Source organism: Micromesistius poutassou (assembly GCF_964030765.1).
Source record: "Micromesistius poutassou genome assembly, chromosome: 22".
NCBI classification, from domain to species: domain Eukaryota; kingdom Metazoa; phylum Chordata; class Actinopteri; order Gadiformes; family Gadidae; genus Micromesistius; species Micromesistius poutassou.
The window spans coordinates 7,012,940-7,137,920 of NC_140292.1; the positions used below are offsets into that span (position 1 = coordinate 7,012,940).

A 124,981-nucleotide genomic window follows, 5' to 3' on the forward strand; every position below is an offset into this window, starting at 1 on the left:
GTCATCCCTGAGAACAGGTGACTGACCGATTCCTCCAGCGATGAGTCTCAAGGGATTTCACCACAGAGCTGGTGAAAACTAGCCCAGCCATGCCTGCTGCTGTGCATGGCACAATTGAAATCCTCTATTGGTATTTTTAACTTTCCACCATTGTATCCATCCATCTGGCCACCAATCATTTCATATTATTATTTTTAAGGACATAGAGATTCATATGACAAACAACTATACCCCAGGATCATTATGATGCCACGTAAATCAACATCATGGTGGATAAACAGTGGTCAAAATAGAAATTGGTGCAAAATTTCCAATAATCAAATAAATCACTAATCAATAATTCCACCATCAAATCTGGTGGGCAGTTCAAGTAGATCTGTTTTGCATTATTATATAATATTACTATATCATATTATAATTAACACAAGGAAATGTGTCTACACACTGTCCAAATGACCAGAGAGAAAAAGCTTGAGATTTTAAATATTCATCCATATAAATATGAAAACGATAAATGGTTAACCAATCGTAAAATACAGTAAAAATAGCAACTTTTCACATGCAATACAATAAAGTAGGAATGGAGAAGGCTTGGGTGAGAAAAGTTGCAGGGTTTATGACGAAACAAAGCAACAACAAAAAAACAGTGCCGTCAAGGACCAATGTCTCTGATAGGATGTCTGACCCAGTAAACAGAGTGAGAGGTAGAGGGCAGGATGAAGGTCTTTTATAGGATTACCGGTATACGAAACCCTGGGAGATCTTGCTGAATAGAAGTTACCTTTTTATGGGCATATTCAAATCGCCGTTCCTTTTATGTCTCGAATGCAAGGTTGCCGAAGGCAGGGTAGCCGACTGTTTGAAATGCTTTGGGCTCCCTGAAATCTGCTGGATTTCACGGATGCCATGACAACGCATCAGTGATGCAGATGTAGCCAGCACAGATCATTTTACAGCAAAGACATTTTAAAAGGGAAAGGTAATTCTTCTTGAATCTTGACCGGAACAACCCAGTGGTAGACACTGTGGGTGGGACAATCAACTCTGTGTAGACTGGCCGGTTTAGGAATAGACTTAATAAAAAAACCTTCTGAAAGCTTAATCCACTCGTGTGAATTAGATTCTCATCTGTACAATATCTGTGTAACGAAAACAGGAAATGCAGTGCAACTCCTCCCTTTTCGGAGGAGAGGAGGAAGAGCATAATAATGTCATAATCAAAGATTAGGGATTATTGGACGTAAGTAGCCACAGTGTGGATATCTAACAGCTAAAAATCAAACACTACCAAAGCCCCAGCCCCTATAAGATATACCTCATATGCAAATAGCTGTGTTATAAAAGTCATAAATGAAGTGACACTCGCTTACTTAATGATTTCAAAAAGTTTGCTTGCATGAACAAACCAGCACAGTCAGAGGCCCATGGCAATGGGCCAGATTTCGACAGGTTACGTTTATATATTTAGTAGAGCAATTCAGTTGCATTCAAATTGCCAGTGAAGGTTAAGAAATGATATTGAGCGTCTTGTTGGATTTACTAGAAAAAATCACAGGCTTGCTTCTGCATGGCATTGATAAGGCATTTCACAATGAGACTGTGAGCCCATCCTTTCAATTCAGAAAGAAAAGAGAAACAGTTATGAAACTTTCAAACTTTAACCTGATGGCATGTTTATTTATGATGCCGTTGGTGCGTTTCATAGTGCTGGAGTTTTCTGAATAGAGACAGGAAGTAAATGTATTGTTGGTTGTAGATACGACCAGAACAGTTCAAATGTTTCTCAATTGTGTCGCAGTGGGCCGAGGCCACAGTGTTTAATTCATCATTGCTCTTCTGTCCGGTTACCTCGGTAACTGCACAAAACAGGGTTTGAGTCACTTTCGTTTTTCAACCACTTTCAACTACTAAAAACCCAAGCCCACACAGTTAGGTGGCCTGTGTGATTTGAAAATAAAGCCCCTTATCTCGGCAAGTCTGCCAGGCAGGACAAGACGCCAACTGTATGATAATGAAAAGAAAGTCAATCCTAAGAAAGTCCATCCCGACAAGGTCTAGCGAAGGTTGCCAGAACTGGGGTGCTGTTGTTGCCCTGACTTTCCGATTAAACCAGTCACCAGACATGGGACGCAGGGGGATTTGACTACAGTCAATCTGTTTTCTGGGAGCATCTGATTACGTTGCTTCAAACTCAAATCGGCGAGTTGGTGGTGCTGAATCTAAATATGGAGGGAGATGGAGGGATCTAGGTTTGACCTGTCACTCATGGTAGCTCGCACAGCAAACTCTTGATCAATTCAGACCCCAGATGCGTGTGTCAGGGATGTGCTTAAGACACATTTTTGACTCAAATATCCGGTGTATTTTCATTATCATACACCATCTTTTGGGTCACACATAGGGAACCTTTAAAATATACTGTTGATTTTGAATTTGACTTACTTTCTGGGATCACAATGGAAAGTAGGTATGAACGTCTTATGGATTTTAAAGCTTGTTTCACCTCGCATAAACCAAAGAAAGAAAACACCATCAATTTAAAGTCGAAAGGTCCTACCTCACCAAATGTCCAGGATGAGGCTTTAGAAGTCGATTTATCCACATGTGCAAACTACTGCTTTAAAGGGCCATACATAAATTCAAAGATAGTAATCTAATGTGAACAGAAATACTTCTTCAGACTTATTTTCTACCCAGTGTTGAAAACACTATTTATATGAATCTTGGTTCCCTTAAAATGAGGCCTTGGACGTTAACATAGTTCCTATTTGCTTTTCTTGTGCCTCTCTCCTCTTTCTCTACCTGGCAGCCATGTGAGCCTCAAAACAAAACACAAAATTTGGCGTGGTCCAATTAACATACAATTACCTCCACCTGCCTTCAACTCCTCTCCTTTCACAACACAACACAACAACCTTAAAAGAGAGTAATGAAAACACAACATATCCCTATTTAACACAAGAGCAAAACATAGTCTGATGTTACATAATCATCAATGCCCTTAAAAACAACATATATTCACTAGGCTGGTGCTTGGAATAGACATGGCATTTCCAATGTTAACATACTTGTAGGTTTAATTCCATTTGGATAACCTCATTACATTAACAGTATTTGTATTTTAGGGTTCACAGGACAACTGTAATCAGCATAGAGAGGGAAAAGCTGGTTCAAATGGCATTCAAATAACCGTCTGAAATGTCTTGTCCATTGTGAACCCTTTTATTTCCCCTCATAATGTTTTATCTTCCTTTTATTACAACTTAAATACTTTGTAAATGTCTCCCATTTATTAAAATGGGTTTTCACCCTCCGAAAGGTCTTTGTTCTTTGTTGACATAACTGAAAAGCGTGACATTTATTTTCACGAATTCCAGTCATCACAGATTTTGTTGGTTGCCCATGCCTGTTCATCCAATTATGTTATTTGCGTTCATATTTTAGCGTACTACTAAGTGCTAAGGCCAAGGAGCAAATATCATTATCGTTTTTTTTCATTAATGACGAAATGTAAAGCTGTGATGTGTTACCATTTTCTGCGGTTCAGAAACACTCCGCTACACTTTACGCATTTACAAATTCCCTTTGATACTTTTTCTTTCATTGTCTTGAAAAAATACTTTTAAAATAAATTCCCCTGACCTCATTGTCACACGGCGGCCGGTAGCCGGTAGCTTTGGTAAACCCGTGTTTCTTCAGCTGTGACGGAGGTCTTGCTACCAGCCCGTTCTTCGCGGTCGGGCTGTGGGTGTGATTCCCCAGGGCTTTACCGCCCAGCTGAAACCAAGCCAGTGCGGTCCATCCTTATCGTTGGACAACTCATTACATGCTGTTGCCCTATTTGAATGCATGCAATTGTATTTTTATTATGACACACCAATTTGTTGTATTATTTGGTTGAATTGGTGGCATGCATTCAGTGCCGGTTTTATTAACATTTCCATGTGTCCGTGTGTCCGTGTGTCCTTCCATAATGAATGGGGAGGGAGAAGTGCCGCTGGAGGGGAAAAGAAGTGCCACTTCCACAAAAGCATGAGCATTACCTCTCCAGAAGGAAAAAGTGGAGTGTGTGTGTGTGTGTGTTGGAGCTGTATGAGATCCCCATGAAGAAGGAACAATCCATGGAGGTTAAGATGTTAATTAATTGAATCTATTCACTCATTAGACTACGCAGTATTAAAGCTAACATTATTATCTCATTGAGCCTGACACGGTATGAGAGCTTACACCAGTTCTGACTAGATTCTGCTCACATATAGAGCAGAATCTAGTCAGATGTAGTCTAGTCAGTCAACACAACATCATGATTGTTGAACTGTCTGAGATAAAACAGACCCTATAGGCATGACTTCTTTGCCACCGAATCCTTCCCAATTTTGACTATAGAATTTCCTCTGTCCCACAGACGCTTCATGAACCATCTCCAGAGTGCATGTCTGTTAACTTTGTACCTCTGGATAAACTGTGTGTTGAACCTTTACAACTCTTCTAACCTGAACCCCGATTTCACGATACCAGAGGCAAGCATCGAAACCACGCCTCATCAGCCACCCCGCGGTTCGGTTGACCTGTCAAACAATGAGCCTCCACAAACCACAGTCACTTGTGCCTGCTCTTCAACCCATTTAACCCACCCCACTACCACTTTCTACACAGCAAGACAGCAGTGATCACACAGGTGTTAGCTGAAGAACTGGGAGTCGCTGAATTATACTTTTTTTCACACCACTCTACCGGTAATTTCAGATATACGATGACTCCGAGACAAAGCACTGAAGCCATTAACACAGAGGGTAAAAATGCAATGCAGCAATCAGTCCAATTGGATCATAATTTGATCACAATTGCATGTTTATATCAATGCCAGGCTCAGTTTAAATAACCCTGGACGGCGGCCAGTTGCTACTCACACTCCGTTGTTTTATCCCCTTGTCTTTTATTGAAAAAAAAAACTTTTAATAAACATACATTGGAAGCAAATGGGGCAAGATGTCCCTAATTCAGCAGTTCTTCCAGCGTTTTGTCATTTCATTTACCCATAACAAGATGCAACCACCTCCCAACGTGCCAGGCAGTTTAGTCCTGCACAGCATTCGCACATAAAAAGCCACCTTGCTGCATATATAAGGGATCCCTGGGTCCTGGCGTGCTGTTAACACCCAACAGGCCTGATAACAGCCCAGCCAATGGCTGAAGTGCTGTAATCTAGAATATGTGGGTCCTTGTTGAGTGTGAATGTGCTGGTCCTTGCGATTGTAAAATGAGTTGGCACGGTGCCATCTGATGAGGTGAAGCCTGTGCTGCAAACAGCTACAAGCTCTGGAATACATTAAAATAATCAGTTGTAGTGCTTAAGGTGAGACATGAACGCACCCACACACACAGACACAGACGCAGACACACACATACGCACGTACTTGCTTGCACACACACACACACACACACACACACACACACACACACACACACACGCATGCACACACACACACACACACACACACACACACACACACACACCGAAAACACACACACACACACACACACACACACACACACACCGAAAACACACAAACGTGCATAAACACACACACTCTCACATGCACACATGCAAGCAAGCAAGCAAACACACATACACATACACACACATACTCTCACACACTGACACGTACACACAAACAAACACAAACATGCACACACCAGTTAACAGCTTGAGAGAACAAGTTACAGAGATATTGAGAGGGATTGAGAGAGAGAGAGAGAGAGAGAGAGAGAAAAAGAGAAAGAGAGAAAGAAAAAGAGAAAGAGAGAGCGAGAGAGGAAAGGAAGTGAGGTAGAGAAAGAGAGGTAGAGAAAGTGTTGGAGAAAGAGAGGTAGAGAAAGAGAGGTAGATAGAGAGTGAGAGAGAGAGAGAGAGAGAGAGAGGTAGAGAGAAGAGAGAGAGAGTTGAATTGAGAGTGAAGCGTGAACTAGTGGTACGTGTCAGGAGGTAATGGAGAGATGAACGACGCTGTGCTGCTTCAAGCTATCAGAGGAGGGGGGGAAAAGAAGCATAATAGAAGAGATGAGAATGGACGAGAGAGCAGAAGTGAGTCAAACCAGAAGAGAAGCGAGAGGGAGCGACGAGGGGAGAGGGGAGAGGGGAGACAGGAATAGATGGGAGCACAAAGACAAAAAGCTGAGGGCGTATAAAGTGGCGATCGGCGTGTGACAAACAAACCATAAATCAATAAAGAGCAGCCGGGTTTAACTGAGGCTTTTTTACTGACAATACAAAAAAATAATCTTGTTTCTCTTAATGGAAATCCTATAGCACAGCGCACGTCTCCCTTAGCAGGGAGAGAGCCCTGGCCACAGGGCTCATAGGTGGCCTCATCATCACCGCAGCTTTCAAAAGTCTATCTCTCCGAATAAATTGGGGGTTTGCCAGTTCCCTGTTTGAATCCAAAAATGCTTTGTAATTATTCACCTTTAAAAGTTGGGCCTTTAAATAGACAGCTTGTTGTTTAATTCCGCTCACAATCGACGACAGGAGGACTATCGACTGCGGTGTGTCCTGTCAAAGTCCCCCCAGTCGGCGGCCTTGTGTCTGTTCACGAGACGTAATGAAGGAGAAACCCAATTCCGTTTCTTCATCCGCGGCTTCAACAACAACAACCCATGTTCCCATCTGAAGGTGGGCGGGTTGTTTCGCTAAATGGTTCGCGAAAAGGGGGCCCAACACAAACACACACAAATTAAAAAGACACTTGTTTGTAGAACTCATTTATCAAAGACAAGAGAGTCAACGCATGACCCCCTTGTAAACTAATTGCTTCTGTGTGTTTGAAAATAAATGAATAAATTAGACCTTTTCTTCAGAGCAGAAACGAAAAAGCGTTCGCCAAATGTGCAATGAGTCCCGATAAATGATCCCATCTCCGTTAGGGACGGCCTTCGACCGGTCACTCTGGTTTGTACACTAGCAGAGGGAACCAGGGAACGTCTTTGAAACCTAATAACTGGCATCTGTGTTTGGATGGTGCAGCATGATTGGACGGTCCAGCCAGTCCTCATGCAGAGTGCTGCTGCTGCTGCTGCTGCAGCGCGGGGAGAAACCAGCTGACGGCTGCCAATCAGGATGGGAGCCAGACAAGGTCCCGACCTCGCCTGTTGATTTGGCTAATGGGGAAGGTCTGGAGCGCCCGTGATGTCAGGGGCTGTGCTGATTGGCTGAACCCTGTCGGGGGTGGGGCCGGGGGGGGGGGGGTGTCTGTCACCCTGAGGTCCTCCATCACCTCCAGAGACAGTGAGATGATAAAGCTCACGACTCAGATGTCACAGGTTAAGCGGCTGACATATAGATTCCTGGGTTCGTCCTCAGTCCCTCCAGAGCCATAAATCCCACCGCTGCCAGACATTCCCACGCTGGAGACACTCTTCTAAATCTAGTCTGCTCTGCGTTGTCTCTCTCTCTCTCTCTCTCTCTCTCTCTCTCTCTCTCTCTCTCTCTCTCTCTCACTCTCTCTAATCTAATCCCAGCGTGGTTAGCGCTGAGCGGTTAGCTTGAGTCCCGGGGGGGGGGGGGGCGGGGCGCGACGGGGGGGGCGGGGGGGGGTGGGCGACGGGGGGGGGGGGGGGGGTCCCTCACCTCCCTTCAGAGCAAATCTATTTAGCTCTCTAATATGCCAGGGAAAATTAAATGTGGCCCAGAGGTAAGTGGCAGGACAACGAGTGCCGGACTAAAAGCCTCTGCTTTATTAAAGTGTAGTCTGACCTTCTGTTGATATGGCTCGGGTAAAAGACGTGACTCGCATTGAAGTCAGATGTTCTAATCTTTGTTCTCCAGAGCAGCTGGAAAATAAACATTATTCATGTTCAGTTTATCCACTTATCATCACAATTGATATCCTTTCAGTGAAGGAAATGCAGTAAATGCGAATCAAAGAATCTGCTGTGTAGGATTGGACTTGCTGTTTGATCTGCTTGCTCACATCCCAATCCATCCACTCTCCACAGTGGACCAATGTTGTGCACGGTTTCACTAAACACTTCTGCAGCACGCGGGAGTGCATGCCAATCAGCTCTACACACACAACACGCCCCAGCCTCCAGAGAGACACAACAAGATCCACCACCGCAACACCAGTATCATCATCATCTCCCCCCAGAAGACCTTCAGACCTTCATCATCAAGACCTTCAGCCAGGCTCATTGGAGCTGTGGTCTGACTCAGAGTTCTGGGTCCTCAGAGTTGTGGTCTTGAGACTCTGAGCTCTGCTTCCTCACAGCTCTGGTCCTGGTGATCCATTGGTCTGGTCTGGAGACTCAGAGCTCTGGTTCCTTAGAGTTCTGGTTCCTTAGAGTTTGGGTTCCTCAGAGTTCTGGTCCCGGTGATCCATTGGTCTGGTCTGGAGACTAAGAGCTCTGGTTCCTTGGAGTTCTGGTTCCTTAGAGTTCTGGTTCCTCAGAGTTCTGGTCCTGGGTCCTCATTGGTCTGGTCTGGTCTGGAGACTCAGAGGTGTGGGCTGGAGACTCAGAGTTCTGTTCTGGTTCCTCAGAGCTCTGCTCTGGCTGCCTGCGGCCACACTGTGTTGACACATAAACAATAGCTGCTGTGCAGTGCACGTCTTAGGGGAGGGCAGAGAGGAGCCAGATAACCACGGTCTGTTTGTCTACCAGACACAAGCAGAGTGGGGCAGGGAGGAGTACCAGGGGAGAGAGAGAGAGAGAGAGAGAGAGAGAGAGAGAGAGAGATGGAGGAAGACAGAGGGAGAGGTTGAGAGAGAGAGAGAAAGAGAGAGAGCGAGATTGAGTGAGTTAGTGAGGGAGAGAGAGATTGAGGGAGGGAGAGAGAGAGAGTGATAGAGATAGAGATATGGAGGAGGATGAGGAGGAAGGTTGAGAGAGAGAGAAATAAATTGAGGGGGAGAGACGATAGAGAGAGACAAAGAAGAGTCTGAGAGAAAGGGGGGCAGAAAGACAAAGATAATACAACGGATTATAGGTAGGACAGAGAGAATATTTCAGGGAAAGAGTTGAGAGGTAGAGCAAGCGAGAGAGAGAGAGAGAGAGAGAGAGAGAGTGAGAGAGAGAGAGAGAGAGAGAGAGAGCGAGAGCAAGAAAGAGCGAGCCAGACAATGAGAACACAGACTAGACAGTATCAGCTGCAGGGACCTTGAACTAACACTACAGACAGCCCAAAATCACAAACACAAGCCAATTACACCAGCGGGATTGGCTTCCCCTCTAGCTGTCTCCTGCGTCCTCCTCTCTCTTTCCTTCCTTCACTATAACTCCTTCTTTCTGTCTTTAGTTAGGTTCGCAGAATCGAAAGGAGTGGCAGGGTCAAACAAACCGTTTGTTTTGTTCATGTAGAATACGTAAGACGTTACGTATTCTACATGAAAAGCGATGCAGTAAATACAGGCTCTCTGTCGTCATGTGACTGCATTCAGAGCTCCAGCAGTTCACAGTAGTGATGTGTCTGTTGTGATGTAATGACAAGGTGCGGTCATAGGGGGGGGCTGTGGCCGCCGTCCTTGAAGCGTCTTTGCCCGGGCGTGTTTACGACATGAGTGCAACTAAATCACATTTCTCTAAGTTAGCGGTAAGGAGTGTGTCATCCATCTCCTCACACTCTTTCCCATCCCTCTCTTTTTTTTTTTCTTTCTTTCCTTATTCACCCGTCTCCTTATTTCGTCTGGGTTGAGAATCTTTCTTCTCCGAGAATGACATTTTCATCCCAAAGTCTGCGTTCAACCATTCATCATGGGGTTGGAGCTGGCTGCCACTCCGAACCAGGATGCAATCAGAAACCGCCTTGACTCAGGGGGGGGGAATTGCTACGGGGCTTCATCACTACCCCCAACTTCTCATGGGCATCAGGCAATAGGGCATTATGGGTAAATCATTGCTGGCGAGTCCGATTGTGTGTGTGTGTGTGTGTGTGTGTGTGTGTGTGTGTCAAGAAGCTAATGAGGCTCATGTGGAAAAGACTGGCATGTAGTTGTTCATGGAGGCTAGCATGTGGTTCCTCTAACGGCCAATAAGTGGTTCACGATAGAGACTAGCATGTAGGTTACTCTCAAAAGTAACCTACTCTCAAAATGGACGCATGTAAACCAATGGGTGACATGGATGTACATTTGTTCCATATTTAAACCAAAGCACGCTCTATATACTGTATTATACTATACTATATACTTAATCGTATACTTGCAGACTGTCATGTCTCCCCGACCCATTTATATAAGGTAGCCTGTTAATCGTCCCATATTTATTGCAGCATCTTTACATTCGGCACCATTGCAACAAACGTCACCGTTGTTGTCTTTTTATAATATTATTAAATGTATTAATACTTTTTTATTATTATTGAAATGATTTTATTAGAATAACCCCTTGAGATGGAATAGCCCCCCCTCGTTTTTCAAAGGGGTCCTGAATTATAATTATTTATTTATCTTTGTACATAGCCGGTAAATGTAGTAGGTTTTCCTTTGTTGTCCTTGTTTAAGCTGTGTGTTAATTCTCAGTGAATACGTTGAGAGCAAGGAAAAAAATGTGTTCACTGATATCTGTAAGTCTGTGTTGTGGTGTCTCTGGGATGTGTGCGTGCGTGCATGCGTGCGTGCGTGTGTGTGTGTGGGTGGGGGGCTACTGGTGAGTGACAGTCTTTACCGCCCATCTGGGAGCACCAGGCTAGGAGGCTGTGTTGTGGCGGCCAGAACAACACCCAGGGGAACACACACCCAGCTGACCCCGACCTGCCCCTGCCCCGCCACGCTCTGTTCAGACACTGCTGCACTTTCATGTCTTTCTACATCTGTACCATGTCTGTCTGTCTGTCTGTCTAGCTGCTCCATGTGGCTCTAGTCAACGTCAATCTGTCTTCTTTGTGTATGAAAAGTGCTATATAAATAAAGTTGCCTTGCCTTGCCTTCTGTCTACTTCGTATGACTGTTTCTGTCAGTGGAGCAGACATACGGAGACACAAACGGAAGAACAGTCGCGAAGACAGCCAGATAGACGTGCCTGTTTGTCTGGTTCTTTTACCGTCTGGCTACCCTGATTTAGTTTGACTGTATCTCTCACTGTCTGTGTGTCTCTCACTGACTGTTTCTCTTACTGTTCTACATTCAGTCACACAGAGCCGGACCAGCGATGTGTGGGAGGAGCCATGATGTAATCCTAAGTCTTCTGCTGTGAGAACAGAGAAAGAGCCTCAACTTTTTGACTTTTTTATGGCATGCATGCAAGCCATAATCTGTACAGAATCTGTACAGATAATCTGTACAGATGTTCATAGTTTTTTCCTGTGAAGCCAAAACAATGGATTGTCTAATAACCGATCATCATGACCATGTATTACCATAATTGACACAGCTGTAGCATATACTTGGTTTGGAATACTTAAAAAAACTTAACGACCAAGAAGCCAGTGGACCCTCAGCCAATGGACCCTCAGCCACATGAGATGGCCCAGCCAACCCCGGGCTGCCGCTCTTCTGGGGCTAAAGTGGTCTATGTAAAAGGGCGGGGCCCTGAACCCTACACAGCTGAAGGACACGGGCTTGATGCGGCCAGTAACATGAGGCCAAAACCAGAAATATACCCCCCAACTGGAGACTTCCCCTGCACTGTCTCTGCAACCGGGCATGCAGGTCAAGGATTGGGCTTTTCAGACACACTAACACACATAAGTAGACAGTGGAAGTCATCGTCAGCCACGATTGACTACCATGAGGAAGTAAGTGCATGTGTGTGCGTGCGTGCGTGCGTGCGTGCGTGTGTGTGTGTGTGCGTGTGCCCATGCGTGTGTGTGTGTGTCTTGTGCATGTGCTTGAAAGGAAGAAAAAACACTTTAGAGAGTGTGGCGGCCTGTGAATATGATAACATGTTGTGATCTCCCTGTATTACAGAACGACATGTGGACCCGCTGTGGGACTGCAGACGGAAATGAGCGAGATGCTCCAATCGGGTACAATGCATCTCCTACACGAGGCAGACAACGCCTTGTGTGCGTCGTCCATGACAAACGCACGGCTCAGGAGCAGTTCCGTGGAGCAGCCCTTCAACGAGGGAAGAGGAAAACAACCCTGAATTGGATGGAGGCCAGATTAGATGCTCTGCCTCACCGCGTGTCGTCCGCCTCCTATCTCCACGCATGGAAGCCCGCGCTACGTCGGACGGGGGTCGCGCTCACAAACACAAACACCATCCGTTATAGGATGAGATTAACACAGCGGTGTGTTGCATCACAAATGGAGCCGAGGGTCTAAGCACGCACGCACGCACACACACAGACAGACAGACAGACAGACAGACACCTTAAAAACAATAATTTCTCAATGCTAGGACAGGGCTGCCTGTACGGAACCCTTCAATAAAAATGTCAATATGAGGACAGGTGTGTCGCATCAACCCTAATCAGCAGGTGAAGGTGTAACCGTATCAGCCAATCAGAAGCTGTGCAGGTAACAGTTAAAGGACTAGCTCAGAACATATTTTGAATAAATCGTGGCAAGCAGGCATCCCCAAGGAACGAAGGATACAGACTCCTAGCCAGAAGGAGCCGGGCCAAGTCTTTCTAAAGCCATGCCTGGTTCCATGTATCTGTAATTAGCAAGCTGCTAAATCGGCAGCGGCTCAGCTCCGGGATAAAGTGCTCGCGTCGATGGTGTCAATATTTATTCTATCAATTACAACGCTTCTGTAATCCTCCGGGTGTTTGTCTCTGTGAAGAAGCGTTTCTGCATGCAAGAATACGTGCAGTCTGATTTACCAGACCGAGTAAGACAGACAGTCGCATTGTTTTTCGGTGTCGAACTACAGCAGCATTGAGTCTGAGCAGCGACGTCATCATGTGAAAAAGGTCCGTGCTCCACGGATGACGTAATTACAAAATGAAAGTCCTAGCACTCTTTTGGTTTGTGGTGGAAATGGAAAACTAGAGTTATAGCCAGTATAGTCTGATCACAATGCTGATAAGACAAAAACATTAAATGTTAAAAAATTTCCTAGTTACTTAGAAAAGTCAATTTACTTGAATTTCCAGATAATGTGTTTTAAAGATTGGCATCAAATATTATGTTAAAATAATGAGATTAAAAAATGTGCATTTAAGTCTTTTGCATTTAAGTCTTCCAAGCTCAATTTGTTTTTACATAATGAAGCGCCATTAAAGACTTTGTGGGCTGTCAGACAGCACCAAGACAAATGAAAGCAGCTGACCTCTGGAGGGTATCCGCTGGCCAGATCTAGAGGCTGCGGGAGAGGCTTGGGGAGTGGCTACCAGGGAAGCAATCAGCAGATTAACCACAGCAATAACATTAGCATTGTCTCTACATCCTCACCTCTGTGTAGTCTGAGGGTGTGTGTCTGTGAATATGTATGTGCATGGTCTGTGTGCATTTAAGTGTATGTGCGAGGTGTGTGTGTGTGTGTGTGGGTGGGCACAGCTGCGTGTGTGTGTGTGTGTGCATGTGGATGTGTGTGCATGTGGATGTGCATGTGTGTATATGTCTGTCTGCATTTGCCTGTTTTTGTGTGTGTGTGTGTGTGTGTGTGTGCATGTGCATGTGTGTGTGTGTGTGTGTGTGTGTGTGTGTGTGTGTGTGTGTGTGTGTGTGTGTGTGTGTGTGTGTGTGTGTGTGTGTGTGTGTGCATGCTGTGTGTGCAGGGCTGGGGGCATCTTCCACCATCCAGCTGAAAGTGTTACATGGCTATCGACGGCAGTCACCTTGGCACACAACACCTCTAATTAAGACCTGTGGAAACACGGTGGAGTGGAATCACAACCACCGCTCTCTCTCCCTCTCTCTCTCTCTCTCTCTCTCTTTCTCCTCCCTCGCTCTATTAGGCCATCCACATTGTGTTTGTTTATGCGTGGGGAGAAGCAGGGCCTGATTAGCCACTCCGTCTCCGTCCGCGGTCAAGGTGCCACACCTCTTCACACCGCGGGTCCCTTCACTAGTAGCAGGGGGGTGAGGTGTTAGCATGTCGCTATAACTTTGTAGCCCATATCTAAAGATGGGATCTTTAGATAGATTGTCATTGATTACACACGCTGGCGGAGCGTTCTAGGGAACACAAAGGAAGGAGAACCAGGTCGTTGAGGAAAACAGGAAAAACCAAAGTTTACACGTGAACTGGGGTTCTTCAATGTTTTTTCTAAAAGCGTTGTAATTGCAGTCTGAATGTTTCCAAAAATGTGAATAAATCCTCCGCCTTCTTTAGCGCGTGAGGTTCTCTGTGTTCTCGTAGGGCTGGGCAGTATTTCAGTGACTACCGTTGAAGTTGTTTCCAGAAAGGGAAGCAAGGTCCACCAGCACGGGTTACCCTTTCATCTTGCTAAATGCCTACCTCAAACCAGCAGTTAAAAATACTACTGAGCATCATGTAGCATATTATCCTAGCTATCTTTGTTGTATTGGAGGAATGGGTTAACCTAGCAATTGTAAGCACTTGGCACTTGTTTCTATGAACATCTTTACTGTACCGAGAGTGATATTTGTTGTTTCGCTTTCTTCTGAAAAATGCTCTTGTTGTAAATCTCTTTGGATAAAAGCGTCTGCTAAAAAGCCCTAAATGTACATTTGAATGTATATGCGTGAGATTCTATGTATTCTCATAGGGCTGGGCAGTATTTCTGCGACTATCGCTGAAGTTGTTTCCAGAAAGGGAAGCAAGGTCAACCTGCGTGCATTCCACCCTTTCTTGCCGTCTGCTGAATGTCAACCTCAAACCCTGTGGTTACTTTAACCATTGGTAACCATGGGTATTAAGTGCAAAGTCCATATTGAACCCTCCCTCTCCACATCTGGCATTCGCTTGAAAAAACATGCAGGGCGACATTTTGCAGAGAGACCTTCAAGTCAAATCGGGACAGACGTAACCTGCACACTCCACACACTTGGATCCTGCCTGTGTGCTGAGGATTGCTGCTCTTATGTCCCAGATGCCTCGGACACCAGGTTTCCGAGTTGCAAGTGGGGAAATCTCCCAGCTTTCTTGCGGCATTTCACAGAGGCACGCCCCCTTTTTGTCTTCATCTCTCGGAATTCTGAGAGTATACCGAGTTCAGTGAGGCGACTCGACAACAAAAATGGCGGCACCCATAAAGATAATTATTTTCTTTGTATTTGTACCACGTTGGTCATTTTAAATGCTCTTACACACTTGATTACATTGCTACTTTATTCCGGTCACCAATTTATGCATTGCATGGTCTTGCTGTGCGTGCAATACAATGTAAAGTTGTGTTTTTTTTTTTGTTTTTTTTACCAGGATAGCGCCCACCAATTTGCGCCGCTATTTAACAGTGGAACAGGTAGGAATCAAATGGGTTTCCCGTACATAGGGTAACCAGACGTCCTCTTTTGCCCGGACATGCCCTCTTTTTGAGACACTTTAAAAAAAATGTGTGGCGGAATTTCAAAATCATCCAGGATTTTATTAAAGCCTCATACATGTTCACATTGAATTTGCGTTGCGTTTCTCTGGGTCGTTCACAAACTAGTTAGGCTACGCCCTCCCCTACTCAGTTCTGTTCGCTTTGCATTGGTGGAAGTGAGTAGGGGGAGTGGTTAAGTAGAGCCTTCAGATTGGACGGTTTGACTTACTTAGTTACCGTCATGTTTTGTATTTATTTTTTTATCATTATTGTTTTATAGGGACAAACATTAACAAATTTCTCCTACAGGGGATTGAAAGTTGTATCTATTGAACAGAAAAAAACACTTGGTCATACTTTACACACTTTAACACAGCATTGGCCTACTGAATGCCACAGATATATTTTAAGCATTGGACTGAATGCCACATAAATATACAATTATGTTTTTGCACGTTTGCAACGTTTAAAAGTTCAGGGAAAAGTATATGCCTCTACTGAACTAGAACTAGAACTCAGTTCAAAACTTGAGAGCCCTGCTAACGTAGCTAACAATAACAATGACTAGCCAATGACACGACACGATCACAAAGACAAACGGGAACGCTGAAAGTGTTACAAGAGACCGGAAATAACGTCACGAGTGCAACTCGAAAGGCTTGGTGTGCGAGGCATCTGGAACACGCCGTTAGTGTGAGAGCCGTGTCTGGTCCTCCAGACTGGCTTCCTGCGCCCAAGGGCGTTCGCAGTGCCCTTCTCCGTTGACACATTGCTCTTATTTTCACTGCCAACCCGTCACGGCTGTTTTCTCTCTCAACAGAAAGGGGATCCCCGACGGCGGGCCTTCTCCTGCCCGCGCGGCTCCGGCGTGATGTTGTTGCAGAAAGCCTGTATCTGCGTCTCCTCAGGTCCCCGAGCGCACGCTCTGCTATGACAACTCAAACCCATTCCATGTGTGCTCATGGCCCGAGGCAACTGTGTGTCTTTGTGTGTGTGTGCGTGTGCGTGTGCGTGCGCGCGTGTAGCTTTTGCGGCTGCGGGTATACACTGGATGATCATTGTGGTTAATGGACAGGACTGCGTTTTAACACTCAGCCAATCATTCTGTCGCTGGGCTTTCTCCCCGCTCTCTGAGGATAGGCAATAGGTTGATGGGATGTAAAGATGGCGGCTGCTGCTGCTGTTCTGATCAGCGTCAACATCTGAATATTATTTTTGAAAAAGGTTGCCATTTCATAAATAATTGTCTTTAATTTGTAATCATTCATGCTACCCCTGTCACAATAAAAACGTTGTATGTCAATTAAAGGCCATGATAACTTGATAACCCATAAAAGTTGGGTTCTGAAACTATGACTGCAATTTAACTGTAGTTTTGAGCAACATGTGCTCGAAAGCCACAACCCAGTCGAGTGATGAAGTTGAATTCAGGCCAACCTGCCTTCATAACCATTGTAGCTGTTGGCTCAGCAAAACTCATCTCGCGGATTTGCATTATTATTGCTGTAGAGCCCCCTATAGAAAGTGTGTGGGTAAATTACAAAGTCTTTATAGAGGAAATGATCCAACCTGAACAGCAGGTGCGATTAGGAGCCCCCGCAGTAGTCTAATGTAAAAAGTCCTGCAGATCACAGTCTATTTAAAAAACCATGTATTTAAGTTAACTTGGGTTGCGGCCTGTTAAGAGGTCTAGATTTGACTTATAATTTCAAACACTGCGTCAAACACGTTCATACGGCGATATTTTCAAATACTGATTCAATATTGTGCCGGTCCCAAGTGCCGCAAAGGATCCGGGGAAGCGCCCTCCTTGGTCCTTTGCGGCAGAGACACCGGGTGGGGTTCAACGGTTTGGGTGTACCTAGGTGGCGGTGTAGTTGTGTGGTTGGGAGATCCGCCACCACGACCGAGACGTTCAGTTAGGTCATTGATACGTGTTGTGTGTTCTTTGTGTAATGTGCGTGCGTCAATTAAAGGCAACTCGCACAGTCGTGCGGTGTGAGGGATTCGAGAGTTGTATAACTGCTTAACCTGGGCTCCCATTTTGTCCTTCCCGTGCTGCTCGCCACAACATTATTGCGTATCACAACAACCACTCTAGCTCCTCGCTGGAACTCCCTGGCCATTGTCTCTGGTTACGCAAACCTTTTCTCTCTCTCTTTCTTATTTTTAGCACGTTTCACCGTCTGCTGTTAGAGGCACTGTCAAAATTCCTTTCAACACTGGCCCGTAAGTGCTTTGAATGTATATACCATAATATACTAGGAATGGAACACACGGTAAGGCTATAAATAAGTTGGGCTTGACTTGGCGTGACTCTCTGCGTTTTAAACTGAAGCACTTAAAAAGGAATAAAAGCGCAGACAGGCGGCACAGGAAGCAGCCGGCTGCACTTTGTGGAAGTTCACTTAAACAAATCTGACACCGCATTTGAATGTTGAACAGAAAGGGTGTTGAAAGTTAAGGACCGTGGAGTCGCTCACCAGCTTCCGCAAAAGACTCAAGACTCACCTAAAAGGCTTGGTGCCAAAATATAGATTGGGGCGCGATAACTTCCGGTTTGTGCAAAACGTTCAGCTTGCCCGCCCTGATGGATGAACGATTCTGAAACTTGGTATACAGACTCTGCATAGCCTCCCCCTCCCACCCCTCCTACTTATTGTATGTTGTACGTCCTGGCACTTAATGTACGCACGTATTGTATGTTGTATTTAGTTATATATTGAGTTATGAGTTATTCACTTTCTTATGACAAATTAACTTTTTGTAAGTTGCTTTGGATAAAAGCGTCTGCTAAATGCCCTAAATGTAAATGCAAAGTTGAAAGACTGGGCAGCTGAGAAAGCTGAAAAAAGCTGTGAAATACATGCAGGAAGTTGGGCTAGAATAAACGTGTTTTTGCTATAATTTTTTCAAGTTTAATGAAACATTTATTTGCAATGGCCAATAATGTGGTGTGAAAAATAAATCACTTCACTTGGTCAGAGCCGTTCTGTTCATGTTATCTCCCACTGGGTGAAACTCAACTTGGTACTGTACATCGACTCTGGGTCCAGACCACAGCTAAAGCCTTAGCAAGGCCACATTGATTGGTCTACCTTCAGCAGAAATAACTAAAGCCATATGCGTCCTTTATGGCTTGTTAGCCTGTCCCTCACATTGCCTTGGAGCATTAACTTCTGATTTAGTGAAATTTTTTACCTTCCATTTAAGGTCAAAATACTTAAAAGGATTAGGTAGTGTTGCTACATTTTATATACATTTGTCTAAGTTGAGTGTGATCTGATCTTTGTGTTTTATCTGCTTTTTTTTTTCTTTTTTTTAAATCTCCATTGGTATGAGTGTTACTCACATTGAAAAACAAAATTTTGTAAAGTTTGTGAGAAATTATCTTGGACTCTCATTCTTTAAGTGGTGAAAGGGTAAATGAAGACAAACGATACTGCATCAGCTTGGCGATGAATGCCAGCCTTTAAAACATGATTAGCGTCTGGAAGCGGTGCATTAGCATGACATGTTTGACTGTTACGCTATACGGGGAGAACAGGTGCAAGAAGCTAGCCTAGTGTAGCAGCTGCAATATAGAGTGTGTGGCAAAAACAGAGAGAAGGACGAACTGATGGCAACTGTGGGTAAATGTCCGCTGGAAAGTAGCTGTAATCAAGATAATGGAGAACAAGTGTTGCTATTAGCGATGGCTCAGGTATTCCATAAAATAAGGCCTGATTGAATGTTAAATGCAGTTAATGGTGGCCACAGCAATCTAAAAGGACAAAATACAGCAAGTTCTAAGTAAAAGACCCTGAATCCGGATCAATTGCAAATCTGCATAAATAACTGATAAGACAAAGTGATTTTGGCGGTAGACAGTAAACACAGGCACGGCAAACACAACAACTCACACCCCCCCCACACCCTTCGGAGTCAAACTCACTGTCAGCCTGAGTTGAAGCAATGCACTTAACCTTTTCACAAGTTTCTCTCCATTCTGCACCTGGCTGTATGCTTCCCATTTAACAAAACAAAACAAAAGCTCAAGGAGGAAGAGCTGTAGCCAAGTCTCTAAATCCCACAGCGGTTCTTATTTTAACATAATGTTTCACTTTATATATATATATATATATATGTATGTATTATTTTTTCTGACACAGTAAAAGCAACTTTCTCCAAAGACAAAAGGCCTATTAAATCCAACCTACTCCTCACATTCCCTCTGAAACCATCCAACAATTACCTCAACAAGCACCCAGGCTTTTTCCCCGGGCGGTGAAGGCTTAGTGTTCTCCAGAAATGTACGGACCCACTGAAAACGCAGCCATCAGCAGCAAGTGTGCTCTGTGGACAATTATGGTGGAGTATGATTGGTCCGGGGAACTGCCACAGCTAAGAACAAACACACGATGCTCAGGACTTCTGAAGCATTACTTTTTCCATATAATTGGGATTAGCAGTATAAATCGATGCCAATTCATGTTATTTCACGTTGTCTTTTTAAAGCCTGTGATAACATATACAGAAAATACATAGAAACCAGCAGGAGAAAAGTCCAGTGTTATGTCGCTTCCTGTTGGGTACTTGTCGTCATCTCTGACCTCAGAGGATTCGAAGGATAACACTTTGGAGGTTAGATAACCCTCCACTTAACCATACCAGTAACATGTGAGGTATTGGGATTATTGCTGCTGTAGCATTTGAGAACAGAACAGGGCAAGCTTTTGAAACTAAACAAAGAGAAAATCCCATCCTTCGCCAAGTTTGTAAAAGTTTCTCTGCCATTGAAAAATGTTGCATTTCACACACCTGCGATTGACAGGCAAGATGGATTCCCTGAGCCAATCAGGGAAGAGCTGCATAGATTGCTCAGAAATGAGCAGGGAGCTCATTCAAAAATCTCATTCATCTCATACATACACTGTATAGGCAAGCGCAGGCAACACAAACAAATATTCTCAGTGTACTTCCGTAGCTGATGAATGGCTTTGGGATTTCTAACCAATTCCACTCAAATGATACCCCTTAAATCTTACCTAGAGCGTGTTTAAAGTAGCAACACATAGAGGTATTCCTCAGAAAGACGCGAGGAGCAGCACTTTATGCTGTGGGCGCCGACGACTCTCAACAGGAACGCGATGTGAAGAAGAATTGCATTAGTAAAGACGACTCCAACGCATAAGCACAGCAAAAAAGCACCTTCGTGTTGTGTGCCATGAGCCAGAAATCACCCACGGCATCATTTATGCAACAATAAACTATGCAAGGTAAAACGGTTTTGCAGATTTCTATTTTTCTAAACGCTTTGTTGCGGCAGGATTATTATTGCAGTACTCGGTAACATTATGCAAACTGCATTATTTTATTGAGTCCCCCTTACCATCCATTTTTAACAATTCCCAGGTGATCTCAGACATTTAGCCTGTGAAAAATGAAGACGACCATCACTGTGCTGCCATATCGCAGACAACACACCTCAGAGACGCACATAAACGAGACACAATAACCACATACGGCTTCCTGGGAGGATTGTGTGTGTGTGTCTCCTAACTTACGTTTCTGTCACACACACACACACACACAGCAGCAAACTCACACTGCAGAATGCCAGGAGTCTGGCTTATTTGTCACATAATCTGGCTTCTGTATTATGGAGGCTTTCAGCCTTATAACTGACTCCTGGGCAGACGACTCATTTACATACGGCCTGGGACTTTACTGTCACACCCCGTCTCCACAGGCTGCCTTACGGTGAGACCTCATCTTTATAGTTGATGGGCTATATTACCCTGGGCCAAATCCCCTCTCCCTTGCATTCACACTGGCCAACCATGCAAACCAGTCACATAGATTTTCATCATAAAGAGTGGGCATTGATTACCAGGCAGAGGGGTGTGCATGTGGGGGCCAGGGGGCCCAGGGATAACCCCCCAGCCCCTTGCCCAAAAAATAAGTGTGATTAGTGATTAAAAGTTTACGTTGTGTGGTATACACAATATCCCCACCACTCTGCAAAGGCCGGGTGTGTTATGGTTCTATCCCTTATATAGTCTGGAGGCGCTACGGCCATCATACAGATGTTATCAAACGATGATGCCATCTTTCTCAATTGGAAGAGTTTGTTTCCAGTGCTGGCCCTGCAATGCCAATGTTTGATATTTGAGCTGGAGTACTTAGCGTATTAATACAGTCTTCTCTTTCATCGGCTCATTAACAAACCATTTAATTCCAGTCTCTGTGTCAATGTCCAGCTCAAAATAATATCGGTTGTCCTGAATATTATAGATAATTCATGTTCTGACCACAGTTAAACAGCACGTAAAACACTTGGTGGTAAATTCAAGTTCAAACTTTATTGACAATTTGCAGTACAAAGGAGCTCCACCGTTCATTCTGGAAACTGAAAGTAGAAGGCCACGCATTGGAGCAGAGGAATAATATAAAGACCTAACTAAACTGTTCAGGAGGAGGGGGGGAGAGGGAGGAAAAAAAACAACTGCAGCAGCAGAGAGGAGAATGAAGGTGGAGGAAGAGGAATTAACAAAAACCCTTCACAGAAGGATGAGATGCAGGCCTCTGGCAGCCATGAGGCTCTGTTGTGAAGTCATAACTCCATCTGAATAGGGACTGATGATCCTTGAAACACTTTGAAGAATACCGCCATAAATCATGTCTGGTTTGACAACTCCCGGCCCTGGACAGGAGTGTTTGAATGAAAAGATCCATCTTTAGTTACTTTCTTAACGACACACACAACCCAGTGTCCCAACAATTATTTGGTGTGGCTCCAAAAAAAATGCTTTTGGGACGAAAACAAAAAAAAGGCTAGGGAGAGAAATTGATATGGTTTGCCGGTGACAGTCGGTTGCATCATGCTGATTGGCTGCGGGGACTGTTACCCCAGATGTCATCATGATGAAGGGGTTCCTATTGGAGGCTGGTCGGTCAAACCCCTCCCTCTTCAGGAAGTGGGCTGGAAGGTTTTCGAGGCAGCAAGCATCGCCCGCACTTTGGCCATCAGATCCTGAAAGACAAAAAATTAAATAAATAAGAATCATTTTAATATTTTTTTACCATGAATGTAAAAAGAAAGTAATATAAGGAAAACAATTCAATCCATATATTCACTATTTGGAGACTAAATTGGCAAAAAGATCAAGACTTAAAGGTGAATACCATTGAAACGAGACTAGTTTTACCTTCTCCCATATATTCTGGCTTAGTGGCTGACTTTTTAAACAGCCCATTCACGGCCCATTCTTATGATGACAGTAAGTGAAAGCCCTACAGTGGACGGCCGTACCACACCGCAGCGCCCCGTCTATCCCTCTAGAGACCGCCCTTTAACGAGCCCCACGCAGCACGTGTAAAGAGGAGGCAGTAAAGCAGGGCTGGAACGAGGGCCGTAAACACCACGGATCGTCTTGACAGAAAGCTCGTTACATGGAAACACTGATTCAAAATGACGGGCGAGATGTAAATATCGTTCACTGCCGGCCATGTCTCATCCCACGTCCCAGCTGTGTCTCCCTGTAGCCACCCACTTCCCCCCCCCCCCCCGCCGTTAAAGCTAGGCTAGGCAATTTGGAGAAACAGCCGGAGTAAGCTTGATTTTGAAGGTATTCAACCCAAAGTAATACCATTCCTCCCCAGGCCTCGTTCCAGAGACACTCAGGGCAGAGTGTATGCAGGTAGATAGGTAGGCAGGCCAGCCAATCACTTCATTCAGGCCAAATTAAATATTGGATGGACTTATTTTTTCCTTTTTTTCTTATGAATTTTTTATTCCTTCTTTTTGTCGGAGCATTTTGTTTATCGATTGCTTTCAGGATGAAAAGAGTCAAATTAAATAAACTGCCTACCCTAGCTTTAACATAGTAATACTACTGTTAAGATAGACTGGGATTTGATATGACCCGGTGAGTGGTGTTCAGAACCATGACCGACTGGAGAAGATTGTCGTCAGCAAATTACCTTGGTTATAACTTTTTACATTATTATGCATCAGCTTCCCCACACATAGTTTTAACCCAATCGGCCTCCGGCTCTCTTATCAATGTCCCACTGAAGTAGTTCATTATTTACTTTTTAACCTCACTGATCAGGACTACAAATGTTTGTTGCTACTGCAATTAGGATCGGATGCTGCATGCTGTGGACTGTTCTCGGCCTAGCTTGTAGGTCGCTTTAGATAAAAGACACCGCTAAATGATTAAATGTACTGTAAATGTAGTTTTCCGTGGGCAACACATCATGAGGCACCCTATTTGTACGTAAGGGACCTTTGTCCTTCATTTGGCAAAGTCTACAATGCTCCGTGAAACATCCATCGCTTGTTAGCCAGCGACCTCCCACGACCCCAAACACATGTCAGACGACCCCGAGGGGGGCCCCCGAACGGCAGGTTGGGTAACACAGGCCCGAGCTGTTATAATAACCGCCCGGGCCCCTCTCTAGAGACATGGCTCTCTGGTAAGAGATGACGCACAGGAACAATTTGGGCAGCCGCACACGAGGACAAGCCGCGCTGACGACCGGGACGCCGGATTGGTTTTCTGCACCAAACTAAAAAAGGGGAGGGTTGGGTTGTGTGAACAACACACACAAACGGAGAGCCCGCCGCAATGATGCAACTTCAAACTGGCTAGACGCTGACCCCGCCGGTGCTGGTGAAGGTTGGGCTGGGACCAGGTTGGGAGAGGCCGTATATTGGTTTCCATTGATGGTTTTCTTAAAGAACGTCGGGCATACTGTGGGTGGACGGCTCGTACAGCGTCATCGATCCACGCTAGATGCCCAAGTGAATCATTGGTCGAATCAAACTTTATTAGCACAGCGCATTTCAGTTTTGTGCTGCAATGCCCTTCCCAAATAAAGTTACTACTGAAAAGAGAGGGCACAATGGTGTACGGCAAGGTTGAATACCAATTAGAATAAGAGGTTTTTCTTTAAATGATGGCATAGAAACTATGTAGAGCACATGAAAGGGACTGAATGGTGAGGGAAAAAACACCACTAGTGATGATAACAAATACTTTAAGGAAACAAAAAAAAGAAACCATGACAAGCTGAAAGGAGAGCCCACGAGATGATGAATGACCAGGACAGAGACACAGAGAGACAGACAGAGAGAGAGAGACAGACAAACGGACAGAGAGCAACAGAGACAGATACAGAGAGAAAGAGACGGATACAGAGAGAGACACAGAGACTGGGAGAGAGACAGAGAGATAGAGACTAACATAAGGGGATAGACAGAGAGAGAGAGTGACAGACATAAAGCTATAAAATTCCTCTCAGATAAAGAAAACACGAAACATAATACAAGCGCGTCTGTGCGTGTGTGTGTGTGTGGTGTGCATGCGTGCGTGGAGTGTGTGTGGTGTGCATGCGTGCGTGGAGTGTGTTTGTGGTGTGCATGCATGCGTGCGTGGGGTGTTTGTGTGCATTTTGGATGCTTGCATAGTGTGAGTTTTGTGCCTGTGTTTTGTGCGTGTGTGTGTGTGTGTGTGCGTGAGTGTGTATGCGTGCACAGGGCAACGGTGAATGAAAAGAAATGGAAGGAAAGTTCTGGGTCTGGACTCTGGAAATGTAATTAGAGGGCAGACAGGGAAAAGAGAGAGGACCAAGGCTGGAATTAGTGGAGAAGTGCTCGCATATGAATACAAATTAGGATGAGTGTGTGTGTGTGTGTGTGTGTGTGTGTATGTGGTACATCAATGCAAGCTTGGATAAGGGAACAAAAGACAGACAAGTTTGAAGAAACACACACAGTGACTGTGGCACACTGTGGTTTATGAGCAACACCACACACAGAAACGGACACACACCATTATTAATATTTACAGAGAGCGGAAGTGAAAAAATGAAATAGAACGAAATAGAAAGAGACAGTACAGAGAGAGAGAGCGAGCGAGCGAGCGAGCGAGCGAGCGAGAGAGAGAGAGAGAGAGAGAGAGAGAGAGAGAGAGAGAGAGAGAGAGAGAGAGAGAGAGAGAGACAATAAGGGAAGAGCCAGAGCCTGAGACAGAAGGTAAGAGACAGAGGGACAGAACAGCCAGGGAGAGGCAGGCAGATTATGTAACTGGCTCTCTCTATGCAGCTTCTACCTGCTCTGCTGGCTGCTATAAAGCTAGGCCGGCCCGTGTCTGTGCACGGCTGGATTAAGAGCTCTTAGGCTGGGGAGAATCAGAATTCGCTAAGCTTCTGCTTGCAGCCTTGGAACCTCTCAGTGTTCAACAGAAACACATCCTTTCTCAACCCTACCGGATCCACGCACTAGACGGAGGGTGCCATCCGCAATGCTGCAGACTTCAGGGATCTGGCCCATAGGTCAGACACTCTAAATAGAGAAGAACTTTTACTTTTTCAGACACATTCCTTCGAACTAGAACAAAAATGCAGTTCAGCAGATAAGCACAGAGCGGTGATTTTTTGCTGTTTGCTGTTTTTGATTTTTCCTCGAAACTCGATCACAGTGACACACAGAGAGAGTGTGAGAATTTGAATCATTATTTATAATAATAATACTTTCAAGTGCATAACAGAAACAAAGAAAGCCACTGGTGTGAAGGGCCTGACAAACACACACAAGCATATAAATAAATAAAGAACCACCCAATTTAAGGCTTTCAGATGTGCTCTATTAGATCCGTCGGAATTCCTTGACCTGTGTGAAATCCAGCATGCTAATTAGCATCGGCGCTGTCAGAGCACCTCTACGTGCGACGCACAAAGTTGGGCTGACGATGCCCTCCGACAGACAGAGCAACCTCGCTCTGTGTTGCCCGAACCGTTTCACGCGCTTGGCAACTGGGAAACAAACTTAAAAAAAAAAAAAAAAAAAAAGTACTAAAACAAAAAACCGAGAAGGGGAAGAACGCCACGTTCATTAAACTCATAATTAGCACGAGACAAACGCCAAAGAGTGGGCCGTATGCGCGGCCCTCTGCCTCGCACTCAAGGCAGCTGGAGCGAGGCGGAGCAATATGGAGCCAGCGGCCGGCTTTATGAGCCGGGACAACCCCCGACGACCTGAACAAACACCTATTAACGCTCATCTAACCAACACAGAGACGCCCCCAACACGCGGCGCCGCTACGAGCTAAGCGAGGCGGCGACCTGCTTATGTGGGGCTTGATGTGGGCGCGATTGGACGCCTCCGCTGTGAACGTCAACCCGTCCCGCCTCTCGGTTTCGATGAGGAATACACAACGTGAAACCCAACGTAACACAACGTGAACACCCCCCCCCCCCCCCCATAGGATCAGCGTGATGACGTTCTTGGAAAAGCTCTGGATGGGGATTTGCACGTTCTCCTTGTGTAAGAAAATGGTTTGAGGAATACTGGCCGTAAGCACAGACATAGTACGACTCCTCTAGCTCAAGTTGTTTGACATTTCCACTTCTGAATTGTAATGTCAAGCTGTTTTTGGATTCAAATGGAAAAGATGTGTGTGTGTGTGTGCATACACAGACATTATGGATGGGGTTACTCGAACAAACCTAAACTAATCACCAAACAGCAAATGTGTGTATGTCTATGTATAGTATATATGCGTGTGTATATGTACATACAGTATGTATATGTGTGTGTACATGTGTATCTGTGTATGTTAATGTGTGTGTACATAGATACATGTGTGTGTGTATATGTGTGCGTATATATGTGTACAAATGTGTATACGTGTACATATGTGTATGTGTGAATATATGTGTATTTGTGCATATCCATGCATGTGTGTGGGCGCGAGTGCTTGCATGTGCATATGTCCATATATATGTGAACCACTAATCCCCCTGCTCTTCCCCAGGAGAGCCCACAGTCCCCTCCACACACCCTAGCAGCCCCAGTGGCCGGAGCTCCAGCCTGGAACGCCACAAAAGTGAGGCTGAAAGAGCCTTTGGTCGTTCAATCAGGCCCTGCAACACCTGCCCGTCATCACAGACAAACAGCTCCCTCTATTCCGGTGCCTGTGGCTCCCCATTCAGCCCTCAAAACCAGAACATTAGAGTGGTAGATAGGAATAGTCGAAGCCCCACTATCACATTCTTCACGTCGGAAACAAAGCAGAAGGACAGGGAGTGTGCTTTGAGTTTCCAGTGCCTTGCTTATAGGTTAATAGTCTTTCCCTAACATGGCCGTGAGCACAGAGCGATACAGACTATGTGCTAAGTCCTCCAACCATTGGGGTGTTGCCATGGAGTGTTCATCAACATAAATAGTAGTTTTCCGTCATTTCGTTGAATGTCTCTGTCTCGTTGTGATCCATTATTCTGAATGCTGTGGTGTCAAAGCTATCGCTGTTTTAAGTGTTGCAATGGAACACAAAGACGCCAGCCGCTGTAAGGAGATGCTAATGAATGCATAAACACGGTGCTAAGCAATCAGTGTATACCGGTATTAACACCCGTGCAAACGCCGTTTGCCTGAGTGTTGAACTGGAGCCCCGGAATCAGCACAAAGGCAGCATGTCCTCGAGCTGTTAAGCATCAACAATGACCTCGCCTCCTCTTATCAGGAGGGGATGAAAGGGCTGGACATGATAAAGACTGAACCGATCTATCCAGGATGCAGATAAAGAGTGTGACAAACGCACACATTAGGAACAGGATACAGATCAAGTAAGACGGAAGGAGGTATGCATGAAGTGAGGGCGATTAACAGACGATCGGTTGTCATTCTACGGCTCCCGCCTACTGCATATGAAAAAGCATAATAAAGCAATTGCTGAGATGCAACATTTATTTTATTTTAACATGAGAAGCCACAGAATACGCTCTATTGATGCTTTTAGAATTTGTATGGAAAAAAAAAAAACAGTTTATAAATTAATTGTGCCGTTTTGGTCAGATGAATCGGAGATGGAGATCTTTGGGCATTTGGAATTCAAAGGGGTTGAGTGAGGCCGGCTCCACCCCAACACTACCAAAGCCCGGGCAAACAAACAAACCCCTGCGGTGAAGTACTGTGGGGGCGGTGGGAACATTGGCTCCGAACTGAGGGGAGAACGGATGGAACACAACACTGGGGATGGGAGGAGAGGGGGGTGGGGGAGAGACGTGCTTCGGATTGCAAAAAAAGTTTGGGAGAGGGATCCCCAAGCAAAACAAAAGTGGTTCCACCACAGAAATGTTGCTGTGTTCTTGTGCGTTTGTGTTTGATCTGTACGTGCTGTCGCGTATGGGCCTGTGTCTATGCGTATGCATGCATAATTGATTGTATTTTTATTGAACCTATATTAAACCATTGAGATTTAACATCTCAATAACAAGAGAGGCCAAGGAAGCAGCAGAATACCATCAAATACGGTACTCAAATACGGTGTGTGTGCGTGCGTGCGCACGCGGGGGAATATAGCATGTAAGCATTAGAGTGGTGCAGTGTCATCAGGCATAGCAGCCGTGCTGGGTAGCTGCGGCTGTTGGGCCGGAGTGGCACGGTCCGCCGGCAAGCAGACAAGATGTTGAGGAGATGGAAAATCGAGTGCAGATACCTGAGTGATTTTGGCCTGAACGGAGGACACTATGGACGAAGACACGGCACTCTCTTTCTCCTGAGACGCACCCCTGGGGGAGGGAGGACGAGAGACACAGGGAATAAGTTATGTTAGCTTTGTGCAGTATTCATGGTTTGCTGCTGAGCGATGCAAAAACCGATCCAGTTGGGGAGAGAGGGGGCTTGCATCAGATAGGAGGCAGGCAGAGGGAGAGACAGAGAGACGGAGACAGAAATATTTTTAAACAATAGCATCTAACAGATATAACAACAGACTCATCAGCTGCCCAAATATATCTAAATATATTTTGTGTTTAAATATAACTTTATGCTAGCCTGGCTGTTGTGAAATATATTATATTGTCTTATAAGACAAAGGGAAAGACATAAACGACCCACATTTTGAAACGCAATGTGATTGACTGTGATTGTGGTTGACTGGTGCGTACCTTGATTGCCCCAGGCTGGAGGCGGGGCTAGCCGAGGGCGAGCGAGCTGTGGGTGGTGAGAACGAGGGGGAGAAGGCGGAGCTTGCGCTCTGGGGCACAGCTCCTGAGGACCGAAGAGAGGAGCTTCTCTTCTCGGGAGGGGACCTAGGACAAGACATCATCACCGTTTACATAAACTTCACAAAACACGTTTATATGTACATTGTAACAACGTTAATGGCCTTAACATTCATATAGACAGAGTTGATGCACCAGATTATCTTGGTCCTAGATAATCAGTATGGGTTTCATGCAAGCTCACATCAAGTGTAGATCCCCTTGGAGAAGATCCTTTTATGGCTACAACTTAGAATTCACCTATTTGAATAATTTTACTTTTTTCCCTGTCGACTAAATCCAAGCCAGCAGAGCTGAAAGTGAATAATGTGCTTGTTTTGTCTGATCAGCGGCCAGGAGAAACACCTCTCATGATCAGCAAATGATCGGTGGTTTTACAATGTCAAACGCCACGCATTACTACACCGTTAGATGCAATGAATATTGAATCAGAGCTTTGTTCTGATCCAAGGTCAACACACTGTAGCCGGTAATCGGCGCAGCCACATAGTTGGCGTGACAACATCATCGCTGCGGTGACATCAGCACTGTGACATCGCTGGCATGGTGGTCAACCTCGGCACAGTGACATCCCCGGCGCGTTGCCGGTACGATGACATCACCAGTGTGCTGACATCACCGATGCAGTCACAACACTGGCCACCACGCCCACTCATATCGTGGGCGTGGTGCGGTCCCAGGCGTGGTACCTGGATCTGGCCTGTCCCCTGCGGTGGTGGTGGTGGTGGTGGCGCTCCCGCTCCCTCTCCTCGTGTCTCCTGTCGGCCGACGGGGCCCTCCGGTCCCTTCTGCCCGGCGACCGGGACCTGCGCCCACGCACAAACGTCAATTAAAAAAACCCGTTAACACCCCAACCGCCCAATTATTAATTTACCACCCATGCTCGTTGAGTGAACGTGCGCTACAAAAAGGGGACACAACGTTTTGGGAATTCCTTTTCTGCAGGTATTTGATGGAGGTGAAGTGGATTTTAGGCCTGATATGCAAAATTGCAATCTAGCACAGAACCGATACAGTGTACGGGAACTAAAATATAGATGCCATTACCACAACAAAATTAAACTTCATCATAAAGCCTATTTTCCCCTCATACATTATGCACAATAAACTTCATCAAACTTATATAAGGGTTCTTGTAATACCACAAACGGGTACTTTGTGTAATAAATCACTCTGAACAACAGTGACATGAGAGCTAGGCGAACCCTAATGGAGTTTGAAAGTGAAACCAGGTCATCAGGACTCCACCAGAACCGAGGTATCACACGGAACATTGGCATGGAAATTAATTTAGTCCAAATGAGTATTTCGTCAATGTCTCATGTTTCTAACCCTGAATATTAAATCTTCGGGTTCCATGTCTGGCATGAAGTGATTTCCCGGGCCCCGCATGGGCCTTCTCGACCCAGGATGCCTACAGGTACACTGCACACATGGGGGATCCATCCAAACACCTATTGGCAGCAGGTCAAACCCTGTGACCACTGGAATACCCCCCTCCCCACTACAGTAGAGTAGGAGCTACCAGAGAGACCTCCGCTCCACCTCAGCTCTTCTCTCTCCCTCCTCCCATCTGACTGATGGCGCGAGGGCGGTATAGTTTTCCATTGGCTGCGCACACCTTGCTGAAGAGTGTCCTGTGCGTTTTGAACACCTCAATCACCAACGCCCCCTCTACTACGAAACCCCTGCCTGTTTTTTGAAGCCTTTACCATTCGCCGCCCCCCCCCCCAGATCAAATTGTTTTAAATAAGAGTTCATGACCTTTTCCTTGTTGTCATACGAACATCCAAAGTGGAAATTTAACATATATCCGGCCGCAGCGCCTGCAGAGATCCGTTTGATCGCTGATAAAGCAGTCACACTCGCCGTGCCCCAGTGGTTTCAGTTGTTTACGATGGAGATCATCCCGCCGATTTTAAGCGAGGCCACGGCTGCATTTGCATTTCAAATGGAGACATTAAACAAGAGAACGACGCAGCCCCAGCACGCTTCCTACCCACTTAATCCCTTTCTGATTGGCCTCCCTGTGTGCGTTAAGAAGAAAATAAAAGCTCAATGTAAAAATGTTCTCATGGAAATGGATGGCCTTGGGACATGATGGCAGGCGTATGCACAGAGGGAAGCTAATGAGGTTTATTAAAAAGGACCTTTGCGTGCCATTTATAGTGGTTCAATATTCACAGAGATTTATCTACATTAGAACAGCCACCAAAAAATGAACAGAATGAATCAAGAGTGTAAGGATGGCACTGCCACAAGCATATTTGGGCTGTGTTCGAACCCTGGTTCAGTTTGACTGTGCAAATAATCCAAACGTTTTAATCTTTCTCATACTTTTAGTAACTATGCCATACAACGTTTTAACCCATAGTTGATACACACATCATACGTTTAAGTATCTGAAGTCGCACTACAAAGTAGAAACAGGACTTTAAACCAAACATCACGTTAACAGAAGGACACAGAACTGACGTAGACGTCACTAGGTGTTCTGGGCCAAGGAGCAGATACAGAATGTGCCGAATTAAGTCCACAAACACAACACTGTCTTCAATCTCATTTGACATGAACTGCAGGAGAAGGGATTTGTGCACACAATAGACTGGTGCCGGCCGAGTAAAAGGTAAAAATGTTTGCAGCGTTTTTTTTCCTTTGTACACCCCACAGAATTAATGCAATTCTTATTTGGTCAAAGCAAACGGACAGAGCTTGTGAAAGTGGCAGAAATGCCAAATAAGGTTCACCGTTTACAATGTAATGGAATTTACCATCGACCACACGATATGATGAGTGTCACACAAGAAGAGTGAAAATAAATGAGTTTTTACAACGGATCAGATCCAGATACCATCCTGGTGGCCAATAGGCCAAGTTATTCATTTCCAATTACAATTATTATTATGTGAGATTATTGTGTGATAGAGGAGATGAAAACGCTATATTGATTTGTAGCTTTATAAGACATGAGGTCTGCTATGTTTGGTTCAGGATGAAGGGGTTGAGGGTTTGTATTTCCAGACCAATTGTGTTCTAGTCTGGAATTTTTATTTTCAATTTCCAAGCAGCATTATCAACGGACACACACCACAATGCCTCTGGACACAGCTGGATGGACCAATAACTAATCAGAACAACGCAATGTGTCACGTAGGGCCGGGCTCATATTAAATCGATAGCGGAATCAACAAACCGTTCCACATAAGCAGCCATCTCGAGATGGCTGAGCTAATTAAACATCAGCTGGCATATTTGTCTGATTGCCAGTTGCTTATTATCAACACACCGGTTTGGCATATTTAAGTGTGTGTGTGTGAATAGAATGTAAACATTGCAATAGCTGCTTACTCTGGGTGGGAGTCGGCTGTTTTTGGAAAACAAAGCCTCCTGAAGCTCCCTTTATAATCTCAGGACTCTCCAGATTATTGATATTGAACGTGATTGGGAGGGACATGAAGGGATGGTAGAGAGAGGGTATAGAGAGACCGAGTAGGAGTAGAGAGAGCGAGAGTGAGAGAGCGAGAGAGAGAGAGAGAGAGAGATTTGCAAGGGGATACATAAGTACTGATCTTTGCTGCTAATGAGCAGCAACAACCACTCCTTGGATATTCCATTCGTTGTCTGGCAGAAGCAAAAACAAAATAGATTGAAAGAAAAAGGAGAACACATACACACACATGTAATCTCCACTAGACATATCATCAGACAGTTATGACACTATAGATGTAACAAACCAATTAAATAGCTCTAAATGAGGAACCTGGAGCCATTAGGTTTTCAAAAGGTGCTCCATAATCTGTCCTATTAAATCGAAGGCTTTGGTTCCCAGACAATAAGAAATACAATAATGATCGTCAAACTGACATCCTCAAGCAGCCCGAGCTACAGTGGAGGCCAGAGGGCCCAAGCGATATGCACTGACACACACACACAATAACAAATTTGCTTTGCTCTGGAGGTGTAGACAAATTATAATTAACGCCCTCCCCCCCAAGCATTTTAAATGTATTAAAATAAGCTACATATAACCCCTTCAAAAAGAGCAAATAGTTATAAATGTTTCTGCTGTGATAAACTCCAAACCATTTACAGGGCATGTAAAATGCCCTGTAAATGACTTGATGAACTCAACTGATTGCGGATTAATTTCCGAAACACTCGGGCAGATTAAATAAGAAATTCAAAGTGGTTCAGAGTCTGCATTTGTATGGAACCATTTAAATTACTAATGCATTTTTGCCATAATCAAGATCATCAGTTGCCAGACAATTATCGGTGAGAATGTCGAGTTGAATTGCCTACGACTGACGAGTTAGAACTGAGGTGTTTGTGTGGTGGGCCTACCTGGACCTCCTGGTTCTCCTGTAGGCGCTGGGGAGGGCGTGTCTGGTCTTTGACCTTGACCTGGACCTCTTCTTGTGCTTCTTCTTCTTCTTGTCCTTGTCCCGCCCTTTGCTGCGTTCCGGCTCCGCCCCCCTGGAGGTGGCGTGGGAGCGGGAGTGGGAGTGAGAGTGGGCGGCGGCGGCGGTGGTGGTGGTGGTACCCTCCCTGGATCTGTGGGCCCCCTGGTGCTCCACGGGGGCCCTTTGGTCCTGGAGGTACGCAGGAGCCGCCGAGGAGGAGGAGGAGGTGTGGGCGGGCAGGGGGCACGTGGCGACCGAGACCTGCGGTTTGACCTGGGGAGGACAGGGGGAACCAATCAGGAACGAGCGTGGGCAAGAGAAGCGTGCCGCATCCCGAGACAAGGGTGGGTGAGAGCCACCTTGAGGACTTTGGACGGTGTGATTTGACGCCTGACAAAAGCAAGGAAAAACAAATGAGAAAAACAACACCTAATCGACTGATGTAACCAATCAGAGCTCATCTTTCTCACAACAAGGACAGCGCCTCTAATTCCCAGCTGCAGGGACGTCTGCAGGAAGTCAATAACCGGGCGGGGCAGCCTCAACACATGCTGCAGGGCTCCTCTCTCTGCCGTGTTAGGCTGCCTGGGCTGTGAGGTTGTTTTGAAGGAGGCTCTGGACAAACACCTCTAAGAAATGTCTGAGTTTGCTGAGCTAGCTCAGACAAATACACAACAAGATGATCAAAGCTACACTGTATCCTTCCCGAAGCTGGACAAGAGAGAGACAGTTCCAGCTGCCTCTCAATGGCACAGAGTCGGCGCTAAGCCCAAACAACATTGAATGAACATGAATCATCAAGTTCACTCAACGCCAAATGCTAAACTTCCCAAAGCTAAAGTCAGCCGGATTAGCTGAAGTTTACCATGCCGCTGAAGAACCGGTTCCTGCCACTCCAAGAGTCCACAAACGCTGCTGCCACCCATGCACCCCAAAGCCCCGAGATGAGTCCAGACGGATGGTGTGGACAGAGACCGACCATGACCCTGTCGCCAGAGAGTCGAGCTGTGCATGCGTCTGCGACCGCCACTTCAAGCCAACAAGGGCCCATCTCACAGAAAGCAGATGAACCAGACACTCTGATTGTAGGAGACTCAACCATAAAGGATATAACCAGTAAGAAGATCAAAACATGCTACTTCCCAGATGTGACGGTTAGTGATGTCAACCAGAAACTAACCACAATTATATTGGAAAACCCCAAAATCTCACAGGTTATTGTGCATGCAGGACTTAATGATATTTGAAGAAAACAGTCAGAACTTCTGAAGAGGGATTTCACTGAACTATTGGACACACTGGACAAATTACACATTAGGTCATTCATCAGTGGACCCATACCAGCAGTTGACAGGGGAATAAACAGATTCAGTCGTCTACTTGCAGTGAATACATGGCTTTCAAGAGTCTGCAATGAAAGAGGAAGGGGCTTTATTGACAATTTCAACTTGTTCTGGGGGCGCAAATATCTTTTCAGAGCAGATGGCCGACACCCAAACAGGTTAGGCTCAAAACTGTTAAGGGACAATCTTCTCTTCTCACTCTCCCACAAATCTACCCTGTCATGCCACGAGAAGAAGCGAGACTACAGCCTCCCCCACACATCTACTGTCCCACTATCTGACACACAGATAGCAGACAGACCACAGACCTTGAACAGAGACAACAGCCCGCCCGACACCATGCCTTCCCCCATTGCTGATGCTGGCTTGGCGAGAAACGGCCACCCCCCTCCTCTGCACTCCCCCATCGACGATGACCTCCAGCACTCCCCCATTGACGATGACCACCAGCCTCATCTCTCCCATAGCCACAACAACAACTCCAGTTCCACTGTCTCCTCCCTTTATGATTTTCCAGATTAATTTAAGAAACTGAGAAATGTTGGCATCAAACGTGCATCTGTGTCAATGATACCATCCCCACGTCATGACCACAGTCTGATAACACCCAAGCGGAGGGCGCCCCAGCCCCCCCCGTACTGATAGTAGTCCTGATTATTACTGAGACAAAAAAGGGTTCAGCCGTAGACACAGCACAAAGGAAGTTTCGCATAATCTGCTGAACCCAAGGTTGCCTACATCAAAACATGGCAACTTTTGCATTCCTGCTGTAACCACTAAGGGAGTAAACAAAGGGAAACTTAGACGCACTGCTAGTACGAAAATCGGTAGGCACGTACAACGTGCCAATACCTACAGAAAAGCCTCTTGGAGACATGCCCCAAAACACACCGGAAGTCGGCTATTATCTTTTTTAATTTGCACTTTCGGCGGTAGTGCAAATATAAGTAGTGCTTATATCTCCACCTTAAAAATACCAACTTTTCATCGGATTGCTCCGGACTTGCCATTTCTACTGTTCCATCGAATCTGTTTGGTGTTTGTGTGTGCGTGTGCGTGTGTATCAGCGCACGCGTATCCTGGCTTGTGTGTAAAAACACTGGCTCCGATTGGCTACCATGAAACACGACTCTGCCTTGGCCAGTCATAATCGCTAACCCACCCAGTCTCCGTCCTCACTAGCAGTTTGTGTGTGCAGCCAGGGGTGCGTTCGGATTACGCAGTTTATTCAATCAATTCATGGTAACGCACCGCATTTAACTGTCAGTAACAGCGTTGTAACGACGGGAAAATTAATTAGTTAGATTACCCGTTACTGAAAAAATAACAGCGTTACCTAACGCCGTTATTTTAAACGGCGTTATTCCAAACACTGCTCGGATGAAGTGCTGGGAAGGATTTAAGCACACGGTTTCCACCGCAATAATAATTTTATTTGAAATGAAAACGGTAATTGTTATTGACAACATTTTTATCGCGGTTTACCGCTACACCGGTAACCGTTACATCCCTAATCTCAACACTAGCCTGGGAACGCCTCAGGATCCCCCCGTCAGAGCTGGTCAATGTGGCCCGGGAAAGGGAAGTCTGGGGCTCCCTGCTTGAGCTGCTGCCCCCGCGACCCTGGATAAGCAGATCAGGATGAGGGTGGGGCTTTCAGGCACAGTCTTAAATTGGTTTAGGTCCTACTTACAAAATAGGAACTACTTTGTTTCCATTGGTGACTTTGTTTCAGAATAAACAAACGTGACATGTGGAGTCCCACAAGGTTCGATCTTAGGACCCTCTCTATTCAACATCTACATGCTCCCACTAGGGCAAATCATGCAAAATAACAATATTGACCATCACTGCTATGCTGATGACACGCAAATCTATGTATCGCTATCACCAAATAACTATCAGCCCATAGATCTGTTGTGTCAGTGCATTGAGAAAGTCAAAGACTGGATGTGCCAAAATTTCCTTCAACTAAATGAGGACAAAACCAAGATAATTGTATTTGGTGCTAAAACCGAAAGGCTTAAAGTTACACAACACCTTCACTCTTTGTCCCTGAAAACCTCAATCAAAGCCAGAAATCTAGGGTTTATCATGGATTCAGATTTACATTTCGACAGTCACATTAAATCAGTTACAAAATCTGCATATTATCACCTTATCAACTTAGCAAGACTTAGAGGGCTCATGTCTACCGAAGACTTACAAAAACTTGTACATGCCTTTATCACTAGCAAGCTTGATTACTGCAATGGTCTCCTTACAGGTCTCCCAAAAAAACCTATAAGGCAACTACAGCTTGTTCAGAATGCTGCTGCTAGAGTTCTAACAAAGACCAAAAAATTTGAACATATTACACCAATACTTAAATCGCTACATTGGCTCCCTGTATGTCAGAGAATTGATTTTAAAATCATGTTGCTAACCTATAAATCCCTACATGGTTTAGGGCTTCCACTACATAAGCCTTCTTGGCCACTAAGAGCCTCTGAGACCAATCTGTTAATTATCCCCAGAGTCAACACGAAACATGGGGATGCAGGATTTAGTTACTATGCAACAAATAGCTGGAATAAACTCCCTGAGGATTTAAGACTTGCCCCAACTCTGACAGCTTTTAAACAGGACTGAAGACTTTTATGTTTGCTTTAGCTTTCTGCTAAATCTTAAATCTACAATGCTTCTATCTATTTTTTATTTTATTACTAACTTTGCCTTTATTTTCTCACTTTCTAAAATGCATTTTTTTTTTACTTTGCCTTTCTAAAATGTTTTTTTTTTAACTTTGCCTTTATTTTCTATCTATTTTACTTTTTACTTATCTATTATTTTCTTTTATTGTATGACAATGTTTATATGTGAAGCACTTTGAGTCTGCCTTGTGTATGAAAAGTGCTATATAAATAAAGTTGCCTTGCCTAAGTCCTTGGCATTTTATAGGCCCACAACTCTTGTTGCTCGCATTAGGTCATCTCACACTAAAAAGAAAAAAGAAAAAGTGAAACTCTTATTTTTTCAAAGCTGGAATGGCACTACTACTAGATAGTGTATAGGAAGAGGTATATATCTAGGCCTGTCGCGATAAGCAATAAATCAATTAATCACACGATAAATTAAAATGAGATGATAATTTTGCCGTCCATGATATATAAGCTTTTTTTCTTTTTTTCTCATGTCTCTCTCCATCAAAGAGACTGGATGACAAGAGTTTTCACTCCGGAGCATCAGTCTCGACAGACCCCTCTTGCTTCCTTGGCATAATGAGGAGTTAACCCTCGAGTCACGTCAGTCACTTGTCAGCCGCATAGTCTCTGTGTTGGGAGGCGGAGCCCTGGCGTTGCACAGAGTCAGAGCCCGTCTATACGCCCATCTTCCTTGTGTCTTCGTAGACATCCTCCTGCCAGAGTGCAGCATGAGAGCCCCGTGAAGAGTAGCAAGCCAGAGAAAACGCTAGTTGAGATTTGGAGGAATGAAAAACAAAGACGGAATTGGTTTCAAAGCCCAACACGACAGCTGCCGTGTGGGAGCACTTCGGGTCCAAACCGAATGACCGTGGTGAACCACTTAACCTGTGCGAGCCGGTATATTGCATTTGTAAAACGGCAACTAAATGTGCCAATACAATAAACATGCATTTGCACCTAAAGCATAATCATCCGATGCAGTGCTCCCAGCTGCGAAAAAAACAACAGATTATGGGACGTCTCCGTCTTCCCAACAGTCCACAATCACTGGGGCGTTTAGTCGACAAAGTACAAACAGGACAGTGCAAATGGTACGCAGTCACAGACAGTTGTAGTTCGCTTCATGTAGTTTTTATTAAAATTTTATTAATTGTTTTTGGTTGTGTTTGTGCATTTTTTGTTAAAATAGACAATTTATCGCCCAGCAAAATGTGTTATTGTGACAGGCCTATATATATCTATATAGATTTTTTTTTCTTTATTTTCATATCAAACTAAGTGAAGTTTCTTCTTACCAAAAGACAGTCCTAGAGACACAGCGCAGGGTTTTGGGGCCACGGTTCCGGAGATGAGCCCCGGAACACGTCTGGTAATCACCCCAGTGTGCCTCCTTTAAAACGGCCCTCTGTCCAGCAGCTGAGCACACACTTAATCTCTCTGGTGTGGAGGATCCTGGCCGAGCGTGGCTACCCCTCCTTGCTGCCCAGCCCCTGGAGCCCGGACTGTCCTTAATACAGAGCTCAACCCTAGAGGGCCAGGTACACGGCTTTGTGTGGCTCCGAAGGAAACCATGTTCCGTTATACCGTGAAATGACTAAAGTGGAAAATAAGTTGGGTGAGGAAGAACAAATTTTAATGATTACGGCGTGGACGAATAAAAGGTTCTATCCGTAATCACGTTGTTTTTCTCGGGAAATCTCCACGATTTTGTACCTTGCATGAAATCTCTGCGGATGACAGAAATGCCATTATGTACAATTGGTCACAGTTAAGGCTTCCATGATTTGTTGTGATTTATTTCCGCAATCTGAATTCTGATTTCCACTGTTAAAAAAACAGTTGTCTGTGAAGAACTTCTTCAATCATCGTCAGCCAGTAAACAAATGACTTATTTTGGCCTTGCAGAGGCCGGGAGACGCTCATCAACAGGGCATCACGCCGTCAGTGTTGTGTCAGGGCTCTCACTTTTACTTTGGAGCGCACTTGATCACAGCAAGGCTTCCATGTCATTGTAGTCACACTTTCATTTAGCCAGGTTGTGTCTGGTTGAGATGAGGCGCCTTATTTTTACAAGATGTGACACTGGGGAGGGCTTTAATGCAGGTTAATGTAGTTCAGCACAGTGAGCCTGGAATTTTTTTTTTTACATTAACATATCCACGGTACAAACGTAGGTGTGTGTGCGTGACCGTAAAAGTGGTTCCACTCAGCAGAAAGTTACTGAAGGAAACTAACCCTAATAAAAAGCTATTTTTCGAAGCACGACTGCGGCTCACTTTTCACCCATTTCCTTCCCCTCCCCAGTTTCCCACATCTAACTCTCTTTCTGTTGACCTGGGTTGAGACGAACGAGATGAAAGAGCAAGAGAGCGAGAACAAGAGAGAGAGAGGACGATGGTGATAAAAGAGTAGTCAGATCAAGAAAGGCTAGAAGCAACTTAGATCAGCCTTTAGAGCACATTTTCAGATGGCAAGAATAAGTGAAACCTGTTCTCCTACTACTCCTACTACTTAAAAACGGAACAACTTGTGTTGAGATGACGTGTATCATCAATCACATTGAGGCTATGGGTCAATCACCAGATTTCGGCAGATTTTTGCACTTAATTGTTTTGTAGTAGTAGTTAAGTACAGTATAGTTTAGTAGCTAACACTTACTAATCCACACACACACACACGGATGCTGCTTCTAACTGTTTGCTCTGTAGAGTAGGGGCACAGAGCCCCAGATATAGACCCTCTCTTTGGAAAAATGTGCAAAAAACAGACTTCTGTAAAATAAGGATTTCCAAAGACCCAGATGTGGTCAAGCTTTGAATTGTATGTGGAAAAAGACATGAAATAACACATTTCTACATCACTTTCCTACTCCGGCTGTCTCCACTATTTTTTGAAAAGCCGCTTCTTTTACGGACTGAAAATAGGCCCCTCAACGCTGTCGTCTAGACCCTGGTGCCCACACAGCCATCTCAATCCCTCAGCGAACAAAAGCTTTAAGTGAACACCTATAGCACACAGCCCTCCATGAATACCGGCTGCATAGAAGCAGGTATTTTGCAGAACTCGCTTTTGTGATCCACAAAAGGGAAAACCACTCCAACACGAATGTGTATGTGCTGTAGCTCCGGGGGTGGAGACCCCAGTTAAAACCAGTCGCTCCTGCTCCATGCGGTTATTGAAGTCTCTGCAAGAGCTGCAGTTCTGCCGGAGCTCCAACAGCCTGCGACCTGCCCTCCAACGGAGCCTTCATTGTTTTAATCATTTAATGAGAAGGGAACTCAGGGAACGTGTGGAGTTCAATGGTATAATGGATTCCTGCTGACAGTCGTCAGGGAATTTCAACACAAAAGTTCAACACTTTTGAAGAAAGTTAAACAGACCACTTGAGAGAATTGCTCATACCACACATCTGTCCAAACTGAACCCAGGGAAACATAGATCCAAGATCATCATCATATATTCAACACAGTCTCCTCCTACGAAGTGTACATTGATACAGTGAGCATATGGCAAGACAGAGGGAGGGCGTGAGTTGACGGGGAAGGGAGGTTGAAAATAGGGCTGACATTTGAGAATATGGTTAGCCGACACAGAGATGTTAGAACCAGTACATCTCTGGCCACGGAGGGCTGTCGAAAGAGGAGGAGTACTAAGGAAGAGTGGTGGAGTGGCTGGAGTCCTCAACCCCCAGCAGAAAGGTACGTGGGTTCGATCCCCAGTACCTGCAGCCTGTAGGAACCCTTGTGCAAGACGCCTAAACCCTCCACCTGTTTTTTGATTATTAGTGTCTCTATTCAGAACTGCAGGTACCTTTGGGAAAAAAAGTGTTTCCCGAATAACTAAATACGAATAACCTAAGAAAATTTTAAGAATAACGAGGATAGCGCCTAAATTAATCAGGAGAGAGAATTGGAGGGGTGGGAAGGGGGTGAAGGTTGAACGGGACCTTGCTACTTGCTGGCGCTCTTCTAAGAATGACAAACATCTGCTCCTCAGAGCCATTAGGAAGACAGAGAAAGGTGGCTAGTTAATCATTAAACCAACCTGTGTGCCAAGGAGACAGGAGGGCGAAGCAGTGATACAGAAATGGTTGAGTGCGAGATGTGGAATAATTGACCAAGGAGAACAAAAAAAAGAAAAAAAGAAAAAGGCAGCACTTGTCCAAGCGTATAAAGATTGTCTTGACTTGTGTGACAGTGTTCTGTTAAAGGGGTCACCTTCCCCGGGGATGGACATTACCATGTCTCTCCCGGACACGGTGACGATGTTCTGCCTATACCTTTGCACTCGACAATTCCTAATAGTGCTTGACGCATGAGCGCAAAGATAAGGGAAAAAAGGGAGTTTCTTAACATTTCTCCGGTATCAGATAAGATGGTAATGCGGGCCCCTTTGTTCTCCGACGTAGTGGCTTAGTGGAAGCTGACCCTGTTGAGTTCAGAGCTACATTTAAAAGTCTGTAATAAATACTGGTACTTCAAGAGGCATAAACAGACACGGTTTATGGAAATCAAGTATTTGTTGATTTCCTCTTCCACAAATCACACAAGCCTGAGAGCCACACCGCCTGCAATGTTCTGATAATAAGTTGGGACCAAGTTTGGTTCATTAATGGATAATAAAGTATTGGTGTCAACACCTCAATTCTGATTAATAAACAGAGGTTTGAATAAATAGGTTTGCCCTGAAGTGACCTGATCTTTAACGTAATATATATTTGAACAGGTTTTCAAACTCTTTTGAATTGACTGAATCTTTTAACGAAGCAAGACAGCAATGCAGCACTTTTTTTATTTTCAGTTTCTTTGCATTTTTATGCTTTATTACCGTTATAGAGTAAGATAGAGAGGTGGGTTTGGGAGATAGAGGGGAGGACATGCAACAAATGACCACGGGCAGGATTTGAATGCGGGATGCTGCGTTCAGGACTGAGCCTATATGGTACACACTCTACCTGGTGAGCCACCGGGGAGCCCCACATCTGCTTTTTTTTTTACCCACGGCCTGAATGTAGACAGAGAACAACAACATGGTTTCCCCAGGAGGAAAGGGGTAGACTCCCCGAAAGAGAATACAAATAAAAAGTCATAAGCTTTGTGTGTTGGGGGATGTACGACCTTGTGCAACATTATTTTTATTGTTAAATGTGCGCACCTTCAACAAACGTTAGAAAATGGTAAAACACACACACACACACAATGGCTGCGTATAAGTGCTTACGAAATACTAAAAAGGTCTGCGTGTTAACCTCAAAGGTTAGAGGTGTGAGCTCAGCCTGATGCTGGGCGGATAACTGAGGCTGGGGGAAAAGTTAGTGTATTATGAATGAGAGCGTGTGTGTGAATACCATCCATCCCCTCCTATGTTAACAGACTTTAAGACTTATGGCTTTGGGTTCTGCACTGATTGTGGTCAGGGGGGGGGGGGGGGGGGGGGTCAGTCTCCCTCTCTCCGAGGATGAAATCCTGCTCTCGCTGCATATGGTCGCCTAATGGCCCCTATGACCTCTCTGCTGCTTCTAATGGGGGCATTAAGGAAATTAATAGGAGGAGAGAGACAGAGGGGGAGGGATGACACGAGAGAGAGAGAGAGAGAGAGAGAGAGAGAGAGAGAGAGAGAGAGAGAGTTGGAGATCGTGAAAGACAGAGAAAAGAGTGCACAAGAGAGAGAGAGAGTTGGAGATCGTGAAAGACAGAGAAAAGAGTGCACAAGAGAGAGAGAGCGAAAAGATGGACAGATAAGAAAGAAGTAGGGCAACAAATCAGGGCGGCATGAAGCCGCCTTTGGAAACAAAATAAGAAAGAGAGCAGAAGCACACGACCACCCAGATACCAGATCCCTAAACGGCCCGCTGGAGGCAAACCACAGAAGAAGTCCACTTCTCTTAGATGGAAAGGGAAATAAAGCGTCAGTGCTTGAAAAGAAACGAAAAGTGCTCTTATGACTTAAGTAAAATATACAGGCTGTCGGAAGCGTTAACTATTTTATTGGAGCTAAACTCTCTGTGAGCTCCCAGAACAAGAGGAATCAGACTGGTTCCCTTTTCAGCTGGATGATTCCATCTCATCAGTGATAGGTCCCTCTGGGGGAGGGGGAGTCAAGTCTAACATAAGCCCCTGACATTTCATCCAGAGTTCAAAAAGCAATATACATATATTGGTATTCCACATTTCTGCTTGTGTAAAGTAGACAGCAATTAAGACATAAAAAGGAAAATATCAAGGTAATAATAATTTGTCTCTCTATGAACTATGAATTAAGGATCTCTCCTCTCTTTCTCTCACTGTCTCACCTCAAATGATGATCCAATTAATGAAATGATGAAAGAATAATCTCCTCAATCGACGGATCGAATGGGAACCAGTAGCTTTGTATAAGCGCTGGTAAACAGTGTGCTTTCCTCGCGCTGCATGCGCAAAGACCTGCGAGCCGCCGCTGCATGGGAGTAATTAGGAGGGGAGGCTGAGACTTCCCTCAATACGCATGGAGTACATCCTTAAGATGGATTAGTTGGATAACTCATTATAGAGTCTAGTCAGGGGGTGCTGCTCAGGGCAGAGGCGATTGGTAGATACAAAGACACGATTTATGGCCCAATTCACCGGTTCTAATGAGTGTCCGGCAGACTTCAGCAAAACACGTGGCCAAAATAAGGCTTTGTCTGCATGCGTGTAAAATTAGCTTAATGTGCTAGCATGGGACACACACACACACACACATTGTTTAGTAGCTAACTTAATAACACACACACCTTTAAATGGGGTTTGATTAAATAAAGTCCAACACTATAACACTAGCGACGTCATTTGTCCTCTTGTCCTTTGAAACAAATGCTGCCGACCAACAGGATACAGAACCATAAACCTCTGGGTTGGCCAGGGGAGAGGGCCAGAGAGCAACAGTCACGCTAAGCCCGAGGAGTGATCTATCCGACGGCTAAATGCTGATGCCGCGTGCGCAGGCCCGACCCCAACCTTGCGCTGCTCGTCACTCTGGGACAGAGTAAGGGATTTGGGAGGACTGATGATGTTGATTTTCTACTTCACCACAGCCCCGCAGCGCTAGGGGAGGACAGGGGGGAACGGGAATCAGGTCAGGCAAACTAGGATCCCAGCACTGGTCTCCCCTCTCATTTCTGTTCATTTCAGCCAGAGTTGTGTAACGTCTTAATGAAGCGCCCTATGAAATAATCAAAAGAAAACTATATTACTATATATACTATATTATTTTAAGCAGCACAGTTGTGGGGAGATGAGAGCACAGCGGCACTATGATCGCGGGGGAAAAGGCTGTGACCTGAACTTTCCACTGATGAATGGGAGGATTCTCTCCCTATCACTCCCTCTACGGCTGTCCTTTCCAAACCATTGCTCATTTCAGTCACTCGGCCTTTGTGTCCTCGTCGCCCGAAGGAACTTCTAACAACGGTAATCACCGGGGATACAATTCTGTATGACTCACCATCTATTGGCCATCTCTCTTCCACTTTGTCGTTCGCTGTGTTTGTCTATCGCCGTCTCATATTTTGCATCCTGCCAAAACCTATGAGATATTGTCCCTAAACAAGGCCTTGGCTGGTTGACTAGACGAGAGAGCGTGATTAACAAGTGTGTCGACAGCATGTGGATTTGGCAGCACTTCGCGTTAGTTTGAGGTTTGTGTGGCTCTTTCACTGTTTCTTGAGCTTTCATTTCAAAGTCAGGGGTGAGAAATGAATTGAGGCTTTGCTCAGCACCGGGTCCATCAATTTAGCGGTCGGAATGAAAAAGGTTCAACGAGTGCGTTTCCATTCATGTCAAACAATGATCACCAAGGATAAATCCCTGCATGGTAATGACTTGAAATCTTTCAATGCACAACAATTGGATTTCCTTCTGGATGGGACTCTCTGGCTCCGGGGCTCCATTAGTGTGTTTGGGCTTTGGCTCCACATTCCGCAGCGCTCGTTTCTTTCATGTTTGCTCGGGACAGAGTTGAATGATTTACAGGTGCCGCAATGGGGTTACCCCAGGGCAGATCTCAAAGAGCCACTGAAAAACGGGTGTATAACACATGTATGTATGGCAGACCTGGCGGCATACTTCACATTCACCCCCCAGGCGTTTACATTTCGAAGAGGGCACAATCGTTCAACCTACAAAGCATCTCTTTTCTACCACAAAGATAAAAATCAAGTCTTGTCTTATTCAACGTGGCCATGTTCACTTTGAAAATGACAGAGCGAGCGCCGAGCAGTTGCAGTTCCTCAAAAGGAAAGTGAGTCAGATGCAGCGCGAGCTGGAGCAGCAGCAGCTGCGGCGGCAGGCGGCCTGGGGCCCTGGGGGCTTACGTTTCTGGTATACATCATCCTTAACCCACATCGGATGATTCAAAGAGAAAAGATGTTGGGCACGCGACCTAGAATGAGGCAGAACACGCAGGCTTACGTTGCGTAAGTGTGAAGCCGCCTGCTGTCGTCGGAACTCATTGCAATCTGCGATAACGCAGACGCTCTGTGCGATATGCACAGAGCGTCCGCGATATGCTGTGCGATATGCACTTAGCGTTCACACGTCTCTCGCTCTCACCCTCGTGGTCCGCCATCTGCATATTTCGCCGTCTCCTCCCCCCATTACTCAGCTGCCCCATCTGCTTTGGAGCATGTATACATTTATGGATATGGAGATTGCAGAGGTGATACCGGCTTATGTTCAAAGTGCAGCATCTTTTTCATCCCCGTTTTTGATTTTATCCGCCGCTTGGTTGGATGATGGTGTACAACGTATACCGCTAGATTTAATGACGACATCACCAGTGAAAAGTGCCATGCTTCTTTCAGGGCGTGCGGCTAGAACAAGTTTGAAAACAAAAAAAATTAAAACTACATACTACTTGGCGATGTTGAAAGCTAAGACTGCGTGGTGTTGTGTCAACTGTTAACCACATGGCACTCAGCCGTGTGGTTGACCAAAATCCCTGCAGGGAGACCTCCTGATGAGAGGCAAACAGGCCACCCATCACTCCCGTTGTATTAAGTCAAGACAACACGCTCTAACAAAGTTGCAGCCTTCCACTGATCAATGGCGCGCACCGAAGCGTTGACAAGGGGGAGAGGTGGCGCTCAGCCCGCGCTGCTTATTCCGCATATTATGTTTATGTCTGACAGTTTACACTAGCTTACACATCGTTCTCCTCACAAAGAAAACGATGAGGTCCGGGGGAATACGGCAAGGGTTTAGACAAGCGGAGCAAATTCCGCTGTTCTCGCCAACATGACATCAGCGCACACATCAGCAGTCTTACCCTAGTTAAAACCTCTCCCAAGATCGAGCTTGAGAGTGGTCTCAAACGTCCAAGGCAAAAAACAACAACGAAGCACACAAGAGTTTACGCTAGCATTTGACGACTTGAGAAATGCTTTCTCAGGCATGGCTAGACACAGCCTTTACAAATCAACCCTAATCAAAAGCTTTTCTTATTCCTTTCAGCTGTTTGACACCTTGCTTACAGGTCGACTTGTTCTGACACAGCTATTCAGCTTGGTTGACCAGCTAGGGCAGAATTTCACTCTCTTTTTCCTTCTCACACAGACTTCAGTTTGCGTTCCAGTCTAGAACACCATCCAAAACAAACTACTTCAATACATGTTACATTCAGGTTTAATTGTACACCGTCTTTCTCCACATGATAATCTCAAAGAGCATTCAAAGTGACTACGTAGAGACACAGAGTGTGTTTGGCTTTCTCCCTCTTTGTGGAGATGGAACGCATGTCTGGCAGCCACCCTGATTCAGTTAGGTGCACCGACAAACATCCCATAAATCATTACAAACACACTGCACCCAGAATACAAGCCTGGTCAAAGCACGTGTCTCGCGGTGGAGGGCAATTAAAGGAACGCACAAACAAAACATGAATTAACCATGCAGTGAGACACGGCTTTTAAAACATGCAATATCATTATTCCTAATCAAGTCATCCTAAGAGGTATCCACAGTGACTTAGAATAAGGCGAGTTCACCACTAAAGGGGTGTTATGGGACATTGGAGGGGAAAAGAGGTACTGACAGGTAGGCTAGGGATTAGAGCACAGGTGAAAGTCTAAATCCAATAACACTTTTAATGATGATAGGTATTGGCCCCAAACATCCAATATCAGTCGGGTTGTGATGAAGTTAAGTAACCAGTGTGATGAAAATGTTATTTTCCTTTGAGAATTATGTTTTTTCTTTATCGTTCTCCCTGCTCTATTAAAAAAGGTCCCCATTAAGGAGTTGTTTTTTCCAGGCAAAAATGTCACTGGCTTGTTCATGTGCAAGCTCATTTTCATTGATTTAGGGAAGACATGGGAACAATTACTAACACACAGTCAACCACCTCGGCCATACACAACCCAGCCCAGTGAAGATAGAAGTGGGGGATTGGGTTAACCACTGGGAATAGTTGTGGTACACGACGGAGACCACACTCCGAGGACCACTGGTTCACAGTCAACAAAACAAAAGTGTTTGTAACAGTTGCGTCTGGCAACAACTTTTCCACAGTCTACCACAACAACCTTTCCACAGTCACCCAGTCTAGTACCAACGAGCGAGAGGTTCTGGAGAGAATATATAAATATATATATATAAAGGAAAGAAATGAGAGCAGGATCTCCAAGGATAAACATCTGACAGCTCTGTGAATCGTGTGAGATTGAGCTGTGAAAGATCTCTCTGGAAGCCTGGCAGGTAGCCGAGCCCTGCATTTTAAAATCATTTAACGTTTCAGCGGAGCAAAGAGAACCGAGACAGAAGGGGAAACAGGGCCGTTATGAAGAGCAGGAGCCATAGAGGTGCCAGGGACCTGGATCACTCAGGGGTTGGGGTGGGAGTTGGATTGCAGTTATCTGAAACAATGGCTTTCGTTGCCATTGTGTTTTTGGGATGGTTTTGAGAGATCTACGTGCTAGCACAACAGAGTCTGGCAAGACTAGTGTTCATCAGGAGACTTTATCTCTCCAACATTTTGCCTTAAAGTGTGGGAGGTATATAAGCACAGGAGTGGAACAACACAACGAGGAAACGGTGGAAAAAAATATAAAAACACCCGACTGCAACTTCAATCTATAAAATAAGTTTAGAGGCAAGATAACGGTGAATTCTGTTGGGAATTCAAGTTAGATCACTGAGAATATGAGAAAAGATCTCTGGCACTTCAACATTCCTACACCTGCAAACCATGCACAGCCTGTTTTCAAGAATTTAAAGAATCTGACCGGTTAGAATGTGCTATTGGATTATGAAGATATGAGTTCCCATATAATGGAACATATTCACACTTAGTTGCTGAAGACAGGCCCGCATCCACATCAACTTCATGGAGTCAATTCTAGTAAAGTACCAAGGGGACATTAGGTCTTATCAAGATAAGACATAAACCTAGATGACTACAATGATCCTAACGAAAACCAAAGGATGACTGCACATATACAACAAAAGTTTGTGGAGTGTGGCGTCTAAAACACTTGTTTCTATCGCAAGAACAGTGGCAAAAAACTACAGCTAAACATTTATGGACATTACTTTCCAATCTCATCCAACACATTTTTCCTCAAGGGAAAAAGGTGACAGATCACAGACAATATTTTATTGCAGTAAATGCATGACACTGGCTCCATTCCATTCGATTTTATGACGAGACGGCTCCATTCCAAGACGCCATTCCGAACTCGCCCTTGTTGTGAGGTCACGAATGGGAAAACGGCAACTGATGAGTCCCATGAGGCCGGCCGTACGGAGAGAGATGGTGAAGCATTAGGCAGTCTGGGTCCTGGGTAAGAGAGACATTTGAATGCTGACAGGGCCATTGCTGCCACCTGCCAAAGTCTGAGGCTTATTAATACCAATGTTGATATCTCTAAACACAGCCCTTCTCATTCAAGGTGTGGAGACAGACCTGTCATGGAAATTGGAAGTTGTTTCTTTTGCAAACAACTAGGGTTATTTTTTTCAGACTAAAGTATGAACTAATCTTTCTTAGTGTTTGTGAACTGGTAGAACCGAAAAAGCGCAATTTATAAAAGTTTATGACTCCGCAGCTTTGCTTTGCCCTTAACAGCGAGTGAACCCGCTGTTTCAGCTGGAATTCTAACACTGTTTAGAAAATGCATGTCACGACCCGCGGCAACTTTGTGACTTTTCTTAGTAACATTGTTATGTTTGGGCGTTATAATGAGCGAGGTTGTATATGAAATGCGCCACACATTGTGGGGTTATACTAGGAAGCCCTCAATCGGACGCAGACATGAAAAAATGGCTCCCCACACACACACACACACACCATAGTGTTATTCTGTAATTGTCCGGGAAAACCTATCTTCCTCTCACGCATTTGTTTAGAGAAAAACTGAAAAATCGAAAATCGTCCATTAGGTTGAAAACCCCTATTTTATTTTTAGGCCAAATCGCCCAACCCTACAAAGTACTTTCAGTCCCAAACAAAGTGTGATTTATTTTTTGGAAAACAGGCATCATATAAAAAAAAAGAGAAAAGGGGCCTGCTTTTAATTCCCATGTGCCCCTATGTTTGCCTCCTCCTCCAACTCTGTCTTTAATGTGCGGACCAAGCTGCATAATGAATACTATACAATCAATATAATTTATTATCATCGTTATCAAAGTTACCTTGTACTAAATATCCCAGTCATCATTTTTTGCCGTTCATTTTACGGTGGAGGAGCTCATATGGGTGCTGTCAGCAGAAACAACCCGGGAGAGGTCAGATGAGGTGTTTAAACACGGTGGACCCCAAAGGGAAATATTTCCCAAGGCTCCGCTTTTTTCTCCTAGAGTTTACTACTTGGAATAACTACAGTAGCCAGTAATGAAAAGGCTCAATAGACCCGTTGGACCCAGAGGAAGGAAGCGGGGTGTTTAATCTCAGCCGCCGCGCTGACAGAGGCGGTTTAAAAACGTTCAGCCATCTCGACTTAGAATAATATTGTATTCCATTAAGTACAATATACTGTATATTATATATTCATATTAGCTATTTACCTCACAGAGAGACTTGGTCGTATAGACTGAAGGAAGCCATCTCGACTTAGAATAATATTGTACTCCGTTAAGTATGTTTTTTTTTTGCCTTTGTTTTCTTTTACTATTTTATTTGTATTATTTCATTTTATTGTATGACAATGTTTCTATGTGAAGCACTTGTGTATGAAAAGTGCTATTGAAATAAAGTTGCCTAGCCTTGCCTCCAAAGCTTGTCTCAACTGTGAGACAAGCATGATATCATTGACACTGTTTTGAGGTAGATAATTTGCTATTTATTGTATACAGTATATATATTATTATCTATTTATCCCACAGAGAGCCTTGGTCGTATAGACTGAAGGAAGAGTTTATACTCGGGCTTGGCCGATAAGGTTTATATGCGCTTGGCCTACCTGCAAATGACAACCAAGTTGTTTTTAATTGTGCACTTAAAGCAACTGTTTACGCACAAGAGAAATGTTTAGCCTCTCAATCAATCAGATACCTTTGCATTCCATTATCTACAACGTAATTATATTCTCAATTCATGCACTTAATGACCTAAGCAAGGATAATATACAGCAAGCCAGTCATCTTATCGTACATAACCCTATGCTCCTGTCTTGGTGGTGCTGAAGAAGTACACCACCATGGCCTTTCCAGCCTGTTCATTAAAAGGGTAACTCATAAAAATACATGAGCAGATTGACCGGGGCGCCTTCAGGCCGGCGGAGCTGCTGTGGGTAGTGATGTGCAGGAAGTACAACGAGCCCATGGTATTCAGTCAAGGACAAGCCACGCAGGGGCTGAGGTTAATGGGGTTTCTGCTGCATTCGCTGCTGTTTAGCACCTGAAGGCTTTCTGGGCTGATTCCATACAAAACAGGTTATTATTTCGCCAAAAAGACGGGGGAAAAAAAGAACCGACTGAGGATGTGTCAGGGCCGTCCGTTCGCGGCGAGATAGAGACGTCGGAGAGGATTGATGCTACCGAGTAGGGGTGTACGGTATAAACGGTATAGAAAGTACACAGGTGTGAATTTGCACTACGGTATGGATTTTGACCATACCGTGAGACCGGTGTGACCGGACGGTGTTGTGTGTAAAATGTTACAAAGTAAGTAATGTAAATACAGTAATGTAACTTCTTTTTCATGTGAAAAGTAAAGTTACGCGAAACTACTGAAAATATGGTGGAAACGTAGTTCCTTTTTCAATTCGGCGCAACGTTACTTTTCCCAGGGACCGATTTGACAGCGATACTGCCTTCTCAGGCAGTATGCTATTACGCAGGCACGCAGCCTGCGCAATAGTACCTTCACAAGCTCTCATTCCACACCGTACGAGACAGACGCTGGTAGCGTGAAGCTGTCTCTGCATCTCAGACATCGCTTCTGCAGGCATTTTCCAAAGCCAGTCCTTACGACAAAAAAAGCCAGCGGTGGAATGAGATAGCAAACGCTGTCACTGTTTACCTGTGTAAGGACATGGTTCCCTTTCAAAATGTTGATAGAAATGGCTTTAAAGAGATGGTCCAAGCACTCAATCCCAGGTACGCGTTACCTGCCTGCACACACTTCAGCCAAATTGAGATGCCAAAACAATACGGCAAGGTCCACGACCAAGTGGAGAAAGAAATCCATACTATCCATACTGGAAGTAACTTTTGCAGTTTTGCTCAATATCTATATATGTTCTTAAAATACTTCTGTACTATGTGAAATATTTCAGAGTAATACAAAAATACAGTAATAGCTGCCTAACCAGTATTTTACCCCTTCAGAAGCATTTATATCGAAATGGGATGCACCGATTTATCAGACGAACATCGGTATCGGCCGACATTCGCGTTGTTGACTGCCGTCGGCCTATCGGGAAATAAGATGACATTCACAGATGGCAGTGGCCGATGTTTATCTGTTGTGTCATATAAATTTTGCGCTGGCTAAATGTTGTGTTGGTTATTTGCGGTCTGACTTGCAGTTTCGGAGAAGATGCAACAGGTGGTAGGCTACTAATAATACCACCCATAACAGCCGCTGGCTGGACACGCCTCTGGAGTGATGACGTAAGCGGGCGGGTGCCGCGCGCACGTGTGGTTTGTTTACAAATTAAAGTGAAAGAAAATGTCGGTCGTGTGGGAGTATTTCACTGTCTCGGAGAACGATCAGCGATATGCAGTTTGTAAGACATGTTCCAGTGACATTTCACTCAAAACCCTTTTCGCTTTGAAACCCCACATCCCCCACAGCGGAGAAAGGTTGGTCATCTAATGCGATGAACTCCATCACCTTGTTAGTGATCCCATTAGCTTTGGCGCTGTCCGTGTTTTCCCTTTCTCAAATGCTGTGGTTATCGACTGAGTCTTGCTGGTGGTGGTTTGTGCTTTCTTGGTGTGCATTTCTCAGTTTTTTATCGGCTTTCAGGTAATCGTTGTACACTTCTCCATGTCTGCTTTTCAAATGGATGATGAGATTTGATCAGTGTTTGTAATAACGCTGTTATTTTTTCAGTAACAACGCTGTTACTGTTACTGACCGTTAAATGTTGTGCGTTACTATGAATTGATTGAATAAACTGCGTAATCCGAACGCACCCCTGGCTGCACAGACAAACTGCTAGTGAGGAGACCGGCTGGTTTAACAACGAGATAAGCGATTATGATTGGCTAAGGCAGTCATGTTTCATGGTAGCCAATCGGAGCCACACAAGCCAGGATACACGTGCCGCACACACAAACACCAAACAGATTCGATGAAGCAGTAGAAATGGCGAGTCTGGAGCAATCCGATGAAAAGTTGTCATTTTCAATTCATTGAGGTCAAAGGCAAGAATGTACATGTAAAGCTGGAATAAATAACAACAACAACAAAAAAAAACAATTTCACAATCGGTGCATCCCTATATAATACGGTTACCATCTATGCCTCAAATCATACCGTGATATAAATTTTAGTCCATACCGTACAGCCCTTCGACCGAGTCAAGGCCACAGGCGTCATTAAGGAAAGGGTTTGGAGCATTAAGTGGCTTCTTTTTGTTTAGGCAAATGGGATCTAGACGAGCACTTTTCCCTCCGAAAATGCGAGAAACACATGAATGCCGACTGATTAGGCCAGACGTCGTTCCTGCCGCTTCAGCTGCGAGGCTCTTGGAGAGTGTTCTGAAAGGACGGCAGACAACGTGGTAAACAATGTGGTAAACCTTGTGTAAACCTTTTGGTTATGATTCGAGTAGACGTGAAAACCCTTGAGGGAGTCTTGTTTCTCCCCCTTGACTGTCTCACATATCAAGTAGTCCGATGGAGAGGACCGGTTGCCCAGCGAGATCATCCTTTTGATGCTGAATACAAAAAAAGTTTGCACATGCCCCACACGTCACACCGAAAGCACCGCGATCTGAAAAACTAGGTGCCCAACCAAATGAACACAAAACGGAACAGGTTAAACCCTGGGGTTCAATGATTACTATTCAGCCATTTGGAAGACAGAAGATTCAGATAAATATCATTAAGGAGCAGGCATCTCAAGGTTGGCTACAGGTAGGTGTTGGAGGTTGCGTCACACCCAGTGCCTTTGGGCAGGAGGTCACCAGTGTCCTCTCGGGTCTAGACTAACCCGGGATCGGCTAAACCGAGCGTGGTCTGATCCACCCACCTGACGGGGCGTCACTGGGTCCAGCTCCGCCCTCTTTGCCTCTGGCTCCCCTGGCGCCCGCAGTGTCTGGAGGAACAGGGCGGCCTTCCTCTTCCTCTCTGCCTGCAGCTGCTTCTCCTTGGACTCCTTGCTAGCCTGGGCTAGCTTCTCCCGTGCCGCCGCCGCTAATCGGTCCTCCAGCTTCAGCTTGGCTGGAGGGGGGGGGGGGGGGGGAGGGAAAATCACACAGAGGATGAGTGCCTCCACACTGGAAGGAGTCTGCATCAACACGCTCCACTCGGCACGGCAAACCTACACATTGGTTGCTAGGCGACCACAGTATACAGTATAGATATGGGTTACAGTAAAGTTTATTGAGTGTATTTCAAGCTAGCGATTTTTGCAATGTATCTGGCCAATATTCATTGAGCTCTGAGAATGAACTAATCCTACATATTCATAAGTATATCTTCTCCATTTTGGGTGTTATTTGGAATGCTTTGCACCCGTGAAGTCTGAGCACCATCAGAAAACCCTTTCACTAACCCTTTCCTGTGATGTGTTCAGAGCCCACATGGTGTCCTATGTGGACTGGTGATATGGTGATAGGGGACAGCGCTGTATGGTGGATGGGTCTTAGGACCCACGCACCATCAACTCACTCGTATAACTCAGTGATTCCCAGGCAGGAGTAGGATTCCAAGGCGCCATTTTTTTAAATACATTTTGTTAAAAAGTCGCAGATAAATAAAGTTGAGCCCAGAAACAAAGTACATCTCAGCTTGTTCTGTTTTTAACACTTCTGCAATATGAATACTGACTCTAAATGACATTAACTTCATGTAAGTTCATTTCTTAGTTTGTGTCCACAGAGGCGTAACGTGAGCTGTACAGATGGGGCCTTGGAGGCACAGGAGATAAAAAAGTCTGGGAAACTAGACATGATACCAAACTCTATCACAATGTGAACAATGTTTTAACCTGGCCAAGGTACAAACACTAACACACATTCTGGCTTGCCTTGTAAGGCCTTTCCTGTGTTGGTGGGTTTGACAGTGTCCGAGTGATGCTGGTCAGGACTGAGTTTGTTTATAGTGAAGTGGATGGAAGTTCCTGTTCTAATTCAAGGTCTAAATACTAGTACTGTGCAGCTGATGGACGGGAGGGGGTTTGTGAGGGAGCCAGTGAGGCCCAGCTGGGAGTCAGGGCTAACTTCATGTAGCTCTCAAAGAGACAGAGACAGCAGGACGGACGGACAGAGGATTGTACCGAGATTGAAACATGACCTAGTGGGAGAAGTGGGAAGTGAGAAGGTTGAGGCAGACGGACAGGGAGAAAGAGAGACAACTTCTGTGAGATGGTTCAGGTAGACGGAAGGGAAGATCTAAGCGATTGTTTAAAAAAAAAAAAGTGGAAAAGATAAAGATAGGAGGTGTGGAGGGGTTTGTAAGGGGTACATGGGAAATACAGCAGGTCGTCCACGTTAGAAGGATGAAAGGAGTTAAAAAAAAGATTAGAGGCTATGCTGGACAAGGGGTGGAAGGGAATAGACTGAGGAGAGAGCGATGGAGAGATAGAGCGGTGAGAAGAGGAGATATGTTGGGAGGAAAAAATATATATATAAAGAGGTGGAAGAGTTTTTCTGTTCCCATGATAAAGCAAGTCATTTGGCCACTGCCAACGCCAATAGAAAAGATGAAATGTCCGCAAATTGGAATTTGATACTTCATTTTAAATACACTAAAATGTCACGCATGGACAATTGTGATTTGATGAAACACCCAAAAAAAAACGTGACCATCAGCAAAGGGCAGCGTATAATTGGAAACCTCTGTTCCGGAATTTGAGCATTTCTGCACACCTCTATGAAAAACATAAGTGAAATTAACCTTGCGGTTCCAGGCGAGGATCACTAGTCCTGTCTTCCGCAGGCTGCTCTCCACCTGACATTGATTGTTGAGAACCATTATAATTTCTCAATAATTCAATAACACAAATCATTTCAGATTTGTAATCTAAAAAGTGCAGAACGAATAGGCAGCTGCGACACTCTCTCGCCTTTTCACTCAGAAATGAGGATGCTACTGCAGTCACAGAAAACCCCCCCCCCCAGAAACCAAAAAAAAATAGTTAATTGGATAATACTCGCTTACTCACTCGTTTGACGCTTCGAATGCGCTCCTCCCTCACCTCAGAGGGTTTGCCGCTGGTTACACTCTGATGGACAGCGATGGATCGCAACACTGGATTGAATGTGGTTTTTGTGTCGGTGAACATCTATGTTTAAAGTTATGCAACCACAGACCCTGTGTGTGTGTGCGCACTTCGGCCCCCCTGGAGTCAACATAAGCGGTTTCTGTGTGTGCCACTGCGATTCTAAAGACAGGTCCATCACATCAGAATAAATCTGTTGTATCAGAAAGCACTGGTGGGTTTGTTACCTTTGACAACACGCAGTGCAAACCAAAGCATTTGCATTTATTTAAACAGCCGTGGGAGCATTTTGATGGTTCATTTATACACAGAGGTACACACAGGCCACAGACATGAATTCAAATCAAAGTCATTAGGGATATTCTAGTGTTGCTGCCGGTGGTTTGCCAAGACTGAAACAAGAATCAAACCAGGCATGGACTGCAAATGTACAAGACAAGATATGCTTGCTCACGCATGCTCATGCGTCATGATTATTTCCGACAATCTCTGCTGAGGAAAGCCATCCAAGATGGATGGCTCAATGTGGATGCTTGCGATAGGAGAGGTAAATTCTCCTCACGTGTAAGCGTTGGCCTGTCATATCGACTGCCTAGAGCACACACCTGAGACACGGAAGATCTCCCTTATAACTGATCACAGCAATCCCTTTCAATCACATTAGGACAACTTCTGGCTAATCAGGGAGCTCTATCAACTGCTGCTGGACAACCCAGTCGCTTATACTGGTGGAGGAAACCAAGAGAGAGCAAGAATGAGAGAATAAGAGAAAGAGAGACAGAAAAAAGAGCGAAAGAGATGCAAGTGAGGGAAAGAACGGGTAAAAGAAAGTATGGGAGGAGTAAGAGTATGTGTGGGAGTGAGCGACAGCATATAGAGAAGCAGAGCAAGAGCGGTAAAGAGAGAGAGTGTGGGAGAGAGCGATAGCAAGAGAAAGAAGGCGAGATGGGGAGCAAAAGCGAGACAGCAGAGGAGAGAGAGAGAGCGAGAGAGAGAGTGAGTGATGGCAAGAGAGAGAGAGAGGAGAGTGTGGGAGTGAGCGATAGAAAGAAGGAGCAGAATTAAGCAAAGAGAGAGAGTGGGAGTTAGCGACTGCAAGAGAAAGAGAGCGAGAGAGAGCGAGAGAGAGAGAGAGAGAGACGGATTAGCCTCTGGGGAGTCAAACAATGTGTGTGATCCTCACCCTTCCACCCACGCCACGGTCCATCATGACATATTAGTGCGCAGCTGTCAGCGATCGACCGGCCGACACGATGACACCCGCCTGCGCCCTGCCTGCTGAGTGACAGCCGCTCTGCTGCCGAATGCCAACGTCAAGCCAATTAGCAACGCTATTCATTAGCCGCCGCAGTGCTTTCTTGTCCAGTTGTCCATCAGCGGTGAGCGATTCGATAGCGCTGAACTGCTGGCTTTCAACGGGCCTTGTTAACTCGCGGCCACATTGCTACACACTAGCTGCTTAAGGTGGAATTCAAGGAGGAAATCCGCATTCGGTTCCGGCCCATCCTGCGAGGTGTTCACTCAGGGAACGAGGCAAATGGGCCCTGACCCGGACATGCCAAAGCACCGCCACACCCCTTACTTTGAGCTACTTCTACTATTGTTTTTCACAGGAGTCGGGACTGCAACGCAAGCAAGCAGGGGCTGGGTCTGTGTTAATAACGCATGCACAGCCTGTCATAGGGTAATATAAAACAAAGATACAGAGAGGGAGGAGAAGGGGAAAAAAATACATTAAATACAGTGAGGTGACATGCCGGGGTGTACGTTTCACTCGCGGCAGCTTGCTCTTAAAGCAGGGCGCTGGATTTATGAAAGACCGCTACCGAGGCCACCTCTCGTGTTCCTTCCCCACTCGTTGGCAAAACCAAGGTGCTTCGGACTAATTATATTCAGAGATATAGGAGTCTCTTTTTCCTGCACTACATCAGGCGCTGCTGAGAGAGCGTCCCGCACCATATACCCTCCTACCTACATGCTGTGCTTTTTCATGGGAAAAAGTTTAACCGCTCCAAACGTCTTGATCATTGCCAAGGCGAGCCACGTTTATTTATATCGCACCCTGCAGAGGACATTTATAGCGCATTACCTAGGCAGGGATAACATGAAAAAAAAAAACGGATAAGGATAAAAGACAATTAAATCACATTCTATGACATAAGCCCTTTAATGAAAACCCTTCTTTTGTCTTAATTTGGTTACACTTTACCCAGATTAGTACCGTGTACTAAGCAATGAAAGAACATTACAGTTAAGGGTTAAGGTTAGGAATAGGAGAAAACCTGAACTCCAAAGGGTTAGGATTAGGCTGTTCCATAATGTCATTACATTATTAAGAACGTTATGTTACAGGTTGTTACATTGCCTGATACATGTGTATTTACACAGTAACATTGCTATTTTCGCGCTGCCATCCTATGTTCAGCAATCTCACAACCCACACCTTCCCTCTCTCCACCAACTCAGAGAGACGGTGGGAAGCTCAGCTGAAAGTACAACAGTCCAAAGTGGAGTTTAAAGTCGCTGCGATCTGCCTTTTTTCGTGAGCTGCGCGGGCTGTTCCCCTGTTTCCGCCTCTCACGGCTCACCCACGACGACCGCAGCACAGGTTCTAACGCTCCAAACACAGCCCAACACAATATGTTAACGACAGGTTTCCCAACAGGTTCATGCCTCTGTTCCTTCCCCCGCACTCAAGTCTGTCCATCACCCTGCAGATGTTGGAGGAGGGGGGCGGGCGTCTGATGGACAGCTGTATCGGAGGTCTTGATTCAGTCAGAGGGACGTCTTTGTGCGCTAAGTGCCCATCAGGAGGACGGCTACGTGGACTCCAATAATTTAATATGAAGGCGGTGGTGTATGTGTGTGTGTAGGGAGATAATTACAGCACGCCGCCGTGAAATGAGGCCAGGATGTGACGAGCCCTGCGATAGATGCTGATTCGAGGGACGGCATGTGATTTAGACACACACACACACACACACACACACACACACACACACACACACACAAGGCAGCAGCAGCAGAGGGTGGGCATTAACCCGCTGTCAATCGCAAATGGGGCCAAGAGTGCGATGGCCAGAGGAGACGGATGAAATGGTGCTTGTTTCAGCCACACAGAAAGACAGAGGAACATGAGAGGGACTGGATATGATCAGGAGACATACAGAGAGAGAGAACTCAATGTATAATATGATTAAGATTAAGATATGATTAATTTGATATAGTATGATCGATTGAGAAGTATGGAAGACATGAAGACTTGCATCGGTATGACGGCTACGGCAAACACAGAGACACATGCATAACCACACACGTGGCACACCCATTATTACAAAAAAGAAAAAGATTGAGGCCCAGAGGAATAGACAGGGTTATTCATTCAGTATGAAAAATTGATTTAAACTTTGTACTTGTCAAATGTACCATAGAAATGCTTTTTATGGAAGAGTTGGAAAATCACGGCCTGCCAAATAGAGTGATGACTTTCCTCTAGTGCTTTCCCCATTTATTATTGTCTTTGGTCCCTGTTGTCTGTGTCCGCAAAAAACAAGAAAGCAGGGAAAAACCAGCAGAGCCTGTGTTCTTCTCTTTCATTTCCTTCCCTCCGCGCTAACTGGCACATAACCCTAACCCTAATAACCCTAACCCTGAGAAACTCTTGGTGGACTCAAGCGGTGATTGAGTGTTCGTTTATATGTATTTAAATTGTTTAAGTTAAGAGGCGGGCAGGGAGCGACGAGAGAGCGATAGAGAAAGAAAAAGAGAAATAGAGCGAGAAAGAGAAAGAAAGAGACAAAGAGCGCGAGCGACGCCTCGCCCACACACCATCCCCATCCCTTCCCCACTAACTAATTTATAATGGGCCGAAAACCCATAGGGAGCCATCTCGATTGCGGCTCAACTTGTTTACCGTTGAGCAGGGCTGTGGTTGATGAGCTCCCTTACCTTGCTTAGCCTCCAGCTCCTCCGGGGTCAGCGCAGGCCTCTTCTCCTCCAGCGAGGCCCCCGGCCCCGCGGCCTCCTTGTCAGCCGTGTCAGGCCGGGCCATCAGCACCGCCGCACACTGCTCCTCCAGCAGCTACACACACAAACACACAGGGGGGCAGACCGGGTGTCACTCCATGCAGATCCATGATTCCGCCATCGTCGTCGCGCCCTGTCTTTGACTGCCTACTGTCAGTACTATGGTTTGATGTTCACATGAGGCTGATGGATGTTTGAAAGGGTTTCTGGCTCCCGTTTTTGTGTTCGTTTTATAGCTGTGCCAGTAGGGAATTAATAATAGGGCTATAAAAAGGAAGAGACGTGTGATGTGGAATACACATTGTGTTCATAAGTGATGGCGAAAGGCAGATTTTTTAAATTATATAGTCACACTTTGTGACTCTCATAAAAATATAAATACACATACATAATAAATGAATAATACTAATACTAGTATTAATGAATAACACTACTTAAAATTAATTTTTTCCATCAATCTCTCTCTTTAATTGGAGGGGTCTCTATGTATGTACTGTATGCCTGTCCTTAGAGTTTCCTTGACAACCGTTCACCCGATCAACCTCCCGCTTGGCGGGTGTACTGATGGGGTCCCAGGAAGTGCCGGTGGTTCGGATGAACGGTTCTCGAGAACACTGTTAGCAGCGACACTGGAGGCCAGCGCCACTGCACCGGTCTCCACAAGGCACCACCGGATGCGAGCGTGGAAGGACGGCCAGACCTTGTCCTCGTCCGAGTCATCGTCCAGTCGGACCCGGTTCTTCTCCAGGGGCAGCATGTCGTTGTCTTTGGCCCTGATGGCGAAACAGATTGGGGCGAACGCGGCTACCATGACAACGCGAAGACAGAGACGAGGTGGGGGGTGGGAGAGAGACAAAGACAAACGTTTTAATTTGTGACGGTGCACACTATCAGATGAAACCAGATAATCTGACACTTGACTGACGACTTGTAATTCTGTTCTTAGAAATAAACGACGCCGAAAACAGCAAACTGTAGAGCGTCAATTCACACATCCCCTTCAGTGGAACTCAAAACTCACTAAGTTTGATCACTTAAAGTCTTACCTTTAGTCACAATGGCCTCCTTTGCCTCATTGTCCTCTGCGGTCTCAGCCGACTCGCTCTGGAAGGAGAGAAACACAAAAGGTGGGACAATATTAGCACGGATGCCAGTCATACTCTGTAGACACCGTGAATGAAAATCGCACCAGGCGTTTGCTGTCACACGCACACACATAGCTCAACCTACAGCACGTCCGTGTTAAGCGCCAAAGGCAGCCCCAGGGGCTCAGGGGCCGTTTGAGGACACTCGTCTGGGCCCTGGGCCGGGCTGAATCGCCACCTAGACGTGATCATGACGCATGACGTGAGCGGCATCGGCCCATCTGAAACAGCTGTGAGTACACACAGGCAGATCCTCTCTCTCTCTGTCTCTCTCAGTAAAGTAAAGCTTTCTCAGCCTCGCCTCTGCTTTCGGTTTCAATCTTCTCCTTCTTTCACCAGCAGACATTAATGGAAGGTGGAGACACTAATGGAAGGTGGAGACACAGAGCAGAGATGGCAGAGGCAGGCTAATGTCTCTTCTAAAAGGGCTGATGGGGCAACAACAAATCATGTCCTTCCCGACGTAGACACAAGAGTTCAATGGGGGAAATTGCAAGGGTAGCATGGCATGAACTCAACTTGGCTCCTCGGCTGAGGTGTAAGGGAACACAAATATCAGTGGGTGACGGTTCCATTAAACAAGCAGAGATGGGTGTCTTTGATATCCGACAATGTGAAGAGACCGACTGTACCTCCTGATCCTGTGTGAGCCTTTGGCAGGAGTGAGATATCAAAGCGAGGGAGTGCCGTGAGAAGTTACCATCATCTTTGAGACACCGATTGCAGTAGGTCTAGGAGGTAAAGGTCTATTCTCAATAGTAATTAAGTTGACACACATAATGACCTGACAATTGGTAAGGGCATGTCCAGGGTGTGATTTGGGATGAAAACCGAGGGGGTGTTTAAATAGGCTGTTTTGTGTAGGCCTATACGCCACGTTAAGAAAACAGTCTGCTTTGACGACGGATTTCCTTCATCTTTTTGCGGCATGTCACCCCTCTTTGAGCCACATCTCACATCTCTGCCAATCTCCGAGCACGGAAGGAGGAAACCCCCTGAAATGAACAGTCAGCTATTAAGTGTGGAGGTCGTTTCTGTTGGTCTTGAAGATTCAGGTTCACGGCGCCGACCCTCTTTCACATGTAGCTGTTGACACCGGGATTGTGTTGACGGTGGTGAGCACTTTGCGCTCACCCGCGCAGACCTCGGCGTCCTCCATGCAACACCTACCTCAGCACTGGCACTGAGAGCTGTGGCGTCTCCGGCGCGTCCTTTACCAAAGCCATCTCCACCAAAAGAAAAGTCACTGTCATTTTACTACAGACGCCCCGACACTTGGCCATCTCCACGGAAGATCTGGATTTATCTCCCATCGACGCTCCAAAGAGTTTGACCAAGGCTGGATAGCTTTTCCAGAGAGCCGTCAGATGTGAGCGGGAGGCCAGCCAGCACACGTCAAAAATCTTCTTATCCTTCCAGAGGCATCCTGTCTCAAGTCCTCTCTGCAAAATGCCGATGCATTTGACGTGGGACTGACACTTTCCATGTCTGCTCGTTTTTTTTTGCAGACTTTGCTTTTATACTATGAATAAATGCAGAGTGGATGTGAAGCCTCTCTTGTCTTACGGGCCTTAATATCAGATGTCAGAGCAAGCTGTACACTGAACTGTCCAGTCTGGGGTGACGGCGAGCCACTCTCGACCCTCTCTCCGTTTAGCAAAGCGTCCCGGCTCAATGCAAGCCTCGAACATAGCCGCAGAAGGCTGGACGTTAGCTTGTGAGTCTGGGTTGCTCGGTCCTTGAGTCAACCTGGGACTGCGAGTTCCCCTGAGGCTGGGAGTTGCTCTCCATCCTCCCTGTGGTATCAGTCTCAGTTGCAAGTCTGCGGTTCTAGGATGTTTTTGTGACGGTCCTGCAAAATAAGATGACATGCTTATGCTTGATTATTAAAATGTTACACAATATTTGTGCTTATTCACATTATGAGATGTTGTGCATGGATCAAGGCTAATGGAACCAGGCTCATTATCTAAAATAGCCATAAGGTCATCTATTGTCTCTCGAACGCGTGCGCTGACAGTGGCTGGTCAATTTCGGATTTTAACGTTCCATCGCACTATAGACTGTTCACGTTCCAGTTCTTTACCTAGTTCAAAATACTTTTGTTTAAAGTATTTGATATGGTCTATCGGGGAAGTAGCATTGATCACTTTTCAGGGGGGATAAATGTTGTCCTCACCGGGGATATATAGACCAGAAAGGGTGAAATCCGGCAATTTGCACCCTGTGTAAATCCGTACCATCCCTATCCAAACGTAAGCCACGCAGAGCACTTCTGAGGGCATTTCTTGGATGTAGCTGTTCAGAAATATGGGGAAAACTCTATAATCCAACCATGTCTCTCCTGGTCATCACCAACACAAAATAAGTATTAACTCCTTCCCACACTGTGCAAGTATCACTACCTTACTGGAACTGCCCTAACAGGATTGAGCTCACGAATGAATGGGGAAGAGGTCATTGTGCACGTGTTGGGTAACTGAGCCCCAAATATCATGAGGAGAAAACAAGTCAGAGGTCATAACAAGTGTCAGCCAATGAAGTAAAAGTATAAAGAAAGTTAGCCAGCCAGGAGAAGAAGGATGGTGGGGGTAGGGCTTGGTAGTGGGCTGATATAACTTTTTGAATAGGTTATGGTTCGGCTAGCCAGGTCAGTGCTTGTTTGCAGAAGAAAAGGTCACCGAGGCATTAGCCCACGCTAGAGGTATCCATCTCCCTGATGAGCTACTATGATGGGACTAGCACTTTGGCTTTAGCATCATCACGCATCAATGCAGAAACCTGATGGACCACAAGAACGCTCAAATCCCGACTTAGACATCAATAATCAATCATCGGAACAGCAGAGAGAAGTAGCACAGAGCAGTGAACAGAGATGTAGTTTAAGCAAGGCTCGGGTTTCAGACACCGTTGTACTTGAATAGTACTAATTGCTATCCTAAATCACAGCTTTGAGAAGTCTCTCGGATGTCTCATTTGTAAATAATTGCCTGGCAGAGAAAACAATTATCTGTGTGCTCTGTGGATAATTGTTTCACCAAATTTGGATTCAACTGCATAAACGAGGAGCCTACCGCACTTTGATATTACAAAGGTGATGATGCATTTCGCTTGGTTTTTTTCTACCCCCCTCCCTGGCCATTAACATCTGTTCAGAGGGCAGCACTTGCTACCAGTGAAACTCTTTTCTGAAAGTGTTTTGCACAGGGGCATGTGTGTTTTATAACTATTTAGTGTGTGTCGAGTCTGACTAAGACCAATTAGTCAGCGATCTGTGCTGCTTGTGACATTATTCTTCTTGAAGATGTAAATATCACACACATTGTGTGACTGTCAGGAGACACTTAACAACGTAGGGTGGTTTGTGTTATGTGAGACGGCAACACTAAATGCAGAAGGATGTACAATTATTTGTCATAATAATGGTTGATTTAACACAGGAAAAAAAAAAGCTGTGTAAAACCAATTGATCAATGTTTGTTAATTACAACGTTAATGGGGAACTTCTTATCAAATGTATTTTATTATATTTCTATCTATGGATATATACATCTATATATATATATCTTCTTCGGGTACCTTGAAATGTCTCTCTATATTCAGGGCTTTTATAGATAAGTGACGGTATTAGACTGTCCGTACAAACATGCGTATTTTCCCCCCATTTCCCTGAAAGACATAAGTGATAAAATGACTATTATACTGACTGTATAAACATACATTTTATTCCCATTTGCCTACAAGGTCTCACTCAATGCAGCAGCTGAAGGTGTCCTACGTGGCACCTATCAGCAAAATTCAACGCCATCATCCACATTTTTAGCACAAACTGCTAAAAATCATCCCCCTCTATATCGCTTGGTTGCCGGGGGAACTGCACAGCCAGCGCTACGTTAAAAGCAGCTATCATCAGCTGCGGAGAGGCTGGTGTTGCACCAGTCTCAAACACACGGCTCACTCCGCTGTGAAGAATCCGCTGGCGTCTGCGGAGGCCTGATAATAACCGTTGTAATATAAAGCCCCTATATATATATATCGGCACCTTTGGAGCAAGTTCTCTTCATACCTGTCCCACAATACATTCCACCGCCGAAGCCTTCAAAGCCGCGAGAGGCAAATAAATAAAGATTTTTAAAACCTCTGACAATACGCACTTTGTTAGCAGAATACTGAAAATCGGATGGAGTGGAGTTTCCATTGAAAGAGTTGCGACACTGAGAGCTCAGCTGAAGTGTTGTGGTGTGTGTGTGTGTGGTGAAGTCTACACTCGTGGCGGAGAGCAGAGGACGTGTCAGTTATCGTTCTGTTATGAAATATCAAAAGTATGGTGAATGATTTTCGAACTGGTTATAGTTAGATACTTAAGTATACACTGAATTTCAACTAGAATGACCCAGATATATTATATTAACATTTCAAATATAATCAATATGAATAATATATCAATACTATATGATAATAATAGTGATACAATCTTCTTGACCGAAATGCAATAAATATCACTCAGCAAGATGCAATGTTTGTTTTCCCCGCCTACAATAGCGACAAATACAAAAAATGGATAGATAAATACACTACAGTAAAAAAACTTTAATCAAAACCAAAAAAGGGGCTGTGCAGGAACTGACATATATGCACGGGCACGTCGCTGGGGGGATGCAGGATAGTAAACCCAGGTCCACACCGATGCCCTGACCTGCCGCCATGGCCCCCGGGCTGAGCACAGTGTTTACCTCCCTGAGGCGTCCTTGAAAATGGGTTAGATAAACTGTATGAAAGGAAAACACTTAGCACTGAAGCAGGCTAGCCTCAGGGAGGGGTTACCTGGGGGGGTTAAGCTACAAGTTTTCCAGTCAAGGACAAGTTCCAGTAATACGATGGGAATAGTAGTACCCACAAAACCCACCCCTTGTAGGTGATTGGTTTGAATACTATTTATTTTGGTTTTGAGTGGTTGGTAGTACCATTTTTTTTGTGTACGATCTCGGAGCATAGGCTACCTACAGAGATGTGTTTTTTTGACGGTCTGCTTATGGGGCGGGCAGCTAGCGGATCGTGAGGAAAGATCTGATGAATGGGATCATTAATCTCTCGGCCTAGAATCGCTGATACAACCTTTACCGTTGGCAGAGACCTTGTATTTCTCATGTTTGTGTATACGGTTTGCCTCCTGATAAAACCCTGCGGCTCCGTGAGGTCAACATTGTAAAGCATTGCAGTCAGTAAACAAACAAAAGGGGTTGCTTTTGTGGTGTGGCTATACATAAACAAACAGAGGGGAAAGTCACACAATTTTGCCGATTTCTAATGGTAGCCTTCATGGCCGCGGCGTTCAAAAGCTTTCTGAAGGAGGAATGAGTGAACCATCATTGTTGGGACAGCCTCGCTGCACAAAAGATCGAAAGTGAAACACAAAAAGCTTGCAAACAGAGGCAGTATTAACGCATGCGCGCTCTGTGTGCATGTGCGTGTGAGACACACGTCGAACGAGGAGGGATGGCTTATGTCATGCAGGAAATAAGAGTTTCAGAGCCGGGCTCGGATGGATGGTGGAGAGACGTGGAGAGAGAGGACGCTGCAGGCCGGCTGCTGATACGTGGAACAAAGGCCGGGGCTGCCGGAGCGAGCCACTAAATTAGGGGATGGTTTGGCATTTGTCCGCTGATTAAAATCCACATGACATATGATAAGAGTTGAACGGCCGTCAGGTTCTCTCAGGGATGATCAAGACTTTTTCATAGTCGAGCATGGGTAGAATTGTTGAATATAAATTGCGTATTTGGCTTGTGACTTAATCTTGGATTGTCACGGCTACCTCTGTGGACATGCATACATACATACATACATACAGGAGTTGTTTGTGCCCATTTCAGAGCAATTTACCAAAGCACAAGTCACCCTATTTGACAAAAAAAGCCGACACAGAGCGGAGGCGTGCAGGAGCAAAACAACATACATTCCTCTATTGTGCAGAAAAGATAAGGCTCTGTGTAAGTGGATCAAGTAAATGGATGCAGCCGGGGATCAAGTGAAGTGCAGTAATGCTGCGGGATTTCAGACAGAATACACACACACACACAATAAACTACAAAAGAAGGGACTAAAATCCAACTTCGAAAGAAATAATAACCCCTATAAACCAGACTTGCCCATAAAACAATATTTGTGAGCGCACTGAAGCATTTGTTTCCTTTTGCATGTTCTTTGTGATGCGTCGCCAGATAACACCAGAGAGTCCATGAAGCTTATTAGCATCACATCACACCGCTAAACAGCTTGGGTGGCCCAATGCCACAGCGTGATTCAAGAGTTGGGAATGCTCTGAAGGCAATGGACCGAAGGCCGCTCAGCCGAATCAAAGTTAGTGTTTTGGCAGATTCATAACACACAGTTTCATATTCTCTGAAGGGACCACTGTGCCTTGCCATGCAGAGACTCATGCCCTTCCACTCCTGCGAGGAGGAACATCTATATTAATGCACATGGACCCTAAGCTGGTGAGCTGATCGCCCTCCCCTGTGCCCATGAGCAAGGGGTTAGGTTTCTGCGGTAAAGCAGAGCCATGTTTCTCTCGGCTGCTCTTGTATATTTAACATTGTGCATGGCCTGGACGACACCATGAACCGGGGGTTAAGGTGTTGTGAGTCACTTGCATACTTTATGACACTTGAATATATTTAAAGGTCCCATGACATGCCACCAGGTGTGAGTGTGATTAGCTGTTACAAGCCGTTTTGAAAATCTGTCTCTTATGACATCCCAAGTGGGCGTGTCCACCTAGATGAGTGACGGATAGATCAGTCACACTCACACCTGGTGGCATGTCATGGGACCTTTAATAATGCAAATCCTTTTTCTATTATTTGCAAAGATTAATATGGGAATGTAATGAGAAAAGGCCCTTTTTATGTAAGTGTCTAAAGGTTATGTCACCCTGCAGTACACGTAATGGGGAATATATGCAGAGCAAATGAAACTGTTCCATAATTCAGATCATGCTCATGCTCTCTCACACACACACACAAGATTGAATGCCTTGTTCCCTCATTCACCCATCTTTTATCCTGTCCATAGCAGCAACCCGGTATCACAACCCCCTAATTATTCAAAATTTGTTCTACCGAAACAAACTCCCACAAGAAAAAGACAATTTTACATATGCATTTGTATAAATGTATAATTTATGTGCGAGTGTGCAAGCGAAACCTTGTAAAGACGATGACAACGTTGACGACGACACCGCTCAACCGTTTAACATGGCCGACTGAATCTTGCTTTGAAGGCATGGCTGCATGTTAACTTAACTCTGTGTACAGCTGGCTTCAATTTTTGATATGAAATGCCTGAGGACGATAAAAACAAAACGGATTCAACTATAAACCCTAATTTCCCATGTTAGATGACAGTGCGTGGCAAAGGTGTGATGAAGGGAAAGTGCTTTAGCTCATTCATTCGAGATCAGAGAAACTCCACGAGCGCTCCATGTTGCGGCGCAGGCTTTGGTTAGCTAATGGGTTGATGGGCCAAGTAAACACGTCATACGACCGCTACTGATGTCTGGATATTGATCATCTATCTTTAATCAAATGGAGGGATTCATAAAAAATGCATTAAAAAAAAAAAGAACCATTGGTCTGAGATTGTTTCTAGTATACTGTTTTCAGCATTTCCACACATAGTAGAATTATACATGTGGTAGTGGTGGGGAAAATATATTGGATATTCAACCGAAGTTCAATATCAGTATTGCATCGATCTGATGCTGGGAACTACAAATGTGGTCACCGGTAAGACTGGGTGTGTAGAGCCTTCGATTGGTCAATAATTCTCACAATCAGCTACAACTACAAATTTCCCTGACCTAAACAATAGCCTCACTTAAATAAAATGTAACCGGGTACCTCTCACATTTCAAAATGTTCCCAATCAACATAACACTCAAAGCTGTATAGACGTGTACCCGGATAGCTCTACAATATTATAAAGCAAGGAGCATATCACCCAGGTAGGCCTGGGTGATATGGCTGAAGGACATATCACGATATAACTTGATCATATTGATAACTATTGATAATTTTAATGACCTAAAAAGACTAGGAATTACCATGCTGGAAATACTTCTGTTTAACATTTAATATGACCTTCCACTGGTCTTCATTGATAAATACTCCAATGTTGATACAACAATGAAAAAAACTCAAATATTGTAAATAAGTATGGAACCATGTTTGTGTAACAAACCCAGCTGCTAGATTTGGTGGTCCAGTCTCTTATCGTTATATATTAAACATGTTTTATATTGATATTGATCAAAAGTCTATCACAATACGATAATTTATTGCCCAGGCCTAAAAGCAGGTACTCCTTTGAGGCCATTGGAGCTGTAGTGTGAATATAATGCAGCTAGAAGGTTAAACTGACACTTTGTTATGTGTACTCGATGAGGTTAAGACAAAAATAATAGTAAATAAAATAATAGTTTTGGGGTATTTATTGCATCCCTCATACTCACCATTCGTTATCTCCGGATTGATTCTATTAAGGCAAGGCAAGGCAACTTTATTTATATAGCACTTTTCATACACAAGGCAGACTCAAAGTGCTTCACATATAAACATTGTCATACAATAAAAGAAAATAATAAAGTAAAAAGTAAAATAGATAGAAAATAAAAGCAAAGTTAAAAAAAAAACATTTTCGAAAGGCAAATTTAAAAAATATATATGCATTTTAGACAGTGAGAAAATAAAGGCAAAGTTAGTAATAAAATAAAAAATAGATAGAAGCATTGTAGATTTAAGATTTAGCAGAAAGCTAAAGCAAACATAAAAGTCTTCAGTCTTGTTTAAAAGCTGTCAGAGTTGGGGCAAGTCTTAAATCCTCAGGGAGTTTATTCCAGCTATTTGTTGCATAGTAACTAAATCCTGCTTCCCCATGTTTCCTGTTGACTCTGGGGATAATTAACAGATTGGTCTCAAAGGATCTTAGTGGCCTAGAATGCTTATGTAGTGGAAGCATATCAGTTAAATATTTTGGCCCTAAACCATGTAGGGATTTATAGGTTACGGTTATTTATAGGTTTATAGGTTAAGGAACTTGTCCAGCCGTCTTCTTCGTGAGGAAATGCCAAACACAAGCCTTCCTCCCATCACGACCCTGTTTGGATCCAGAGTTTGTACGGAGAGGAAGGGCTGTACACAGACGGGTCAGTTGTCAATGTATTGGTGTGAGTGAGTGAGTGAGTGAGTGAGTGAGTGAGTCAGAGAGCGAGCGAGGGAGAGAAAGAGGGAGATAGAGAGAGAATTGTTGTGTTTTGCGCAGCTCTGCGATGAAATACAATGTTACCCAGTACACAAAATGGTGAAAGATGTGTGGCTTTCAATGCCGTGTCACAACTGCCACAAATAAACCAATGTATGGGAAATACTGGTGTTTCTCAAAATCTCTCTTGGGGCGAGAAAAGTTGGTGAGGAAATAGAAAAAAGGCCCTGAAAAAAAAAACACCAAGATGGGAGCAAACCACTGTGCTGGGGCTGTCATTAACATTGTATACATGCAAAGTCTTGACTGCAGCGTATAACACACAAACACACACGAATGTGTGTGCGAGACCATTGCGAAGACACTCTGTGCCTAGTTGTATAAGATCAAATAAGATCGAAAGTCACTAAAAACAAGGGTTTGGTTTGTAATACCCACGCTGTGCAGCAGCCAGCCAAGTCTGTTTGACATTATAAATCTCTTCCGTTATGCAGTGTGCAGAGGAGAGGGACCAGTGAATGTGCTTTAATATGGACTCAGACGTTCCCGACCCTGAAAGGAAGTCCACTCACAAATTCTGTAATAGAATCAATTTTAAACTCTTGGCAGGTTCTGATGACGGCGCCCGTTTGCTCCCTGTTCTCCGGTTCGCCTAATTAGCTGGTGGCAGAGGGAACGCTCCCTCAGCACCCAGCTGGGAACCAGAGCTATCGCGCCGCGGTGCCAGAGCGCGTTAGCCCCCCTTGGTCGTCGTCTCAAGTCCCACTCGGAGGCTCTTCATTAACCGTACCGGCGTGACTCTGGGTGCCGGCTCAGAGCGGTGTTATCTACAGTATATCTAATCGCCCATCACCGAAACAAGACAAACGGGTGGCAGGATTCTTGGCGTCCATCAGGATGAATAAATAATGACATAAATAAATGAATGACTAAAGGCAATTAAGCCGGCGTGGAGGCGAGAGTCAGGGCAGTGTCAGCGTTCTCCAAACGGGCCACCGCACTGACAAGCTAACACGCTTTTATTTTTGTAAGCTGACAAACTGCGCTTGGAAAGCAAACGAGAAACTGAAATATTCCTGTGTTCAGAGTTTTTCCATGGCTGGCTGCCTGGCCCGGTGACACTCTTTGACACGATACACGATGCACAAAATGTGCTTTTTTTGCTCAGCAAACTCTTGGGTACAAGTCATCCAAGGCATTACAACCACCACGCCATGTTGGATCCTTGGCAGTGGCGGTTCTAGGGGGGGGCCCAGGGGGGGCCAGTGCCCCCGTAACTCTGAGTCCGGCCCCCCCTGTGGCCCCCCCAAACGAGCCAACCCCACCCCCGTCAACAATTGCGTCCGCAATAGCGCTCGTCCACGATCCAACCCCCCCCCCCCCCCCCCCCCGTCAAGAAAGGATGAAAAGTGTCCCTTTACCCAAACATAATCCTAAACAACAACAACGCTGATGTCAGCTTACAATTGCTGCAATGGGTCGGTTTTGTAATTACAGCCAGTATATGCACATTTGATTTACCAGTGATCAAATCAGATCAATATCCAAACAGCGAAATGAGCCGTGCACATAAAGCATATGATAACTCGCTAATGAGCGAGTGTTTGATTTGTGACCTTCTTGCAGAACGGCATCAGGAAATCCACAACGCCGGATTTAACTTTTTCATAACCTCAGAACAAACAAACAACAAAACAACCACACACACACACACACACACACACACACAGACACAGACACAGACACACACACACACACACACACACACACACACACACACACAGTGGGCTGCGGTCACGTCCTTAAGAAGCGGACCAGGGAGGGGGGGGGGAGAGAGAACCCCGAGCATTTTGAAAGGAAGAGATGAGCCTGAGACGTCCCTTTCATTCCGTTCGGCTTATGAGATCTATCACAACGTGTGCAGAGATGAACGGCGAGACGGGGCCCGCCGCACAGCAGGCCTCCATTCTGCCAGGACCCGCGCCCGTGCGCCTGATAGGGGCTTTCTTTTTTTTTCTTTTCAAAAAGGCACTTCAGTATGGGATATTATCACGAGCGGAGCTGATGAGGAGCCGCTTTAATCTGCACATCTCTCAGTGAGACAGAGTGGGGAAGTACATACAGCAAGGACACTTTTAACTGGTCAACAGAGGGGAGTGCTGTGGCTGTGGCTGTGGCTGTGTCTGTGGCTGTGTCTGTGGCTGTGTCTGTGGCTGTGTCTGTGGCTGTGTCTGTGTCTGTGGCTGTGTCTGTGGCTGTGTCTGTGGCTGTGTCTGTGGCTGTGTCTGTGGCTGTCCTCGCGAGGCCTCAACGAAATTTCTGAAGTTACATTTTGCAAGAACACGTACAATTTAAAGTCACAATACACAGCTTTGTCTCTTACGATTACTTCGGAAAAGGACTGCAGCAATACCAGTGCAACATTATTCAGCAGCGGAAAATAACTTCAAGGTTCTAGAAAACAGTTATGGTGTTGACATTGGTTGGAAAGCCCTCACAATCCATTCGTACTTAGCAACTTGCTCACTTATTTTCTATGAAATATCAACTTGTCTTCAAGTTTAAAACCAAACAACGAACAGTCCAGCTCCCCAGCCTATCAAACACCACTGTTTGAGTACAGAGGGTATAGAGTGGGTGCATCAGCGACATTGCTTACTGTAAGGCACTTTGGACCAAAGCGTCAAATAAACACAATGTCGGAGAGGAAGGCGCCTCCACTGGGCCTGTTCCCTATTCACCCAGGACTAGTTCAGCCCAGGGACCTTGTACCAGTCTGGAACTCCTCCTAAACAGCTTCGGTAAAAGTGATTAGCCTGACTTTCTAACCGCGTGTCCATAACGACGTTTCCACCAGGCGACGATGAAACCAGCCTGTTCCTCCTCTATACCGGGGGTGTTAACTCGCCATTCCCATCCTCGCCCCAAAAGCGCAAGGGTTTCATCAGTTTATAGACTAATTAAGTTAGACTTGTTTTAATTAAGGCAAGGCAACTTTATTTATAATTAAGTTTTATCATTTGGCTGTGCGTTGCCTGAACCAAACTTCCTGACCCGGCAGGCATCAACAGTCTAAACGGAATTCTAAACGACCGTCATCTCAGAACAGAGGATACACACGCTTTCCTACCAACCGTTCCAACCGGTGAATAACCCCTGAAAAACCTCGACCAGCCAACCTGCTCCTAGTGCAACAAAGGGATGCGTTCACAATGAATAAGCAAGGACAACCATTCGCTTACACACAGAGCCCGTCTGACAAAATCAATACCAGCCCATAAGCTTTACGTCCTCATTTTCCCATAGCGTACAAGGGAAGTCAAGCAATGAATCTTAACAAGGTATCTCATATTCCCCACCACAGAAGGCTCCCCAGCGCTATCGTCCTGATGACTTTTCATCTGCGAATGGGTTTGAGTAATGAATTAAAGATGCTTGAAAGGGATGATGTGAAACAACCCCAGCACTGTGCAGTAATTGGGTAAGCATTGCATCACCTGAAATAAACAAGAGACTGATTGTGCACACCACTAAACACCCCAAGTTACCATAAATATGGAAGTGAAAGGTGGTGGGATTTGCACTCAACAAGTAGGCAGCCTTGAAAATGCACGTAGGGTTGAGATGATAAGAACTGCAATCCCCTACAACCACTGCAGGCAGGCTTTAACTAATAGGTCGAAGGACAGAGAGAGAGTACAGGCGACTCTCACTGCAGTGGGCTGCTGACTGTGAGCAACACCATAATCTCAGTTTTATCATGTCAACATAGAGTTGGATTGATGGCATTGTAGCATGAAATACATCTTGGTGCATGGCGCTGTAATATTTGGTACTTATTCCACTCAGACTGAAAGCAGTCAAGTGTGCTCCATCTTTGCCAGCACAGCAGCTATTTGCTCCAGGGGGGATTTAGTGTTTGAATGGATTAACTAATGAGATCACTCAGTGGGTATTGACAGATAGGACAGGTAAGGTTCTGCAGCCAAGCTCGATGAGAAATCACAGCCAGAAAAATCTCCATGGTGCAGAAATCCCCAGCGTGGACGCAAATACAAGCAGGTGGGCATTGGTGGAGAGAGCCGATTTCTTTTACCGTTTTCACCCCATTCACTTCACTTGGACTCATATTTGATTTAGGTGCAAGGCTCATGGAAGCATATTGTGTGCATTCAGCCCAGAGACAGCGGGTTACGCCGTAGTACACTCCTAACTCACTCCCTTCCGGAACTTCAACCTTAGTTAGAAGTAGGGAAAGAAAATAAATCGACTCCCACTAATTTGACTTGTTTCTTATAGAGCCTGAATTAAAGTAGACTCCGATCTATCGTCAATTCAACTACCTGCGGAAAGTTAGCACAAGGCAAATCCCTTCCTTTCAATTAAAGTGACCAAACACTGTATGACAGAATGTGATGTAATTTGATATGATTTTGTTGTCATTTTGTTTGTTTGTTGTCATAGCAACAAGACAAGAGAGGGGCAAGAATAAAAGAGAAGAAGCATTTCACTTGGCCAATTACCAGGCTGCAGTCCGAACAAGAGGCTTCACGTGGTGGATGCGGGCAAATTTCCATGGTGGGTTGTTCAAATTACAAAGGAATGTTTCATCATGCCTTTAGCGAGCTGCTCTCAATACATGCTTTGAATGCGTGCTGCTCAAAGACCATAAAGCAATCTACATCCTTTTGATGAATCGTCACACACACACACACACACACACACACACACACACACACACACACACACACACACACACACACACACACACACACACACACACACACACACACACACACACACACTTCCCTAATTGAAATAAACACACATTGGGTGGGTGGGCGGGTGGATTACCCAAGCCACTCAAAATAAATTCCTGTAGTGTGCCGTAAGCTCCATGTGGAGACGGTGCGAGTGTGGGAGTGCGAGGGGGCTTTGAGGTCACGGTAATTGAAACCTTCATATTATATGTGGCTGAGGGGGACTTCTCCCGGGACACTGACCCGCGGGTGAGACCCAGGACGGAAATAACCGATTCGTGGGATATTTCACAATCCCGGGCTCAGTCAATGTCACGATCTTATGGCTTTGGAGCTACCGAAAATAGAAAAAACAACGAAGAGAGAGAGACTTGGCCTGGGTCACGCCGGCTCTATCACAATCACAGCATGAATCACTGGAAGTTTCAGAGGGAAAGACTTCCCGATGCTACAGAGTCTCTCAGAAGCGATGGGGAGATGGCGCTGATCGGGAGGGGAAATGACTCCCATTACCGCCGGCCCTGTAGCACTTCCTCCCCCTTATTAATCACCCTGACCTACATGTCACCGAGGCGGTCGAGACGGTGACCTCACCGTACGCTTGTGTACACACCACACCTACCCGGTGGCTCTCGGCACAATCAGAACGTGTGACCACGCAGGATTGTTGCTTTGTTTGTGACAAGAAAATAATAAAATATGCCTGCCTTAATGAACCATTCATTAATTAATTAACACGATGATCGGTCCACAGCAGCAGGGAACCGCACATTACCACGGGCGATACGGATTATGTGAACAGAGGTGACACTCAGCCGGAGCGGCCGTCCGGAAATCATTTCCTCTCTCGAAAAAGTGTGGAAATTTGGCATGAGTGTTTATAATCGATGATCAAGTCTGCTGTGGGTAAACAAAACCGTAGCCACACAAGCTGTTGAGAGGGCGAATGGCAGCGACTAAGGAAGATGGCACGACACGCTAAGGCACACAGTCGTGTGCAGGCACATGAGCAACACATGCACACACACACACGCACACACAGCTGCATTACCTCCGCCAAGCTTATCCCTTCTTTCTGCATGAAGTAGTTCTTCTTGAATTCGTAATATGTGTTGAACTGGTTCCAGGTCTGCAGGAAATCAAATCTGAAAAGGAAGGACGGGGGAGGGGGAGGCAGGAAGCAGACTGATTAAAGCTCCATTTGAAAAAGAATAAAAGACGGTTCTAGATCACACAGAAAGTGAAAACCAAGGGGGAACGAGGAGGACCGGGAGGACCGGGAGGACCAGGGAGCCCTGGGGTCCTGACCCCAGGGCTCCCTGGTCTATTCCCGGTGCGGGGCGACTCACCGGGGGTCGTTCTTGGCACGCACGCTGGTCTCGAACTTGACACCGTTCCTCGCCACATACTCTGCCAGCTTGTCTATGACGGGCTGGATGTCCGGCGGCGGGGGGATGATGACCGCCGGGGCGGAGGTGGGCCCAGTTGATGCCCGGGGCACCGGAGCGGGCCGTGAACTATCGAAGACACACAATTTTTTTTTGTTTTTTCAGAACAAAATTTAACAAAGATTCTGATTCAACTCAACTAAAGTGCATTATATTACTTCTTCGGCAAATCAAGAGCAAACTGTGAACCAGAATCCAATGACATGGCCTGAGCCCGCCAGAGCAGCCTGGAGCCCGCTGCTGTTCAGAGCGGTTCAAAGCCGGGCGGGGATGCATTCTCAGGCGCTCAGAACGGATATGAGTCAGAGCAAAAAAGATGCATTTAATGCAGACCCTCACAATAACGCAGTGAATCTCCTCCGTGTCTCGATACTAACGATACACACAGATGAAGGACTTTTAATCATAAAGGGTCGCTTAACGTATCACCGCACCCGAGTATCACCGCATCGAATGGGGGGGGGGGGGGGGGTTCAGAAAAGTGCGTGGGATTTTTACGACGTAAAACAAGGACATTTACATACTAATGACCTTCCGGAATTATGTAGCTGGCGGGTTAAGAAGAATAGGAGGGAGATGACTCCCGGTGCGTCCACTCTCTTCACGGGTGTAGGGTGCCATTCATTGGATTGTTCCGTCGTTTGAATAGCCGAACAGGCGTGACGGACACATTGGGCATGGGCGGGATGTTGGAGGGAATACAATTATGGGAGTTTTAAATGGCATCCACCTACCTACAGTCTGTTGGATTTGGGGGGGGGGGGGGAAGCATGAAGGCGTCATGCCAACATCTATGCGTGTGCTTCTATTGGTGTGCTTCGCTCACAAAGACACACAGCAGAAAATAACAGTTATAGTTGGGTTTCTAAAGCTGCAATTTACTTGAGTCTGCTTCTTGTGGAAGGCGTGGAACTGGAGCACTCCAATCATAAAGGATAATGCGCATTCAATAAGGTGAGGTTGCAATTTCCTGCATTTAAAGTTTGCGTCAGGGTCGTTTGAAAGGATCACCTTTTTTCTTATTTTTTACCCCATTCATCTTCAAAGTGCAAAGCACTTAAAAATAAATCCCTTCAATAATCAATTTAACGCTGCCTTAGTTTGATTCAAGTCTATCATAATCCATTGTCAGTTTCCAGCAGTAATCTTGTCCATTCAATAGAAAAACATCTTGTCCATTTTTTAGAATGGACACATTGTGAAGACACTCCTGCGATATGCTGTTCACATTACTACTTGTGGGATCACTTTGCAGTAGTTGAGTTTGTTGTGTTTGGGCGGAGTAGTGATTCCTTTTACAAAGAAGGGAATTTCTCCTCCACAAGAAAGAAAAACAGATGAATATTACAGATGAATAGTTAAACACTGATGCACCAAACCCCATCTTTACCGATGGCAATATATATTCATGAAATCATTCAACGGCATGCTGCTTCATGTCATTTATGAATGCACACTTGGGGGATCAATGGGAACGCACAATTGTTGTGCACCAACGTATACCAAAAGAGGCGTGAACGGACGCCATCACATCATCTATATTCATGAATCTATTTAAATCCCAGCTGCTCTTATAGCCGGCCAAATTGGATAGTGTTCCCTACTCATTCCCAAAAGATGAATTGAGAGCGGCCACACATTATTTCAAGGTTAAAGGCTTCCATTTCTGCCCCCAACCGCCAATATATTGCGATGCATTTGCGAAAGACCAGCAAATAGGTAGAACTGTACCCCCGGTTCCCCAAAAGGTTAATAGGAAAATTGCTCTATTTACAACACTTTTTCCTGCCCACGACGACTATTTCCTTTCGTCAAGTTGACAGCAACTCAACACCCCTTATTTGTTTTTTTCTCGTTGACAGGCCTAATAAGCACTGCCACGGAATCCAAAGAACCTACATCAAAATGACAAGTTGCATATTGCAGACAGCATAAAATGTTACAGGTCTCCAGTGTACCGCCGCAAACACAGATCCAATATTGTTTTTGCTAAACTAGCCCGGCTGTAAGGTAGTACAGTACTTAAATTTAGGTTAAAGGTGATGCGAGAGAGAGAGAGAGACAGAGACAGAGACAGAGAGAGAGAGAGATGAGCTGGAAGAAGAGCAACAGTTTGAACCTCTCTGCTTCAACTCCCTATGTTTCCTGCAATTAAAAGGCGTAGAACTCAAAAGCTCAAATAAGAACCAGCATCCTGGGTCGTCACCCACCTGACTTCCGGGACGAGGGCGGGCGGGGGGACGAGGGCGGGCGGGGGGGCGACGGCGACCGGCGCGGGACCCAGGGCGGGACCCGGGACGGGGTTTGCGACGAGGGCGGGCGGTGCGGACACCGTATGGGCCGGGGGGCCGGGGTCGGGGGCCGGTGGAAGCGCGGTCCCCGGTGGCAGCAGGTCCTCGGCGCCGGTGGGCGGAGCCATGGCACCCGGGGGCGTGTTGGCGTAGTAGGTGCTGGCGTCGATACCGGGCGGAGGGGGCGGGGCCAGGCAGTAGGTTCCGTCGGGCAGCATGTAGTAACCGTAGTACATGGTGGCTGCGGAGGGGAAACAACGACAGGGACTCAGTAGGAGGAGTTAAAGCTGCATTCGATTTACGTTTTGGGATGTAGCGCAACTTTAAGAAAATAGCAGGAGAGATTCTCTTGGAGACCCGAGCAGCGAGTCATGATTATTTGGATGGTCGATCAATTCTGGTGATTATTGCAAGTGACAGGTGTTGCTAAAGCGCAACACCTGCACGCTAATGTGCTCCGTCAACAATTTAGTTCCCTCCCCCACCCCCTCCTCTCTCTCACACACACACACACACACACCAATTAGCATTTACTACCATATCAACTCAAGAAATCAAGGGAATATTTCCAAAATAAAAGAGTTATTTATACACAGCTGGATTATGGAGTCAAAAGAGAACTTTGACTCCATAATCCAGCTGTGTATAATAGCTGTCATCATTGTCATCCCCTCAGTTGACAAGATGGAAGGAGAGAAGGTGTCCAAAAGTGACTCGAGTGTTTCCATGTGGGGAAACCTCTCCCACAAGGTTCCAGTCAGTGGTGACAGTTTTAGCCCAAAAACATTTACATAACTCAGCCCCTCAGACTTTAGCGTGACACACACACACACACACACACACACACACACACACACACACACACACACACACACACACACACACACACACACACACACACACACACACACACACACACACACACACACACACACACACACAGGTTTGACACACAAACACGCACAGAGACACATCTTGATGCACACCCACAGACACACACATACTGATGCACACACACACCACCTAGATGTGTGACGGATAGATGAGCAACGTTTGCTACAGACCACTGGTTAGGCTGGTAGACTGATCTATCCAGCACACATCTAGGGGGACACGCCCACTTGTGATGTCATAACAGACAGATTTTCAAAACATCTTGTAACGGCTACACACCACACCTGGTGGCATGCCATGGGACCTTTAATGCAGCGGTGGAAGGGACTTGGAGTGTTGTTGTGGGCCGACACAGTGGAGCGGTAAGCACTCCACCACTGTCAGCTCATCTTTGAAGAGCACAGCTTTCATGAGACGCAGATCAGCTCAGAGCCAACGCAGTGACTTTGGATTGCCTTCATTGTGCATGGATCTATTGGTTATTTTTTCAAATTGGTCGTTCAATAATTGAATCTGTAAATTGTCAAATTATGGCAAATGCCCATCACAAGCAGAGCGTGTCGGTTTCTGTCGATGAATAATTGATTCACAAATCAACACGATCGTTTTTGCGGTATTTCTCCCGTAGAATGAATTAGCAGCGTTCTTAAAATAATATATATTACAAACGCAAATTGATCAACACAGAAGAAGCTAGTTGCTTGCTTTGTTAGCAAATGTCTGGGATTCAATTCACAAATTAATTTTGAAGGCATGCAAATAGAAGGGCAGAAATAACCTGGTCCAGAAACAAAAAGCATTTGGACTCCTTGTAATGGCGACAGGCGGTCATATTAATGAACAAATCTTGTTCTGATTATTACACCATGCTTTTTATCATGATCTAATTGGTGTCTTTTAAGATTATTATATAATTATGATGGACGACGTTTATAATCATTCCTAGTGCCACTCAGATTAGACTTACTACTATTATTATTATTATTACGTCTGCTATATTAAAATATCATCAGTCCAGAAGCTCCAACCACACAACAGATTGGTTGGAAAAATAGGGCTTAACTTTATAAGCCCTTATTAAATTTCCCACATCATTAAAACCTGAGGTTCTGACGGAATGTATGACAACTCTTTGTAGCCGTTCAAAATAACAAAGAGACTTCTGATAACAAGTGATTACAAGTCACAGTCACCTTTATCACTTCACAAGGGGAAATATACAAGTAGCTTTGATCTATTTATTATTGATGCAAAGATGTTGCTTTGTTCTGCGACAAGGCAGAAAGGATAAAACATATCATGTTCATGTTCTCATACGCATGTCACAGTACCATTTGTATCTGAGGAATTCAAAAGCTTTGATAATGAATCCTATTAACATGACATAAAGAAGTTTGAAGTTTGTGCGACATCACAAACCCTGTTTCCTTCCAAATTCCCCCACACATCAGTGAGAGCCACCTAATTGATACTGAATTACTCTACACTAGAAGGCTGAAGGGACGCTTTGCCGTCAAGTAACTTTTATCTGCTCAGCATCGATTCATTTCTGCCAACGACACTTAGAACGTTTTTTTCTTAGTTAAATGCCAAGCCATTATGCACTTCATTATTCTTAGCAAAATAGAAAACGACTTTCCATATGCAGCATGAAAATAACACTGTCTCGTTTTGTTAGCATGCTACTCTGCCAAAGGACCTGAGGGCAGACACTACGAGACGTGGGACATTACAAGCGTTGGTTCATTCATCGAATGCACGTGATTGGAGGAGGAATCCTCTCCTCTATCACGTGGAGAGTTCAGCCCCTCCTTCTACTTGGGCTTTCCTTGCGCCGGCTCTGGTTCAAGGTCGCGTTGTAGGGCAGGACGCCTGCTGGGAGGAGCCAGAACATTGTAGCCGACCGCACCGCTGACCACAAAAACAGCACAAGTGGGGAGCGACGCCGCCTATCCACGAACCCATCGCGGCGCAGATGGGCCCCCCCGCAGAGAGACTGATGGCCAAGGACCTTATTAAACGGTGCTGTCGACCAGGGACACAGATTACTCCATTATCTCGCACAGCTTGTCGAGAGGTTGAGAGAGAAAGTCTCTGCCAGCTTCCCTTGTCCGAGGCTCTGCTACGTGTCTCATGTAGGCAGGCACACGTACGCGCAAAAAAAAAAAGACAAATGGAAAAAGAAAGAAAGAGGAAAAGAAAGCGAGAGGAAGAGAAGGAAGAGGGAAAGAGTGAAGGAGCAAAGGATAAAAAAGTAACTGTCAAATGTCGGAGATGAAACCTGGGCCGGTTGGAGGTGTGACGAATGGATGATTAGAGATCGTAACAAGACAACGCTATGACACATGCCTCTTCACTCCGCGTTCTTGTCACCCGGGCAGTGGGGTTAACAACATTGGCCACTTAATCCCGCTCTGTTGTTGACACAAGCCCTGGTTACCTAGCAAAGTGCTGTTAGCAGATAGTAGCGCTTGCAGTAGCTCCCCGCGTTGTTTGTTTTATACCTTTTATACTGAGGATTTTACCGGGCTCGCATTCTTTCTCCTGAGAATAGTGTTATCTTTGTTTAGTCATGGACAAATGCTAAACAGCTCGGTTGGGGACCACACTACACACTCGAGGCAAACACAGATTGACAGTGATGGGACTTCCCTGGTACCTCGGACCCCCATTGTAGTAGATGACAGAAAATGTGCTGGGCCTTGCGTTTTGCCACTGAAACAGGCCAGGTGATGCAGAAACACGACAAGACACTGCAGTACAAATCTGTATTGGGGACGTTCCAATCATTTACTTTTTTATTTTCAATTTCCTGACTTCTATAAAACAGCTGTCTGCGATTTGATAGTAGTATAGTCTTATGATCCAAACTTTAGGCCATTTCACAGACAAGTCTTGTCCCATTGCCGGGAAAAGAAAAGGTTTTATTTGTCAGTTGTAAACAAATAAAACTGTCACATCCAATCCAAGGGGAACAGTGGAAAAAGCAAAAGAGAAAAGGAATCGGTCCCAAAACTACGAGAAGATTAATCCTGCCCTTTCAGAGCCAATATGGATGTCTCCCAAGGTATTGACTTCAACAGCTGCTCTATAAACTAGCGCTCAGAGAAAGGAGCGGAAAGGTGAGGAGAGGAGAGGCAAGAAGAGAGAATAGGAGGAGAGGCGAGGTGAGGAGAGGCGAAGCCAGAGGAGAGGCGAGAAGAGGGGAGAGGAGAGGAAAGGAGAGGAGAGGTGTGGAAAGGAGAGGAGAGGTGTGGAAAGGAGAGGAGAGGCTAGGGGAGGAGAGAAGAGGCGAGAAGAAAGGACAGGAGATATGAGGAGAGGAGAGGCGAGAAGAGAGGAGAAGAGATGTGAGGAGAGGAGAGAAGAGGTGAGAAGAGAGGAGAGGTGGGGAAAGGAGAGGAGAGAGGGGAGGTGAGAACAGAGGAGATGAGAGGGGAGGCGAAGAGAGGAGAGAGGAGAGGCTAGGTGAGGAAAGGAGAGGAAAGGTGAAGAAAGGAGAGGAGAGGCGAAGAGAGGCGGGGCGAGGAGATCTAACTCACGGTCAGCGGCGTACTGTGCCGGTGGGGGCGTGCTTGCCGGTGGCGGCTCCAGGACTTCGCTAGGTTTGGCGATGGCGTAGCCACCGTTGCTCTCCAGCTTGGCTCTGCGTACGAGCGCCGCCAGCGGGTGATCGGGGTCCATGACCTGTAGAGGCTGAGAAACCGGCAAGGCGACTCAATGACGAACAGTCGCCGTTCCTGAAGCCATGACAACGGCGCTAGCCATGACAACGCCCCCCCCACGGCCCTCAGGATGGAGGAAACACTAGATTGTATAATGTATATTATAAAACAATTGAAGGTCAAGGTTGACCCAAAAAGATGTTAACCGAAAATGACACGGAATAATATTACTATTCAAAAGAAAATAATAAAAATTTAAATAAATACATATCAAGGAGACGGAACAGAAACACAACTCAAAGTCGAACTGCGATGGAGAGATATGTGCGCCGCTGACTCCGAGAGGGGACAGCCTCGGTGCGTGGCCGATAATTGTTATGGAGCGCGTGTTAGCGAACCGAGCCGATTCGATTTCTCTGCGAGGACTACAGAATCCCCCCACCCCCCCTACACACCACACCCTCAGCCTGCTGGCGGAGAGAGCCCAGCTCCCCCGTTAAGACAGGTGGACTTGAGTAATAGAGTGTGGACACGATAATGGAATGGCCCAATATTACTCCAGGAAAAAGATACAGCCGCGTCCGTCTCAGTACAATGCACACTCTTCAAAAAGTTGGCCGTTTTAATGACGTTTTTTTTTCCGAACTTTAAAAAAATAATAATAATCCAAAAAAAAATTGTATGGCCAGTTGTTGCCTCGTCAGCAGGCCCGCGGAAAGAGAAAATAAATAAACACTGTGTGGGTATGTGTGATATGTGTGTGTGTGTATGAGATGTGTTTTGTGTCTGTGTGTCTGTGTCTGTGTATGTGAGATGTACATCTGTGTGTGAGATGTACGCCTGTGTGTGTGTCTGTGTGGGTGTCTGTGCTCGTGTGTGTGTGTGTGTGTGCGCTGTACCTTCATGATCTCGGCCAGGCGGGCGTTCTTCTTTGGGGCGAACAGGCTGGGGTGCAGGTAGCTGCCGTCGCCGTCTGCGTCCGAGTCGTCCGACGAGTCTGCAGGGAAGAGGCGGACGTTCAGCCTTCACCATTGACGTTGTAGATTAAACATGTTTGTGTATCGTGGACGCAATCATTTCCATTCGTATAAAAGGCTTTTTTTATACGATCTGTTGAGCGGATGGTTTTTAATGGTGCTGATAAACAACACAAAACCAGCCAAACAATTATCATACCTCACACAACATATTATAGCATTCCTTCGTCTTCAACAGGTTGCATGGTCGTTAATTCAATGAAACTAATTGTAAACCTTTGAACAAAAGGCGTATAAAAAAAAAACACGCATATGTGGATGTAAATTCCCTTCATTTAATTGGTTACATTTTTCAGATTCCACTATCAGGATTATTGTACACTCTTTTCCTTCTCTAAAACTCTCAAAGATCAAACGTGACATCCAGTTCAACTAGGTGCTTGGTTGGAGCCAACTTTCGCAGGAATGATATCATTTGAAATGTTTCCCTCCGCAATTGATTGATAATTAATATTCCCGGTATAACGCGGCCTCGGGGGAACCACATGGCCAGTCACATGACCGCGTTCATAGCAATGTTGAAGTGTATCTCTGAAAGCTAGCGGTACCCCACTAACCCTGGTCCGGCTCGGGCTTGTCGGCGGTGGCAGTGTAGCGGCCCTCCTTCATGGCCCGCAAGATGTGCCTGTAGTACGGGTTGAGGTAGTGGTCGAAGCGCAGGAAGTCGAACTGGGAGTTGCCCGACTGCTTGGCCTTCAGCACGATCTCGAACTGGGCGCCCTGCTGGGACACGAAGTTGGCCGTCCGCTCGATGATGGCGTGGGTCTTGCTGGTCGCTGGCTGCAGAGCGAAAATGACAAAAAAACAACGACGACGACGACATCAACAACAACAACAAAAGGGTTTGGGATTTTGTGGTGTATGTTTCTGGAAGGTTTTGTCAAAAGTCACTTATGAAGCCACAAAAGTCAAAGTGGCGGAAACATGACCTGATTAGAAAGTCGAACTATGATAGAAAAATGAGCGGTTCGGTCTCAGAGAGGGAATAGAAATAATTCAGGCAAATAATTCAAATAATTACTGAAATCTTGTTGATTTTGTAGTGGATACTTCTGGAGGTTTCATCAAAGCTGCTTCAATAGCAGAAACCGTATATTAGAGGTACTTCAAAAAGGCAGAATCCAAGCGTTTCACATCAGGAATCAGAGTTGTATTCTGAAGCTCACTACAGCCACACCTTCTCCCAAGTCCTCACTACAAGATGCTGATTGGCTCGGTGGAAAATCACTCAGAGTCGAGTTTCACTCAAGCATCCGACAACTGTCCTGAATCACAAAAAACGTTTTTAAAAAAATGGGCTGGGAATCAGGGTTCGGAACCAGGCACAACGTAAAGCCACAAACAACAACCGCCTCGAAATCAAGCCTTGGATCACTCTTTTAGTGAGCGGGGTAAACAGACCAGCTCACATCCAGTCATGAATGATGATTTTGAACTGCATTACTTAGCTTATTATGCTACCATTCTGTGTTTGCACATTTTGGAGCCCATTTTGCTTCCAAGGGTCCCTGGGAGGAGGAATCTCTCCTGTGTGTTCCTTCTCAAGGTTTCATCTTTAGGATTCAGGAGTTTTTTATTTCCCTCAAGGGGTTTAGGATTATGTTAAGGGAATGTGAAGCCCTTCGAGACAGGAGAAGGGATCAAGGGCTCTAGTCATGTTTGAATATAGTTTGAAAAAGAAGACGAGATAGGCTGCTGATACAGACAGCAGTGGACTATCGTCATGAAATCTATCATCTATCAAACCTTTCATAAAATGAGGAAAAGCTAAAAGTTATTGGGTGACTGATACTACTTCTACCATGAAAATCGGCCAACACACCATCTTTCCAATAATACAGAACAGGGATCAAAGCTTTTGAGGAAATGCTACAGAATGTTTGATAAGAACCCTCCATGACATTAATGCGGACTATAAAAACATTCTCATTAAGGGTAGAAAAACTAGCACGAGAGACGTTAATGTTTAAACACATCGCATTCATGTCTGGCCTTCAATGGTGTCTGAAGCCCGTTGGTTCCCCACAGTAACTCATGGGACATCAGGGTTTCCCGCAGAAAATGTGTTATGGTGCCTTCTATTTGTCTCGTAATCGCGACTTGCAGCTCGGGTGTGACGTCACATCCGTCTCGTAAAACGAGTGACCCCGGGTTTTTCGTTCTATTTGGCACACAACAAGACGAGTCGGAGCTCTGCTTTCTGCTCAAGAATCGGCATTGTTGTCATAGCAACATGGAGCGTCTCTAGCCAATTTCAGCTGCACAAGCTACAAAATAGGCGGTATTTAACACATAATAAGACTGTAACGACATGCCTATAGGTAACAGTATACAGTGCTATGTGTACGACTTCTTCATTTGGTTACAACAAAAACACAAGTGCTTAAAATAGTAGAAAACCACAATGTTTTTACATGTGATGCTCGGAGTAGCCATCTTTGTTACTGAACTCGGGGTCCTCTGAGTTCAGACGAGTTGACGAGTCGTTTTTCCGACCTCGGGGGCGTGCTATTTGCAACTTCCGGTTCGTAACTCGGAAATCCGACTTGCAGATCGAGTCAGGTGGACAAATAGAAGGCACCATTAGTTAAGGTGGTGGTGGTGGTGGTGGGGGGGGGGGGGTGGTGGGGTGGGGTGCACTGCACTCTTTCACAGGTGGACCATTTATGCTTATTTTCATGCAGGCTGTTAGACTGTTGCCCAGCAGCCTGATCTATACAGAGAGGGCCCTATCTTGCGCCCGGCGCAATTGACTCTCTACACCGACGCATGTGTCGTTGCTAGTTTACACCCGGCGCAAAGCTGATTTCCCCCCGCAGCAACCAGGCGCCACTACACTTGGTGCCAGGCGTGTCGGCGAAAAGCAGGGGCGTGTTCCGGCGCAAATGATACTTGGTGCTATTTTAGTGATCTAAAAAATGCGTCAATGCAATTGCGCCACTGACCGAAAAATACCTGGTCTATAGCGGATAGCGCAGTTGTTGTTGCTATTTTGACGTGCCATGGCAGGTCGGAACTACAACATAGCCTACGCTTACACACACATAGGCTATACACAGCACAAACATGCAAACTATTAACCTGATTTAAATATTATGATGTCAAAGATTGTTCATACGTGTGAAACTGCATAGAAATAGCGTGTGGATTGTGGAAACATTTTTTTCAATAGGGCTGCATGAATGAACATGAATGAAGTATAGTAGGCTATGGCATGCGTTAAAACAATAATAATAATAATAATAATAATAATAATAATAACAATAACAATAATACATTCGAGCAAAGTATATTCCAGGCTTCCAAAACAAAATCAAATTTTAGGGTAAATGGTTGGTTAAATTATTTGGGAAAGAACAGCTGATACAGCGTTAAGTTGTACTTTTAAATCAATGCATCTGCAAACACCGTACAGCAAACACATATGTTCTTGACACAGACATCGTGTACAAGCCCATTACTTTTAGGATTGATGAGTATTTGATCGTGAGAAAACACAGTTTTACCGCGAGTGTTTAAAAGAATGAATGAATGCGGGTGATGCTTGGTCCGCGTGTGTGTGCGCACCCATCTGTTTAAACACATGCAAACTAAACACGTAACGCATACAGTCCATGGCGATGTATATTAACAGGGGGTATGCATATTATGAACACAAGTCGATAACGTATACAATACTGGTAACAAACGATGTTTGTTAATGTATTGCCGCATATCATTAAATAGACCCACAGTTACGGCCATCGAGGGCCGCGTCCGCATATCATATATGTTTTAAGTTGTCTTTGCCGCAATTTACATGACAAATCAGTGTTTCTGAAGTTGAAGAAGAAAACGCTATTCCATGTGAGAATTATGCCTATTATTTGGCCATAAACTGAACCATTTGAAGTTTGAAATTCATGTGGTCATGCATCTGTCTCAGCGGAGATTGCAAACGCGCTGTCAAAATATCAACTCGCCAAGTCAAATGCGCTGGGTCTTAAAAGGGGATGGCAGGTTTATTGCACGTTACGCCCAAAACACACCAACAGGTTTCCGCCCAACCCTTTTTAGATTTGCGTCGGGCACAAAGCTCATTTATCTCGCCGTCATAATAGCAACAGCGCTGTAGAACCGCGCACAAAGTACTTTGACTTTGCACCTTGACGTCTGCGTTTTAGACCATCTAACTAGGGCCCAGAGAGAGTGAATGAAGTTTAGATTATTATATACTTTGTATAATATTCACAAAAAAAAAAGTTAAGGCGGCAGGCCTGTGTTGCTTAGGCAGCCGCTTAAGCTGTAAAGTGCTGCGGGAAACCCTGAACATGCAGTACATGATCAGAGACCATGTAGCGATGAAAAAGGCCCAGGTTTCATCTCACGCATAAGCGAGTGGTGGTGGACGGGGGCCGACATGGCCGTGTAGCTGTTGAACACAAGGATCCCTGGGAGGGGGGGGGGGGGGGGGGGGCGCTGTGTGTGATGAGTGTGATGCAAGCCCAACACTGCATCAACCAACAGACCCAAGCAGGGGCGACTGGCCTAAATAATAACCGGTAGATTAAAAGAAAGAATATCTCAAATATAAAAACCTGCGAAGCGTGAACTAAATCATACAACACAAGATTGCACAAACAAACCCGTCACCTTTGTACTTAGCTTGTATTAGTGAGTCTGTGTGTGTCTTTTTGTGGTCCTCGAGTAAAAGAAATGTAAGCATTTTTAAACACAAAACTGTGTAGGCTGCACTGCTTGATCTGCTACCAGAAGCGATAGGGCAGACCTTTCTCCAACACCTTTATATCATTAAACGGTTCGGGTTGGTGTGATCAGTTTGACCACCGTCAAACTTTTCCATAGGAACTGGGGAAAGGGATTCTAATTGGCTGTAACTGCTACAGCCCACACCTGTTATCCAGTGTCTGTGATTAACCTAGGCTGCCTGTGAGACAGATGACAATCAGCTCCAGTCACAAGCCACAGTGACGTGGGAGGGCTTTGAATCCCCAAGACAATGTAGATATACACGTTTAAAAACACTGCACTTCAAAGCATATGCTTAGATCCATGAATGGTGCATCTCTGTAGTGGTTAAGTGATTGATAAAAAAATAAAGTGAGCAGTGTGTTTGCGTCCAAACGGTTAGAGATGAGGCTTGGGAATCCGGAAAAGCCTATAACCAGAGTAAGTACCCACAATCTCAAATGCTCTTAGCTTTAACAACCCCGCATCATATGTAATGGCGTATGAGTCACACATGCAACAAGAAAGAAAGGGGATCAAACACTGGTCCCTGCAGACTCGCTGGCAGACATTGCGCAGCATAATAAACCTCATCCCCACACTGCACTCCATTTCAAGTCCTCCGTTTATTAAATACAATGAGCATTACTGTGTTTACATCACAGTCTCAAAGACCTTCACAATTCATTCATTTCAACTGGCCTCATTGCATCTATAAAATGTCATCCATAATGTAAAAGGCCCCCTCATAAGTCTCAAGTCTAAAGTAGGCTCTTAACTTTGCTTTTATTGTCAGGCAGCCAAAGCATCACTTTGCTGCTAATCCCCCATTTCCTTTATAAATCAGCCCTTTTGGTTTCTGTAGCTCTTAACCACAGTTTAAGTCTCAAAGGGCTAGGGCGTATGGCCTCGCAGGCCACACCCCCTAGCCGGGAACACTCTTAACAGACAATAACTCCCGTCATCATCAAGGTAGATGCCTGGAGAAGGGGTACGCTGATTGGTCGTTTAGATCAACTGAAAATGTATCCACTCTGCCACGACGCAGAGCCATAAGACCTACGTGAATACGGTGGTCACTCACCAGCTCCACGTCGGGGGGGATGGTGAGACCGGCCGGCGCTACGAAGGGCTCCTCGTCTTCATCCTGCTCTGCTTCTTCTGACGGACACCCATACGAAAACCAGGAGGGGGAGGTGGAGGAGAGAGGAGCATGAGAGAGACGTCTGGCTTGTTCTCTTGACTCGATGATTCAGAGAGTAAAATAATTTTTTTACTTCTTTTTTTTTTTACTTTATTGTATATATACCGTTTTGTCTTAACATTGCACTATTTAGAATTATTTCTTGGAGAAATGACTTAATTCTATTGTACCTCATTTTATAATTTGGAATTTTCTCCTTATTGCACATATTTTGGAATTGACAATAAAGCTGACTGATGAGCATGCGTGTGTCAGTCTGTGTGCCAGTATGTGCTTCTGTATGCGTGCGGTGTGTGTGCATGCGTGTATCCTCACCAGCCTCTCTGTTGGCCTCCTCCTCCTCGGTGGGCTGAGAGGGGTCGTAGTAGTCAGCGGTGTATTTGAATCCCACGGCGGTGTAGGTGCCTTCATCAGCCAGGGCCTCGCTCAGACGCTTGTACTCTTCCTCTGCAACATCAAGAAGAAGAAAAATCAAGCCTATATTTTCCAGGCCTATTGCATATTCGCGAACCGCAGGTAGGAGATACATTTCATCCAAATATCCCAGTAGTACCCCATTGATAAAAAAAAAAAAAAAACATTTTTAAGGGCACGAGACATCTCTCAGTCTGAGAACGCTTTAGTCGAGTTCACCAAGTTAATTATTAACTTTTAAGATACATCAAAGCTCCACCAGAACCGCGTCCAGCTTGGACCGAGTGGATGAGATAGCCGCGCGTCAATCCTACGTGATGGTCTAGTTTTGATCTTTGCGTTCTTAAGGAAGAGTGTAGACAGGAAAAAAGATCAGTTGATAAAAACTTGGAGGCAGTGGCCTCCGCAAGCTAAGCAGGGGAAGAAACGCGCTATGATTTACTACTTTCTATTTTTTTTGCTCCGGGGATTAAAATATTGGTTTGGGAAATCGGTTATCCGAACCTTGAAAGTAGGCTTTGGGAGCCGGCCCTAGATCTGGGCTCTTAACCCCTCGGCAGCAGCACAAGGAGCGGAGGGCAGCCGCAGTGCGGAGCCTGCCACAGACTGCAGATTTACTGCGGGTGCCTAGGGCCGTGAAAGGTCTTTTGGCGTGGGAGGAAATTGCAAACCAATGTGAACACAGGGAGAACATCCAAACTCCTCACAGAATGGTCCCAGCGGGGTTTGAACGCATGACCTTATGGCGTGAGCCAACTGTGCAGCCAACACACTTCATGTGGTGCACAGGATAAGCAAGCCAGTTCAATGCATCACTTTGGGCTCTGGTAACACATGCTACGGCTGTTAATAATACTCAATAATCAAAACATTTATCAATAGACCAGCAGATTAATGAGTCAAAAATAACCATTATTAGCAGCCTTGAATTTAGCATTCGATAATAATAATAATTGATTGCATTACATAGCGCTTCTCAAGGTACCCAAACCCCTTTACAGTGTGTGTGTGTGTGTGTGTGTGTGTGTGTGTGTGTGTGTGTGTGTGTGTGTGTGTGTGTGTGTGTGTGTGTGTGTGTGTGTGTGTGTGTGTGTGTGTGTGTGTGTGTGGCGGGGACGGGTCGGGACAGCCACACATTGGGTGTCAGAGTGGAGAGGTGCGGAGAATGTAACCGGGGATGATCTGGGGAGCCATGTTGGTACAAGAGCCGGGTTGGAATTTGGCCAGGGCAGCGGGGTTAGCACCCCTGCTGTTGCGATGAGTGCCATGGGTCGTCGGTCACCACAGAGAGTCAGGTCCTCGGTTTACCGTCTTATTCGATAAGACGCAGCACGACGATAAACACTATGGTCAAACGCGTTATTAAACAAAAGAAGACGTTCTTCTGTCGCGGATGGTGTGCCAGTGACCGCTGCAATGATTGCCTCATCTGACAGAGCTCCATAGGCTCCTAGCGCGGCGCCAGCTTGAGTGTTTTTGTCCGGCTTCCGCTCTGCTGCCCGTACCTGCTCTGCCAGTAATGCTTCGATCCTTCACTTGTGCTTTTCATAGGCAATTTTATGGAGTAATCCCCACTCTAAACGTACCAGAAAATTGGGGGTCTGAATTCGCTGTACGTCGAATTATGATGTATTGCAGTTTAGCTGTATGTTGGTTTAGTAAAGATGCATTCTATGTATTGCCAAAAAGAGTTAAACTCTATGTGGAATTTCTGCTGATGTACGATTGACTATTGAATTGGCCAGAAGACTGAAAAGAAATTACTAAAGTGACCTGTCCCCAACACCTCTTTCCCATTGACATTCAACACTAACTTTTATAATGATTAAAGACACAAGGGTGCAAATCCCCAAGCACGCCATCAATATTATTAATATTTCTGTGATGGCTCTTCTGTGGACAGATGGGTAATAGCCTGAGTGAGGGGCCAGGCCTCCCAATTCAAGGGCAAACAAGCCTATGGACTGTGTGTGTGTGTGTGTGTGTGTGTGTGTGTGTGTGTGTGTGTGTGTGTGTGTGTGTGTGTGTGTGTGTGTGTGTGTGTGTGTGTGTGTGTGTGTGTGTGTGTGTGAGTGTGTGTACAAGTTTACACTACTTGTAAAAGCAGTCCCTGAATATCGCACAAATCAACAGCAATCTCATTCCATCCTGTGCGTTTTGGCCTCAGATGGCATATTTCACTTAAAACATTGGCTTCCTACTACAATGAATGCAATTTAGGCCTGTGGTTTAGGAGTGCATGTTCTCATTATAATGAACGGAGGCAAGAGGAGTCATTTCCAACTAAATCGAGTTTCTTATGCCTGGACAAAACCTTTTAAAGAATTGTATTTATAAAAAAACAGCCTGGAATAATGTATTTTTTGACAGTTTGAACTTTATCGGTTTATTTTCCTATAGACATTTTACACAAAGGCAATTTCTAGCAATCAATAAAATAAACCAGTCTGGCTTGAGCAACTCTCTGCCAGGGATCCTTGCTTGTGTTTAAGTATTGACATTTAAATATGGAGTGGCATCGGTAGACCAAAAAACTCTGTTAGGCTGCTTTATATTCATATGTTTTGTAAAATCCTCCACAGACAAGGCCTGGCCCCTCAATCATTAAATAAGACACAACTGATTGGTAAATGTAGTGTTATTAACAGACAAACCCAGACACTATGAGAGTATCAGCCAAAACAACAAAACAACAAAACAACAGCTTGATGAATAACAATGTCAATCAACACATTCAGGAGCCTAGAGGGCATCCATCATTCAAGCACTTAAATGAAAGGTTTGCAAAATGATTCTTTTAAGAAGGTGTCGAGCAGACCTTTGTATTTTTAGAATGCAATATTTGCTCGGAGACACAGCCTGGCCTTCGCTAACTCATCTGCATACCATGGATAAGACTTGAGATCTTTGAGTTTCACTGGTTATATAATGAACAGCCTTTCAGAAATCCTATGAAAATAAACAATAAACCTATGTGTTTACACGTGTTGACCTAAAATATATAGTATGCTTATTTTCCCAGAAGCCTTGAGGCTGTGTTACACTATATGAAAAACATAACCTGGATAATGCCTTAGAAATGGCCCTCTGAATAGAAAGAGGAATTCAGTGGGGCAGCTTAGGCTAATTCAAGTTTCAGATTTCCGTCAGCAGAGGGAAGATCATCTACGCCAATCCCTTTGTGATCGTGAACGGCCTGTTGCAGAACCACCAGCTGGGCTTTTTTTGAAAGTGACTTTGTACTTTCACAACTAACGTTAGCATTGTGCATTGCACCCCAACAACAGCAAGGTGCACGATGCCAATAAGTCATCAAAGACAAGTGGTGAGGGTGGACTTTTAAGATGGAGGTTGCCACCATACTCTTCGTTTCAGTTTTTTACACCTTCTTTCACACATAACAGTGGCGAGCTGTGCGGCATCCAGGTTTGTTTGTTTACTTTGTGATGGTATCAAACCATCATGGGAGAATACACCCTTGAGAGCACAACACTGCTGTCTGTTGTCAGGCTGCAGATTTGTATTCCCAGAAGGACGCGTTTTTTATGTGTGACAGCCGAGAGAATATCAGCACACGTCAGTCGTTAAATGTGCAGTGCTTAATCATTTCCGATTGAAAAATTTGTGTCACTGAAAAAAAAATCAACTTCAGGCAGAAAAATTGTGAGGAGAATGACAATATGTCCCGATAAGCGCCACACACAGGTGACCATTATCATATTGTGATTAACTATATGCAGTCCCACTCCTTCAAATACAGCCGATTACACAACGCGAGAATGGACAGTGGAACCAGGCAGTCCGGGCCAGACAACCAAGACATTAGGGCTGTAGTCAACCCAAGGACATCTTGCTAGACTGAAATTCGACCAACTCCACGACCAATCGATAGGTTGATAAAAAATCATCACATTAACTTCATTTGCCACAGTGCACTCTATTCAACCTGGTAGCATAAATATCACACAAGTGCTGTTTGGAGGAAGTCAGTGGGTTTCAGATCCACTCATGGTCCGAGTCCGACTTGAAGCAGAGCTTCAATAATTCATGGAGCACTGCGCCGGGCAGCGTCACGTACAAGAAAGACAAGACGTCTGAAGATTAGATTTAGGCTCTGTTCTGTGTCGGATATAATGGGTCCCAATGGAAGACACTGGGATGTGGGCCAAGGGGCCATGTCTGATACGTTCATACTCAAAGCCTTTCAGGCATTAAACAGGAAAGTTGTATCGCAAACAACATGAAAAAATTATAACAAGCCAACACACCTTTTGTCTTCTTTTTCTTAACCACAAGCTTATTTGACATGGTTTATATTTGTTTGTAGTCTTGTGTTGTGCACAGTAAGTAGAAGGGCAGTCATCCTGAAATTGGGCGTGAAACCCGGGGTGTTTTGATCTCCTGTCTTAGAAGTCAATAGTATCTAGTCTTTATTAAACAATAGGATTATTATAACAGAGAACCGGAACCGAGACTATCATTTGTATTCATAATTAATGTTGTGTCTAACACAATATAGCCCATCATCAAAAATAAAATACACCGGTCTGCATATGTCCCTCCTGCCCCCGAACATAATGGATTAAGAAGCTTATATTTCCTTATAAAAGTAACACCAGCGGCTGTCCGACCAATGAGAATGTGGTTGAACAAGTGCATATCGACCAACCAACCGACAAGAACCTGACAGCCCTACAAGACGTGCAGAGGGCTGGTCTCTGGGGATGGAGCAGCCCTATGGATGGCCGGGGCCCGAGGGACGGAGCGGCGGCTCACCTTGTCTGGCCTCCTCCTCTAGCAGGTCCGTGTGCATGGCCAGGTAGCGCTCCTCGTCGCACAGCGTCTCGATGCGGGCCTCCTCCTCCGACAGCTGGTAGGACGTGTTCCACGACCCGCTGTCATACTCTGAGAGGTCATGCACGTGACCACGTCCATCGTATCTGTTGGACCAACGGGAAGGTTAGACAGGCGGAGGAAAACGTGGGATTTAAAACACTCCCACACACACACACACACGCACGCTAGGGCGCACAACCACACTCCCACACACATGCGCACGCACACAACAAACTACTTGGCAGTCAGAGACAATAAGGGGAGGAGTGGGGAGGGAAGGAAAGGGTAGGAGGGATTTAAAACCAAGAGTTGTTCTGATACATAAAGATTAACAAGAATGATTGAAAGAGGAATATAAGTGCTGCTACCCCATCCTGTTATGGGGTGTGCTTGTGTGAGGCACTGACGTATTGGAAACTTTCTAAACAGCTTAAGCCTACTTTGAACAATCATTAGCAAGTTATCTAGCAAAGTTTGATTTTTTTTTTGCAATTCCTACAAACCAGAAAACCGGAACCAAAAAGAAAACAAAAAGAAAAAAGAGAAAACAGCTCTCCTCTTACCTTACAGGGTTCAATCCCCCCTGTAAAGCTCATCATCACTTGTAAATCTGCAAAGAAAGTTACATTCACACAAACCCGGGCACATAAATACCTATCCGTAAGAACCCAAACGGAGGACATTTCCCTGCGTTCGTTCCTCTACGCCACCGCTCAGTTGAAGTTTCTTCGTGGAGACAAAGAAATGGGGGGGTGCTGCTGTTGGGCATTGGGGGTCTGGCGGGACCCCTTTGCCTCCCTTGCTGGGGGAAGAACTGGGTTATGTGATAAAGACATACATACATAGGCTGCACAAATAAAAACAGGAGCACGGTGAACGCAGACCAAAGAGGGTTTGATCGTATACATATGGAAAAGGCTGATCGGTCAGTAAGTCACAATCATTCAGCGTTCAAATGAATGCCCAACTTTGCAGTTCTCTTAAAAAGCATGCAGATTAGTGTGCATTGAAATCTCACAAGATATTGCTTTTGTGAATCCGAAGCAATATTCTGTTAAGAGACAAGAAAGCATTTGGGAATGACAGACTGAGCTTTTACACAAGAGTTTATGTTTTCCTTTTAACTCGGGCTACAAGAGATTTAGGTCAGGTTGAGCAGAATTTGCTCTGGTTTGGTGGGCATTGCCATGGCAACATATCATGACAGCTTTGTACTGTTGGACTTACAACAATAAGTCAATTGGAAAGAATTACTTCATCATATTTTTTATTGTTATTCCATATCCATATTCATCATATTGATTGCCTGGGTCTTAGCTTTCCAGAGAAAATTCTTTCCTGCATGCCAAGACGCAGTCCACTTCAAGGTTGACATGGTTTGCCTTGAGGGTTATAAATGCTAAGCAACTTGAGTGCTGTCTCTGGTCTGAATTTCCCATGAATACAAATACATATATCGTGATAGGCAGCAGGATTGCAATAATTGGCAGAGATTCGCATCTTGGCATTAAAGAAACTACAATTCATTTGTAGTTCATAGATCCAAAGACACATTAGTAGTCAGGAAGAAACATTGGCTTCTGGCTTCTGCTTCTGCAAAACCGACTCCAGACAGTCCCTTCAATAGGCAATGGGACAGATGTGGTTAATAACGATTCCTTTTAAGTTTGTTCAACCGACCTATCAATAGTGATCTTCTTGTCCCCCATCCATGGAATGAGGTGTTTGCCATGTTCGTGGAAGAGAGCCCTTTCGTCGTCTCGGAAGACCTTGCAGGCATAGCCGAACACCAAGAGGTCGGCGTACTTATCGCTGTCACTCACATCCTTCACCGCTTTGTTGTTGTGCTTCTTCTTTCCCTTTCCTCGAGCATACATCCCCGTTAGTGAAATTAAACTCACAAACAAGACACCGCAGTAACCTGGATTTGTTTTGTACAGAAATTATCTATTATCTATACTCCAAAAAAGACAATAATCCATTGGGTTGTTGGCTTCTTTCATAAAACAAAACGCTGGATGCTAGGAGTAGCCATCTTGGAATTTAAGTAAACGCGTCGTCGTTGTGAAATGGCAGTTTCGTCATGTTTACGACTTTCTAATCGTAATTTAAAAACAAAGTTAAGATTCATAAAATGTTATTATACAAAGCTTAGTCATATTACATAATAATAAATAGCTTTTTAATACAGTAACGAAAAAATAACAACTTGCTTTCTTTAAACAAATACGTCGAATGTGCTGCTTCTGACAATAAGGCACACAGCTTTGTAGCGTATTTATAGTCTCCGTTAAGCAATGCATTATTAATTAAATAATTAATGGACTAGTTGATTGACGGGTGACTCTTACAAATAATATTGACCGTCAAATTAATACCTCGGAAGCTTGAATGCAAATATCAATGCAAAATATGCAAAATATGCAAAATAATGCAGTTGGTTGCAATTCGAGCATATTGTCAAGGGTAATTGCTCTACAATTTTATTAAATTATACATTTTTAGCACTACTTTATACAAATGTTCATGTCTATGTTCTTACACCCACAACACATCCATACTGCAGCAGGATGACATTCCAGGGTTTGTGTGAAGGCACCACGACATGTTTGCCGGCCCTGGCTCTGGGCCAGATACCTTTTTAGATTTTGTTAACTGGTATATTAATGACTCTGTATACATGTACAGAGAAGAGGGGAAGAGATCAAGAAGATGTTGGAGCAGTTTTGACTCAAAATTTGGCAAAAGGCAATTAAAGAAACATAGCCGAATATGTTGCCTAATGACCAGAAACAATGAACGATATATGATTAATGAGATACAAAGATGACATTCCTGTTTTCAACTGTGACTACAGATGGTCTTGAAGATGATGGTAGGAAACTCTGAAACATGCCTGGGGAGTCGTATAATTCAGTTTTACCTTGGCAAAACCCACACGCCCACTGACACAGACAAACTACCGTGTGATGATTACACATAAGCCTACGGACATAAACATCGCTGAGGCGTGTAGGAACAATCCTAGGTTATGGCGCATGAGATGGGCAGAGACCATCAAGAAGATACATTAAGTTTTGATTTTGCAACTGTTAACTCTGGACTACATCATAAGTAAATAATCTGCCAGGGCAATATCCATAAAGGCCTTATTGTACATCTACCTTCCTGCGTATTGCCAAATCTACTTTTGTGATTCACTTACAATTTAAAGTGTATCTGTCTCTCAAAATAGTACCAAGGACCAGACAAATTATTTTCTTCACTTTTTGTCCATAAACTTCCCTTCCCTCCTGTAAAGAAATTGTGTTGATTGAATTCCGACAGCTTGTTTTCCAACATGTTTACATCGAATGACACTGAATTGCAGAAACTTGGCAAAAGAGGTCATGTGTGAGTAACACATTAATGTGGTCGTACATCCAAATAGTGTCGCATGTCACTGCTTGAATAGATATTGATTCATTCCCAACTATCTTGGGTTGTGGGGGTTGTAAAAAAGAAAAACATCACTGGCCCCGTCTCTTCAACGGTTTGCTCATTAGTCAGCCATCTGTCTGTTTGCCGATGGTTTTAATTTTAACAGTGAGAGTGATTGACGTCACACTTTACACATACTTGATGGGCTGCCATATAGAGAGAGCCCCGGCCACAATATCTGGCACAGCCACTGAAAACATGTGCCACTAATGTGACAGAAACACAGCCAGTCAGCCTATCTGTCCCAAGAAACATACCCGTTTGGTTCAACGTTCAAGGACATGGCCAGGTCTGCTGGTTTCCTGTGTTTGTATCAAGAAATGAGGCATGGAGGAAAACACAATTCACAAGCATGGCACAGCTCACCAAAGAACCTTCTAGGGACTGCTCATCATCCGGAGTGCCGTCCTCACAGGTGGCCATTCTTCACAGCAGCTGGCTCTCTTTAGCCATTCTACTAGTGTCCTGAACCTGCTGCCGAGGACCTAGCATTTCCCATTGGGATCAACAAAGCATTATCTGGGCGCTAAATAATCATAGAGGAAAAAGTGCACGAGTCAGCTTATGAGGCGTTCCCTGAGGAGTCGGGTCTTCAGGATGGGAAGGGATCGTATTTACATGTAATCAGGCCCAGATTCTCATTTTCTTAGTCCAAGTCAAATCTCATTATGACTGCCTGTAACCGATACTGCCTGTGAAATTGAATGAGAAACATGGCTATGTTGTCAATGAAGCCATGGGCAGGTCTCCAAAATGAAGGCCCAAACTAACAAGGTGGTTTCAGAGCCGTAGGGCAGATCATAACATGCATTATTAACGTGGTGTTGGTAGGCTTTGTTAAAGGTGTTGCAAAATGCAAAATGCAAAATGCAAAATCCATGCTCGAAACATACTCTAATCAGCCATTAGAGATGTGAACAATAACTTGTATTAATAAAAGGTTAAAAAAATATGTTTTTAAGTAATATAAGCAGACATCTGACCTTTTCTGTCATGGACAAAATGTTAATTTACCTTTTTTTGTCTTCATTTTAAAGTTGTTGGATTGAATGACCTGTTAAATTGAAGAACAGACGATATGGACTTTAGATAAGGGAGAGAGAGAGAGAGAGAGAGAGAGAGAGAGAGACTTATAGGTGCAAGGGCGCGAACCCAATTGCAGAAAATCAGGCAGACATCCTGAATCTACTGGGAGCAGGACACAACAGGCTGCGATGGACCACCCTTCAGGGTGTGGGTGGGCAACTCTGGGACAGGAGCATGGCACGGTAGCGCAGGAACATGGCTAGGTAGCTTGTGAACACGACCCGTGTTTAACACAGGTCAAACACATTTCACAAACGAGCACACAGGGAATATAAGCAGTGCCTGCGTTGGTGCCAGACAGAAGCTTTGAGTTTGTCCCCCGTTTTATAGTAAGTATACTCAATTTGAAGACGAGCAACTACTGGCTCCATTAACACCCGGGCAACACATTGAATCTGTCAGCCAATGGACAGAATTCCAGTTCCAGAAATTGATTGTGGGCGACTGTTAACGACTCCATGTTGATAAGGTTGCTTCCCCCTTAAAGCACATATTATGTTCTACAGGTTTGTTGGAAGATGGGCAGTGTGCATGTGAATGTGTGACAATCTGTGCATGTACTGTAGGAACTGTGTGTGTGTACTGTAGCTACTCTGTGTGTGTGTGTGTGTGTGTGTGTGTGTGTGTGTGTGTGTGTGTGTGTGTGTGTGTGTGTGTGTGTGTTTGTGTGACAGTGCATGTACTCTAGGTACCGTGTGTGCACGTGTGTGACAGTGTGTGTATATACTGTAGGTACTGTGTGTGTACAGGTGTATGTGTGACAGTCTGTGCATGTATGCAATACATATATCATTTCCCAGCAGATGCTGTGAGTGTCCATGACACATTTCCTTCAGTCAACAGTAAACTCAATCTCTCATGTTATAGAAATCGGACAGCATAAGGTGTTCTATGAACAGGTGTGAAAAAGGGCAATCTACAACGTAAATAGGATCAAATTGTGTGATGTATCTGTTCACCAGCCCCATGAATCCTCTTCACTATAGTATGCTGTTCCTCTTTCGATATCCAGCTGGTGTAAACCCCTCAGACTTCGATTACTAAGATTTATGTCACTGCCACAAGGCAGAGTGGGCCCTTCCAAGACATCTCATTCTCCATTAGTAAAGGTTTCTTCCAAAGAAACTCGGACAAAAGTCTTTTAGAACTTATTTTACTGTTTTTTAAGACAAAAGCTTATTCTCGTCCAATAGCCTACGTCAAGTCGATGAATTCTTTGCATCTTGGGAGACAGATGTTACCCTTTAAATTGTCATTAAAGTGATCCTTTACTTTGACTAATTGTATGAATATTGCTTTGCAGGGTTGCCTGACTAATGATTGGGAGTCTAATTAATTACTTTGGCCAGTTTAAATTGCACCCAGCATCAACACTTGGTGTAATCACCGGCTACATTGTTGACAGTGTTAATTATGCTGTTCTTTCTGATCTCCTAGTTATATGCCCCTTTATTATCACTTATCAAAGTGAAAGCACTTGCGATTCTGCCAAATTGTTCCTGCTTCAAATGTTTATTGGGAATAAAAGGCCGAAATAATTATTTTAGTGGATGCCTTTAATATCAGGGAAACTTGAGTGGACATGTAATTTATAGTTACTTTTTCCATCGCACATATCCCTGAACAAAACATTGCCAGACAAACATGTACTGCTTCCTTCACAAAAAAGACCACGGCTTTGTTCATTTGGGATGAAAGCAATAGGTTAGGCTAGGTCACTATTCCATGTCTGATTGACTTGGTGTTGCAGCATCACCTCCAATTGAGTGATCGGCGCACTAATAAGAAACCAAGAAGGCTTTTTCAATCTTCTAGGAGGTTCTGCATGGCCATGAGCCCCTCCTCCACCAGCTTCTCCAGCGCTCCCACAGGGCGTACACCGGTGATCTCGCCCAGCCTGGCTGACTGCTGGTGTTCTCAGAGGGTGGCCTTGCTTGACCACACCTACCTTCTGCAGGCTGGACCCCATGCTGGCAGGGGAAAGAGTCTGGCTCTGCAGGGCAGCACTGAACAGGAACATTACAACGGTAGAATGGAACACTGGTATATGTTTCTTTATAAGGCAATTTTGCACGAACTACCTCCTTATTTGTGTTCTCTACTGGCTCCTAGAACTAACAGTACTCGTATCACTCTGTCTAGCAGTTTTATTATGTATAACGTTCCTCTGACGCGCACTACGTTCGGTGAAAGTGCTTTTAAATCTTTTGCACCCTCATCTTGGTGTAAGCTACAGGATCACCTTAAACTGGAATACCAAATCACCATGAACAATTACAAAAGCAGGATTAAGGACTATTTAACCACAAACTGTACATGTCCGGTTACTGAGCAATGACTTACTGACAAATGGAATTGTCAGTAAGTCAGGACTGGAGAAGTAGAACACAGACAAGGAATGCAGAACACTACGATGGAAGGGAGTGAGTCCATTTATGTCTGCTGGAGAAAGAGTAAATGTTTGTGGTAGCCCATCTGACCAGCACGCCTCAGCAGCAGTCAGGCGGGGACCAGTAAGCCCAGTCCAGGGGTGCAGAGGAACCGCTGTGTGGCCCGAAGTGGAAAGGCCAGGATCCTGGATGGAATACCCATCCACACCCATCCTGCACTGGCAAGTACAGTGCAGGAGCTTTTAGCTGGTGTTGGCATGACAAGAATACTAAGTCCACAATACTCTTGGGCTTTTAAATAAGGCATGTTGGTGGAGGTAGAAGAAGCCGCAATCTATGCCACAGCATGGATGAATGCTGTCCTATTGGACCACTGAGGCAGCAAGAGAGAGAGAGAGAGAGAGAAAGAGAGAGAGAGAGAGAGAGAGAGAGAGAGAATAATAAGGTGCCTGGAGACATTATGGGCAATGTAAATGTACATTTCACATGCCAATAAAGCCTTTTGAATATTGAGAGAGAGAGGAGCTATCTCCCCAGAAAATCAATTTTGGGATTTCCTTGCATGTAACATAATTTGCAATACGACCTCAAAACGAAACAGAACTGTTCACATTCATATAGGATCCACCCAATCTCCCCCGGGCCTGCAGAGGGTCTGTAACAAGGCTATTGTGTTGAGATTTCAGACTGCATCAAAGGCCTTTAAAAATAAGGGGGACTTAAGTCTTTCCATACCTCGCTAGAACCAGCAAAAATAACCATTCCATAAGGCATTCCATATCTATATATAATGAATCCTTAAAGTAATGTTGGTAGTAATGTTGGCCTTTAAGGAGGAAGTTGGTAGATGTGATGCTCTGAGTCTTTTTCTATGATCTGTGTGAATGGCTCTCTAAGCGGATTAAGCCGTCACATTAGACTGATTATTCTCTAAGACTCTGAACCCTACAGGTTCCAGCACTGAGATCCCTCTCTCTTTTGTTTGGCAGCATGGGTGAAAGAATCCTTGGAAGACTCACGTAATTTGCCTTTGGCTTTGATATTTTGCAGTTTGAGTTTGAGTTCAGCTAAACATCAAACGATCACACACCCACAAGCCAAATTTTGGAAAGTAAAATGTCCGATCCAATGTTTGCGACGGTAGAAGGCGATGGAAGGCTGTGTGGGGAGGAGCCCAGCATGGCTGGCCCATTGACACCAAGGATGTGCCCGGGGGTTGTGGGAAAATTAAATCAAAGCGAATCAAAGTTAGATCAAAGTTAAATCACAAGGCCGCAGCCAAAGGGGTTTGTGCTGTCCATGTGAAACTCAATTAAGGGTTTCCCTGCATCACACAACCTTGTAGCAACATTCAATTACCTCAGAAATCGAATACAAATACATAATGAATACAGGTGGCGGAAAATGTTGGTGTGATTAGCAAACAACTTGCAGTCAGATCAATAGTGTTTTATTCTTTAAATAAATAAAGGGATTCAACATTGCAAGTCGATTCTTCCATGGTACATTTAAAATACTTTACGAACTGTAAGCACCGTGTTGTGTTGTGTGTGAAACGGACTGAAATGATGCCTCTTATCCTTAAAAAATGGTTACAACCATTAAACTACGACTAAAACGTGTAACTACCATTCAACTAAAAATTTAATGTGTAATAACCATTAAACTAAATACATCTCCATTGGATCTATATTTTATCTTTAGCTAACAGAATGCTGTGAAGTGAACAACTGATCATAGACAGTGGCGGTCTTAACATAGAGGCATAGGTAGGCGGCCGCTTGGGGCCCCCATAGTAGGGGGGCCAGTGGTGGTCTTAACATAGAGGCATAGGTAGGCGGTTGACAAACAGAGACAAAGCAAGATGAGTCTAAACGCAAAAACAAAATAAAGGGTTAGGAAATAAAGTTACCCAAGCGGCTCAAATAAAAGAAAAAAGAAAAAAGACGCCGATAAGTATTTGGCAACGCTGCCAAAGATGACACACTTTTTTACAGCTACTGTTGGGTGATACAGACAGGAACAACAACGTCCAAAGCGTTGAACATGCCGCTACAGCAGCAGCAGCTAGCTGTGAAGTGGTGCTAGGTGAAGACCTGTGAGAATACGTCAATAAGTAGGACTCTGTGTCAGAAGTGTGTGATGTGGAGAACAATCTATCTTTTCTCTCTCTCTTTTTTTTTTTTTTTTAAATATATATATAGTTTTCTTTGAAATGTTCAATCTCAAGTGCAATGCCAATTGCACTTGAGACAGGTGTTATCTGAAACCTTATTCTCTGTCGAGTTCCATTGTGACTATTAGTTTGTGTAGTGCTACACTTTGTGTGTTCTCTGCTTTCCATCTTCATTTTGGAGTAAAGAAGTGTATGCAGTGTTTAAAGGGGAAGATTTTTTTTCTTTTCTCCAACCTTTACTTCTGTGTAGATTAGCTTTACCTTCCTATCCACCATTCAGTCTGTACATTTTTTTTCTCTGTTCTAATTTAAAGACGGGATGAGGTGGGTCCCATACATATCTTCGCCTTGGGCCCCCAATTTGCTAAATCCGCCACTGATCATAGATCATAGATATTGAAAGGGTAAGGACTACATCTTGGAGTTAAATCATTTGAAGCTTTGCAGACAATCAATGCCCATTACCCATTTTCAATGAAATTGTGAAATACACCGGCTGGAGGAAAGTAATTCCAGGATAAGTTAAATATCTTCCATTTTTCGTGTTCGAACTGTGACTGCAGAAGTGGGTTGCAGCTGTACCGAAGTCTGTTTCTTTTCTTTTTTTTAATCAGACTGAGACAGAGAGAAACCCCCAGACAAGTGTCATAAATCCATCCCCAGACTCCACCTCGCACCTATTTCACCAGCCAAAAACATATTCACTGAGATGCAGAAACACTCTGGGACATCAATGCAGGCAATTAAGTTTCAAAGTGTCACAAATTGTGAAGTCCCCAAAAAACGCACCGCTTGCTGTGTCTTCAATGCAGAGAACGACTGTATGTTGAAGGTACTGAGCACCCGGCCATCCTTATGGGCAGTCAAAAGCACATGCCAACCGAGTACAAAGAGTAGTTCTGCTGGTATTTCTGTCGTAGGTGATAAACTCCCACGTCCTCTCCCAGGTGGGAGGACTGTTGCAACACAATGAAATATCCCATTTTTAAAGGGCAGCTCATTATTTAGCCATAAACCCAATATGGGATAAATAAGCTGTGAATTGCTTTGTATTGCTATGGCAGATGTGAAGACACACAAGTCTCCCCTCCTACGCCATCACAGCCTCCCACCGTTTCCATTAGGATCTAATTGAACCTCAACACTGTATTTCCGGAGGTTTCAATGCCTGTCAATAGAGCTGTGGATGGATGGCTTTTATTCCATGTAGAAGTTTAGCCAAGCTTAAGTTTAGTTTAGCTGACATACATTTGAACAAAGTAAAAGTTAGATAGGCAAAAGTTAGATAGTGGTGCATTGAGCATAAACAACTCCAAGTGGGCCTTAACCCCATGGTAACATGATTTATGGCGTACGCCACCCACACTAGCTGTTCAATTGTTTGTAGAGAGCTAGCAAGCCACATACGGTGTCTCTAGAGAGAGGGGGTCTAGAGAAGACTTAATTCACCACTTTGGTTCACTGCCTGTGAAATGTGAGAAAAAGCGTGTGTTTTGGGGATTTGAAAGAATAACTATCGCTGGATATAGGCAGTGTCAGAAAATGGATCATATTAGTTGTAATGAAGGAGCTGTTTTCTGTTTTATCGATAAGAAACCAACAGCGGTGTTAAATGCACGCTTTTCGCCCAGGCGTTTGACAAGGGCACTTTGTATAGGTTACGGTCAGTAACTGGAAATTGCCCAGTTCCACCTCAGCTTTGAAGAACTTGAAAATGCACGATAAGAACATTGAAAGGAATGTATTAATTTTACAAAAGAACACACACACACAGCCACAAACACACCCCCCCAACCACCCACCCGCACGCACGCACACACACACACACACACACACATTCATTTATTTCACTGTTGATCTTTAAACCTAGCCGCCTAACATCCGACCAATCAAATGCAAACAGCCCATTAACTAAATCAATACCCACTCAAACACAAAAACAGAGGAAACCTGAACAGATAAACACAAACGCATACTACATAATACACATATTTAACTTTGGTTTGAAATGTTCTACCTAACCTACATACCTCATTATTTGAACCCTTTGGAACCAGCTTCAATGACCGAAGGTTCCCCATACAAACTCTTTTTGAATTCATTGTAATGATTCATTTCCCCCTCAAATTATAGCTTTGCAGTCCAACTCTGAGGCCATAGTGGTAACCCTCATGTGCCAAATTAAAGGTTTTATCCTGGGCTCATTTTAAGTCCCAGCATGGACATCGTAACCACAAACTTCTAAAGGGTGAAAATCTAAATTCTATTCAAAGGAGTTGACCACAACACCTGTTTAATTTTCTCCTTGGTTCGACCAATAAACACTTAATTTGTACATGGCATAACAAAATATATATTTACATATTGGCTTATTATACCCAAGGGTGGAACATAAAATGCTAGCTCACTTTATAGCGTAATGAGTACATTGTTTATGGGAAATAAAGATAAATCTCCCACAATGTATAGTACTAACCATTATATATGCAGAAATTACATGACCTCGGTTAACACCTGATTTATCATGGGGATAGGGTTATATAGAGAGAAGTTATGTCACATACTGGATGGAGGATTTGTTTGCAGACTATGATAAATCGCCGTTCCTCCATCTCCAACATTCACGTAGTCACGGAAAGACCGCCCTCATTTCCTAAGGAATAGAATGCGTCTACATCAACATAATGCACATTATACCTTCATCAAACTTAGCTTTGCAAACATACATACTTTCTGTGTCTGAATTCATGTTATATTTTTTATAATATAATACATTTGAATTCACATTTGCTGGCTATGATGAAACAAGAGGTAGGCGACATTCAGCAAACGTTTAACTCAAACCTTCATCTCTAAATGTCCTGTGCCTTATCCACCTACACATTCTCTTGATTCTGTGTTGTTTTTGTTGGTTTATTGTCGCCAAATGAATGCATGCTATTGCAATTTCTTTTTGCAAATAAATCCGTGGCCCATTACAGCTAAAAGCCCAGAAACAGAGGACAGATTGCCTGCTTCAGAATAATGCATGGTGTTGGTTCCATGTGGTCCCATACTGTGTATTACTATAGATTAGATAGATATATTACTATATATGTGTTTACTACAACGGCTCTTCTCCTCCTCCCTAACACGAGATTGGAAGCCGGCACTCTGGGTAATTCATTAGAGAAAACCCTACGCACCTTTTTTTCTATTTTCTCTGGTGGCTAACACAATCTGTGGGTTATTTTATATTACAACACATGTTTGCTGTTGTTTGGCTGTTATTTGTTGGTGTTCCTGGATACATATTTCCATGCACCTTTCTGGTCTCAATCAGTGCAGAATGGGTGATGCCAGGAGTGCACACACACACACACACACGCACGCACGCACACACACACACACACACACACACACACACACACACACACACACACACACACACACACACACACACACACACACACACACACACACACACACACACACACACACACACACACACACACCCCCCATGCAGGACATATCGGCCATGTCATTATTCACTCAGTGCAAACCATAAGACAAGGAGCATGTACAACAAGGGGTAAAGAGTTGAAATGCTTATAAACAGTGCATCAGTATTAATCCCCCCTGAATGAGGTGGAGCGCTGCCTGCACCTGCCTCCATCCCTCAAAGTGACAGGGACAGGAGGAGACTGCATGCACAGGTGATGAGGATGCCGATGAACCAACACACAGGGCCTAATAGATGAAGGGAGCGGAGGATGTAGAGAGAGAACGCCCCTGGATATTACTGTGTTCAATCTTATTTAGCCTGATAATCATCCGGAATTTGTATTAAATTTCACCTCATAATTCTGTCTGAGCCGTTTTTCGAGGCCTGGGTGAGGTATATTCCGCCTTAACCAATCAGGAAGCGGTAAATGATTCACGCGGCTCTGTGTTGTTGATTATTTGAGCCAATATTTATGGACATTAATAGCTGAATAGACTTTTTTAATACTTCAAAGGCAACTTTTCGCAGAGGGACTCTCACACAGATTCTGTCAGCATATATCTTTTTTAATTCCCGCCTACAAGGCGCCGATTGACTCACACCAAGCCCAGTGCCACTCGGCTTGGCTGGAGATGAAACTCACATGACATTTGATTTCGCCTTGAGTTAGACTTTATTACACCATCTTTATGAAGTTAGGTGAGGAGGTGAGGAGGTAAGCAGGAGAGGAGGTGAGCAGTTGAGGAGGTGAGTAGAAAAAAACATGTACCACTCCTATACAGAGAGAAAGCGAGAGGAGGGGGGGAGAGAGAGGGAGAGAAAGAAAGAGCGAGACATAATATCTAAGAGAAGTGCAGATGAGTTCATAAGCTGTATACACTGGGGGATGCACATAATGGAGAAAGGTGATTATGAAGTGATCAACAGGTTGTATCAGAAATTCAACCCTAATGCTAGAGAAATAAAATGTATGTATTAAAGTATAAACCTGTTACGGTATTCCTTTATTTCCGGTCCCTCACGGTCCCTTGACTGGGACTGTTCAGTGGATTTAAACTAATCAAAGTGAATCCTCAATGCCAAACCATAACCCGCGCAGGCTGACGCTAAGCTCTGTGATATGGATTTAATCAGTTTAATACAGAAACTCAAATATACTTTGTTCTGTGGTTAGCTATAACGGGGTGGTGTGTCTAAGTCTTGCACATTATATATATCATCGGCTCATAATATGTTTACAGGAATACCATCGCTAAACTATTATTCCTTCAGACAATGAAAACAATGAAAATTTAATGAACGAAATTGAATCCAAATGCTACAGCTTAAAAAAATAAGGCTAGGGAGACCATTATGTAAGTTACGTAAAAAGCATAGTCATAAAGCTAATTGGATGCTGGCAGAGGCTATCCATTTTAAAAGATATTCCAGACTAATTAAAGTGTATTCTCTAGCTCAAAACATTATATGATAATAATATAATATAATATAAGTTTATTATATTAACAAATGGATAGAGACTTCAGGAGAGGAGAGAAATTGATTATTATGTTTGCCCCCAGGTGACTCAAGTTACTAGAAGACCAATTTAGCTAAATATCTGTCATCCATTTAGTGAATTGTCCCAGTCAATAATAATGACAGCTGGTATAGCACCAAGAATTGCAGTCAACAACCTAAGGGAAACAGCAGTAGAGGTTCACATTCAATTACAATTATTTAGCTGATGCTTTTGTCCAAAGCATCTTACAATAACTTGAATGAAGATCTTACCCAAAAACCACAAGAATGATTAGATTGCATAAAATTCATCAAATAAGCAAACTGCTTTAACACAAGGTCTGAACACAACTATTACAGGTATGGTCTCAAATAGGGTAAGGCTGCTTTAAGTCACGTCCACTGTGGAAGTCACACCATAAGGAAGGGAGCTTCACATTTATGTGAAGCTACAGTTCTTTGAACAGACCAGAACACACAAGAATGAAAGATGGCACTCAAATCCATAAGGATAAAACAAATAACCCCTAGTTGTTTTAGGCTGGTCATCCTTGCCTATTTTAAGGCTCAGGCATTGAGGCTAACAAACTCCTCTATTATGTATATGGACGTGCATGGGCAGTACAACCACCATCCATGTATATGTTTCAATGTATATAGGCTTGTAGAAGAATTCCCTCTAAACAGCTAAAATGGGAACATTGTGGCCTTATATGAGCACTCTCCACCACGCTATTAGAAAGTGTATGCTAATTAGCCTCAGCTGGCGAGCTCCCCTCGTCTCAGTGGTATTGTGGTTGTTGTAGTCTTCAAGCTACCCCTTATACTACCGAACAAATGAAAAAAGAGCTCGGGTAACAGCAGTTATTCGGTCCAGTACCCTAATGGGGCAAAGCAGAAGAAATTGGCTGCCGAGGAGGGATTTAAGAGACGGGACAGGCCTTAAATAGAATCCATGTACACAAAGCAGAGTCTGTGTTGTGTATGTGCTGACGATACCACATTGATTTATTTGGCATAGATGTGCATTTATGTTGATATAAAAGGAGCAGATCAGTCTAAATCTCCTACACAATGTTCCCTTGAAAGTATGGCAACATGATGGCTTTCTGGCACTGTCATCACTTGCATGTGTTCCGCGCCAAAACGGTCCGTAAATAAATGTCTTTCATTATCGTCCATGATATGTTTGAGCTATTTGTGATGTCAAACATAGTGCCTCTGAAAAAAACTAAAATGCAGGTGCAAACCATTTTGCGATGTCGGTGAAACATAAAATTTTGGATTAGCGTTTACTGGTCTGATGCCTTCAAAACTGTTTGGAACAAGACTTTTAATCCCACTATTATTTAGCAAAGCATGGACATGTTCTTGGTCATGCAGTATGGATACATGGTTAGGTGTATTGGAGTGCAGAAAACCACAGGGGACGGAAAACATACATGCTACATTGAATTACATTCTTTATAATTGGCTTTTAGGAAGTACAGCAAAATGTTCCTGAAGTAAGCTGAGCCTTTCGTAATTATAAGTGGATGCATGATTTTTTTATAATTTATTATTACTTATAGAATAATTGTTTATCAAGGATTTTGCAAATTAGTGTTTAATAGTATGTATTTGTGTCTGTTTCAGTAAAATGTTCATGGTCATTTTGTTTTTTCAGCAACATATTTCTGTATTTGTATGTGCACGCATTTTCTTAAGGAATAGGTCATGCAAATTGGGCATTTGGGAAGTATGAATCACTTCGCATCGCTTACTTTTTATCTCACAACATGAATGTGCCAACTCATTTTAGAAGTTATCCTCCTCTGAAGACCTTTTGGAAGGGCCTCGGGGGGGAAAAGATAACAAAATAGAGGAAAATATTTAACAACTATTTACAGCCAACATGGTTTAACTGGGAGCAGAACACACAAAGAGAAACAACGACAGAAGGAACATTTTGTGCCATACAATTGGTTTGCAAACGACCTTGCACAGGTAAAGGTCAATTCTGTTTATGGGACTAATCAAAGGATGTAACCGGCTGATGGTACTCTTTGTTGGCTGATTAAGGAGCCGGTCACACATTACATTGTTATGTTGCTCTAATAACAATACATGTATATTTATATATGTGTGGTTTGATAACAATAATAATAAACCTTGTTTATTAAAGGTCCCATGGCATGCTATTTTATGGATGCTTTAATATAGGTGTTAGTGGGCCCCTAATACAGTACTTGAAGACATTCAAGAAATTCAGCCTTGGTGCAGAGTTACAGCCACTACGAGCCAGTCCCACAATGAGCTCTCCACAAATGTGCCGTTTTTAGAGGCGGGTCAAGGTGGAGGGTGGGGGTGTGGCCCTGAGCAGCTTGCGGCCACGGTACCATGCGCTAGTGTTTACAGTGGAACACTGAACACTCCGGGTGCTCCGACGGGAGTCCTGGAGCTCTATATCTAAATAATATATTATATTTAGATAGCTATATAATATCATATATTATCATGGTCAAAAGCTGTTTGCGCCTCTGGATGATATTATGAATCTCAAACGACTGCGTCGGGTTCTTAGACACCTCTGGTTCTTCCACTTCCATGTCAATATTAAGTACAGACTGAACCGTGAAATGGAGGAGAAAGGGATTGTTGCCCACGATTTTTGCCCAGGGTAGTCTCCTGCCGGAGCCCCGCTGCCCGCCGGAGCCCCGCTACCGCTGCAGCGAGGCTCCGGCGGGAGACTACCCCGGGCAGCGGGCAGCGTTCAGCGGGCAGCGTTCAGCGGGCAGCGGTGCTCCGGCGGACGTAGTAATCCCCACTACGAATCTCGTTGTGGAAATACCAGAGACCTCAGAGAACCTGACGCAGTCTAGTCTTTTCATCAAATGGGAGCTTTATGCAAGCTTGCGTTATTGTGTTGCGTGTTATGCGCCATAACACCAACAGCAGAACGGTTATCCACAATACAAAGAACACAGGAGAGTTATTGACGGCGGGCGGCGGCTGGCGGATTTGTTGCCGGGGGGGGGCGCGCGATTACGGGCTGGCAGAGTTGTTGACGGTGGGGGGCGGGGGGGACGACGAGCTGGCTGTAGAAAATGTGCGTATCATTTTTTTTTCTCGTGTGCTCGTGCCGCCCCCCCTGTAATGCCGCCCCGGGCGGCTGCCCGCTTCGCCCGTGCCTAAAACCGCCACTGCATATGGCGTTTTACACGCCATATGCACACCATCCTGCTCGTTTCACACCTAACACAATTTTTAGCTACTGGGGGACCATAGGCAAGCTAGGGGAACTCATATTAATGTTAGAAAACCTCATAAAGTGAAAATTTCATGCCATGGGACCTTTGCCATGGGACCCTGATAGAGTCGTTTGGAAGGCGAAGCAATGACAACGTGCATTCTTGTGCTGACCTCCCCTTCCTGCAAGATTCTCTGCATTAATCTTGTGTCACCCGACACAACAGCAGGGGTGCATGCTGGGAGGTCGCAAGGTGGGTAAAGTGTGTGTGTGTGTAGGTGTGTGTGTGTGTTCACTGAGGGATAAGTAACTAATCCATTTTAAAGTGGTATTAGAGCCCACATGAGTACACAGGTCACATTTCCTCTGTGAACCGCGGAGAACTGTTTTTTAATGGTTCCTGCACATTTTGCACAATAAATAACCTCAGGATACATAAAGTAATATCTTATCTCATCCTATCGTTTGGATGCAATTCAAAAGCAAAAAGACCAAGCCGTTTGCTCCGAGCCAAGGAACAAATACAAACATATAGAGGTGAGGTACACATCTGAGCAAAGCACATCTTTAAACGTGCTTTGTAATAAAGCAAGGCAGCTGCCTCCACAAAAGAGTAGGAAAAGTATTTCCTTGAATTCAACCTGTAGTACCCTAATATGCGAAAGAGAACAGAACAGTGGACGGACAATATACTGTAATTGGGCTCAATGACAAAAGGGGGTTGTTTTAGCCCGAATGCTTGTTTCATTTAACAGGGTAATTTACATCATCAGCATCAATAAAAGACACACATATTGCGCCTGGTGGCTGGGGTTCTGCAGGCTAAACAGCGAGATGGGAGGAACTGGGCTGGAATTGGCAGGAAAATTAAGGGGCCAGGCCAGGTCAGTGCTGCTGAGTCAGCAGCAACTGGCAGCGATGGAGGAGAGGAGAGGAGACGGATCGCAGCAGAAAAAAAAGAAATATATCACCTTGGGGTGCATTTTCAGTCCAAACCATTCCAGACTTCCTCCAGAATTAAAGAGTAAAACGGGTTCTTTACTGATAGATGTGTTGTATGCAGGTTGAATTAAGGATTTGTCATGAGGGTTACTGGTATATCATCGAGCATTCCTGTGATGCTCAGCAAGCCTAAGATAAAATACAGGCTAATATAAAATAAAGAGATTTCTTTTTTTACCTGACGTTCAACTTGGGTAATAGTTTGCTGCTATAAATGTGTATACCAAAGACTCAGTTCAGAAAGTAATTGACATTGACTTGATATTCATTAAACACAAACAGGAATGACCTTTACGATGTCTACCAAGTCTCTTAGTATTTATAATACTGTAATAAGTATATAAGGACCTCATGACTTGGAAAGTGGCTAACCTTAAGTAAATTAGACTCAGATCTCATATATATTAATATCTCAATCTGGAAAACACAAGACAATATTTAAGTTGAGATATTGGAAAGGGAATCATTTGTAAAAAAAAAAATATATATATATATATAAAAAGTATATATATATAGCTATATATACTGTAATATATTATTTGTCCACCGCTAATCTGCACTTGCACAAGTTCCAGTCGCTTGTTGTGAGCCTCAATAGTTACATTTCTACATTGTGTTCCAAACTGATAAACCCTATCCATCCATTTCAACAAGATTATTTTTCTCCATTTGGGAGGGAACCAACAACTGACAGAGAACAGTTCCCCTATGCTGTGACTGAACGAGCTCGAAGGAAGGGGAGGGCACAGCAGGATGGCAGGAACTGGGAGAAGGTCTGAACGCGTGTTTTACCAGTGAGCAGGACCCCCTCTGAGTCCAGGGCTTGGGAACAGTGCCAAGCCGGAGGGATTCAGTGAGCCGCACGCTTTTAACCAGAGTGCACTGTTTACTGCCAACACACAGTGAATAAAAATAACTTGTGTTAACTACTGTTTGAATGTTTGTTCTAACCGGAAATTAAACCGAATTACTGCCAGGATCAGATGTTGTGTTGGAAACAGATGTATTATAATCTTGTATATTTTTTGAATGTTTTGACAACTACATTTGTGCAGGATTTTTTTCCATATTTGGCATGTTGGCTTGTGCTTTCATCTTAGCTGTTTTTTCCAACAGATGTTGGAGGATTCTGTTAACTGTTAGCTGTTGTGTGCTCATCTTAGTGGCAGGTGGTTCGGGGTAAAAGCATGGCAAAACAAAATATGTGAATCCACATGAATTTACTCACAAACTTATCTCAAAAAGTCCTGAAAAATCTATAGCAGTTCCTTAACAATGCATGGTTGAATGAAGCAAACCTCCACCCTTGTTTCAAGGGAATAGTTGAGCCCTTGGCCAGGGAAAGCGATGGATCTTTCCAAGTGTAAACAACAGCTAGCTTTGACTTGCACATTATTTATTAGCGTCAAGGATTTATGGGGAGTAAACAGAACATATCATTTAGGTACACCTCTCTTCTTTCTCTCAGACTGTTCGCCCTGATTCTGTCACACTGGTCTGCATTTAGACCAGTGTGTTGACCAATTTAGATTCTGTCCATACGCTTTTTCAGCACTTTTGTCTGTTAGTCCTCCATGGAAATCCGATGGGTTGTGAAAGTTACAACCTGCAACATTGGGGTCAGCGAGAGGCCATTAGCACGTAAGTTGTCATTTATTTTCTGTTATTTTTTTCTTTAGTATTTAGGGCCTCCAAAGGCCCTGCCCATTCCGTCTGTCTGTGTAAACGCAGCATTAAAGGTGCTTTAGAAGGTATGGTTAAAGAGTTGTAAAGAGAGCAAGAGAGAAACCCCAAAAAGTCCCCTCCCTCTCTGCTCCCGCCCTCCCCACGAGAGGTGTGGCATTTCACGCACCTGTGATTGACATGCAAGGTGGATTCCACAAACCAATCACCGGAGAGATGCCCTGATTGAATAGAAATGAGCTGGGAGCGGTCTAAAATATAAATTGGCTCATACAGATGCAGGCGCAGTCGACTAGAAAGAGACATCCTCCCAGCGCATATCAATCTCTAACAGCTGATGGACAGCTATGGCATGTACAACTAATTATGCTCAAATAATTAAATCCTTAAATCCTCCCTACAGCACCTTTAACATTCCGTCCTACTGTAACAGAACTGTGTTTTCTCCCACCCTCCCACCTCCTGTTCCACAAAATACAGCCTGGTGTGTTCAGCATTGTACATCAGGCTGAACTTGTTGTTCTCTCTCCTATCAGTTAAAGAAAGCTTCGCCTGGGCAGCGTTTTCCCCCTCTCTTTTTATGGTCTGTTGTCAGTGCGGGAGAGAGGCTCGGTGGTTAGGACAGAGATGAACAACAACGCAGTGTATTCTAATGGACTTTAATAGAGCGTTTTACAGAGCCCATTTGTTTTATGGAAGCCTGGCATTCATTTCTATGGGGAAATAAAGGGGACTGGGGGAGGGACTATAAAGGAAATAAATAGGAAACTGGTCCATGGAAAAGATAAATAAAGGGAGGAAAGGAGGGCGAGGTTGCCAAAGCGGAAACAAAACAAGCAATTAAAAGGAGGATATGACCAGCCCTGATAGCTAAACCAGGCCTAATTAAATTATATATATAAACATATATATAAATATATAGCTCAGAAGGCTTGCGTCTTTATATATATATTTGCAACAATTGTATTGGGTATTGGGGTTAGGCAAAACAGCAGGCAGGTTTGGATGTCAACTCAGTGTCCATGTGAAGTACTCATATCCCCCACCGCCAGAATCAAGGGCCTGCTTGTTTGGAATGGAAACCGGCCGAGGCCAGCCAATCCCGTTAATATAGCTTCATAAATGTGTGCTAAAATAACCAGGTGCGTAACTACTTAATAGTACGTAACTTGTGAATGAAATTCTTGGTTGTTTGGTCTGGAAACGTAAGTATATGTAGTTTGCCTTGAAACCTATCGTTTTTAGAGGGACCTAGCAATCAGAGAATTGGGTCGTTTTTTGCAACATCAGAGTGGGCGAAAACATGGAATAAATCAGGATTCTGAGATTAAAGATCTGAGTCCAAATATATTTCTGTAATGGGTTCTCTGGCAGACTCCCTAATTTGCATTTAGGGAGTTTGGATCCCAGTGATGCTGGTGGTTCACAGAGTCCCTGAAAACATCTGGATATACACCAGTAGGTCAGCTCTCTGCCACCCCCGCCCCGCCTCCCCCCCCACACACACTCACATTCACTAACCCTAAGCACCCCCACCCCTCCACTCCCTCCTCTCATCCATAAACACTGGGGCAGTAAAAAACATCTTAATAAATAAATAAAGACAAGCTATTGTTACTAACATAATGAACAGACTGAAGCCGCAGTCTCCGGACTCAAAAGACAAGTGCAATCAAGCCCAGAGAGCTGCAGCTACTCAGAGAAGATTAACATGGAGCTGATTGAGGAGGCTTTAAGTGGCTCGTTATCTCTCTGCATACCTTCAACAACAGCCTTTTGTCCTTGGCTTTCAGATAATTGTGGAAATTAATCAGGTATATACAATTTTGTATGCTTTATTAATCCCAGATGGGACATTAAATCCCCATAGCAGCAATTATGAAAAATACATTGTATATATTATAAAGATATATATATATATATATATATATATATATATATATATATATATATGCAAGATATATAGTAACATATGATACATTTCATCATCTCCTGGTAGCTTTCTAAAGACTTACAGGGAATCAGCGATGACAGACTCAGTCTCCATAAGCCCTCAAGCGAGGCACTGTAACAGTCAATGTCAATCTCCATTTGCAGAGGCTTACATAAAACATACATGAGTCAGGTTCTACAGAACTTGGCTGCTGAGCTGAGTGCAGAACGAAGTCAGCAGAACGAAGCAAGTAGAGACATAAAGAATATGGAGGTGAGGGTGGGGGATCTGTCTGTAGGGGAGAGATAGAGGGGGCGTGGCTTTGTCTGTAGAGGAGAGATACGAGGGGCCATGGCTCTGTCTGTAGAGGGGAGAGATAGAAGGGGGCGTGGCTCCTGGAAGCTATTTAGAGGACAGGTGTGTTAGTCGCAACAGGTGTTTACTAATCTACCTATCCATTTACTACTAATCATCTGACTTCTCTATGGCCCCGCCCACATATATACTTTTGGATTTTGTGTCCATGAATGCAGGCTTATACAAGAACACGTCTAGATGAACCTAAACAAAAATCTAGTATCTTTACACAGAACAACACACCCAATATGGGCCGTAAATATGCATGGACACACTTTATTCTCAACCCACATACACCAATGTTTGCAAACTGTGTTGTGTGTGGGTGGGTGTGTGTGTGTACGCATGTTTGTGTGTGTGTGCATGCGGTGCATCTGTGTGTGTGGATTGGTGTGTGTGGGAGGGCTGGCCGTGTGTATAAGAGAGGGCGCTTGATAGATTAATTATGTCCTTTCCATCCAGCAGACAGCTGAGAAGCAGTGCAGTACGTAAGAGGAGGCTCGCTGTCAGCTTTTAATGCACACCGTCTGCCCCTCTACACACATCTTCCTGTGGGATCTATCCCCCACCGAGGAGAGAGCGAGAGAGAGAGAGAGAGAGAGAGAGAGAGAGAGAGAGATGGAAAGAAATAGCGAGAGCAGGAGTGGGAGAAAGAGAGAGAGATGGAGAGAGAGAGAGAGAGAGAGAGAGAGAGAAAGAGAGAGAGAGAGATGGAGAGAGATAACGGGAGCGGGAGTGGGAGAAAGAGAGAGATGGAGATAGATAGCGAGAGAGAGAGCAAGAGAGAGAGCAAGAGAGAGAGAGAGAGAGAGAGAGAGAGAGAGAGAGAGAGAGAGAGAGAGAGAGAGAGAGAGAGAGAGAGAGAGAGAACAAAGGAGATGGGGAGAGAGAGAGAGAGATACCTCACAGTGTGGTAGAGATATATAATGATCGGTAGCAGGAGGTAAGGTTCCAGGACCGGACAAAGGCCCCTGTGAGTGACAGGCAGAGATACCTGGATGACCTCATCATGGCTGTGGAGTGAAGAGAGATAAAGCTTCCTGAAGCCGACAATGACAACAAAGAACTGCCCGGCTCTACGTCTAGTTGAAGCACACAGTCATGTGCTGCCGAAACCAGACAGCCAGAACAAGGCTGATGTTCATTATATGGTATGTTGTTGTAGTCTGACGTGTGTGTGTGTCTGTGGGTGTGGATGTATGAGTGTGTGTGTGTGTGAGTGTGTGTGTTAGAGAGAGAGAGAGAGAGAGAGAGAGAGAGAGAGAGAGAGAGAGAGAGAGAGAGAGTGTGTGTGTGTGAGAGAGTTAGAGAAAGAGTATGTGTTTGTGAGTGTGTGTGTGTGTGTGTTAGAGAGAGAGTGTGTGTGTGTGTGTCTGTGTGTGAGTATGTGTGTGTGAGTTAGAGAAAGAGTATGTATTTGTGTGCGTGTGTGTTAGAGAGAGTGTGTGTGTGTGTGTGTGTGTGTGTGTGGTAGTCTCTCTGCTAGGATTATATTCTTTGTCATGGTGGTTTTGATGATCTGGGGCCTCATATATTCCCATAAAAAAAAAATATATATATAGACTTGCGTGGATTTCTGACTAAAACTTTGCGGACATTTGAGCGCACATGCACGAGCCCGTCTCTCCACCCAGTCTCCTCCCTCATTTAATATGCACATTTGTATAAATAGGCCTGCAGTAGTGCGCTCGTTAGGAGAAAGGAGAAAATGGAGAAAGGAAGAAAAAATAACTTTAGTGAATGCGAGGTGGAGGTGATGATTTCGGAGGTAGAGGCCAGAAATAAGATCTTGTTTGGCTCTCTTTCCTCCGGAATCAGCACAAAAAGCAAAAAACTGGCGTGGGAAAACGTTGCCAAGTCAGTCAATGAGGTTGGGGCGGAAAGCCGAACTGTGGCTGACATTAAAAAAAAGTGGTCGGACATCAAGGTGGACGTAAAAAGAAAGGTGTCTGCCCACCGGAGAAGCGTGGGTCAGAGCGCAGCGGGGCCAGAGTCAGGGACTCGCCCTATTTGAGCAAAGGGTGGCAGCTGTGATTTGGGATTGGCTCCTTTTTGGCCAAAAAAATCATAATAGTCGCGGAACACCCCTTCATTTCGAATGCGACCATCTTCTAACAAGGCCAACACTGCCATTGTCAACCTATCGATTATTGCCACATTTTGCTCATGCTTTTATATTCTCATTTATTTGGATGCATGCTGACAATAGGTTGTTCCCATACACCCAAGGTGTCAATAATATGTAGGCCTACATAATTCGAAATCGACCGACTGGTTCATTGATAGATTGATTTTAAGTAACAATGGCTTGTTCTTACTCCACGCAACATCAAATAATAATATTGCAGTCAAGAATCTGACGACAAATGCGTGAAGAGAGATCAATTAGCCCAGATGTCATGCATGGTCCTGAAATATGTAACGTTTAATAAACAAGTCATCACTGAAAATAATATTGCTGGGGCTTCCTTTTAATTTCCTTTTAACTCCAATAGTGAGAATATATTTTTATGGGTCTGTTTACGTTTAGCCTAATATCAACAACAGTGTCACATTATGCGTCTCGACAACAATAACGCATGATTGAAGTGCATTTAAGATCACACATCCCGACGTTCAAATCTTTGAACTAGCCGAATATTGCAATATTACTTCATCACTCGTGATCGCGTAGGCCTAATGTTGTTGCGCTGCATTGCCTCTATGTTCCGCCAACTGACAAAATGCAGCAGAAATGTGCATAAGCCAGCCATTTAGTTTGCGTGGAGAACCGCACTTTCTCACGTCAAGGCAGTCTTTGTACATCCAAATGTCTGCTTGAGAAGTGGCTTACGCAGCTTCTTTGTGCGTAAGCAAGCTTTGTACATGAGGCCCCTGGTGTGTGAGTGTGTGTGTGTGTGTGTGTGTGTGTGTGTGTGTGAGAGAGAGAGAAGGAACGAAGGGGAACATTTGTGTGTGAGAATGTTTGTATGGTATGTGTTGACGGTCTGACGTCTGTGTGTGTGTGTGAGTATGGGAAAAGAGTGTGATATTTTGTGTGTTTTTGTGTGTTTGAGTGTCTGTGTGTTTGTCTGTGCAAGAGTGTAAGAGTGTGTGTGTGTCTGGGAGTCTCTCTGCTAGAATTAAATCCTTGGCAAGGCTGTTTTGATGATGTGCTCTGTGTGTGTGTGTGTGTGTGTGTGTGTGTGTGTGTGTGTGTGTGTGTGTGTGTCTCTATGCTTGTCTTTTCCTTTTCAATTCAGAATTGAAAAGGCCATCCCACCCTGAAAAAAACCTCAGGAGGAAAAAAACGTATTGATAACAGACACACACAGTGACATTCTAGTGGACAGCTGCTGAGGCGAACCGCAACACAAGGGCCAGGACTTTTTAATAAAGGGCTGCCCTTACCCACTATAACTCACTACAGGAGGGGGGGACAGGGTACAGTCGTGTTGGGCCCAAGCTGATCTCTCTCCCGCAATGTGAATTTAACCTCTGATCACTGCTGCTGCACCTGGATGTTTCGATAAGAAGGTACAATCTCAAATGGGTCTTGTTTTTGTTCGCCGTCTGTCTTTCTTCTCGTACTTTGTCCCTTTTTTGTAACTTTCTGGCTCAATTGCTTTCGTTCCTTTTGTTAAGTTAAAAGTGACAACTTGACAAATGTGATACACTTTAATACCAAAGCATACTTTCTTGTGTTATCGTGCGGACTGATACTTGCGGTCCAAATCCATGGGGGAACAGAACTGGTCAATATTTAAGAATAAAGAGAATGGAAATAACTGTTTTGATACATATATATATATATATATAGATAGATAGATAGATAGATAGATAGATAGATAGATAGATAGATAGATAGATATAAGATATAAATACATCAGTATCAACCCACCAGAGATTTGTCCTTTCTCTTGTCTCTATCATCTTTTGGCTGGCTTTACACGACAACGCTCCCTGGTGAAACCGACAAAATATTTATCAGATGTGCCTTTCGTTTAGACGGCGACAGCATTTTCGTGGCTTAAGAATGCAAAAAAAAAAACACACCCTCCAGAGTGGAAATCTTAAAAACGCTCCACCGTTGCGTATCAGTCTAAAGGGTTAACAACACAAAAGTGTGCTCTGAGCTGCTCACGCTGGCTCTCGTCCCGTACGCGTTTACGTCACATCCATGTGCAGTACAGGCAAACCACAACAAACATGTCGGATTTCACACACTTTTGTGTCACCGTATGCACGCAGATTTCCACCCAAAAGTGGGAACGTAACGCCACTTTTGCGGTTTGTGTTCAGATCGTTGTCGTGTAAAGCCAGCCTTAGATATCAATTCTGAAGAGAGAGAGCGCCATTCACACATCTGACCATGACGAGTTACAAACAATGCATGACCAAGCCCATAGACTTCATATGAATGAAATGTGACAGAATAGACAAACGGAATGAAGGCATCACTGTTACCCCTGGACCGTTGTCTCCTGTCGACGTGGAACCACTGACAATGTAGTACAATATCCTGTGTCTTGTGGACATGTTCCTTATCACACACACACACACACACACACACACACAGACTCATACACACACACACACACACACACACACACACACACACACTCATAAACAGACAGACACACACACACACATATATACAGATTCACACACACTCTCTCTCTCTCTCTCTCTCTCTCTCTCTCTCTCTCTCTCTCTCTCTCTCTCTCTCTCTCTCTCTCTCTCTCTAACACACACACTCACACACACACACACACACACACACACACACACACACACACACACACACACACACACACACACACACACACACACACACACACACACACACAGAAGCGCGCACACAGTTCCCTCATCAGTCCACACACAATTTTATTCCAACAATGCTAGTGTTTACCAACTGTAGTGTACATTCTTAGGAAGGAAAACAGGGCCATATGTAGAAGGATGAGAGAGAGAGTGGAGAGAGAGAATGAGAGTGGGAGAGCGAGAGAGCCAGACCAATTTAATTCACTTGTGCATATTGTGTTGTCCTAATTATTGGAGGGACATTACTATGCATTACCATTGTTTATTTGTATCTGAATTAGGAGGACTCAGTTCAGCCGGTTACATTTTAATTTACTAATTGTTGAGTGTGCTGTGATGCATGGAGGCGCTGTCCACAGCCTCTGTAATTTGCTCATTATTTAGGATGGTTGGACACCAGTGCTGACCCTGTCCAGCGAAGGGCAGTAATAAAGACACACCAAACTTTTGTGTCTTTACTGTTGTGTTCATTTGTCTTTTTTATTTTTGGGGGATTGGGAATTAGCATATCTGGAAGAGCTAACTTGCTGTTTTAAAGTGAAATGCATAGCATGGTGCTGAGCTTTTTGTGTAACTTTCGGAAAAACATCTTTGTTTTTTCTATTCCTGTTTTACTGTATTGTCCCCTAAGAAAGTAACCTGCCTTACAGTGATACGTTTGTAAGATATATATTAAAAGGTGCTTGGACAAAGCATGCAATGTTGAAAAGTAAACCCTTTCTCACTTCTTTTTTTAGATGGTATTAGTATATTAAAATGGTGAAATAATGTGACTTTCAGTTCTGTCTATCATGAGTAAATTCAATGGCATGACAATATACAGCATATTTTCAGACTGATACAATATGCTTAACGTGTATGTCTTATTACAATGCATCTCGCTGGATGACAGTGACGAATAGCAGCCATGGTTTCTTTGAGCATTTGAATAAAATCAGCAAGAGCTGCTCCGATGTTGACAGGAGGACAAGGTCATGCCTCATCGCAGTCTATCCCCAGTGCTGGTCTCAAGGTGATTTTTCTCCTGTCTGTAAATTAGGCAGCATATTTTTCTCTCACATCACATCTTGAAATATTATTTAATAAACCGTGTGCGGTTGAGAAATATTTGCTGAAGTGTTCCTGGGGACTACTAGAAGTTGACATACTTGGCTCGCCAATCTGCCAGTAAATTCAAATACAATAATTGTTTATTCATGAAACTTTGGGAAACAAATCATACTTATGGGAGATCCCACGTGTGGCTATCAACCAGCAGTCAGAATGATCCAATCTCTCTCTCTTGGATTCCACCGTGTGGCGTGAGTCACATCATGGAGTCGAAAGTTGTACTTGCCGCGAGGCTATGAGCTATTTAAAGACACCTCAACGTCTCTACTTGTTACGCACGCAAGACAGTAGGAGGGAAGTCACCCGGAATCTAACATTTAAAAATAAGAACC

General features: G+C 44.5%; 1 protein-coding gene across 2 annotated transcripts; it reads right to left on the reverse strand.

Annotated features, from left to right (window-relative positions):
- Positions 1–21,697: 21,697 nt before the first annotated feature.
- Positions 21,698–98,438, reverse strand: sfswap (splicing factor SWAP). 2 transcript variants are annotated; one of them, XM_084486709.1, is made up of 19 exons: positions 98,094–98,438; positions 96,354–96,517; positions 91,479–91,610; positions 91,044–91,117; positions 85,789–86,011; positions 85,094–85,191; positions 84,072–84,225; positions 79,555–79,876; positions 77,246–77,413; positions 76,948–77,041; positions 61,777–61,834; positions 61,431–61,534; positions 60,653–60,785; positions 54,512–54,702; positions 33,773–34,104; positions 30,118–30,234; positions 29,312–29,455; positions 28,861–28,933; positions 21,698–22,388 (listed from the first exon to the last, which is right to left on the reverse strand). In XM_084486709.1, exons 1-19 carry the CDS (start codon positions 98,288–98,290, stop codon positions 22,326–22,328), a joined length of 2,841 nt encoding a protein of 946 aa, XP_084342835.1. In that variant the 5' UTR covers positions 98,291–98,438; the 3' UTR covers positions 21,698–22,325. The 2 variants fall into 2 exon arrangements, with proteins under 2 accessions (XP_084342835.1, XP_084342834.1); XM_084486708.1 differs by having other exon boundaries at positions 91,044–91,120.
- Positions 98,439–124,981: the final 26,543 nt, after the last annotated feature.

Coding starts and splice junctions, on each gene's coding strand:
- sfswap (XM_084486708.1), bottom strand. CDS start 98,290: ATGTATGCTCGAGGAAAGGGAAAGAAGAAGCACAACAACAAAGCGGTG. Junction 91,121..91,478: donor GGAGGCCAACAGAGAGGCTG/GTGAGGATACAC, acceptor GGTGTCCGTCAG/AAGAAGCAGAGCAGGATGAA. Junction 22,389..28,860: donor TTCAGGCCAAAATCACTCAG/GTATCTGCACTC, acceptor TTTGTCTTTCAG/GATCTGATGGCCAAAGTGCG.